At 39.6% G+C, this 136,893-nt stretch overlaps 11 protein-coding genes across 24 annotated transcripts in view; 5 read left to right on the plus strand and 6 right to left on the minus strand.

Moving 5' to 3' along the window:
* Positions 1-4,358: 4,358 nt before the first annotated feature.
* psat1 (phosphoserine aminotransferase 1) lies at positions 4,359-12,561 on the minus strand. Its single transcript, XM_088304991.1, has 9 exons — positions 12,347-12,561; positions 10,756-10,816; positions 10,487-10,556; positions 9,201-9,406; positions 7,278-7,450; positions 6,898-7,067; positions 6,572-6,700; positions 5,645-5,782; positions 4,359-4,693 (listed from the first exon to the last, which is right to left on the minus strand). The coding sequence occupies exons 1-9, from the start codon at positions 12,410-12,412 to the stop codon at positions 4,591-4,593; spliced, it is 1,116 nt and encodes a 371-aa protein (XP_088161117.1). The 5' UTR covers positions 12,413-12,561; the 3' UTR covers positions 4,359-4,590.
* Positions 12,562-13,530: 969 nt separating this feature from the next.
* Positions 13,531-17,118, minus strand: isca1 (iron-sulfur cluster assembly 1). The gene is made up of 4 exons (XM_088305542.1): positions 16,932-17,118; positions 15,245-15,298; positions 15,027-15,132; positions 13,531-14,128 (listed from the first exon to the last, which is right to left on the minus strand). The coding sequence occupies exons 1-4, from the start codon at positions 17,082-17,084 to the stop codon at positions 13,980-13,982; spliced, it is 462 nt and encodes a 153-aa protein (XP_088161668.1). The 5' UTR covers positions 17,085-17,118; the 3' UTR covers positions 13,531-13,979.
* A 1,389-nt stretch (positions 17,119-18,507) lies between these two features.
* rsrc2 (arginine/serine-rich coiled-coil 2) lies at positions 18,508-25,925 on the plus strand. 4 transcript variants are annotated; one of them, XM_088293504.1, is made up of 10 exons: positions 18,508-18,657; positions 19,920-20,061; positions 22,070-22,110; positions 23,050-23,207; positions 23,308-23,442; positions 23,511-23,627; positions 23,764-23,840; positions 24,088-24,365; positions 24,793-24,882; positions 24,959-25,925. In XM_088293504.1, exons 1-10 carry the CDS (start codon positions 18,652-18,654, stop codon positions 25,142-25,144), a joined length of 1,230 nt encoding a protein of 409 aa, XP_088149630.1. In that variant the 5' UTR covers positions 18,508-18,651; the 3' UTR covers positions 25,145-25,925. The 4 variants fall into 4 exon arrangements, with proteins under 4 accessions (XP_088149630.1, XP_088149643.1, XP_088149635.1 ...); XM_088293517.1 differs by lacking the exon at positions 18,508-18,657 and adding an exon at positions 22,627-22,700 and having other exon boundaries at positions 19,957-20,061; positions 23,027-23,207; XM_088293509.1 differs by lacking the exons at positions 18,508-18,657; positions 19,920-20,061; positions 22,070-22,110 and adding an exon at positions 22,174-22,700 and having other exon boundaries at positions 23,027-23,207.
* On the minus strand, positions 25,331-28,990 carry LOC148344123 (uncharacterized). The gene is made up of 4 exons (XM_088293530.1): positions 28,633-28,990; positions 27,791-27,917; positions 27,585-27,715; positions 25,331-27,392 (listed from the first exon to the last, which is right to left on the minus strand). Exons 1-4 carry the CDS (start codon positions 28,750-28,752, stop codon positions 26,748-26,750), a joined length of 1,023 nt encoding a protein of 340 aa, XP_088149656.1. The 5' UTR covers positions 28,753-28,990; the 3' UTR covers positions 25,331-26,747.
* A 1,062-nt stretch (positions 28,991-30,052) lies between these two features.
* On the plus strand, positions 30,053-37,626 carry zcchc8 (zinc finger, CCHC domain containing 8). The gene is made up of 14 exons (XM_088293543.1): positions 30,053-30,324; positions 30,407-30,449; positions 30,531-30,605; positions 30,978-31,083; positions 32,172-32,249; positions 32,922-33,025; positions 33,129-33,194; positions 33,310-33,370; positions 33,632-33,759; positions 33,839-33,981; positions 34,601-34,707; positions 35,175-35,261; positions 36,177-36,285; positions 36,495-37,626. Exons 1-14 carry the CDS (start codon positions 30,138-30,140, stop codon positions 37,433-37,435), a joined length of 2,235 nt encoding a protein of 744 aa, XP_088149669.1. The 5' UTR covers positions 30,053-30,137; the 3' UTR covers positions 37,436-37,626.
* A 1,237-nt stretch (positions 37,627-38,863) lies between these two features.
* On the plus strand, positions 38,864-72,298 carry clip1a (CAP-GLY domain containing linker protein 1a). 7 transcript variants are annotated; one of them, XM_088293565.1, is made up of 28 exons: positions 38,864-39,015; positions 43,381-43,662; positions 44,260-44,771; positions 46,459-46,583; positions 46,944-47,160; positions 47,572-47,769; positions 48,989-49,080; positions 49,160-49,220; positions 51,593-51,697; positions 54,953-55,690; positions 56,214-56,333; positions 57,110-57,167; positions 57,293-57,376; positions 57,455-57,611; positions 57,775-57,940; positions 58,749-58,964; positions 60,781-63,012; positions 65,650-65,787; positions 66,524-66,630; positions 66,722-66,842; positions 67,265-67,317; positions 67,407-67,427; positions 67,582-67,699; positions 68,343-68,475; positions 68,576-68,622; positions 69,949-69,963; positions 71,225-71,352; positions 71,560-72,298. In XM_088293565.1, exons 2-28 carry the CDS (start codon positions 43,572-43,574, stop codon positions 71,807-71,809), a joined length of 6,303 nt encoding a protein of 2,100 aa, XP_088149691.1. In that variant the 5' UTR covers positions 38,864-39,015; positions 43,381-43,571; the 3' UTR covers positions 71,810-72,298. The 7 variants fall into 7 exon arrangements, with proteins under 7 accessions (XP_088149691.1, XP_088149682.1, XP_088149712.1 ...); XM_088293556.1 differs by having other exon boundaries at positions 43,480-43,662; XM_088293575.1 differs by having other exon boundaries at positions 38,873-39,112; positions 43,480-43,662.
* Positions 72,138-79,463, minus strand: LOC148344126 (leucine-rich repeat-containing protein 43-like). Its single transcript, XM_088293623.1, has 12 exons — positions 79,333-79,463; positions 78,127-78,345; positions 77,907-78,017; positions 77,086-77,225; positions 76,538-76,776; positions 75,423-75,586; positions 75,185-75,350; positions 74,132-74,271; positions 73,710-73,781; positions 73,293-73,484; positions 73,123-73,207; positions 72,138-72,457 (listed from the first exon to the last, which is right to left on the minus strand). Exons 1-12 carry the CDS (start codon positions 79,417-79,419, stop codon positions 72,315-72,317), a joined length of 1,758 nt encoding a protein of 585 aa, XP_088149749.1. The 5' UTR covers positions 79,420-79,463; the 3' UTR covers positions 72,138-72,314.
* Positions 79,464-82,580: 3,117 nt separating this feature from the next.
* On the plus strand, positions 82,581-85,498 carry LOC148344127 (uncharacterized). Its single transcript, XM_088307414.1, has 3 exons — positions 82,581-82,783; positions 83,697-83,810; positions 84,894-85,498. Exons 1-3 carry the CDS (start codon positions 82,736-82,738, stop codon positions 85,317-85,319), a joined length of 588 nt encoding a protein of 195 aa, XP_088163540.1. The 5' UTR covers positions 82,581-82,735; the 3' UTR covers positions 85,320-85,498.
* A 3,255-nt stretch (positions 85,499-88,753) lies between these two features.
* Positions 88,754-108,319, minus strand: mlxip (MLX interacting protein). Of its 5 annotated transcripts, none has more exons than XM_088293645.1 (17): positions 107,753-108,319; positions 104,549-104,655; positions 103,891-103,976; positions 103,730-103,819; positions 103,615-103,656; positions 102,757-102,898; positions 102,371-102,454; positions 101,915-102,009; positions 100,456-100,903; positions 99,768-99,835; positions 99,318-99,429; positions 99,141-99,235; positions 97,467-97,571; positions 96,719-96,846; positions 95,121-95,244; positions 93,574-93,698; positions 88,754-91,758 (listed from the first exon to the last, which is right to left on the minus strand). In XM_088293645.1, the coding sequence occupies exons 1-17, from the start codon at positions 108,079-108,081 to the stop codon at positions 91,479-91,481; spliced, it is 2,460 nt and encodes an 819-aa protein (XP_088149771.1). In that variant the 5' UTR covers positions 108,082-108,319; the 3' UTR covers positions 88,754-91,478. The 5 variants fall into 5 exon arrangements, with proteins under 5 accessions (XP_088149771.1, XP_088149762.1, XP_088149788.1 ...); XM_088293636.1 differs by having other exon boundaries at positions 102,757-102,967; XM_088293671.1 differs by having other exon boundaries at positions 91,471-91,758; positions 93,574-93,703.
* Positions 108,320-109,345: 1,026 nt separating this feature from the next.
* cfap251 (cilia and flagella associated protein 251) lies at positions 109,346-121,077 on the minus strand. The gene is made up of 20 exons (XM_088305726.1): positions 120,928-121,077; positions 119,883-120,023; positions 119,702-119,811; positions 118,812-118,920; positions 118,632-118,712; positions 118,459-118,536; positions 118,304-118,345; positions 116,454-116,725; positions 115,892-116,068; positions 114,890-115,140; positions 114,061-114,212; positions 113,471-113,632; positions 113,128-113,312; positions 111,688-111,802; positions 111,448-111,611; positions 111,218-111,308; positions 110,981-111,124; positions 110,603-110,834; positions 109,586-109,693; positions 109,346-109,509 (listed from the first exon to the last, which is right to left on the minus strand). Exons 1-20 carry the CDS (start codon positions 121,075-121,077, stop codon positions 109,346-109,348), a joined length of 2,928 nt encoding a protein of 975 aa, XP_088161852.1.
* A 1,724-nt stretch (positions 121,078-122,801) lies between these two features.
* kntc1 (kinetochore associated 1) overlaps positions 122,802-136,893 on the plus strand; it is a 31,003-nt gene continuing 16,911 nt past the window's right edge. The window contains exons 1-32 of the mRNA XM_088293684.1: positions 122,802-122,948; positions 123,099-123,245; positions 124,670-124,790; positions 125,071-125,186; positions 125,278-125,356; positions 126,296-126,373; positions 126,461-126,495; positions 126,570-126,680; positions 127,540-127,633; positions 127,791-127,843; positions 127,977-128,092; positions 128,423-128,477; positions 128,554-128,652; positions 129,008-129,051; positions 129,148-129,210; positions 129,309-129,384; positions 129,712-129,837; positions 130,620-130,786; positions 130,873-130,984; positions 131,539-131,682; positions 131,836-131,892; positions 131,966-132,037; positions 133,319-133,435; positions 133,593-133,736; positions 133,830-133,925; positions 134,610-134,713; positions 134,833-134,935; positions 135,543-135,677; positions 135,752-135,871; positions 136,349-136,421; positions 136,699-136,766; positions 136,847-136,893. The exon at positions 136,847-136,893 is cut by the window's right edge and continues 201 nt beyond it. Coding sequence (XP_088149810.1) covers positions 123,117-123,245; positions 124,670-124,790; positions 125,071-125,186; positions 125,278-125,356; positions 126,296-126,373; positions 126,461-126,495; positions 126,570-126,680; positions 127,540-127,633; positions 127,791-127,843; positions 127,977-128,092; positions 128,423-128,477; positions 128,554-128,652; positions 129,008-129,051; positions 129,148-129,210; positions 129,309-129,384; positions 129,712-129,837; positions 130,620-130,786; positions 130,873-130,984; positions 131,539-131,682; positions 131,836-131,892; positions 131,966-132,037; positions 133,319-133,435; positions 133,593-133,736; positions 133,830-133,925; positions 134,610-134,713; positions 134,833-134,935; positions 135,543-135,677; positions 135,752-135,871; positions 136,349-136,421; positions 136,699-136,766; positions 136,847-136,893 — 2,954 coding nt within the window. The 5' untranslated portion in view covers positions 122,802-122,948; positions 123,099-123,116. The remainder of the gene's footprint in view (positions 122,949-123,098; positions 123,246-124,669; positions 124,791-125,070; positions 125,187-125,277; positions 125,357-126,295; positions 126,374-126,460; positions 126,496-126,569; positions 126,681-127,539; positions 127,634-127,790; positions 127,844-127,976; positions 128,093-128,422; positions 128,478-128,553; positions 128,653-129,007; positions 129,052-129,147; positions 129,211-129,308; positions 129,385-129,711; positions 129,838-130,619; positions 130,787-130,872; positions 130,985-131,538; positions 131,683-131,835; positions 131,893-131,965; positions 132,038-133,318; positions 133,436-133,592; positions 133,737-133,829; positions 133,926-134,609; positions 134,714-134,832; positions 134,936-135,542; positions 135,678-135,751; positions 135,872-136,348; positions 136,422-136,698; positions 136,767-136,846) is intronic.

Raw genomic sequence — 136,893 nt, forward strand, 5'->3', positions numbered from 1 at the left:
GAAAACTGAAAATCCGCGAAGTAGCGGCGCCCCTTCATAAATGCTTAAAAAAAACCTATACAGGTATACAGTATACCCCCATGTATACAGTACACCATATAGAATACAGGTAGAGAGAGAGAGAGTGAAATTCATGTTATAACAAAAAAAAATATATATTATTAAAACTTATTATTTTTTTATTCCCCAGCCATTATTTTTGTATTTATTCAATTACTTCTTTTTGTATTTATTTAATTACTTCGACTTTTACCTGCTGGTACGCCGTCCGGTGTGCCCTGTGAAATGAAAGGTGGCATTCTTCATTTATTTATTTATTTATTCATTCATAACTGACAGCCTCGCGCTCCGCTCGTGCCCCGGGCGGAAGGTGCTCCTCTTCGGCTTAACTGCCATGCACGCCGGCTGGAACTCTGGTACGGTCCGAACCGCGCGAAACGTTGCCACCAATCGTGTCCGGGGGAGCTTGCTCTTCTTCGTCCACTCTCCTCTTCGGCGCACGCCGGCCGTCTAACCGCTCCAGCGCCCCGTCGTGCCGCTCGGCGAAACTACAATGCCCCCGCGGAGCGGAGCGAATGGAGAACCCCAATCGTGCCCGGGCAAAAAAGTTTTTAATTTTTGAACATTTTTTTTAGACCCGCGAAGCACTGAACCCGTGAAAGGTGAACCGTGAAGTAGCGGGGTTTCACTGTATATCAATATATTTTATAAATAAATTTCCAGTCAGAAATTCTCATCAATTGTATATATTTATCACAACATAAGTACTGATCGAAATTGAATGCAAATAATTTCCTTATTAGTGCCATGAAAAAAATCTACAATAAATGGGGGAGTTGGTTACAAAAGATTCAAATTGGACAGGGATCTATTTTCGAAGACAGGCGCATATGTGCTCGGTTTAATCATCGCCATTTTTGTGCCGGGGTAAGTCACACTCAGACACACGATTGGGGTGGAAGTTGGTCTCCAAGTTACATCATCCCCAAGTGGAAATCTTGCAGTTCCTTAAAAATGTAAATCCCCCTTTCCGCTTCCGCCATGGAAAGCACGCACTTTTTCTTAGCTGAGGTTAAAGGGAATGAAGCAGAAGCTTCCATTGGCCGGGAATCAAGTCGGCTATGATGACTCTCACAACGGTACAAACGCTGATTTCTAACCGCGCTCGTCTACGAAAACATCAAAAGAAAGAAAACGCCATCGATGCGTACAGCTTGACTGCACTTTGCGCTAGGGACGAAAACAGGGCCCCAAGTCTTTATAAAAAGCTAGCGGATCTAGTACAGAACTTTGAGGAATACCACATTAAAGATAACGCAGAATGAAATTATGACACATCAAAGCACTACTGCGAGGAACAGAAAAAAGGTTTGAGTGACATATTGTATTAATATAAATTAGTTGTAGTCAAGGAAAAGACGAGGTTAATGACACCAATCTGGGTTAAAACGCAGTCACCGCGAGATCAAATAATCCCAATATATTTGTACAAGTGTGTAATGAGTGCAGTTAAACAGTCTCATGTGCTTAACGTGGCACGACTGAGTCAGTGGTGGCAAAATGACATCAGAACACTTCACTGATCAATGGCGCGTGGCTGCTAATTGACGATGCTCTAATTGTTGCGCTGTGATTTAGATAAATACTTGGACAAGTGAAGTGCTCTAATTATCCCAGGCGTGTTTGTGCCACCGCTTCACTTGAGATGGCTGCACAAGGAGACAAGCTAATTAGGAGCCATTTCCCTACTCCCAGCTCATTAATAACACACGGGCAATTAAAAGGAGCCACGGCGGAACGGGGTGCACGGGGTGCTAACGAGATTAGCCGCATGGAGCGATGGGTTTATTACAGAGACAGACACGCGCACACAGCAAAATACTGTAAGTCGGCGCTTTGAAGAAAATTGCCTTCTCGCAAGTCATCTGTTTATCTCATCACAAATAGTAATGGCTGGATTAAAGCGGTGATGAGATGAATGCCGGGAATGATTGCAGCTCGGTGTGCCCGTAATATGTCATCACTGGCCACAGTAGTAGGTGCACCTGCACAACATCTTCTGATATTGCATTCAAAAACTTCATCAGAAATGCTTTTACAAAGACCATAATGGTCAGTTCTGATTGCCTTATCGCTAATTTACATGTTTCTCACTGGTACAAAAATACAGTGGTCTTCCGCCATTGGTCTGTTCTCGCCCCGCCAAAAAATGTAATCTGTTTTTATTTTTAAAGAAATAAAATAGTACTATATTGTATTATACTTTATGAGAACAGAGTAGATAAAATGTAAAAGAATTTAACTGTTTGCGCAGCAATTAATTAACGCTGCAATTGATTGTGCTGCTCCTTCTGGTCTGCTCCAGAATGTTCTTCACGAGCCTGTGTGTCTTCATGAAGCAGCCTCCAGTTGTCACAGCGATTCTTGCACAACTAAACGCTGGTGGATTTCTGCAGCTACATTCTTCTAAAGGGCATGAAGCCCAATTTAGTTTATTTTTTTTTGTCATATCCAATATTTTCATGTAGCTATTCACAAAACAAAAACAAGTCCTGACCGAATGCCCACCTCTGATTTTGTTTGTTTTAACTGCAATAAGCTTGATGAGCACCTTGAGCCCCTCCCTTTGTGTGTGTGTGTGTGTGTGTGTGTCTTTCAGGGCTGACGAGACTGTGGTGCTGCGAGCAGGTGCAAGCAATTAACATCAAGAGTATTTAAACTGGGCCCTGGCTCCACTTCATCGCCAGATCAACACTCGCACTTACGAGTTTTTACGGCCAGCCAGTTTGCATTGCATACCCGTGTCTTTGTATCCTGACCTTGCCGTTCCGTGTTCCACAGATCGTTTGTCCTGAGCTCGTTGCTTACCAGCCAGGTACCCTGAAACCTCTCGGGTTGCTTTCATTGACCTGGGACTGCTCTCATTGGACTGCCAAACACCGGCTGCAGCTTTTGTTAAATAAAACCATCACCTTTTCCTACCAATCCCTCTCCCTCTCCCTCTTGGGTCCCCCACACACCCACCGACCTAAGAGTCATGGCCGGCAGATCTGCGAGAGATAGGGCTGCGCCACTGTAGGAGTGGTCACAGCTGACTTCAACTCTGGCTAATCAAGGCGGCTCCTATCATTCTTTTTAATGCAACGCACTAGACGCAATGCACTTTGTCCACGTGCACCCCATCGTTATGCTACCCAGGGTTTTTATTTAAAAAAAAAAAAAAAAAACACAATACTGTGATTCAGGAAAAGCATTGATAATGTCCTCCCATAATGTTCTTTAATGCACACTGTGAAGGGAAAAGTAGTTCATGGATGAATTTACAATTTAGTGGGCCCTTTCCCCCTCAAGCAGACTGCATGTACAGTATCTATAGAAAGCAGAGTTGTGTGTATCCGTGTTGTGAAATGGAGCGTATAAAAGGTGTCAGTCACAGTCGTAACTTTTCCCAGTGCAAGCATGTCGCTCTTGACAAGAGACTCAATCAGCAGCACTAAAGCCTGCCTCCGCTTCCCCGCCGGTTGGGGCCCGCTCCTTTGCTGCCACTGCAGGATGTAGAGGAGTCGTTTGATATTGTCTTCCCTGGTGTTTTTCATTACTGCCGCCTTACTGCAGCCTAACGCTGGATTTAGCTTTCACATGAGCGTGGCTCAACGACACACCGATCGCCACACAATCCCGTCACAACCTCCCATCTTCCACTCTAACCCCACTCGCCTTGCAAAGCCTCCCTGCTTAGTCTCGTCTTACACGTGCATATTTTTTTTTTTAGATGCAGGGTCAAAAACAATTTTTTTCAGAGGAAAATTACCCACCAGAGCATTGATATATCACCAATACATCCGATCCTATGAAGAAAATATCCAATTTTAGAAAATGATTCCAAATTATATATTTCTATTCATCTACCTGTCTATGCCAGTTATGTGCAGTGACAAGCTGATTAATGAAAAGACCTTGGCTCTAGAGCTGTAGCACTTCATCCTGCAGGACTGAACATGCCACGATCCAAAGAAATTCCAGGAAAAAAGTGATTGAAATCAATCAGTCTGGTCTCCAGCAAACCAATGTCAAGAGTCATTATTCAAAAATGGAGAAAACTGGGAACAGTGGCAAACCTTCACGACGAGGACAACTTCCTGTGATTGTCGATATTCTTATTCTATTATATTCTTACACTTTTAAATGGCCTAGTTAGTAACTTTCCTCACCTGCAAAACGTGGATCTGATCGTACTAGTCTGTTAGATTCGTGCCTTCACTTATCTTACTAAACAGCACCACCTGGAGGCCTATTCAACAAATGCATCTGTCTTTGTGTTTTAGCCTTTTTTCCTGAAAGCAACACTGAGACAAAAATGACACCAGAAAGAATTGTATTATGGGGGTTAAACATGTCAACAATTAATAATGGTATTTACATTAAAATCTCATGTGCGGATCAGCCGAGCGTGTGTGTGTGTGTGAGTATGTTACAACTGGTTAGTATCAAACAATCAATGTAATCTACATCCACCATTGGTCCAAAGCAACCACAATTTGAAGTGAGATTTTCTTTTTTTTTTTAGTGTAAGAGCTATCCCAGCCGGGCTCACTGGTGTTCCTTTAGGAATTCCTTCATGTACTTGGCCAAAGCTTCGGTGTCCTCCAGCGTAACAGCATTGTACAGAGAGGCACGCATACCCCCAACCGACCTGTAGGAGGAGACAAAACTGTTGTCACGGCCGCAGCAACGTCAGCACAAAAAATATTGTATACACTATAATAATAATAATAATAAATTAGATTTGGAAGTGCCTCCAGTAGTATGTGTAACAACAGCAGTGCCTCACCATAATTCGGTTCATTTTTGCAGGTTCGGTGGATTGTGGATTTTTTTTTACGTACTATTTTACTTTATAGCTGGACTTTTCTGTAAATATTTTTCCACACATACTTTGCAATTTTTTACGAACTTGAACAACTAATTGACACTGCATCCAAAACGGGTTAAATGTTATTTTTACCCCCATTTTTCAGTGGGTCTATTTCTCTCAAATAGTGTTCACAAACCTGCCGAAATCTAGGTTCTTCTTTGCAGAAACAATAAGACTGATAATGATTAAACAGCGTGATTAATGTCACATGACATGTGCAAACAGACACAGATACTCGGCCAACATGTTAATGCAGCTAATGAGTACATCGTTGTTGCATCAGATGGCTTAATTTTGTATTTGCAGGCTGCTGTGTGCTCACTAAAACATGTTACCCAACTTGATGTGAAGTGGACTAAAACAAGCGTCATTTGTTTAATTTTTTTGTCAATGTTGACACTCGCGCTTTGTCTAGTTAGCGTGCCAAGCTTAAGGTGAGCTGAGCAGCTGAATAACTGATCAAATAAACAAATCATATAATCTTTTGTTGTTGCTTAATACCGTCAACTAATAAATGTGCGTAAAATTGCATTCAAGATCGTGATGTTGTATTGATGATAATATTAACGATATTACTTATATAAATAATAAGCCTCAATTTCCCCATTGCCTTTCTCCAGGAATTACTTTCTTCTGGCTTCTGATGGGTAAAAATGTTTAGGGACACCTTGTTGTGTGGATATAACCTTCAAGTTAAGACACTACTGGTAACAGTGGCCAGATTCTAACCTGTGTCCCTTGAGGGAGATCATTCCAAGTTTGGATGCCCCATTGAGAAACTCCTTCTCCAAGGCATCGTCGCCCTCTTTCTTCCCAACACGGAAAGGTATATTCATGCGGCTTCGACAGGCCTCATCTACCGGACACCTAGTCAGTGGATCGGAAACAAATACATAAGGCAAATTGTCATTTTGACAGACATTTATTCATTTAAGTTTCCTTTGTGGCTTTTTTGGGTTGCACAACTTTACGGCCTACAGAGGAATGCCGAAGGTAAAGAAAAAAGGAAAAAATAAATCTATTAAAGCACACTGGCCAACTTCCAATTTGGCAAAAATATGCCCCAAATTCCAAATGTTGTGATTATAAAACCTTTATTAACATGTTTATTAAAATTTGGTTAGGTGAATAAGTGAAGAGAGTAAGCGGATCACTGTAATGCTTTGTGGCAGAAGAAAGCTTGAGAGCCATGGAGGTAAATTTGCGTACATTTTAACATCCACCTCATGTATGGGGTTGGTCAGCTCAATGTTTTATTGATTGTATCACTCATGGCTCTAAGACCTTTGAAAAAGAGTTCAATAAGATGATGTAACAGTAATTTTCTTATGTCAAGAATTAAAAGGTGTTTGTGTGGTCGGGGGCTCGGCGTGAGGGCAGATGTTGTCCACCATTTTAGTCAATGAAAGCGTAATAAATTTGAGATTTTTTTTTGGTGTATTAAATTAGTGACCAACCGTGATTTTTGGGGTGGTGTTGATGTTCGTGTGCGGTGATATATGATAGCAGTATGAGGTGTAACACCAAATTTAACAAAAAATGTTCCGGGAAGTTTTTTGATTTCCTAAATGTGAAGATACACCCCGACAGCAACAATATCTTGCTGTATCTGTTAATATTACATAAAATCATGTAAGCAATAACTTAACTACTTACACGTAGAAGCCATTGGAAGAGTTGATGATGTCATAAATCAAGTCCGACTTCCGCTTGTTGAGTACCTCCATGGCAGCTGCGCCGCCGTTTTTCTTGATCCACTCCAGAACCAGACACATGACGTAAATGCTGCGCAGGAAAAAGGCGGATTATGTGGAATTGAAAGCAAGCGAGTGTACAAGTGGTTAGAGTTCTGAGGCATCGGGTTCGAATCTGGGCTCCAGTCTTCCACTGCAGTGTTTAACGCGAGAATGTAAAACAGTCATTCTCACAAATGTGTTTGAAATACATTTTGTGTAAAATCGTTCATTTAAAGAATAAACTACCTGAAACAGGGTGGCGTGTTGTACAGGGAGTTCATCTCAGCCTGGACTTTGTAGTCCAGGATGATGGGACACTCTTTCTGGGCGTGGCCTATCAAGTCCTCACGCACAATGACCACGGTCACCCCAGCGCAGCCCACATTCTTCTGAGCACCGGCATAAATCAGACCAAACTACAAAGGAAAACACATCAGAATCACTTCCCACGGATCCAGACAGGCAGCTTTTGATCCAACTATTGATTTTTATGCTCCTCAATTGTGCAATCAAGTCACAACTTAGAATAATGTACAAAATGCATGCTTTAATTTGAAAGAGAAGTGGGGCAAAGTCACCAGTGCTCAACACTCTTCCGATTGGACTTATTTGTAGGATCTCCTCACCTTGGAAACGTCCACGGGACGTGACAGGAAGTTGGAGGACATGTCGCTGACGAGGGTCACACCGTTAGTCTCGGGCATGAAGTTGTATTCCACGCCGTGCACGGTCTCGTTACAACAGTAGTACACATACGACGCTGCCGGGTTCAGGCTCCAGCTGCCAGGCTCGGGGATTTCTGGAAAGAAACATTTCAAAGATGTTCAAATCACCTTCTACCTACTGTTTAGTAGGGTCGTTTCATACCACTTTTCTTTCAGGCCGATTCCGGTATGAGGAAGCAACTCTGGAATAGTGAATAGGAAATGCATGAAGAAAGTCATCATACAACCCAAATATAATACATTCATAAATTATAAACATACATTAACTTATACAAATCACATCTTAATGGGCAATATAAGAGGATGGACGTGGATTAAATTCAAAAGAGAAAAATGATGTCAACAATGCCGAACATATTCTGTGCATTAAGCATTAATGCAAACCATAACATACATAAAACTACAAAAATTTCATCAAAGGGACAAATAAGATGTCGATGGATGCAGTTCACTTAGAAAAGCACTCTTACCAATTGGTATCTGCCACCATTGGTATCAGTAAGTAGAAATACCTAAAAATAAGTCTGGCATCCATTGGTACTCGCCTATTATAGCCTATCTAATATTTATCCCTCGTTGAACAACTCACAGACATCAAAGTATCCAATTCACTATAGTTGATTTGTCACAAATATGTGCTTCATTTATTTTTCTGACATCTTACTTCCACAGCGTAAAATTCAAAACAGATATCTGTACTTTGTACTCCTGACGCGAAAGCTAAAGTCTAGTTGAGATATTGATTGATATTCTGAGGTCTTATAGGATGGAAAAAAACAGGGACAGCAGCAACATGGAAGAATGTGAACCCAAGACACATTAGCACAATGTGTCAACAACACATTCAGGGAGGCGCAAGATATTTCCCATCCAAGTGCTAAATGCAGAACCTGTCGCCTATTTGTTCTTCTCTTTTGGGTTGCAGAATGAAAGTGCAAGATAATTTTGACACTGAAGAAAGAAAATTGCTTATGTGCTGAGGCTTGTGGTTCCCTTGAAAGTTGCTTCATCTGGGTTTCATCAAATTTTACATTTCAATTTGCGATCTTTTTTTTGGGTCATTATTTTCCTCTTTTGATCAAGTGTTCAATGACACAGTGAAATGTCAGTGCAACATCGGGATAATGAAGAGAGAGGCACATTAGATCAACCATGAGGAAAGAGGGCCCGCATTCCAGTGTTTGATTGGCCAGCCAGGTTGGAAAACACTTTACACAACAGACTGCCCATAATGCCGCCGCATTTCGGTTTGGGTTGATTCTTACACCTCTCGTTTAATCGCCCTTCTGATTCAAATCACTTGAACATCTGAACTTTATATGGGGTTAATCAGAGCCACTTGAAATGGTGGCACATGTCTCTTTACGCTCATATAATGAGTTTGAATAACATTTAGTGGATGATGGAAGAATTAAATAGTAGTTTATATGCTTCGTCAATTTAACAAACCTCGATTTCTGTGAGTGAGTAAATATGTTAGGAGATTGAGATGATAAAACATCACTGTCAGTACTATATACTGTCATTCAGAGAATTTTTTGCTATGATTTGCAATTCTGCCGTGCAATCGCAGTTGAAGTTTACTGTCAAACTAAACATACAACACAGAGAATTATACATTGTGGAGATAAAATAACCTCATAGCTTAGCCGGAAGTTGGTTATCTTAAAGGCCGCTCCACACTAATCCGCCGTTGGAAAAAAAGCTCACTCGTTACCATCAGGAAAGGCTTTTCTATTATGAGGCATCACATTATTTAGCAGCATTTTTACATGTTACACATTCAAAGAGCAGCACTGAACACACCCAAATGCGTGCACTCACTTGTGTAACTATCCAGCTTCGGGTGTACTACGTTGACTTTGCCGTATTTCTCAGCCTCTTTGGCAGCCTTTGCCGACCACGTGCCCGTCACGATGTAGTCTGCGCATTTGTCCTCTTTCAGGCCCATCAGATTGAGGGCGATGCCGCTGAATTGTCCCGATGCGCCGCCCTGCAGGAACATCACCTTGTAGTTGTCCGGGATGTTTCTGTGGGCACGTCAACAGCACATTTTTGACATTTGCATTTGTGTGTGGATGGGTGTGTGAAAGCTCACGCTGACAGATTTTATACTAGAGGTGCAAGGATTAATCGATTATGAAATTGATCATTAATTTTGATAAGTAATGAATCATTTAGATACTTTTCTTCATTTAAAATGTTCCAAGTGTTCAGCATTTCAATGTCTCAATAGCAAATATCCGATTTCTGTAGTCCTCCATTAACGTAATTGTTCATCTCTGTGTTGAATCAAAATAAAACATTTATAGGCTTAAACTTCGGAAAACAGTTTTTGCTTATGATGCTACAGACCAAACCAGGAACTGAATCCTAAATAATTTATATTTGTGCCTTTTCTACGATGTCATTTGGAAATAATGTCATTTTAAAATAAAGGGATGGAAATTAAAATGCTTTATTTTATCCAATTTATAGATTAATTGTCAGATTAATTGAATATTAAAAATAATCATTAGTTACAGGCCTATGTCATTCTATACTTTTTATCCCTAAAGAACTAAAATGTACAGTAGAACAAAAAATAAAGTAAGCCTATATCATTCTATAATTTTTAACACTAAAGAAATAAAATGTACAGAAGAACAAAAAAAGTAAGCCTGAATAATAGTTTGTTATGATTTGTTGTTGAATATATTATTAATTGTATTTAATGAAAAAAACAGGACTTGAGATTTTTCAATTACGTGAATACTAATGACTAATGATATAGTAATACACTTATAATCAAAGTAAAAATAGTGTTCAAAACCGTAACATTAAGTATCATTTTTATTAATAAACTATACACGTTTGTCAACATTATTAATAAACCTTATTTTATTAAGTCTTCCTTTTACATTTGTCAACATCATTATCAGCAATTTGCAATTATATCGGTCAACATAAACTTTATTTTAAAATCCAAAAAATTATCTTCACTTCTGAAATTGAAAACTGGATTTTATGACCTTTATGAACCAAACATAACATAAAAATATGTAAATTTGTCAACATTATTGCTATGATCACATATGTCTTTGATGTACATTTGCCACATTTTTACTTACAGCAACTCTCGCAGAAGGCGTTCCGATTTGTTTATAATTTGGGTGAATTCTGGCGATCTGTGGCTCATTTCTAGAGGGAACAAAAGCAATTTCAGTGTAAATGAATTCATCAACATCAAATCTTCTCATCTGTATTCATCATAAGACGAAAAAATACAAAAGACCACAAAAAAGCATTAGAAGTGAAAGAGTTTCTTGTTACAGATCACATATGAAACCCACATGAGCAGTGAAGAAAAGTATATGAAAAACGGTGCATGTCTTCTTACCTAGAACACTGATCCCAAAGCCACTGTAGTTGACGAGCTCCTGTTGGACTTGAAGCAGCACCTGCAACATGTGTCAAAATAAAATAGGCCATGAACACATAATGACGGTCAAATTGTTTACAAGACACAGTAAGGCTACACATTGGAGTCTGGCTGATACCAGATGTTTCGGTGCCTTAGTTGATAATACTATGGGCTGGGTGAAACTTTTACATATCAAACACATGAGTATAGAGTAGTATTTGTAAGTATTTTACAAAGATAAAAAAACTGTCTGTGAAAATGTAAATAAAGAACTGTAAAAAAAATATATAAAAATCTAGAGTTATAATAATAATAATACGGACAGGGACAGTCAAGGTAAATCGGCAAGGTCTGCATAAGCTAGATAACGATTCTGATCATTTGAAGGGACACAGGCCCGCGAGGAACAGGATTGAAGACTCCTGGACCAAATTAAAACTGAACCATGGCTGCAGAAACACAATTAACACAAAAAAAGAGGAGGGCACAGTGCAATTACAGGGAGACCGCGTGTGACCCCGGGACTTTTTTTTTTTTTTTTGCTGTAAAGTGTAATTTCACATCCACTATGGAAGGTGGCAGTGGCACTTTCATTTATTATTTTTTTTAATTTTATAATCTTTTCAGTTTCTGACTAAAAAACATTGTTAATAAAGGTAGCTTTTATGTTGTCTTTCATTTTAATTAGGAAACAATATTATTTGCAGGGTGGCACAATGGCTTCAGAGGTGCAGGGTTCGGTTCTGGCCTTCCTGTGAGGAGTTTGCATGTTCTCCCTGTGGCTGTGGGTTTTCTCTGGGTACTCCGGTTTCCTCCCACATTCCAAAAGCATGCATGATAGGTTAATCAAACACACTAAATCGGCCCTAGGTTGTTTGTCTTTGCCATGCGATTGGCTGGCAACCAGGTCAGGGTGTACCCTAACTCCTGCCCAAAGACATCTGGGATCAGGTCCAGCGCCCTCGGAAGGAGAAGCAGATTGGATAATGGATGGATGGATGTTCTTTAGAGGACTATCGATTTTACGAACAAATTATGTTTCCTCGAGGGATTACTGTTCTTACATCATATCTCCAGAAAACGAGTCGTGCAAGTCATGTGGAAACAACCCGAATGTGCATTTGGCTGACGGATCAGAGCGTTTCCACATGAATGAAAAGGAGGCAGGCTGATGCAACTCAGCTGCATGTTTTCAGCTTGTTGCTGAGCGATGCTAAAGTATCCACTGCTGTTCATTCATTCAATCACGAGAAACCTTTTTTCCTACTTTAATAAAAACAGGAAGCACAGACATTCTGTGTGCACAATTCGAAAAACCACACGCAAATTAGCAGATAACACATTAGTATATCCTGATTGCATATAATTCACTTACTTACCTCGCCTCTTTGTGTACTGTTCTGCTTGTTTAATGTTTACTTATTTTTACAATTGTTTTTATCCTGTACAATGTCCCTAAGGGTCTTGTCTTGCAAGGCGTCCAGAAATAACATTTATAATTATTCTTGTAGGGCTGTATGCGTTTCCTAATTGCGATAATAAACGATAGCAATAAGCTACAACTTACCGGCGGCGGGAGTTTAGCGGGCCCGGCTCCGAAGTTGATGATTTTCTGGTTGAATTGAGGCTCCATGTTGATTAAAAAAAAGGCCACCAAAACGAGAGAGAAATGTGGAGAAAGAGAACGAAAGTAGTCGCGACGTGGATGTCTTTCCTCAAACTGAGGCTGCTCTCCTCCTCCGCCACTCAATCGAGTTGACGTCACGCAGCAAGGTTGAGCGTGCTGCGTTCAAGACAGTATGTTACCTTGTGATGCATTTAATAACACGGGCGTGGATTCGGACTTTCGGGCACGGATTCCAGGAAATTGCTAAACAAAATCTTAACCGTAATAAAGACTTATTTCTTTAGAAAAGACAGTAACTCTAAAAAGAAAACGTTTAAAAATATTATTTCCCTAAACTGAGCATCACTGTATTGAATTGAATTGTGTTTTTTAGGTGATTATTGTATTTTTTTGTGTGTTTTATTGTCATTAGGGGAAAAAATAATTTCTCATGCTCTCCTCCTCCGCCACTCAATCGAGTTGACGTCACGCAGCAAGGTTGAGCGTGCTGCGTTCAAGACAGTATGTTACCTTGTGATGCATTTAATAACACGGGCGTGGATTCGGACTTTCGGGCACGGATTCCAGGAAATTGCTAAACAAAATCTTAACCGCAATGAAGACTTCTTTCTTTAGAAAAGACAGTAACTCTAAAAAGAAAACGTTTAAAAATATTATTTCCCTAAACTGAGCATCACTGTATTGAATTGAATTGTGTTTTTTAGGTGATTATTGTATTTTTTTGTGTGTTTTATTGTCATTAGGGGAAAAAATAATTTCTCATGCTCTCCTCCTCCGCCACTCAATCGAGTTGACGTCACGCAGCAAGGTTGAGCGTGCTGCGTTCAAGACAGTATGTTACCTTGTGATGCATTTAATAACACGGGCGTGGATTCGGACTTTCGGGCACGGATTCCAGGAAATTGCTAAACAAAATCTTAACCGTAATAAAGACTTATTTCTTTAGAAAAGACAGTAACTCTAAAAAGAAAACGTTTAAAAATATTATTTCCCTAAACTGAGCATCACTGTATTGAATTGAATTGTGTTTTTTAGGTGATTATTGTATTTTATTGTGTTTTATTGTCATTAGGGGAAAAAATAATTTCTCATTCAGCAACCTCACACTCATGTGATGCATAGGCCAAGTTTCTACATTGCTTTATTGTGCACTTTTGTGGTTCTTATAACATTCACACTCTTTTATATTTACACATAGAGATAAATATGCTTTGTCTCTTTCAGTAGACAAAACTGACAATGCAGTTTTCAAGACATCATGAAGTCATGTAAAAATCTACAATAATGTGCGTATCGCTAAAGCAGGGCTGCCACTACAATGAAAAAAATACTAGCGCGGTCCTTGCGAGTTTGGAGATAAGGAGTCCAAAATAAAATGACACACATCAGAAGTAGGAGAAAATCAAACCAAGGGGTGCGATTAAAATAGTGTGCATTACGCTGTAGCTTCACAAGCATGTGTGTGTGTAGACTGCAGTGGTCAAAAGACTGGCTCCATGGTCCATGTGGAGTCTTTTTTTCATTTTCTTTTTGTTGGTTTTGGACGGGACATTATTTGGGAAGGTGGGTGCGCTCAGATGTTGAAGCTCTCTCCGCACCCACACGTGCCCTTGATGTTGGGATTGTTGAAAACAAATTCACTGGACAGCTTGGACTCCACGAAGTCCATCTCAGTCCCCAGGAGAGTCAGCTGGGCTTTCTTGGCGATAAACACCCTCACGCCTGCAGTGGTGCACAAGGAGGAAAAAACTGCATTTTACAATATACTTAATTAAAAAAAAATAATAATAATGCGATGGATGGCAGAGTCATTTGAATAATCAACTCTAAAACGATTCTCTAGTGAAAGCTTTAAGTATAATTAAATAGAATATAAGGAAGGGATTAAACAGACGTAAACTACATACAAACACGCATGGCACATACGCACACACACTACAGCGATTGGAATGGAATGCAAATTGTAAAGTTAGTTAAATGTAAAATTGTTACACTAATGACGACTTGTAAATACATTATTCCGCCATCAAAAGGACATTCTCATTATTGTTGGTATTTTACCGAAAAATGGACAGTTAAGATATTTGAGGTGTCACTAAAGTAAAAATTATTACCATAAAAGTTGTGTTGTGCATGAAATAATTATTTTAATAAAAAGCTTGTTTCCTGAGTTTGTGGTCCATAATAGGTGATTTGGGTGAAATCAACCCATTCAAGGCTCATTTTTCAAAATGGCTAGCACTGAAAAAGTTAATATGCTGCAACATTTATTATGTTCAAATGTCCATAACTTCTAACACTGTGACTGTTGACTATTTTAATTTCTCCAATCTAGTTGTACACTGAGTATAATGACAATAGAGGGCATTCTGATTCTAAGACTTAAAGCATTAAGACATCAACATTTCCGTTAAATGTGTTCAATGAAGAAAAAGTAAAAACTAAAAAAATATATAACGTGAGAATGTTCAGAAAATGTTTTATAAATGGTAATCAAGACAAAAGTCTCAGCTGAATCAGTGAGATATACACTGTACACCAGCGGCAGTATGAACATTAAAAAAAGAAACTGAAGAAAAATCAACTACAACTCATAAAGGAGGGGGAAAAGAAAGCTCACCATTCTGCTGCACCTCCTCATCAGAATTCTCCTTCTGCTTGGTGTAGTCCAATGTGTATGTCAGCCCGTTGCAGCCACGCGTTCTAACACCAACTTTCAAACCAATCTGGGAAGAAACACAGAGGCTTAGGCACAAAAGCAGCGTTTTCTTATCAGCGGTCATTTCCCTTGCTTCTTGGGCCATACAATGCTTATGAAACATAGACAACGTTACTTACATATTCCGGCTTGTCCTGCAACAAACATCGGATCTTGTTCACAGCAGACGGTGTCTAGGGAAAAAAAAGAATCATAATTTAGAACTCACAAATAAAACAATACAACATTATTTTCATTTGAAAAACAATAAGCCTTTTAACTTTTTTATTCACAACTATTTTACTATGATATGATTTTTTTTTTTTTTCCTCCGCAGAATTTCTTCATTTAGACAGCTTGGATAGCTGTAATTTTATACTATTGTTAGCATTATAGCATAATTGCCTGAATAATTTTTAAATAACACAATAAAACAATATGGTTGCTTAAAATGCGTATAATTCTAGAGGTGCAATAATTAATCAACAACTAATCAATTATCAAATGTAAAATTGTAAGAATGCCCACAATTTCAAGCTTCTCAACAGCACAATTATGCCATTTCTGCAGACCTCCATGAAATTGGACTGACACACATACACTTTTGAAATGACGGCGACAAAAGATGGGCATTCCATCCCAGGGATGGACTCCTGGACGCACACCCATTCTTGGGACAATGGCAGGAGGACGAGAAGGTTTAAAAAAAAAATGGACTAAGCACGGCCGGACGTGGGATTTCGACCGGCCCATCAATCACCCCCCACCCTGTTGTGAAACATTAAAGTTGAGTTGCTTGTCACTAAGACGTTTGAAATATAAAGAAACAGTGATGGCACGTTTGTTGATTGATGGTGACAGAAAATCACAGCGTGACTGAGAAAAAAAACATGTGTTTGTAAATAAGAAGTGCAGAGGCCACTGAGGTAGTCTGTCACTTTGGGCAGCAGTCATTCCCTCGTACCAAAAACATATACGATACGCTACTTATGGCCACATCAACCTCTAAAAATATTGCCCCAATATTTTGTATTTTATGGACAACAAGATTCTCTCAATAGTGACATCAGCTTTTAAAGAACGTCTCTATGAAGAGGGAAACGCCCTAAAATGTGAATACTTGGGAGAATTTTGGTGAGTACTGATGGCAGTATTTGCACATTAGCCAACGCTTTCTTAAAGATCCAGAAATTGCATTCGAATGAGTACTACAAACATAAGCGGCATGGTGGTGCTCTGACGTTATCTTAATCAACTTTTTTTGGGAAGACAAACGAATGTTCGATCTATTCACACACATACCTCAATAAATCGCAAAACTGCGGCAGGAAGCGCAAAGAAACTACGCTTTCTGACCGCAGCCAAAAAAAAAGTAATGCCTTACTTCCACGTCGATGACGTCAGCATAATACATCCTGGGTGCATTGCTTGCAAATAACTAATGGCGTATAATAACGACAGCGTGACTTTGTCAGGACAATTCACGCATTTAGTTAACACTACACTATGTATGGCGTACACAAAACAAATAACAAGCGACACTACGAATGGTGTTACAAAACAAATAGTAAGAACAGCTAAATCGGGTAGTTACCCAGTTTCAGGTGGCGACTTCAGACCGGCAAATAGTTCAATACATGCCCATGGTCACCAAGGTCATCAAAAACAAAAGTGACATTTCCAACCTAGTTGTATTTGGCATGTATTGACATTACGTCACAGGCGCCTGCTAGTTTAGCTTAGCTACATAATAGTTATACGCAAAACAGTTTCCTATAGTTACAAACTGCTCTGCGCATATTTACTAGTAAAGGTTATTGTTCTTACCAAAGTGAGAGCAGCTCTTGTGGGAAGTATCTTTCTTTTACTGACCGCTCGGACGGTCGCTCGTACCATGGAGGCAGACATGTTGATCAAGCGAACATCACAACAATGAACTGCACATGCGCGTAAAATATGACTGCCTCGTCCGATGACCATGACTGTGACTCGATGACGCAAGTGTTGAATTAATTTAAAAGCCGCGCATACAGCATTTCGTATTGCAACTCATTTTGTGCGTTTTTTAATTGACCAGTAACTGTAATGTTTACTATTGGACTCAAAATTGGTCAAGTTTCATGTGGTGAATCGATACTTGCTTCTCTGTAACGTCATAAAAGTAATTTCAACCAATGACGTTGCTAGTTGAAGTCACATTGCATTCATTTGCCCAATTGCGTTTCAGCAATTCAACCCTGACGTTTTAATTGATGGTCTTAAAAAAGTAGTTATTTTATTACGATAATAATAATAATAATAATAATAATATGGATTTAACAACTACATAAACTAGATTCTCGTGGATTTATTTTTTTGGGTAAAGGCTATGTAAAGAAAATAACAGCCTGCCTCTTTTTCCAAAGTGAATCTAGCCACTATTACATAGATAACAATTTCCTCACACCAATAACCCCGAACACAAACTAAGATATCATTAAATAATGAACGAATTATGGACTTTGAGACAACCAGATACGTAATAATTGGTATAACCCAAATAACAATGGAAATTGCATGAATTACAGTCCGGTTCAACAATTTTAAAGTGGTGAAAAAAATTAGTATCAATAAAGGAAATCAGTGACAATTTGCAAGTGTTTAGTTTCTGATAGCAAACACAAGAAAAACAACAAAGATTATAAAACACACATAAACTAAGGTATGCGTTCAGACATATATGTATATTTCAAATTTATTTTATTTTTTAATGCATCTCAAGATTTAAATTAACCATGTTTATTTAATAGTATTATTTTCAACCCGAAGCATTGGCGTCCAGATCAGGGTAGTAGCATGCTTCTATTCTCTTAGTGGCTTTTAGCGCTTGTCAGTTACCCGTTACCGTAATGCCTAGTACTAGTATGAAAGAAATTAGGAGTGGCTTGATTGACTTCCGTCTTTTCCAGTGGAGGCTGACTTTACGGCGGTTGTGTAAAATGGCACAACCGATGCGTCCAGGAGGCCCATTTTGGTGACCTCGGCATAATGTCTCTGCTTGTTGAGCATGATGTACACTTCCGTTGGCTTCATCAGCTACGACGTTCAACACGTGGCTGAGATCAATGGGATGAGATTCTGGCCCAAATGGAGGAGTTCTCGATAAAAATCCAGATCTAGTCCATATTTAAACAGTACAACGTGCTACTTTCTATTGTAGCTCTTTACACACGTGCTTTTAAAGCAAATAAAGGAGGATGCCATGTTATGTTGGTTTCAGTGTTTTGTAGTGTTGTAAAATGTTATTAGGACAAAAAGGTCAGAAAATAGTTCTTCTCATTTGAATTGTTTAATGTATTTATACGCATGCAGATTGCTACATACCTTGTAATTACTGCTAACTAGTTATTACACCAACAACTGAGCAAAAGTAGGGGGCTTTTCTTTACGAAACCTGGCAACCCCGCTCAGTTCAGATTCACGGCTCGCTAGCTAAACCAGATTAGCATTTGAGTCGCATTCTGGCGTCGACGAAAAGCTGACCGTATACAAAGAGCTCGCCACCATTATGTCTGTAAGTCAATTTACAAAACGCCATTTCCGCCATACACTGACACTACATCACCGCAATGACTGTATCGTCGACTTTACCGTGTTATTTAGACGTGGTTCTTAAAATGGCAAATAATGGATTTATTTTGAACGTAGAGGCCTAGTTAGTTACGCCAAGTAGCTAGCCTGTATTAATGGCCTACCTCAGCGTTAGTGCTTTTTTTAAAACTAATAATATCTTCAAGTGTCCTTTAGTTTGGCTCTGTAGTTGGTTGTTGGTCGTTTTGCTGAAGACAAATAAATGCGATTCAGTTCGTTAAATCGTCGTATGTGTTTCTTGTAAGGCACAAACGTGCTACTAAGGAAACTATATACATTGTTAAACATGAAAAAGTTTCACTTAAAATACCCGTGTTGCACTTTTAAATGACCAGCCTCGCATTCGGCAATGTGAATTAGCAGTCAGTGATTAAGTAAATAATGCGGCTGTGCAGTGAAACCTTGACATGAGGATTTTTTTACCCGATATTTAGTAGGAAAACATATGTGATGAATTAAATAACTGTTTTGGTTCCATAGCGTTTGCAGCAATGATTTGATTAACAGCAGAACATTCGATAGTTATGCTTTGCTTACGCTATGTCCTTTCGTATTTGTTTAACTTTACAATCGCGAGGGATTTTCAAGTACAAAAAATATGCAGAGAGCATTAACGAATGAATTTCGTGATAGATTTAGCGCATAAAAATGTATGCCGTTCATAAGCAACATAGTGAAGTTACTGACCAAACATGATATGCGCATGATGCCCTGTAACATTGAATCACATTTCTTATACTCCTTTATTTTCTTTGCCATGAAATTACTTCAAAATGAAGACAGAGACGCTTTGTCACATGTCAAAGCATGTCGTCTTTGACAAAGCTGCATTTTTTTGGATTACATTTTAACACCATTAATACATAGTAAGCATTACTATAAACCTCCTCAACATATATACTTTAAGCCATTGCGTCTTCATGGGCATATGAGAGAATGGAGAAGGATGTAATTGAAATAAAATAACATTCTGTCTATCATGCAGGAAGTCACAGCACCCATATTGAGCTAGTAAATAAATGTAGTCAATGCATGAATATGAATCTTGATTTCAAGATTCAATGTGCACAATAACTTGTCTGTTGTAGCCCAGTGATCCACACTGATTTGCCACCAATATGCGTGTGTGTGTGTGTGTGTGTGTGTGCGTGTGTGTGCGCGCGCGCGTGTGCGTCCAAATTTCAGGCAAGTGGCGAGTCTGTAGACAATATAAGCACAAACTCGCCGGTACATCACAACAAAAGGCACAACATGGAATCCTCCAGATCGCCCAGAAGCTCCAAACACCACCATTCACGATCTAGGTCTCGCTCCAGGGACCGAAAACGTGAGTAACAGCACATCTCATATTTTAGGCGGTCATAGCAGAAACATTGGCTTTGTGTTTTGCCCGTCAAGATTACATTTACACTAGTTATTGTGAATTTTTTTAGGCCAATTCCAATATTTTGCAGAATTGAATTAGGATCATCAATCATTCGACTGATTAAAAAAAAAAAAATCTTAAAATAACTTCTGTTTTGGTCCTTTAATGCTTACAACAATAAAGATATGAATTACATGCAGAGAATGTGATTGTTTTACAATACTTAATTTAATTTCGCAGCAACAACAATCGACAAAGAATGGCCATTTTTGTTTGTTTAAATGTCATTCTGTTTTGTCTCATTGGGTAATCTGTTAATGTTGAACAAAATGAGCAAATGACATTTCAAAAACACTATATTGGGCCAATTAAATAGGCTGGCCGATTAATGGCAAACCCTACTAGTTATTGGTGTAGAAACCAGAGAGATGCTAAATTTGAAATTCTAGCAATTGTGTAGCTGAGAGAAAATTCTGAATGCATCAGAGCAATTATGCAAACATTGGCTTCGGTTTTGCAAGTGTAGCAATCGGGCTGGGCGATAAGCCGAAAATTTACCGTTACCGAAATGTATTACAGTGACCGACATAATTTTGCCCTTGTCTGTAAATTTGGTGTCTAAAAAAGAAAAAGAAAGTTCTTTTCTGTCTGCGGCGAAGTTCATGCCTCTTTCAGACGGCTCCAGCGCTTGTAGTCACGTGACTCATGCGCTGTAGAAGAATGTAAACAGAAGATGCGTTCGGAGCTGGCGATTCAAATCCTGAAGCGGCTGACACGGCTGCAGACGAAGTAACGTCAGTTGAAGTTGTTCCTGTCGCCCTTGCCCCGAAAAGAAATTCAACATCTGTCGCTTGGAAATGTTTTGGGTTCCATAAAGATGATGTTTGAGCAAAAGAACATGAACTACAAAGTGCGTCGTAAGCACCTGTAACAGCGCGTCCAACCTTTTCTTTTTCACCACCCACAACACAACCACGCTGTTGACTTGGAGCTTGTGCTAAAAGTTCAAAGTGAGAAGCAAGGTTGAACAAGTGACAACAGCCCATAACGGAGGCGACAGCATACGAGAAAACGTCTCAGTGGTGGAGGCGATAGCCTAGCACATAGCTCTAAAGATATAGCTCCTCTCGTTACAGTGGAGCGCACATGATTTAAACGCCTCATGAACGTAGCCGACAAGAGGTACGAAAATATTTGTTGCAAGCCGCACTTCCCTATATGGACAACATCGGGACGGGAGCGGAGACATGTCAAGCATTTTGCATCCACATCCGAGTTGTGGTCGAGTCGCAACATGGATCCCTGTTTGAGCCTGAATGTGCAGTACATAGACGACAAGTGGCGACCGCGCACCAGAGTACTCGAGACGGCTCATTTTCCTGATGAAGCACACGCGTTTATTTCGCATTGGCATTCCATGGACATTTTTTTCATTTTATTTAGCATTTTGTTTACACGCGACTAGCGCCTTTGCACATGGCATTATTTATATTGTTTACAAAATACATTTACACAAATCTAGGCCTTTGCAAATGGCATTACAGCATCTCGGCACAATATATTTGCAGAAAAAGATTTTGTGAGAGGTACCCTTTTTCTCCTGTTCTTTGTGACATTGTTCAAGTCATGCAAAGCAAGCTAGTTTGAATGTTTTTCAAATGATTTTTGTACTTTTATTTTTCATTGAAAGTAATGTGTACCAGTTGGTCAATAAAAAAAAAGCAGTTAATATGCATTCCCTGCATTTATTTTGATTTTGGTCCTCAGGGGGAATTTATCGCGCATTTATCGTTATCGAGGTAAAAGTGCCCAATTTATCGCGATATTGATTTTAGGTCATATCGCCCAGCCCTATGTAGCAACATAAACAGCCAGAAAATCAGAGAACTGTCAGTGAGTTGTAAAACAAGCATTTTCGAAGCTTCAAGCACGCATTCTAATAATTTGCTCCGCTCTTGTAATTTTCCAGGGAACAGGAAGCACAGGCGGAGTCGTAGCAGGAGCAAAGAGGTAACTACTCACTCGCTTCATTCATTTGAATTAAAAGCACATTTTAAAGTGTGACTTTTTGATGCGCGTCAGTCATTAGTGGTCGTTAATTAGGTGACCTTGGTGAGTATTTGATCAGTGGTCCCTAACCATGGACCATTTATATATAGCTGCCATATTGTTATTGGGGTCATATAGAGGGCATTTAGAATGTATTTGCAGCATTTCATTTGTACCACATTTTGTTCAGGCTTTATTCCATGCTTCAAATGAACAAAAAAAATGTGGCAAAACTAAAGTGTTTTGAGTATTTTCTAAATGCTCTGTACATATTTTGGGTATAAACAGTTAATACAAAGGTTGGGTGAGAGTGAGATGGACAAAAATCAGTCAGAAAGGAATAGATGAGCGTGGGTTTGAGATTTCATCCTTGGATATGTGTTATTTGCAACCATATTCTGTGGTGATTAGCTATATCTTTTTTCAAATTGTGTGCATAGACCACATGATAACATTTCTATAATAAATCACACTCAGCGTGCTAAAGCACGAAGAGACTGAACAGAGGAGCCTGCTGACATAGCAAAATAATATGTCTACTACGGGGACAGGTAACTATTTGCTATTCAAACACATTCATATCTTTCTCACCTTTCATGTGTTTTTTTAAATTCTAATGTACCTTTATATGACAAGTTAATATGTATAAAGTGCTGTCTTGTATCCAATCAAATGGACACTGTAGTACAGTGTCATACTACAATAGTCCATGATTGTGAGGTGGATACATTGACTAGGAAGTGCTGCTGTATGACGGGTCCAAATATATTTAAAGAGTATACTCCAATTATTTTGTTATATTTTCTCAATGTACAAGCAATTGATGCCCTTGCAAGCCATGGTACTAACTCTCTTTGTTGCACTATTTTCCTGAAAGAGACCCACTTCTTCTTCAAACAGGCACGAAAAAGAGAGCTGGAGAAGCCGTCCAAATCGTACAAGCAAGTGGACGAGCATCACGAGAGGCTCTCAGCCGAGGACGGTGACGAGCGGTCGCGGCGCAAAGACAGGAGGTCCCCCAGGGATCGCAGTTCGTCCCGATCACACTCGCGTGAGAGGTTAGCCTGGCCTGTGATTATTGCTTTTAAGTACAGCTGATACTTGGCTTCAGTGACCACGCTTGTAGCTTAATTAAAACTGGTGTATTGTCCCCATCAGGCGGCATCGTAGCAGGAGCCGGGACAGGCGGCGATCCTCACGGTCCCACAGCCGTGACAAGAAGAGGAGGGCTCGCTCTCGGTCGCGCTCCAGGTCCAAACACCGGTACCGTAGCAGGAGTCGCAGCAGGAGCAGGTGTGCCCAAGCATATGAAAATTATTACATTTAATTTATGACCCAATGAATAATTCTCCTCACACCAGAGAGCGAAAGAAAAAGAGCGAAAAGGTGCGCAAGAGGAGTCGAAGCGGGTCAGCTAATCCTCCAATCTTTCGGGGTCGCAACACAGCCATGGACGCACAAGAGGCGCTAGCCAGAAGGTAAGAGCTGAATATTTGGTGGTCCTTTCCACTGTAACAGGAGGCATGAAAAAAATCTCAAGGTCGCATGCCAGAAATTGAATCGGAAGTCTAATATTTTGATTGACAAACTTTGCCTGATGCTCGTCTTTTGCAGGTTAGAGCGAGCCAAGAAGCTCCAGGAGCAGAAGGAGAAGGAGTTGTTAGAAAAACGTCAGCAGGAGGTTATTGGAGGTGAGGCCGCTAAATTGTTGCCGTTTTACGTTATGTTGACTTAGTTGTCCTATAGTTTGGGCGTTCTTTTTTTTTTATTTCTAAACTTCAGATACACCGCAACTTGATTGAAATTGGGGTAAAAAAAATGGAACCATTAATAAAAAATTTAAAAAAAAAAAAGCAAGATCTGCTGTAAGTCCCAAGTTACTCGCGCTCAGACGTAGACTAATTAGGCAACACGAATCTGGCATTTATTGTTTCCCAGCGACCCCTCCGGTGACTGCCGCAGCCGACCCACCTGCCGTCTCGTCCGTGGCCACTTCATCCAACCACGCCCTCGACGTGGCTGCCCTGCTGGCATCGGGCACACAGGTGACGCCGCAGATCGCCATGGCGGCGCAGATGGCGGCGTTGCAGGCAAGGACGCTGGCTGCGACGGGCGTGGCCGTGCCCAGCTACTACAACCCGTCCGCAGTCAACCCCTCCAAGTTTGCAGAGCAGGAGAAGAAGCGCAAGAAGCTTTGGCAGGGCAAGAAAGATGGGGTAAGATGGACTGTGTGGTGAAGCAACATGTGAATCATTAAGTCAAGGTTTTTGTCCAACGCTGTTTCAAGTGATTGTCCAAAATGTACACAGTCCTTAGCACCTCCAGCAACATTTGGTCATTCCACTCTAATCTTGTAATTTCTATCTTTCATTTATTTAAAAGACGTGCCGCATTTTGAGGCACCCCGCCCTCTTTAGAGAAGATTTTAAAACATAAGCGTGCCATATGGTTGTAAAATGCTGTAATCTTTTTATATATATAGTCAGGATAATTTTTTTATATAAAAAAAAATCCTGTGGTGCTTGTCTATGCACTTTTTCCTCTTTCTTGCCATCAGTGACCTAAAACGACACCTTGTAATGTTGCTTTGTGTTGTTCCTGTTTATTTTTCCAATGGTATGTGCCGAATTGGTCATTTTCCAGGACAAGTCCCAGACGGCTGAGTTGTGGGAGAATCTCAACTTTGGCAACAAGGACCAAAATGTCAAATTTCGCAAATTAATGGGCATTAAGGTAAGCGTTCCCCCCCCCCCCCACACACGTTTCTACGTTGTTGACCTATTACAAGTCCCGCCGTTGATCCCGCCAGGCTGATGACGAGGGGGAAGCGTCCAAACCACTCAACGACGAAGGCCTGAAGACCCTCCAGAAACAGGAGGAAATGTTCCGCAACCTGGACGTCCAGTATGAGATGGCCCGATCACAGACCCACACCCAGCGCGGCATGGGCCTCGGCTTCTCCTCTGCATTTTCTCGCGGAATGGATTCCATTTAGTGGTCTGCGCAGGACTTTGTTGTAAATTATTCCTGGAGGATGGTGTTAATAACAAGAAGTCCTATCAATGCATACATCACTTGAAATGGGCAATGCTGCTTTGGAAAAGAGCTGTGGTAGTATATATATATTTTTTTTTTTACACATGGAAATTGAAACTACAGTAGCCCCAAAATGTTTGGAATATTGGCCTTTTGGGTGAATCCACTATAACATTTTCAGGTTCCAGTCTCTATTTTTGAAACAGAGAGACTGATGGTTACAGAAAGTTAACGTCCTTGGAAATGTCTAAATTGATTCATGAATCAAACATTTGTGAATTAATCTGACAAAGAGCCGAAGCACAAAAGTTCAGTAAAAAGTACTAAAACATTGGAACTGTTGGATGTGCGAGAAAAGTCAAAAGAAGGTCATTAACTTCTTATGGAAAGGTTATAGTGCACTTTAGGTTCATTCTGAAGTTTCATCTAACAGCCCAATATGCCGAACATTTTGAGTGTGTGTGTGTGGAAACTGATGAGCCTCTTACCAAAGAAATAAAAAAAAAATTGAATCTAATACCCATGAAAACCTCAAAACAGTTGGAAAAAAAACGTAAAAATTTGAACCCACAAAAATCTTATTACATAAAATTTGTTTGGTTGTAGCGTTGTATTTTTTATTTAGTATGTCCCCTAATAGGTAAAAGGTGTCTGCTCCTGCTCCACATCTGTCACAAATAGCATGGGAGTGATCAACCTTATATTCCACTGCACACCAAATAAATTACTGTCAGAAGGTTTTCTTCGACTCTTTTCATTTATAAGTGTGCACCAGTTTACCAGTTACAAAAGTTTTCACTTATTTTTTTTGCTTTGTGTTGCAAGACAAATTTTGTTATAAGCAACCTTAGAACATGTAACAGCTCCATTGAAGTTACAAAAATGTTTGCTTAAAATGTTCAATAAACAAAGGATAGATCACAGATCACACTGGTAACGCATACACTCAAGGGAATGAGTAAAAACTTTTTTTCTATCTTGGCAGTAAAAAGTTATTTAGTTTGCCTATAAAGAATTTGATGTCATTGTTTTTCATGTACAATTACTACCTTCAAAAACATGTTGCCTCTTTAAACTCAAAATGCTTGTCAACATCGGGTGAGCATTGATTAGTTGTTTCCTGACATTGTTTTCTGTCTATTGCAAGTGGAAAATGTGTTTTTAGATGTGATAATTGTACATGAAAAATGTCAAATTCATGATAGACAAAATAATGGGTTTTTACTGCTGAAAATTGCAAAATTATTTAAGTATAACCTAAATAGCTTTTGTCACGTATGTGCAACGACTAGTCCCTCTTCCTCGTGCAGTTCTTCCAAAAAAATGCAGAATTGCAAACTTCTTTTTAAACAAAATTGTGTGTGTACTCCAAAATTCCAATTCCTCAATCTCCCCAATGAAAAAGTAAAGCAGGCATGTTGGATTCCTAACCAAATTAAATGTATGAAAAAAAAAACCATCTAGGATCTTAGTCTTTTTGTGAAAACAAGAATAAAGTCAGAGGCTTGGTCCAAGAGTAGTTCTGAGTTAAGCTTTTCTGTCACTTCAATGCTACAAGGAAACTACTTGCAAATGAGAGTGGAGTAGAGCACATGTGCCACGCCTGTGATGAGATTGTGGTTAGCAAACTCCAAGATGAGGAGCAGGATGGGGTACTCGCTTCGCCTCTTGGCCCAGTCCTCCTCCCGGCTCAGCCCCATCCAGTTCAGCAGTAGCGTCCGCATGGCGTCCGGGAACAGCTGCCCAGCCAGCTCCTCGGCCGGCGGCAGTTCCCCAATCCTCTGGATGTGGCTCTCCTTGAAGGCCTCTACCCGCTGGCTGATGTCTGTGTGGGCTGCGGCAAAGCGGCCGCCCAGCCAGCCGGCCAGCGCTGTCTCTGCCGCGTCCTGCCCCTCTGCTGTCCCATCCAGGCAGCGCTCAGCGTGTTCCAAGAAGAGCAGGGCCGGCTCCAAGTGATGCTCCGAGAAGTTTTTGGCTGCAAGTTTGTGACTTAGGCTCTGGAGCTTATGACCAAATTGGGATAAGGTTTGAGAGCTCTGCTGTGTGGAGTAAGAGTGATCTGATGACATGTCCCTACTTGTGTTCTCTGGTTGCTCAGGTGATTGTTTATTGGGCATTCCACAATCGCCATCCATTCGGTCAAGCTGTGCACAAAGGATGTAACTGCTCTTCAGTGGGCTGTCGCTCATCTGAGATTTCCACAAATTCTGCAACAGGGGGCACGTTAGGTAACAGTTAAAAATTACAGGCAGAACATTTGACTGCTTTACATTACAAACTGGAGAAAATTCAGCTGAATTTTTGCCTTTTTTTTTTATAATTAGCTCTTTAAATACACTACCAGTGTAAGTGACAGTCCCCACTAAAACCATCACCACAATTATGTGATCCATTCCTACCTGGAAGTTATCCATTATCGCCAGCTGCTCCCGCTTGACATACATCTCAAATGCGATGCGGAAAAGCCCGTGAATGGTGTAGAACCACAGGCCGTTGGACGCAGCCACTTTCAACCCGCAGAACCTGAAGGCTGACAAAACAAAAGACACATTTCACACCTGGTGTCACCAAACCCGCTGGGATTCATTTGTTTTATTTTGTTTACCGGATGAGAAATGGATTTTGGTGGCAAGGCCTTTCCTGGAAAATTTGGCGTGAAGCCTGGGATGATTCTCAGCGCGTACATCTGTGTTGGCTAATAAGTCAGCACCGAGAAAGAGAGGAACCACCCCCTGAAAGAAAATAAGTTATCGACTCTTTATAAAGTTTGAAACAAAATCTGTAAAAAAAAATAATAAATATTTTTCAGAACCTTAGCAGACTGAAGATGGTCTTCTGATTAGCTATACAAATCCTTTTTTTCTAATTGTGTCTATATATATATATATATATATATATATTAGGGCTGTCTAAAATAAAGAGAGAGATTCATTTAAATAAAAAATTCACATGATTAAATATTTTAACTCCGTTTTACTTACTTCAAAAATAATTTGCATATCTTGCAAAGGCAAATGCAAACACTGTGCCATATTAGCTGTACACCTTTACCACATCATCTCAGAACAAATCACCCTGCTTAAATTGCAAACCATCACTAATGAGTGAAAAATTCCTGTAAAAATGACTCGATTTAGATCGTATTCAAGGATCAAAGAAAGTTATTAGAACTGTCTCTGATTTTAAAATACACCTCATATTTGGTGATTTTACATTAATTTCAAGATGTTATTCAAGTTAATACCCGCTAAAAGCTTCACAAAAATAGTCGTTAAATGTGATTATCGCAATTAATTACGGAATTTTTTGCGATTAATTAGTTAAAAACTAATCGCTTGACGGCACTTGTAAAATACTGAAATTGAATATGAAAAGGTTTTCTTTCATTTACATGCACAATTACGACCGTGTTTATCGTTCAATTGTGTACACGGCAGCTCCACGAACCTTTTGGTGACATTCTGAGTCTGCGAGTGTAAAAGACGACTCGTTAACCAAGTAAATATAACGAATTTTTCTACAGCCTGCGTCCCATTGCGGCAATGACACATAGCTAAGGTCCGACATTGCGCGGTTATAATACTAGCAAGTATAGTACATGGAAAATAAAGCGGAAAGCTAAGCTCCACCGTTCACTAAAGAACCAAAACACATTAGCTAGGATCATGAAAGTACGGTGGCCGATGGAGTTAAACGCGCTTCTGTAGAAATCAAACGAGGAGAGAATGAGTTTTATTATACCATAAAAAACTTAAATTATATAGTAATTCACAATTCAAATATCCACAATTCCCTGCGTGACACGGCAAAACAAAGAACGTGCGTGCGCCTTACGTCACTCGCGAAAACAAATTTATTTTAGTTTGCAGGCTTTATACCACAGATTTGAACGGATAGGTATGACACGCCCCTTTAAGGTCCGTGACTTCGGCGTGGCTAAACTAGTGGGGGCAAATGTCAGTCATTCTTCCAGATTGCATTTTAGTACCAGGCAATACATCTTTATTTACAAAAGCTACTGTGGAACAAAGCACTTGATATTTAAAAACGGAAGTAAGAAGGATGCCTGTTATTGTGATTGCCACAGTTGGACACAATGTCATCCAAGGAAACTGGGAATAACCTTTAATAGGTAAGAATAGTTTTATCCTCTTTTTTTCGTTATTAAATCTTGTTGAGAGCCTCCGTAACGTATTGGCTACTGGTAAAGCACATGTTAGCAAGGACAGCCAACAATCAGAGGATTATGAGTAGCTGTTGTATAGTTATACAAGCAGTAGAATAGTAGGAAGAGGACAAGTCGCAGTATAAAAAGCCACAAGAGTCGTAAAAGTGGCATCAGCATTGAGGTGAAGTGAAGCGTTAAAATTGTATTGTATTGTATTGTGTTTATTGCATTTTTTTCACAGGTACATGTGCAACAGACAAATAGTATATAAGTGATTATTTGATTTCTTTGCAATAAAATCGTTTCTTCTAGAATACACATTGTATAATGATCCTATTAATATTTTATACGTATATATCTTTATAATTTTGTATGACTATACATTTGTATTTTTGAGTATAAAAGATTGTCTGTCTCTGGACCAAAAGACTGAAACAGAACTAAAATTTAGATCTACATTGGTAAAAGTTGTTTTTTTTCCATGCTTTTTGTAATCACATGTTTTATATTAATAGCATATCTTTTTACATCGACAGTAACATAAACCTCGTGAAATTGGTTGATAAATGACCTAATTATGATTTATTTTCAACGTACATGCGTTACCTTAGGTAGGAACCAAGACCGCCGCCTGGTACGCACGTCGCTGCAATAAAACAATGTTATCAGGCAGTAAACCAATAAGCGCGGTCTCCGTAATCACGCGGTAGCCCATGTGACATACTCGACCAATCAACGCGAGGTATTTTTGCTGACGCTCTTTCTATGATTGACCAGGGTAAAAATGGCTGATGTCGATTTTGGAGACGCGGAGCTTTTTGAGCAACTGGATGACTTTACCCCGGCCCCCACACACATTCGTTTCCCGGACGGAGACGACGCCGACACAGCTGAGGACGATGGAGAAACGAGGAGGCTCCGGAGTCGCCTTGACGAGTGCGACGACTGCATTGAGAAGCTAACGAAGGAGAATATCCTTGCTATGCTCGCACGATGCTAACTGTAGCTGGCCACCTATTGATTTAATACTGTAATCCTTAATTCGTGCTCCACATAAAACTTTGAGGAGAAAGTTGACGATGCTGACGCGGCCCAGGTGACAAGACGACAAGATGACGTGTGGCGGTGATGGTTACATTTCAAATTTTTGTGGCTAATCTTGTGTATTTGCCTTTAGCGGAATCACGATTGAAGATGTCAACATCGACGGCCCCATCGCGCAAATTATTTATTCCAACAATGCCATAACAAAGTAAGTTTAGAAGTCTGGTGTCAAACTTTGTTTAAGTTTCTAAAATAATGTTTAAGGTTTCAAACTTTAGGGTCGGGTTTCAAATCAGTGTTGCGGTTTGAAAGGTTTCCACAATGGACTGAACGTCAAAAGTAGGGTTCCAAGACTGGCCCGGTGGATCATGCTTAGGGTAGGGTTTCATGATGGGCTTAACGTTTACATTTTGGTTTTAAGTCTGAAAAGTGAAAGAAATCTAGGTTTAGAATTCTGCTAGGGTTAGGATTTGAATTAGGATTTGAAATGATTGTTTCAAAAACCAAAAGATTTAGATGCTCAAAAGCAAAGTCCTTTTGTTCGTAAGAAGCTGGTCCTAACCTAGACTTTCATTCCTAGGCAATGTCGTCAAGAAATTGAGGATTCCGTCTGTGGTGTCATTCTGAGACATCAAAAAGAGGCAAATCGCAATAAATGCTCAGAGTCATCACACCTGAAACCTCAGGTGTGTGTCTGGGTGTGTGTTTGTGTGTGTGTTATTTTTAGATGGTGTGTGTGTGTCTATCTGTGTGGGTAGGTGCTTCACGTGTGGTTGTGTAAATTGTACTTGTGTGTAGTAAATGTATTTACTTAATCTCAGAGACATTTCATGGGGCTTCACATACCCACATATACATGACAATTGATTGATCTGATTATAGCCACTTATAAAATAAGTATGCATATAAAAATTACATCAGTGTAGGACTGGGCGATATGGCTGAAATTATATTGTGATATATGTATTTTATATTGGTCGATATCAGTATATATATATATTGATTGATTGATTTATTTTTTTTCTATCTATTGAACCCATGGGGGGTTGAATTTACTTAATTTTAGTCTACAATATTTTCACGGTCCTGTGAAAAAACACGTCCATTTTATTTCAATTTTTTTAATTTTATGTAAATAGTGTTTCCGCGTTACAGACTTCTTCCTCGTTGGTTTAGATGACTCTTCATGTTTGGAAGCCGCTGCGCGAGGCCTACGCCACCCTCAATGCCGCGTGCATTCTTACCCCCGTGGACATATGCAGTGCAGAAAATTTGTGGATGGACAGTTTTTGAATAATTCAGAGCATAAATGTTCCAGTGAGGAGGTCGACTCCCCAGCTGTGTGTGGCCTCACTGGACGCGCCCTGTGAGGCCTTAGAAAATGCAAGCTTAAATAGTTTTCCTGGAAAATAAAGTATACATAAATTGAACTTGTTCTTTAAAATGGACCATCCTAGCTGGTTGAGCCCTTTTAAAGGTAACGTAGTCAAGCCTTTAGTGTCTCCGTTTGGCAGTTGGTCAGCTCTACACATCGGCAAATATTTGAATCAGTTACGAAATTTTTGGATTCTCAGTGTCTCAAATGAAGTCTCATACGTCATCGACACATGATCACAGAGATTTGATCCAGGCTTTTGGAGCTCCTAGTAGTCTATCTCACTTGTCTTAGTGTCAAACGTCTGTAACGTGTATGGTGTGTATGCAATTTCTGTGTTCCATGATTTTATTTTACTTTTAGTCTGACCAAAACTTTTTTTTCGTCTCCTGCGTGAAGCCATCTTCATTTGCCTTGGATGAAGATCTCCACAAATGTACTTCGACTGATGTGGGAACAACAACCGACGCCTTTCAAGTGAGCACACACTCACCAATCTGGTTTTTACACTTTAATAACGCTTGTAAGCGATAGTGCAGAAAGGGACCACACACTCCCTTTTTTGAGCTGCAAGTAATCATTGCCATCTTACAAGCATTTGATAGGACGCTCCAGAGGTAATTAACTTTTTTTTTCTGTCGCATCAAGTTCTGAAGATTTTCTTTTTTCTTTTCTTTTTTTTCACATTTGACCGATGATCGCTTGCACAATACAGATTTTACCATGCATTATATTTTTTTCTGACGTTGCAGACAAAAAACATTACACCTGTTGCTGAATCTAACCCTTAAATATATTACTATTACGTATTATATTTTTATTATGAAAACCTGACGTGCTAAAGACAAAACGGGCGTAGATTTGGAATCTGCTCAAAAGACATAATCGAGAAACGTTTGCTTGTGTCTCAGATTAAAATTTCCTAAAAAAATGTTGACTAATGTAATCAGTCTGCTTTCATGGGGAACAATAGAAATCCTGAGGGTTTGGACAATTTTAGATCACTAAATGACTAATCAATCATCCAAATTAGTTATTGATGAGTTTGATAATGGATTAGTTGTCGATGAATCGTTGCACTTGTACTCTTTTGTCACTATAATAAACTGCATGTGCATGTGTTTTTGTGTGTGTGTTTGTGTGAGACAGGTGGTGGGTAGCGTGTTGTACTTCAGCAGCTTCAGTGTGGACAAACTGGGACAGCCGCTGTTCAACAACAACCCTCAACTTACCGACGGATGGGAGGTGCCAACGTATCTTAAAGACTCGGCTGACCAGTTTGGAGCCTTAAAACGCACATTCTATTATTGCTTGTGTCTTCTTTATGAAATTGTCATTTCCTTAATTGGAACAAAGCTACCAGCAGGTCTTCAATCTGGTTATTGGCACAGATAGACAAGAAATAGAAGTGAAGGACAAAAGGTATGCTGGAAAAGAATGACTTTGAATCACTTAAAAATCTGACATGTAACTCACTGATTCTGTTCCGTTCACTTTATTGTACTTGTTGATATTTGACAATTTCTGCCCATTGCAGGCCCCAATCAATGTGTTTTAACTGCGGTTCAAGTGCTCATCAAATGAGAGGCTGTCCCAAGGTGAGTGATGTCAACATCATTCATATATTGGGTTTCAAACCAGAATTAGGCAGCCTTTGTTTCAGATGAAAATTTCAAGCCAGGCTTACGGTTTCAGAAATGGTTCAGGTTTCAACCAGATGTTTGGCTTGTAAAGTAGGTTTCAAGCCTTGTTTGTGGTTTGGAATTGTTAGGTTAGGGTTTTAAATGAGTTTCTTATACATATTGCTGAATGAACACGTGTAGTAGTTGTGCCACGTGAGCTTTCTTGTGTGTTGTCAGCCTAAAGACATGGCGGCCATCAATGAGAGAAGAAAGGAGTTCAACCAGAACCAGGGCGGGCTTGGCAACCAGCGCTACCATGCAGAAGTGGAGGAGCGCTTCTCCAAATACAAACCAGGAGTCTTGAGGCACGTGCTTCTTGTCACACACTTTGCTTGTTTTTGTGAAGCTCCGTTAGTAAAGTTGCATGTGTGGCGTTGTGTACAGCAACGAGCTTTTGTCTGCGCTGGGACTGGACGCCAACACGCTGCCGCCTCTCATCTATCGCATGAGGCAGCTGGGCTACCCGCCAGGTTGGCTCAAGGAAGCCGAAATGGAAAACTCGGGTTTAATGCTATATGACGGAAATGGTAGGACTGCTTGCTTGTTTTTTTTATCAGTTCAATTGCAGTTTATGTGTCTGGAATATTTGTTTTCTCATTACATTACAAAAGCAGGGATTTATCCACAAAACGTAAATAATCTAATAAATGAAAATTTCTTGAGCAAACAAAAGGATAATGATAAAATACAAATTTATTTGTAGTTTTTAAGGAAAATCTAGTATCTAGAGTTTGTCATCGTTTCTGCAAGAAGTAATGCCTATTCAAATTTAATTTTAATATACTGTAGAGATATGTCATTAATTGGTTTTATCGATTAATTAGCATTTACTTGTCAGGAGGATTTTTTTATTTAGTTTTTTTATTATTATTATTATTTTTTTGCTACAGCAGATATGTATCTATTTGTGGGAACACTTGACCCAAGGTTTGTGCGTCCGAGCTGCAAATGTTTTTTCCAAATGTTTATCATGTTTCATTTGTTTCCCTTAATTTTTTTCTGGGGGGGGGGGACAAGAAGAATAAAATACAGTAGACATGAGATAACTTGTTTTGGATAATGTCATTGTCATTTGCTTTTTATAAATGAGAAGTCTGATTTTTGTGAAAGACAATCTCACACTGTGTAGTCTTATTTGTTGTCTAGAGTCAAATGACAGCAGTATGACCTGCACGCAAAACGTCTCTTACGATGTTTCCAAACTGGTAGATTTCCCAGGATTCAATGTACCCACACCACACAAAGTCAAAGACGTAAGTTAACACCGCTGTGGACTATTTTTTATTTTTTTTACTCCAATTCCTTTCAAGTGTGGGTGAAAATATTACTATTTATGAAATACTATATTACTGCTATTTAACTTAAGGATTTATTAACTTAAGGCTTTATTTTTTCATTTTGTCGCTGAAGTGTAGTTTGATTTCAATGTAATTCTGCTGCAAATAATTTGACTGTTAAAAGTAAAGGTTGGAGTTAACATTACATTGTTTATGGTCATTTGCTTTAGAGAAGAATGATTTAATATGAAAAAATTAAATGTTCTTAAATTATTTTTGAACTGAGTACATTATGTAGCTGTGACATGTCATCGCAAAAAATGCAATATATCAAGTTTCACTAAAACCTCCAAGTATATTTTGATTATGATATTTAATTTTATTTTGTTAAAGTAAGGGTGGGGGAAATTACTCAATGTTTTGTCTTTTGTGATTCTGTGCAGGAATTCATGCGCTACAGTTCAGTTCCCATGCAGAGCAACCACTTGAAGTGCAACTATGCCGCTTACCTGACAAGCCACTTTGCTTCGGTAACCCAAACTCTACTAAAAGTGCTAACTCAAACTAATGGGTCAGTGTGTCCAGTCCAAAAATGCAGCTCACACCTTCATATTCGGTCTTTCATCTTATTGTGAACCTGTGCTCATTTATACAAAAGTAGGTACAGTGGCGCCTTTAGATATGAAAGGAAGGCAGGAGGGATGGAAGGAAACAAGGGGTATGGAATGAGGGCAATGATGGAAGGAAAAAATGGTATGAAATAATGGCAAGAGGAAGGGAAGGAGAAAGACTGAAAGGAAGGAAGGAAAGGGCTAACCACCACTTTTCAGATCTGGACGTTAAACCTTAATTTGAGATCTTGTCTCTCATTGGTGCCTTGTAATACAAGTAACAAGAAAGAGGCTTCAAGCTGGTGATCGCCACTACCAGTTTAAGTTTACTGTCAAACATATATGAAAAGAGAATTAAATGTTGTATATTGCCAGCCTCTTAATATAATGGCCTCAGTCATAACTTATAGTTGTAATTTTTTTTTTGCCTTAGATATCTCCTCAGGATGCTGGCAAGCAGATAATTCAATTCCACGCCTGGAATGAAATTCTTAATGTTTATCAGAGAATCAGAATGTGATTCACTTCTTGTGTTTTCTGAAAACACTGAAAAAAATAACCTGGGCCATTATTTTAAGAGGGGAATAATTAAATCAACCTCTCCTTTTGTCCACTAGGTTAATACTAATTCTAACTCTTAATAGGAAACACCATAGATAGGCTAATGCCGTTTTGTCACGGGTCCCCAATCCCCAATCTGATTTACGGAACAGGGTTTTTAAAAAATAAATAAAATTATTTATTTTTTTAGCCGAATAGATAGTGTGCCTGGTTTTGTAGGTTCTTTATTTTCTTCAATTTCTTCATGTCATTGTGTAAATGATGTGTCAACAGCCAGACGGCCCAAGCAGCAAGAGGCCGCATGAGTCGGACTCATCCCAACAAGTCAGGAAGAGGCCAAGATCCAGCCATGATAGCAACTCCGACATGGATATCGATTCAGGTAAACCAAAATTTCCCGGGCGATTGCCTGATCTTATCCGTTAATTCTAGTTCATTTTTCAGGCCGATCGCATGACTTCATGTAATATTTCTTTAGACTGCTGTGGGGCATCAAACCAACATGGCTAATTTAGAGCACAACAATTCAGAGCTTGGTGTAAGTCTGTATTTTAAATATAGTAATAAAAGTTTGACATTCCTGCCCGCTAGATCCTGGGACCCCTTACCGCAACCCCCGCCACGGTAACTTCCACTTCGAACCCCCACTGACACAGGGCTCCCCATTCAGCTCGCCGCCGCCTCTACCACACGGTACACCGCCTGACACTCCCACGCCGCCGCCTCTGCCTAAAAGCACTCCGCCCCCTACGCCAACCAACGGCTCCCCGGCGACGACGCGTGGGCGCCACTGGGTGGTGGTGGACGAGGCCGCGGAGGGTAGGGAGGATGACCTCACTCTGGAGGAGCTGGAGGAGCAGCAGAGGCTGATCTGGGCGGCGCTACAGAATGCAGACACTGCCACCAGTAGCGACCCAGATACGCCGACGGCGGGGACTCCTGCGATTACATCGCTCAGCAAGTCCACACCAGCCCGAGGTGACTCAGAAATGGACAGGCTCGAAGAAGTGGGTGGCTGTCAGGATGAGAATCAAATGTTGCCTGGAGATGTTAGTCCTCAGAATGGCGACTCACCGAGCCCAGCCAAACCCAGAGAGGGGGGCACCCCAAGTCCTGCTGTGATGACATTCGCAAAAGAGGATGTTCCTCCAGCCAAATCTAAAGATGACAGCCCCCAAAGTCCTTCTACACTTAAATCCAAAATGGACCATCCCAAAAAACCCCAGAATGAAAGTCCTACCCCACTTAAATCACAAGAGGACAGCCCCCAAAGTCCTGATCCAAGCAAATCCCTAGAAGACAGTCCGCAGAGCCCCAATCCAGAGTCCAAGAATGTAAACTGTGCCTCCCCGAAGGCATTGGCTTCCAAGGTGTCTGCTGTTCCCCACCGGAGCCGCTTCGCCGAGGGCATCGTGCCTTTTGAGGACACACCTGAGTACACAGAGGTGGCAGAAGCCACGGGTACATACCTACGCATCAGAGACTTGCTCAAGAGTTCGCCTCGCAGTTTAGCCAAGAAAAAAACTGAATGACAAAAACTCATGGCTCATGTTTTTACTCACAATTTTTATTTACGGCGTCTACAAGGCACAAAGGGACATTTTTTATTTTCATTTTAGCATTAGTTTAATATGTAAAAATGTTCATTTCGTGACATCAAATATATTTTCTTTTTGGGGTGGTTACACATCAGTCTTGGAGTAAACATGGCTGATTTACCTCACTGCTTATTGAAGTCAGTCTTTCATTTATTTTCAGGAATGTGCATATTGGAATTCGTGTCGAGATTAAATTCCACAAATGAGTATTTGAAAAAGGGGAAGGGATTTGAAAATTCTCATTTTGCATAAATACAATTTGCCAATTAACAGCGGAAGATTTATCACTAATGACGCTTATGTACAAAACTTGTACGATTATTGTGTATTTTAGACAAATTGCAATTGTATAGGGCGGCACGGTGACTGATTGGTTAGCACGATGGCCTCACAGTGCAGAGGTTGTGGGTTTGATTCCGGCTCCAGCCCTCCTGTGTGGAGTTTGCATGTTCTCCCTGTGCCTGTGTGGGTTTTCTCCGGGTACTCCGGTTTCCTGCCTCATTCCAAAAACATGCATGGCAGCTAGATTGGACACTCAAAATTGTCCTTAGGTATGAATGTGAGCACGGATGGTTGTTTGTCTATGTGTGCCATGCAATTGGCTGGCAACCAGTTCAGGGTGTACTCCGCCTACTGCCCGAAGATAGCTGGGATAGGCTCGAGCACCCCCCCATGATCCTTGGGAGGAGAAGCGGTACAGATAATGAATGGATGGATGTAATTGGACATCCATTTTTTTCCACACATTTTTTAGAAATCTTTAACATTTTGTTGACAGTGCAATTACAAAGAAGTCTGATTCACATCCATACAAGGTGCATTTATACAAGTCAGTGAACTTTGAAATGTTGGTAATTATTGTAAGGATAAACGTAGTATTTTAAATTGAAGCACTAATTTTATTTGAAATGCAGAACTTTAAAGTGCCAATCATGTTCTATGCTATTTTTTTCATCAAATTTTGAATTTCAGTAGAATTTTCTTCAAGGGAGGATTTTTTTTTATAACTAATACCAGCTATTAAACATGTCTAGTTTTACTTTGTACCCATAATTATATATCAATTTCTCAAATTGTGAGACAACGCGTTTGACTCGTACACCTTGATTTGTCAGATCGATTCTGAGGAAGAGCATTTGCAAATTTTCCATTTTTTTAAATAAGTAATTAATAATTCATAATATTAGAATAAATCTGAAACATAAGTTAACCCCCTTCAAACTATCCTTTAATGTACAAAGATTTATTTTTTTAATTGCTCAAAATTATTTTAGCCGATTGGGTAACCATGCGCATGCGCGATCCATGTGGTTACCAGTCTGCAGCGTTGCCCAAATCTGCGCACACCTACGGCAGCTCCACTTGGACAAACACTATTTTGTTGAAAATCTTACGCTTCCGCCGGTTCATTAGTTGCTGCCTGACTGACAAGTCGAAGCGGCAGCAGTAGTACCCGAAAAACTCTTCTCCTTCCACGACCAGACGTGGGCTATTTCCACGGCACTCGTAAACAGGTGTGTGTTCGCGTACTGTCAAGCAATTTTTCAGCCTTTTCTAGGAGAGAAAAAAACAACGCCCCTAAAAGAGTGGACGTTCGTTGAAGTTGCCTAGGTAAGTCGACGACTTTACTTTGAGGCGTCAGGTCGGCTAATGGCTAATGTAGCTCGGTCTTCAAATGCCGGCTGTCACTCGGGCCTCGCCCATTGGTCCAAATGGATAACTAACCATGGAGTATTGTTAAAGGCGCTAAGAGTCACATGGTGTCAACCTAGGAGGAGGTTATTCTTTGGTACGGTGGAAAGTTAGCCCTCCCACGGCCCCGGAGCTGCCACCCCGTAAGTGACATTGCGGACAGTTTTGGACGCCTTCGAGTGACACCTCCCCCGGCGTCTTTCTTCTGCTGTGGACGGTGGTAGGACGGCTGGAGTATTTCAATTATTTTTATCATTTTACTCAAACCATTTCGGACTAACGTTAGCCGTTAGCTCGACCAGATGTGCCACCTCAAAGACAGGCGGCGTCCGTTAGCTTCCCGGTTCGAGGTGTCAACGTCACCGCACCACGTAACTTTACCCCCAACACACACACATTTTTTTTAATCATTTATTATCTTGTTTTCGTGAAAATACAATTCACAATTATTTTAGACGGTCTTTGGAATTCGCACATTTCAGAATTGGAACGGAGTAGAGTTGCAAAAAGTTGAGAACTGGACTCCATGGCTATTATTGGGAATGTAGAAACATGTTTTTAATGTAATTCAGACCCATACAAGTGTCTTTCATTGCAAGTACACAAGTGTTGCTATCCCAGTACTGCCCATTTTAACTCAAAAAAATGTTCCGAGACTGTAACACTGATACCGTAAGGTAAACATGCTTCTGTTGCAAACCGGCTGCAGTCCCGCACTTCAAGAAAAGAGAAATAAGTGAAGGTGTGTTAAAGATCGGTTGCCTTGTCACAATTTTCTTTACAACTGGAGGGATTCTCAATCTCAACAAGTTGTCTTGTATTTCTTCTTATAAACTTTATTTTGGTGTCCTGATATCCTACTTTTGAATCCACCAGACTATGTTCTCCTTTATCTCTTATCAACTGTATGTACTGTGCTCCTTTTACATAATCCCCCCGTGGTGTTCTGAAACAACACATAACTGAAATAGTTTGTTTTCCAGGCTACATTTGAATGCAGTTTGATGTTTAAAAAGTTGTTATATGTTGTAGATTATACATGAGGTAAACTAAGTGGTTGAGTGACCAAACGTGGAAGGACTTTATATGTGCGCACAAATAGATGTTACGGCCCTCAAATGTCAATCTTGTAGTATATCGATGCTCCATGGTTTGGCTTCCCAACACCCAGAAGCTGCCCCCTAGCCCGCTTCGCCTCAGCTTAGCACGTGGCTAAAAGATTAACATGATTGTGGTGGGAATGTCTCCAGAATAAGTGGATGATTTCACTTGAGTGGTGACACATAATGCGACATGGCTTGTGCGGGTCACATCCAAGATTCTGTATGGGATTCACCAAGAAGTCGATGGGCGAGTTGATTATATTGTGCGGGATTAAGTGGTGTGCGTTTTAGTTCTTCCCGGCGGCCCCATGACCCGAGGCTGTTCATCGCTCGGCATAGTGGGTGTAAACTGGAACACTCTTGTTAAACTGGGTCGATGATGATGGCCGCCTTTCATTCCTCTGACTGACAAGTATCTTGAGAGAGAGACAGGGTGTGTGTCTCTATGCGTGTAGTTATGTGCGCGTGTGTGTCTGTGGGGGTGAGATCTATTAAAAGGACTGCGTTATGGTTTTCTGATTTGATATAAAGTTATGAAAAGAAAATCTATTAAATTAATCATTTTTTAAACCCAGCACGCTTTTGGTACTGGGCTGGCCTGCAAAAGTTAAAATCTTCTAATAATTGACAACCATTGAAATGCATTGGGAAGCCCCAAAAATATATTCTAAAAACGCTTGATGACTTTTGAATATTTTCCATGGAAAACTGTTGGGGGGAATTTAAAGATAAATACTTTAAAAATGTAAATAAATAAAATAAAATATAAATAAATAAAATATAAGACTGCAAATATGTAAATCGGCGCGTACCGAACTTGAAATATGCGGAGGTCCACTTGAATGAACAGGGAACAGAGCGATTCTGGACCTGGTCAGTTTTATCATGATTGTTGGCTATGTTGTTGTTCATGTTATCTTTGTTAGTCCTGGTTATCGTCATATGATACATTGGTAGTAAAAGCAATACGTTGGTACTGACCGCTTTTTTACCTTTGCCATCTAAGTGAATATGTGCCATCTGTAACCTTGTATCGCTGCCTATGTGCATGGAGCCATGACCAGAGTGTAAATTTCAACACCAGACATCCACACGCCATTGTTGTAGTATTCAATTGCCGCTCTCCCAGGTGCCGTCGCCCTGATATTGCCCCGACTAATTCTCTTAATGTGCAAAGTCACAACAACCATATGAACGTTCATGTTTTGGGAAAGTTTTGTCTTAGAGGCGAACAAAGAAAATCTTACAAATGCTGACCACGAAACAGTCAGAAAGGCAAATGGCAATTTACTGCCATAGTCCAATGCAGTGTTCACTCACTACATTAGTGTTCTGTGAGAGATCATCAGGTGTGCTGCAGGCAAAATTTTAATTTAACTCCTCTTTTTGTTCATCTATCTATGCCAGTTGCGTATAGTGACAGTCAAAACAATTAGTGCTTTTCCACGTGGATTCATGAAAAATAATAGCATTGTGATCAACTGAACAGCCCCAGATTCCACACTGAGTGAATAAACTGAGATGAGATCATTTTTTGGGCGATCATTTTTCTGGAGATGGCTGGTGATATTTTTCTCACCAGATTCTCAGTAAAGGTTGGACAACACGATACAATGCAGATGGGAATGAGGTTTCACGTAGGTTGACGACTCATGAAAATGATTAATCCACAATGTCAGATCTTGGTGTTTCACTTTATAACATGAAATTTGGTGGTCATTTCTGTCTTGAGAAAACTTGATCACGAAGGCGCTTGAAAAGACAGGAAGTCTACGATTTTTGACTTGAGCCAGGCATTTTAGCCCAGAAATTGGCTTGGTAACACCCCATGCATTTATGTTGTGAATTCAGCCGCTGAAACTTTTTTCAAGCTACAAAAAAAAAAAAACGTCTCACGAAGCAGTGCTCGATAACTCACGGGAAGTTTGCCATTTTGGTTTGAAAATAACATTTACTTTGTGCACAATTTGCTTTTCTCTAACAAGCTGAATTCCCTTCAGAATTTTTAAACAATTATTTCCAAGGACATCCACTTCTATGTCATCTGTGACCCATTCGGTTTGGAGACAATGGAGCGTCATAGAAAGGCATTCAAGTGGGTGTCATTGAAAATGTTCAAGTTGAATCATGAATGTAACGCCTGTTGTGAGTTTTGCCGTTCAGGTCCTTGTTAGAGAACAGCAAGTTGCACAAAAATTACTCAAAAAAATTGTTTCATCTCATTTGAGCAGGTTGTCAATCTCAATGGAGCACATTGACCAAAATGGTGCCATTCAAAATCAAACATTGCTCCATAAGGCTTTCAGTGGACCACTAATCTGACAAATAGGATTATCTAACGCTGCTGGTGGTAGCGGATCTCCCCCTAGGATCTCCCCCTCCTTCCGCCGTAATCCAGTTGCCGTCTTCCCATTTTATTTGGCAGAACAAAAAGTGCGAATAGCTGCGTTTGCCTGGCGATCAAGGTCGCGGATGCCACCAGGAGTGCTTTGCAGCAGCATTAGCTGTGCCGGCGTATCATCTGCCCTTTTGGCGGGTATTTTTAGGCGTGTGACCTGGCCTCTGCTGTGCTCACAGGAACAGAATGCCTCCCAAAACAAAATCGCCGTCAATGACTCAAGGACCTATTTACGCTTGCAAATGTTTTCATATTTGATGCACACATTGACCTGAAGCTTGATGTGCTCTTGGCAAATTGTAATTCCCTGAGATAATGTCTAACTATTGCGTGGCGATGCACATTCAAGTTTTTATCGGTCATATTCAGATAAAAACATACAATTCCATAAGAAAATTATTGCATGTCTAAGCGAAATGCATATTGCCTAGGCTATGATCATGATAACCAAGATTTTTTTCAATATATTGTGTAGCCCTAGTAATGCATACCATTAGGACATGAACAGTGACAAGCCAGCATTTTCCTTGATTTAAACACACACTCAATTTAGTTGAAGTCTTGCAGTCATTTGACCCACAGTAGCCTCAATGTACACAAATAAGAATACCGGTATGTTGGGCCCCCTCATGAAAATTATTATTATTATATTTCCTTAATAGAGTCTCTTTGTTTTTTTTCTTCAGGGTTTTCTGCCGGACTACCTCTTTTTTTTTCTTTTACTCGTTTTTCCTGTTTTATTTTCTGATTTTGGGATTTTTTTTTCTTTTATGTTACTATCCAAGAGCCTTCACCTGGTGGTTTACATGGTCTACCTTGAAACGGCACCCGTTTATGGACTTTGGCCTTGCACGTCCACTACATCATACGAGGAAACATGAGCTCGACCAAGGCCAGCGGGATCAAAGCGCCCAGTAAGGTTGCCCGGGCACTGGCCACCGGCGCTCCCAAGACCAACCCGGGCACAGGTGGGAAGTATTAGATATGCTAACACCACACTCATTAATGGAGACTTGTTTTCATTTCATTAGCAAGGCACTTAATTAGCGGAAAAATGAGCGTTTGAAATTTTGGAGCAATATTTGAAAGCAAGCAAGTGAGTGTATTTAGAAGGTTGGGAACCATGTCAGGAAGGAGAGTCACAGTGGCCTTATTGTTTTTTTTAAATTATTTTTTTTTAAAAGTCAACGTCTCTTTTCGTGGGTAGTTCTGGCCCCCATTAACTCATTCACTACCAGCCAAGTTAAAAAAAAAAAAAAAAAAAAAGGGATCTTGGCCGTCTTCGCCGTCAATGGCAGCGAATGAGTTAACCGTGAAAATGTGTATATTTTTTTTTTTTATCTTTTCTGTTTGTAATTAAAAAAAAAAAAAATTCACTCACCTAATAGAATACAAGAAAAGTAGGACACGTCTAGTAGGCTCATTCATGACCATGTTTCCAGTCGCATTTGTGGAAGTGGAGTTTTTTTAACACTTGAATTGAAGCCACTCCTCTGATTGCTTAATTAGCTGTTTTCTCTATTTTTCTCAAGCTGATGCGTCTCTATTGTGCTGCCTTTCAACAGGAAGTAAAGCCGCTGTGGCCGACAAGTCAGCCGCTGATGTGGACGACAACCACGATGCTGGCGATGGCTTCCAGTTGGGCGAGCGCGTCTGGGTGAACGGGACCAAACCGGGCTACGTCCAGTTTTTGGGAGAGACCCAGTTTGCCCTTGGACAATGGGCTGGCATCGTTCTGGACGAGCCAATTGGGAAGAACGACGGCTCGGTGGCGGGAGTGCGTTATTTCCAGTGCGAGGCCATGCGAGGGATCTTCACCCGCCCATCCAAGTTGTCGCGCACCGAAGGCGAGGGGGACGGCACCCAGACGGCGCCGCCTTCCCGCGCCACCTCACCCGCCCGGTCAGTGGCTAGCGTGGCCTCCCACACACCCAAAAAGCCCTCCACTTCGGCGTGGACACCAGCCGCGCAGCCTTCCAACCTGGGTCGCACCAACAGCGAATCCGTCTCCAACCTATCAGAGAGCGGCTCAATCAAGAAAGGAGAACGGGAGCTCAAGATAGGCGACCGGGTGTTAGTAAGTTTGGCCCCTTCTGTTTTCTATTAAGCATGTCATTATAGTCACTGTAACATGGTTCATTGAGATACAAGTTTACTTTGTTCTGTGACCACACTTGTAACTCTAAATACTCGCAAATCCTAAGTCATCCTTCCCCATCCATATGAATGGAAATGCCATGCCTATTACGTGTGGATTTTTAAAAAAAATTTCTATTGGCATCAGGGCTCAGTGCCTAATTCTGTATCAGCATGTTGCGTTTTAAAGGGGATTTATGATGTGGAAAATGGCTTTGTACGTGCTTGAGTAGCAATGGTTGGAAACATAGTCTGCTCCGTGCGTGTGTTTATGTGAATTTTTTTTCTTTATATACATATATATATATATATATATACGGCCACGCTCCGTTCAGCAATCACCGATCATGCGGGACAGCCGAGCCGCCGCAGCAGTCTAATATTAACGGTCACCCCGACTTGAACCTACTTGCAACAAGTACCAAGAATCTGTCTTTAGGGCCGTGTAGAAGGTACCGATGTTTGCATCTTGACTTGCAAAAATTGAATCGAGGCAACTGACCTTTTGTTTCGTATCGGGAAGAAAACATTGCATTCAAAAAAATAAATACGTGTTGCATTCGTTATTAAATATATACAAATAAGCATGATTTGATTGATCATTCAAAAAAATATATATTTTGCATTAATTTAGCCACTTTGCCCCTAAGATTGCTTTCTTAAAATTAATTAATTCATCACTTTTTATTCATTTAAACCTCAAAGCCACAGAGTGTTTTAAATAGCCAAAGGTCTAATAGTGTTAACCCCCTTTTGACAGTTTGACCGCAATCTGCTCGCCACTGGCACGCCTCTCTGCCCCATTGCTGGAATTATGTCATTTAGGATCTGAGTGCGGAAAAGCAGATTACAGTGAACCCTCGCTATCGGCGTTAGAGGCTTCAAATCCCTGAATCCTTAGCAAAAAATCTGAAATAATTGATGTCCTCTAAAAAAAAAATGTTCGATTGCCTATATGAACCTTTTTTAATTTTTTGTTTTATTTACTACCATATGTTGCAGTATCAAAGCAGTGTTCCCCGTATTGCAACTTTTTGACTGAGCTTTCAAGACCCACGGAATATTTGGTTCTATCTTAATATAAGCACATGCGTAACTACCAAAAGAATGAATTGATCTTTTTCTATTTCTTTTTAGAAATCAGCAGCCAAACATAGTATGGTTTCAACAGAAACACAGATTTCTGACTCAGAAGTTGGAAGGAGCTTTTTGTTCAATCAAACATGTTGAACAGGACAGTGACTGACGCTAATATTTTTGTGACACCTCAAACTTTAACATAAAAACATAAAGAAAGGGCTTTTGATTACTTTAATTTGATATACATCCAGCCCACCACCACAAACGAGCAGCTCTGCACAGGTGGAGTTGCATATTGTTCATCGCATATAGTACTTCTATCGCACTGTAATGTACTTTCAAGTGGGTTAGCCATCATCTGGTGGCCAACGCTAGCTACTTATTTCTCCACTAACACCATGCATCAATGCAGCAAAGCATTTTGGCGGCATAAAAGCAGGAACAAAAAATAATAGGTGAATAGGTGTGTTTATACCAATTGTTTGTTTTCCTTTGCTGTTAAGGGGCTTGAATGTGGACTAAGGTTTTTGGGCCCTCCCCTTTCTCAGGTCGGTGGAACCAAGGCAGGAGTGGTGCGCTTTATTGGAGACACGGATTTTGCAAAAGGCGAGTGGTGTGGTGTGGAGCTGGATGAGCCCTTAGGGAAGAATGATGGTGCGGTGGCAGGCACAAGGTAGGAACAAATGCTTCAAAGGGTACAATTGAACTCTTGTATAAAGTGTTTCCTTGGCGTAAGAGTACTACATTTAAAAATAATAATAAATAACTATTTTTTCCCCGTCAAACACTGTTATGAGCCCAAATCGCAGTTAAGCAGAAGCTGCTGCTCAAATGACATGAGGAAATAAAAATAAAGCAATTTATTTTTATAGAGGCACAGTCGCCAACTCACTATCGGTCGTTTATTGAAGGGGACAAACTGTCAAACAAATAGATACACAATACAAAATGAAATTGATTTTATTGACAAGTTACGAGTTGGATCGCAAAACGACATTATTTCAAAGGTTTCCCTCACTGGCCGCTTCCACAGGTACTTCCAGTGCCAGCCCAGGTACGGCTTATTTGCGCCAGTGCACAAGGTCACGCGCATTGGCTTCCCCTCCACCACGCCGGCCAAGGTCAAGGCAGCAGCTCGCAAGACCACCGCCACACCGGGCGGCCTGAAGCGCAGTCCCAGTGCCTCCTCCATCAGCACCATGAGTTCAGTGGCGTCCTCTGTCAGTGCCAAGCCCAGCCGCACTGGTCTGGTGAGATACACTCTACTTTGAGCAATACACTCATATCAACCACTAATACACACACCTGTATAACGCTACTTTTTAAACACAACATTGGTACATTGGTGTGCAAACAAAGGATCATCGTAAAACTGTCTTTCATGAGTCGTAAAGCAACACTTATGTTGTGATATTTGTAATGCACTTGTCATAATTATTTGAAGCGATCAACATTGACTTGGCTTGACCTTAGTCACATGAGCGTGGACTACCAAAAATTAGTCATGCAATCCCTCAATTAGTGGTATTCAGAGCAAGGACTGTGGACTATAGACAGTATACTCCCTTATTGAATGCAGCCCACTGATGAGTTACATTATCAAGAGTCACATAATAGATGTTGTTTTATGGTCATTTGTTTTTGATTTCTCGCACCCACAGCTAACAGAGACGTCGTCACGTTACAACCGCAAGATCTCTGGTACCACGGCCCTGCAGGAGGCTCTGAAGGAGAAGCAGCAGCACATCGAGCAGCTCATGGTGGAGAGGGACATGGAGAAGGCCGAGGTGGCCAAAGCCACCAGCCATGCGGGTGAGATGGAGCAGGAAATCACGCTGCTCAGGGACGACCAGGAGCAGGTAATGGTGGCGAAACAGTTACCGTATTTTTACGGTCATAAGACACGCTGCATCAGAGGGCGCAACACCAGTTGAGGGTGCTATTTCCAGATTTAATGCATATACTAGGCGCGCCACACTACAAGGCACTAGCTCAGTGCTTGCGTTAGCTCAGCTACTTATGCTAGCTGATGTCAGCTCAACAGGACTCAATCCCCTAAGAGATCGTTGCCAGAGGTATCACCCCGTGTCAATGACAGATGTCATGAAACTATTAGGAATCACTGTCAATAACAATGACTCTAACCAATAAAAGGTGTCTTGGCAATAGTCTACTAGACAACGTCAGGGGAGGGACTTCACTGGTCACCACACTCCTTAGAGTCACGGTTTCAAATCAAAACCAAAAAAAAACTTAGCATACAAGCAAACAATGAAACTAAGAAATAAGATTAACACAAAACATGTATCTCTCATGCCATCAATATACCCAAAAGAAATAAAAATAACAAAAAAATTATAGCAATGGCTTCTTGGGAGCCACTCAGACTCAGCCAATCACATGGCTGTTTAGAGAGATGTGCTGTTGTGCTTTGGGCTTTTTGCAGTCTGTTGTCTAAACCTGGGACGTTTCTTGCTTGCAATCACATAAATGATAAGACAGACTACCACATTGTGGACAGCTGCCCTTTTGTCCAGCTTTCTCCTACACCATCACCCAAACACCATAGTCACATAATGTATTAGTCACAGTCAATTAGAAGCATAGATGACTCAGACTTTGACCAGCAGGGTGTGCTAACATGCACTCCGAACAGCCCAATGAGTAAAAGGGTTGATGGTCGCGAGTGATGCTTAGTCCATATAATGGGCGCGTCGCTTTACAAGGCGCTTTGATTGTTTTGGGGAAGATTAGGGACTTTAAAGAGCGCCCTATGACCCGGAAAATACGGTAATTAGTCCAGTTTAGTGGGAATGATGGGATAACATTTTAAGAAAATGTCTTTACTTTTTTTAAATTAGACATGGATGCAATCCTTTTATTCCCTCGTGTTCCTACTGGCTCATTCTATTTAATATACCATGTATGAGATGTTTGAAAATTCAAATATGCCCGGCACATGACAGGACTGTTATTAAAGAGTCCACTATACTTGATTCAGTAAAGTCAAAGTCAGTCCTGCTTAAAGGTATTGTTCATGCTCTCTTTATTGAAACTTTGTACTGTGTCGTTTGGAAGATGGAGGCCAAGATGGATCAATTACGTGCCTTGGTGGAGGCGGCCGACAAAGACAAAGTGGAGCTGCTCAACCAACTGGAGGAGGAGCGGAGGTAAGGCAGCACTTGGAATTTAGTGAACTGTTAACAATGTTACAAGCTTAGTCTGGGTTCTTTTCTTTTAATTAAATAGAAAGGTTGAGGATCTTCAGTTCCGGGTTGAGGAAGCGTGCATCACCAAAGGGGACCTTGAGGTAGGGGTGTGTGTGTGTGGGGGTGTGTGTGTGTGTGTGTGTGTATATATATATATAGATATATACATATATATATATATATATATATATATATATATATATATATATATATATATATATATATATATATATATATATATATATATATATATATATATATATATATATATATATATATATATATATATATATATATATATTCAGACTGACTCAACGAACTAGTTTTTTTTTTTTTTTTTTTTTTTAGCAGGTATGATTGCATATAATTTTTCCTCAACAGGAACGATGTATATCACACTAATGTCCATGTTAATTTAAGACTATTCAGGGCAGACCAATTTTATTTGTGTTAAAATAAACCCGCGTTTATTGCCAACATATAATGCAAAATACCTTTGTTAGGTTAGCAGAAATTAGCATAGATGTGATGGTAATTTTAAACTCTCAAACTCCTACTTTGTCAGCAACGCATACAAACGGAGCATACAACAATACTCAGAGGCTTATATGTTTTCTCTGCTTTGCGGAACTGACTATTACTGGAAATTAGTTGTTGGCCTTTTCCGACAATTCTCACTGTTAATTACGCTGCCGGTAGAGCTCAGTGCTGCCTGATATGTTGTGGAACATTGTGGTTCTACACTGAAGGTACACGATTAGAAATTCTGAAATTCCGACGCTTTTGTACTGTAGAAATTCATAAAGCAGACACACTACTATTTGTATACTAACAATTAAAAAGAAACAACTTTTCCACAATATATCTGTTATAAAAGTCCCATTTGTCGTAAGCTGCCGCTAAGTCAGGGATCGTGGAAGAGCAGCGCTATGTTTGCATGCTCTGTATTTATCTTCAATTATGTTTGGAAAAACTAGCCACTCGCTACATTTTGTTGATGTGAGTCATGCTTTAGAGTGCAGTATTCCAGCTGTTGTTAAGGCTGTATTTGACCTCAGGATTTGTCATTTACTTTCACAGCGGGACCCACTTGGTTTAATCAGAAGAAACTCAAACTAGAGCATTAAAACAAGGGCGTCAGGGTTAGGATATGCCTTTTACCCTTTTCCCCTTCCCCCGCTAGTACTCACAGTTTATGACTCACCCTCAGAATGTGCATGCAGCTTCACAAAATTCAACCAAAACTCCCAAACAAAAGTTTGTTGAGCGCAATTTGGCGACTAATGCTGTAACTTTTTGATACCTCCAGTTCAGTGATGTGATGTTATCGCCTCTTCTTCCCTCTTGTCCTCGTCGTTTTGTATTATTTTAATGTTCTCACATATTGGTCCAGTGCTCGGCATGAAACCACTGGAGATGCTCCCCTCGTCATCCCACTGCCCCCACTCACATAAACCTTAACCCAACTACCAAATCAGATGTCGGGCTATTTTTATTTCCAAAATATAATGTCTCCTCTAATAGTAACACTTGGTGCTTAGACTACTTCTAAGAGTCCCTGTGGTATTTTAGAGGTAAGGAGTTCACTAAAGAAGGCTTTTTTTTTTTAATGCAATTTTTCCCCAAATAACCCATGTACACATCCTAGTTTCTACCACATATCCATCCATATTGTAATCATTTTATTTATGGTAAGAATAATCGTTTAAATTTGCTTTTATTATTTAATAAATAGGCTGTGTCTCGAGGACTTCCTGTATATATAAAAGACCCCGTAAAGTGAATTTCTGAATTGCTCAGAATGTGCAAAAAGAGAGCAATGTCCTGAATTGTGGACTTATAGCAACACAAATTTTCACCATTTCAGTTTTCAAGTTTTGTTTTATTTTTTTGTCTGGTAACGCATTTCGGCCCTCGGCATGAGTCCCCCTTCTCCTAATATGTAAGAACTTGAGCTCCTTCATTCACATCAGTGGTTATCTGGTTAGAATTTCATGGCTCAAATATGTGATTATTTACATTCAGCGGACATGCGAACAGCATTTGAGAGCAGAGAAAGGAAAGAAGAATCTTTGACATCATGTTTATTTGCACCCCATACCCACCAGGTGTCTGTCAGTTTGCATGCTATTTGCCTTTTAAATTACCTTCACCCCAACCAACCAACCTGCACATGTGCATCAAATGCTCTTCTGCTTCTTGAATATTCACTATCTTTGTATTCATGGTGCAACCTGAGCGTTGTGCACTAACTTGTGGTGTGTCCTCTCATATCCTCCAGTTATCATCCATCCATCCATTCTGCCCCCCCCCCCTGCCCTGTCCCCTTCCTCTCGTCTGTGTTGGGCTGGCATGTGATGGTGGCACTGGTGTTTTCTCCTCTCTCTCTCTCGCTCTCTCTCTCTCAATTTCTCTCTCTCTTTCGCTTTCTCTCTCTCTCTCTCTCTTTCTCTCTTCCCTTGTGTACTAACAGACGCAGACCAGGCTGGAGCATGTCCACATTAAGAAGCTTGAACAGAGACTGCACTTTGAAAAGACCAAAGCTGAGAAGCTCCAAAGAGAGTTAGAAGACACTAGGGTAATGGATGCCGCCCCGCGTTGGAAGAAAGAAAAAAAAAACAGGCCTTGAGCGAAATGGAATCGATAGTGTTGCACAGTTTTGTGTGCCTGGAGGTTCAATAACTGGAGGGCCACCCCAAAACACAAAAATTTTGTTTTTTAAGTTTTTATCGCTCAACAGTATCGCTGTGTATAAAAAAAAAAAAGCACGATAATGCTATTTGCTCTTCCCATAACCTGCAAAAATGTTGACATACAATAGCAAAACAGACTGCATTTTCTTGACTGTAAACTCACTCAGTGGTGCATTCCCAACAGCAAGTGATGGTGTCCTTCCACTGCAAGGAAAGCAATGTGAAGTCGAGGTGCTTCTCACTTCTCAAAACAGTAAATATTCTCTGATTTCTGGAGCCTTCCACGAATGCAGACTCATTAACTGTGTTGAATCAAAACAAAACACTTTTACTTTGGAAACAAATAATCACCATTTTTGCCTATTTTCTGACATGTTGCTGAGAAAAGCAGTAATTGAATCAAAAATCTGAATAATCGATTAATTAACAAAATAACTGACCGATTAATGGATTCCTAAGATAATCGTTAGCCCAAATGTGAATTAACGATGGTTGGATGTTGTGAATGCCGCCATCTAGCTGTGGGGGTCTGAAGTGCACTTGTAGCTCAAATTTGACTTGTATCTGGAGACAAAAAAAATGGCAAATTACCAGCACATATAAAAAAATTTGTCAAGACATTTATATCTAAATTCACCACCGAAGTGAATCGCGAGTACTCTGAAAAGAAATGCGTACTTCTACTAAGATCACTATTTATAGAGCCAGCCTTTAATTCTTTGTCCCTGATGGACGAGGGAGGCCTCTCTTTGGTGGAAGGGTTTATTTATGTCTTATTGACGGAGGGCCACTATTTGAGGTACTGCAGTTAGTGTCTTATATAAAACGTTTGGCAAACAATCACATTTTTTACAAGCCTTTCTGCCCCCGATCTTCACTGAGGATTATTATTCTTTCATGAGCACATTCACAGTCCTGCTGTATTTGAGTGACAGCTTCCATGATAATCCTATCAGTGCCGACTCAGACAGATGCTTGTCTCCCTCGAGCCCCTCCCCGCCAGGCAAAGAGTTGTCATCTTTCCAGGTCCTTCCTGACATCCATGTGTCCTACTCATTTCTATGGTAGTCTCTCCCACCCTTTCCGTAGCTACGTATTTACATATTTGGATGTTTCATGAGTACCGGTATATCAGGGTATCAATTAAATATTACATTAATTCACAGAATCAAGACTAGGGCTGCACAATATTAGAAAAACATGCTATGATGATGTTGACAATATTAATATCCAATCTAATGTCCAACCATTGGGTGTTGATGCACGTTTTGTTTGCGTCTGACTGGTCAAATTCAGATAAAAGCGTATGAAGACAATTATTGCATGTCTTAGCGATATATCCATATTACATTGGCCATCATCACAATATTGATATTTCCTATGTATTATGCAGCCCTAATCAAGATAAAAAATACTCTGCAATTCTCGTTTCTTGGGATGAATATACCTGGCAATAGAGATTAATAACATTGTGTGTTTTATGCGGTTTCCCTATGTATTTTATGTTTCTCCCTGGAACATAAACTTAACAATGTATCATATCTAGAAATAAAATTACGGTAAACCCGCAAAGAATGGCGCTTTACGCTATTTTGCCAGTCCATCATCCATCCGCGGCCTGGGCACCCTTCTGTGATCGTTCCTACGGCCTTATTCATAAAAATAATGGTCCTCCAATTCATGAACATTATTTAAAGATCATTAGCTAGCTAATTTCCACTGGTGGACATCACGATAATTTTTAAGAGTGTGTTATAACGTAATGATTTGCCATATAATGCAATCATTGTTGAGAAATCTCGCAATAGTACTGCGTTCTAGACATATCCCAGACAAGGACATAATTTGCATGCAGATCTAAAGTATGTACTAAATGATAACAGTTAGCAAACTATAATTGCTATCTTGCTCTTTCCTACGCCCCATACATAACGAGTCATACTTGGAGTCTGAAGTAGTGTATTGGTGGGTTACACACGCAAGACAGCATGGTTGTGTTTCTATCAGTCAGCAAAATGGGTGTCTTGTGATGTAATCCATGTCTTGAACCACTAGAGGGCAGAGTATGCCTGTGAGTCTGATATTACTGCAGGGAACAGACATGAAAAAGAAAAAAAGACGTCTGTGGGTATTTGACTTGTTTAGGAATGATTACAGGGACGGATGAAAACCCACTTCCGTCCTTGCTTAGTCTGTCCTTTTTACGAAATTGGCTTCCTCTGTCTTGCATCCCCAAAATGGACATTTCATCCCTAGCACATAATGCCTATCTCTGTAAACCAGTATTTATTGTGGATATATATTCCAGACCTGCTTGTGATGAGTAAAACTCTGCATTGTACAGAGACCATAAAACACTTTTCAATATTTTTACTCCTCCTGCATTTTTTAAACACATTTCAATTTATTTAAACACTTATAGCATCTGTTCTGTTTCTTGTGGTTAAGAAATGGGAGAATTTATTCACATCACTTTGTAGAAACAAGACTCACTTGCACAGTTCTCCAAATAAGTGGCAAGATGTTATGTTATCTGTAAAACTGAAACCAAAGAGAATTAAACATAAAATATACAGTAATTAAATGTTATAATAGTTTATCTTTTTTTTTTCAAATATACTTTGTATTGAAAAGTCCATTACACATTCAATTGTAAAAAATAATTCCTTATTGGTTTTCAATTTTATACAAAAAAGAAAAACAAACTACTCAAGTGCATTTGAACAAAAATGTTTCTATATTTGAAAAAAGTACTGTTATCATTGGGATTTTTTTTTTTTTGAAGACATTCAAATTATTCTCCCAACCGGTGATTGCTTGAAACTTTTGCAGTGTTCCATTTGCACAGACTATTTATACATTTCTGAGAAAAACAATAAAACGTGTATGGCCGATGAACTACTAGGTCAAGAGAAACTGAATATGTTGGCGATTATTGTTATATCCCATCAATAAAAATGCAGCCCAATACTAAAAGCCAATATTCAAACCCTGGGCTGCACGATTGGATACTTGCTCCATTCATGCTTTCAGGGTTCACTCCCATTGTTTGAATCAGCATTTGCATGTCTTTTCACACGCACAGCTCACAAATTCAGATTGTTAGATACAAGGCGAACTTAAGATGTCTGCTTTTCAAGGTTGCCACCGTGTCAGAAAGATCCCGCATAATGGAATTGGAGCGGGACCTCTCACTTCGCACCCGGGAGGTCGCTGACCTGCAGCTCCGTCTCGGCTCACAGCAGGCCTCCGATGACCCTGACTCTGGCGGCGTTTCTCTCCTCCTGGAGGAGATCACCTCCCTACGGGATCGTCTGACCTCGCTGGAAGCCGAGCGGCGGGAGGAGCTGGCCGGGCTACAAGAGAAACTGGAATCTCAGGAGAAGGCGCACGGTGAGGCGGCCGCCCAGCTCCAGGCCACCGGCGTCAAGTTGTCTGGTGACAACGAGCAGCTACAAATGCGCCTGAGCCAGGTCGAGAAGGACAACGCTGAGGTCCTGGAGAGGCTGAAACTGGAACACGGCCAGGCTCTAGAAGAGGCTGCCGCCGCCCACGACAAGCAGATTCATGACCTGAAGGAGCGGCTGGCCTCCCTCGACGAAGACAAGGAGCGCCTGGACGACGCTGTGCGTGCCGGCGTGGACAAAGCTGAGAACCAGCACCTGGTGGAGATGGAGGATGTCCTTGGGAAACTCCACACAGCCGAGCTCAAGGTGAAGGAGTTGGAGGAGACGGGAGCTGAGTTAGAGCGGCAGGCCCAGAGTGAGAGAGAAACCAAAGAGATGGTAGCCCAAATGGTCCGCCATTTGTGTTGCAGCCAAAGCAACCAGAAAGCAAAACTAGATGTTCAGAATCAAGGACAATCTCAGGGAACTGAGGTGAGTGTTACATAACTATGTTTACAAGTATGAATGCTTTCTCGCTGTCCATAAGTAGATTTTTAAAGAGTCTTTATAGTAAATTCTGAGATTTATTTTGAAATTCATTGTACATAATTGCAAAAATAGAACTATGTGTACTAAATTGTGGCGATCGCTCAAATGTTTTTCATCATTTAAGAGTTCCTGTTGTGTTCTTTGTTTTTTTTTTCCCTTTAACTTTGACTCCATCTGACTCCACTACTTTTACCAGTGCCCTTTTGAACTCATTCAATGCCAGGCAAAGTAAAATGAATGTACTTTTTGTCTTCTCTAGCCGTCAATGACAGTGAAGGAGTTAACAAAAGTCCATGTGTACTGCGCGAAATTGAAACTAGTAACTTTTTTTATTTTATTTTTTTTCTAAGTTGCAGCAACAGATTTGCTTGATGATTTGGTTTACTTCAAATGTATTTTCTTTATTGTAATGTTTGTCTTTTTTTTTTTTTTTTATTTATTTATTTTGTTTTCTTTTGCTTAAAAGTTAGTTGGTGAACTGCGATCACTATTGGAGGGCAAAGAGAATGAAATCCTATCACTACGGCAACGTTTGGCCGGTGTGGACCAGGAAAAAGAAGCTGCGGCGCAAAAGCTTGGAGGCCTGGTGAGTTTTAGTAGTATTCATTTATCTTCCTCAATTACTTAATTAATTAACTACCGTAATTTGCGTACATTCTACAGTTCACGTTACAAACAACTTTTACTAACAATTCATCACACGACCCAAAATTCTTGTAAAAAAATGGTTTCTATTTCCGTACTATTTTCTAGGCATGAACAAGCGGAAGGATCTATGTTTTGTTGCTTCTCGCGCTGCATAACCATCATTGGCTTGGCATATCATAAAATGCACCAAGTATACTATAGCGTCTTTAACAACATGCAGAATATGATGGTCCCTTCACCTCCCTTTTTTGCAAAGCGACGAATAACATAGTCGATGGCAAAACGAAACAAAACTATTCTCTGCTTCCTAAACACGCCAGTCAGTTTCTGTTTTTCTGGTTTCCCCCGCATGCCGACAGGCTGCGCTGATGCGTTCAAAGACACTCGGAAACTTCAGCACTCTGCACAACAATTTTTAGATTGAATCTCCGAACGCACCGTTTACTTGCATTCAAGGTTGTCCTTAAATACTGTAGATAGTGCTTCTGAACAAGATATCCTATAGTGCCTGAAAATTAACCGAGTAGACAATTATTCAAGACACCAGGGAGCTGTTATGAATAGTGTAGGGAAAAAGGCTAATGTCTCCTTATCGTCCTCAGATAAACCAATTTAATTCTTGAACACATTGCATGACATTCAGTATCTTAAAAATACTGTCCACAATGTTTATTTAAATACATTTGGTCGCTAACACTATTTTCTTGTCCGCAGAAGCAACAGTTGGCTACAAGCACAGAGGAGCAGACCAAATCTGCTAAAACTATGCAAGGTAAATAATCATTTAGTTGGTCTGTTCTCCTTGGCCTGTTACCTAGCACCTCTTCTTTTGCTGGTTTTTACAAAGTCCTCACACACACAAAAAAAATCCAAAATATGCCATACTTGATTTGTCAGAAACCCTTGAGAGGCTCAGCAAAAAGGAGGAGCAGTGCACAACTCTTACCACAGAATCGGAGTCTCTCAAGAGTCAGCTTAATGGTAAGAAGAATGAATGTAGTGAACTTTTTGTGACTAAACAATATTTTTGTATGGAGTCACGTGCTGGTCTCAACTCAGGGGTGGAGAGGAAGCTGTCAGGTGCGGACGAGAAGGTAAGGCAGCTTTGTGAGGACAAGAGAAAACTGGAGAAAGACATTTCGGACATGATGACGGCATCCGGTGACAGTTCGGTGCAGCTGATCAAAATGAACGAAGACCTGCGGCAGAAAGAAAGGTGTTAGACGCTACAGACCTCGAAAGCTCTTCAAGATATACAACACATTTTTGTCGTAATACAATTAATCCGGGCCAGCTTGCATTTAGATCAGTCCAACATTTGGACCTTGAGTGAAGTTCTTTCTCGAGTGTAACCGCTCTGTTTGTGTTCCATCATTCAGGAGGCTTGAGGAGTTGCAGAGTCAGTTGGCGGAGGAAAAGAACAAGGTGGCCCTCTCCAATGAGCAACGGGAACAGGATCTGTCCCGCAAAGACCAGGAACTGTGTGAGATGCGTGACAGCCTCGATGCTCAAATAAAAAGTCAACAGGAGAAGATTGCATCATTGGTTAGTATTAGATGTATTACGGGAAAGTTATTTTATTTTATTTTTTTTAATTCCTTGTATACTCTGAAATGTGACTTATTGTGACATAAGAGTGCGGCTAATTTACTTGATACTGCCTCCACATAGTTTCTCCACCCGTGACTTGCGCCATTGTCAAGGCACTATTTGAGCGTAAAAGCTAAGCAGATCTGCACTGTTGGAATTACATAATTAGCTTCTGTTATTTTCTGCCAGTTTTATGCCAGTAGAGGGAGAGGTGTGAGCAATGTGAGCATTCTCAGTCCTTGGGACAATTTGACAAAAGTGTGTCACAGATTTATTAGATTCTTGCTTAGATTGTGGAAAAAATGCATAGTACATTATCTCATAAATGTTTACACCCCAAAATATTGTCTATTAGTCATTTTTATGGAGTGCAACAATATTTATGAATCAGTTCTTTTCTGTGTGATGCCGTATTGAACTTCCAATTACGAGTATGAGCGATAGTTTCACAGTCACACTTGAGACTTATGAACACTAAAGAGTCATGTGACAAAATGACACAAAAATGGCAAATGTATCCCAATTTGGAGATTTTTCACTTAAGGGTTTGCACACGTTTGTTGCCAGTGGCTTAAACATTGATGGCTGTGTGCTAATTTGAGAGACAGACAATTTACACTATTAATCAAGCTATACTACGTTTCATTGTAGCCAGTTTTAATTTCTTGCAGTGTTCTTTTTCCATGTTAATGTTGAGTAAAATATTTACCAAAAATTATCTGAGAGCGTCCAAATTCACTTCCTGTCTTTGCTCGTTTTCAAGGAGAAGAGTGTGCAGCTGGGTGTGAGTGAGGCTGTGGGGCTGAAGGAGTCTCGGGATAAAGCGCTCTCCCAGGCCTCAGAGCTTCACAGCAAGGAGGTCCAAGGACTGCGGGACAAACTCGACAATCTGAAGCAGGAGCTCTCCTCCTCCATGGACAGGAGCCAGGAGCTGGAAAAGCTGCTACCTGAGCTGCAGACATGCAAGGAAAAGCTTAAGGTAAGCACAGGGTCTGGGTTTTGGATCCAGATATGCCCTCAGGTATAACTTATGCTGTAACCTTATTATCTTGTCTTTACACAGTGCATCCAGAAAGCATTCAGAGCGTTTTTCTCGCATTAGAGATATATTACAGCCTTATTCAAAAATTGAATTAATTACAATTGCATTCACACACCCAATGATGTCCTGAAGTGATTAAAATGTTAAAATAAAGAAATCATATGTATGTGAATGTAGTGGTACCTTGACTTAAGAGTCCCCCCCAACATGCAATCATTTTTTCCTTACAAGGCATCATGCAGTTGAAGGTTATTTTATGTTTATTTATATCTTTATTGCATTGCAGCAACGACCAAAATGACTGCAGCCGCTGACATCACTCATTCGGCCACACCCCTCACACACATCCAACATACGAATACTGCAGTACCTCCAGTAATTACACTGTAGGAAATCAGTTTCTTTCATACATTACAGTGGTATATGGAGGAATGAAAAACCCATAAAATAATTTAATTTCAGGTTTGGTCACAGAATGAATTATACAAAGTCAAGGTCAGTTGATTGGACATAATTTGGAAATGGACACACCTCGCTATTTTAGGTCAAAATGATATAGAAAAACAAATCATTAATTGTGTGAGTTGTTAGAGAAAATGTATTTCAATTTTGGAATAATGCTTTCACAAAAAAAAAATAAATAAAAGTGGCGCTTTGACTACTTTCCAGTTCGACGTCTGTGTGAAAAGCGCCTCCCCTCCCCTTGGACATTAACACTCATGACACCCCTCATCATATCATTTCATCAGATATAGATGCCAGCATGAACTAAATACAATGAAGCAAAAAGTTGTTTTTTGGGGGGGGGAATAGTGCAAAGTGAATGAATTCATTCCACATCAAAATGTCATTAAACTTTTATTAGCCTGACTGATGATGTTTTGATTGGGTGACTATCATTCACATTTGAACGAAAATACCTAAGATGAAGAAAACCCTACCTTTGAAGACAGACACACAATTGAGACTGCACACTAAGCTTTTTGTAGAGTGAATTAAAACAAAAAGTGATCATATTGTAATCATCAGCCTGAGCCTTTGTGTGACATTTTTTGCTTATCACTCGACTTCAACTCTTTTCTTTAAGGTTCCACTTTACCCTTCGAAGTATGTTTGAATATAAATATGACAACAAGACTAGATGTCATGTTTTGTCAAATAACATGAAATTCGGCGCAACTGATCTTGTTTGATGCTAGGCATCTGTAAATTAGTCTTGTTAAACAATGTATTGCATAAGAAATGTTTGATTTTTAATAGTGTAACGGTACACAATTAAAAATAAATAACTTAAAATCCCGGTTGCAGGATCCTGGCTTTAAGTAGACCTATTTGATTCTCCACTGAATATAAAATGCTTTATGAACGAAATATGTATATGCTTGAATGAAATGTAACAGCTCAAATCTTTCGCAATTTTTTTTTGTTGTTGTTTTTTAAGGAAGTTCAACATAGTTATTGTTTTTTTTTAGGAAACAAGTGATGTTGTTTCCGATAAATGAAAAAGTTTAACGTGATCTCAGTAAGCCAGAGGCTGAACATCACTGTTTCTACCAAAAAATCCTCGTACTGCTACATACCTTTTGAATGTGGTTTCGGTGTTGAGCTCTGGTGTCCATCTTTGACATTTTTTTTCTGCAGCTTAACCTTTGTTTGCATTCATACATATTGGCTTGTTAATTTTGGAATCATCTCGCATCTCCCTCCTTTTTTTTTTTCTTACCCTCCCCCTCTATCAACTTGATTTTCCCAGCATCTTTCTGCTGAGCTTGACTCCTCCAAGCATGACGTTAAATGCTTGTCCACAAAAGTGGAAGAGCAGACTGTCGATCTGCAGCGCAAGTGTCAGGATAGGGAGGATGCTTATGCTGAGAAATGCAAATTGGCGACACAGCTCTCAGAGGTGCAGAGCAAGCTTTCTGCTCTCCAGGATCATTCTGTACAGAATGTGGACCTCCAAGTGACCATAGAGAAGCTCTCAAAGGAGATGGATGAGTTACTTGACAGTAACAAGCGCTCCGAAGAAGAAAGAACGTCACTGAACAACCAGTTGGAGAAGCTCAAAAATCGTCTCCAGGAGGCACAGGCTGAAAACACCAACTTCAAAAGCACCAATATCAAACAGCAGTCTGATCTCGAGGATCTCAGGAAACGAAACGAGGAAAAGGATGCCATGCTGCTTAAACACCAGCAGGATGTTCAGCAAGCTGAAAGTAATAATAAGCAGCTGCTGGAAAACTATGAAAACGTCTGCAAAGAGCGCAGTAGGCTGGAGGTGGACCTCAACGAGAGCAGGACTAAACTTGCGTGCGAGAACAACAAGCTCATCTCAGAGTTGGATGCGGCCAAAAACGCCAAAAAGTCTCTAGATGCCAAGAACACAGAATTGCAGGCCAAGGTCCAGTCTGTCAACTTAGAGAGGGAAGATCTGACATTGAATAACACCCAGCTACAGGCTCTCACGGAAACGCTAAGTAAAGAGAAAACCACCATGTCCTCTGAAATCACAACTGTCACGTCGGCCAAAAAGAACCTTGAGGCGGCGAAGGAAGAACTCCAGAAAAAGCTCAGCCTCACTAAGAAAGAGCTGGATAACGCCGTCCGTGAATGTGCAGACATGAAAGCGTCTCGCCTCAGCCTTGTCCAGATGCTGGAGGAGTCCAAGACCAGCAGTCAGGTGACAGATTCCGAAAGACTTCACCTCCTGCAGGAGAAGGAGGATTTGCTCGCCTCCCATAGGAAAGTCTTAAAGGAGAAGGAGGAGCTCGTCAAAGACATTGAAGAGCTGAAGGAGAAGATCGAAGTCTCTGCTCAGCAACTTACTTTGTCCGGTGAAAGGTTGAATGAGGTCTCTGCAACTTTGGAGCAAGAAAGGCAGACCTTTCGCACACAGAATTCTGAAAACTCAGAGGCTCTGCATGCGCTACGGAAAGAGAAACTGACGCTCGAAGCAGCAGTTGAGCAACATAAAACAGATTACGAGAGTCTAGCTGGGGACAAGGGCGAAATAGAAGCAAAGCACTTGAAGGCCACAGCTGAGGTTAATGCCCTGTCGCTAGAGCGGGATAAGCTAGCGAGTGACATCCGAGCCACAAAGGACCAATTGGACAGTTTCTCCAGATCGCAAGTCGATATAAGTCAGGAGAAGTCTCGTTTAGAAGGCATGCTCGAGGAAGCCACATGCCAAACAAATTCTGCCGTAGCTGAGTTGGTGTCCTTAAAAAAAGAAAAGGCTGAGCTTGAGAGCGAATTGGGCAAATGTTCCTCCAAAATTGAACTGCTGGAAAATGCCAATGCTGACCTCGCCCGAGGACGCAGTGAGCTCGAAAGAGATGTTGAGAAATCCACAGAGGAACTTAAAGGGCAAGTTGACGAACTCACGAAACACATGGAGTCGTCGTCGACTAAAAAGAAGCAGCTCCTCGAGGAGATTCTGGAACTTAAAAAGCAGACAACGTCATTGTCCGAGGCCAAGCGTCATCTGGAGAAGCGGCTCCAGGTGGAGTCCAATGAACGGACTCACGTCGCTGAGCAAACGGAGGAGCTGCAGAACACCTTGTCCCGACTTCGGCAGGACCACGACAACATGGCCTCTCAACTTAAGAGCGCGGAGGAGAAAAACAAGTCTTTGACGGCCGAAACTGATCTGGCAAAAGCAAATCAGAAGGAACAAGAGCTAGTGACCCTTGGCTTGTCTGAAGACAAGCGAGAGCTTTCATCCAAACTAGACCAAACTAACAAACGTGTGTCAACACTCGAAGCGGAGAAGGAGGAGTTCCTAGCCGGTCGCAGTCGCTCCGAGCAGGACGTTTCTCAATGGCTTGCGGAGAAGTCACAGCTGGCTGGCGAGCTTGCGAAGTTGCAGGAGGAAGTCAAGAGCCTCCGAGCGGGTGAGGCCGGCCTGGAGAAGCAGCACCAGGAGGCTGTCACCGAGAGAGACCAGCTCCAGTCCCAACTTAAACATATCATTGCTAAACAGCTTGAGGTATTCCCCCGTATAGTTTTCCTCTGCTCGCTCCTCTAGTTCACAAAGGCACCCGAAATATTGCTGGGCCAATGTCACCTGTCAATGCCACTGCATGCCTGGTGGTTTGTCTTCCTCTTCAGCCTTTTATCCAATTTTGTTAACATTCATCCTCCACATACTCACCATACATAGCACCCAGTCTTTACGACCCTTATTTCCTTCCTGTGGGCTTATAACGTGACCAACAAGTCTTCTTTCTAGAGGTACTTTGGCAAAATTGACAGTTTAAGAACTCCACTTCTATGTTGCTAGCTACCAAATACCGATGTCCACAAAGTCTCTTTACAATTGACAACGTTTTTATCACAAAAGGCATTGAGCTACTCTGCACTACTCACGAACAGTTTTAGGCTTTGGGATAAAAGTGTACGACCTAAGAAACTTTCAAGGATTGGTTCGTTCAGCTCCTTGATGGAGAGCGAAAAGTACTGAAACATTGAACAGTTGCTACATGCGCAATGCGTATTGTCGTTTAATAAAGGAAAAAAAAATCTGATGCGCAGACTCAGCAAAACTGTAGAAATGAGTATGGACGACCTTGACAGCCACATCCGTTAATACAGTGATTCTCAAATAGTGGGGGGCGCGGTGCAATGCTGAGGGGGGCTCGTGTGACCATGCTTTTTTTCCGCCGTACTATAGTACGGCTAAACGATGGTGTTGGGACCGAAAATAATTGAGAAGCACTGCGTTGATACAATACAATGCAATTTTATTTTTATAGCCCATTTCACAACAGATGGAGCCATGAAGGAACAACGTAAAATAAGTTAGATAATGGGAGTGCAACAGGAAAATAATTACCCAAATCTCCTCACTTTAGAAAATTTCCCACTCAGGGACTATTCATTTGATTTTTTTTTTAATATAGTTACTAAATTGCAAAGAGACTTTATGGATGTTATCTTTATTATTGGGATTTTTTCTAATTCAAAACAGACCCGTACACTAATCTTAATGGCATCTAATATAAGAACTGTGTCAGAAATTGTCTTTACTTGTGGAGAATTGGGTAATAATTTAGCAGAATTTAGAGGGTAGACATTAATTCAACAATCTGATCATACCAGTTTTAACCACCGGGATATGAAACAAAAATAAAATAAAACTACTCGCCCTATGAAGGCCAAGAGACAATGTTATGACTAAATTTCTTAAATGTGTATCTGTTTGGTAAATAAGTATGTCTAATTGAGGTATAAATAATTGACCCTTTTGCATGTCGCAGTAGGTTCCAGTTCCTGTCCTATCGCCATCCATCCAAATTGTCGTTTTCTCTGTATATTATTGTGGCGCGAAAGCTTGTTGCATACTGCCGAGAACCGTTGTCAACATTTTGGTTACCTGAACAGAATTTCTGACACAGCTCTTGTTTGTGCCGGTGTACCTAATGAAATGCCTCATGAGAATTCATTTCCACTTTTTTATCCGTTCTGAGTCCACAGAAACATCTATTATGTACACGTTATAACAAGTATTTAATTTGGGTTGTCTTTTTTTTTTTTTTTCCTACCAGAAATATACATACAGTGAACCCCCATTTATCCAGGTGGATACGTTCCAGACCCATTTGAAATACCATGGGTAAAAATGTGTGCTATAGAGAGACCATTTAGTTTTAGCCCGCCCGGATTCTCTAAACTTATTAAAGCACAATTTCAACATAATTGCTTAGCGCCTGACCTGCACAGTTCTCCAAATGAGTGGCAACGTGTTCATTCTCCAAGATGTTTTAGTCATTCCCAGTTAGGGCTGCTCAATTTTGGAAAAAAAATATTAATCACTATTATTTTAGTAATAATTGAATTATTCAAATTATTTCTTCTTTGTGGTACAGGACAAACATGTTTAAATTGAAACCGTGTTAAGAAAAATCTAATTATTTCATCTTAAATTTTTTTTAAAAAGGTGTAAATGTATAAATTTGACTGGTCTAAATAAACCTACTGCATTAGAGTTTACTTTCTATACACAGAACTGTTGTAACATCGAAATAAACAATTACAATAGAATGCCCACATTTTTAACTCAAGTGTTTTCACTGTAGTATTAGACGTTGTCAAATCAATACTATTTTAACAATGTTTTATGTATAATATATACTGCATCTAACAGTTTTTTACGATTATGCCAAATTTGTAATTGTTGAGTGTAATAATCCTAATTGAATTTGGATCAATTACCCAGCCCTACTCGCTGTTGAGCTTCACTGTTAAACTGACACACAAAACGAAAGACAAACGTATGTTTAAACTCCCAACTTAACGCCTTTTGGCCTAATGAACGTTTTTTAACGTAACGCTAATATGATGCGAAACACTATAAGATGGCTTTTAGAAATGAGCGTCTAAACTTTCAAACTCTTGCTACCTAAGCACGCATGGAGCAGCAACTCATACAACTGGTTGTTGATAATAAAAACACACAATCACTTAAAAGAAAAAATCCACATTATAGCGGGGGTTCACTGTATACTATTTGAATTTGTTCTACAATTGAGCACGCTGGGATAGAATCAAGCCATCGCCGTCTCATCTGCTTGCGTAGTCGGTTGCAATTCTAAAACCATGTTCATCATGCTCCCGCTCGCCACAGGCCTCTGAGGCGTCCGGCCAGACCGCCGAGGTTCTCGAGAAGCTGACGAAGGAGCGAGACGCCTTGCTTCAAGATAAGAGTGAAACTCAAGTCCTGCTGGAGAGTCTTCATTCTTCCAAGCGAGAGATGGAGTCACAGGTAAATCTAATGAATTCAAATAAAGCGATTGATGATGAAGTGAGATTTTATTTTTATTTTTTTTCCTCACGTAAATGTTATTGTTAACGCTGGACCGGGACGGTGGGCCGCATGGATAAAATAAAAATAAAAACTTGCATTACTTTTGGTTTATTTATTACAATGCAAAACACAAACACATCTGCGGTGATGTGATACTACAAGTCTATGTTGTTAAAACGTTTTTTATTTTTTATTGCTTTAAGAGAAATAAAGCCACAACAGTTGCCAAATGAAATGTTTTGGTTTTCGGCTTATTTTGGAGCACTACTAATACTAGACTTAAACGATCACGAATAGGATTGACTAAATGTGACAAAAACTATGAAGCATTTTTGTCCAAAAGACTAAGACTAAAAATGTAAAATGCCTGCCAAAAACAACACTGTTTGTGAGCAGAGACTTGATTTCTAAGTACGCTTCAGACCCTTCACTGTTCCAGTGAGTTGAAAAACAAATTGAGCATTTAAATGGAACCTCTGTACCCTAACAAATTTACAAGCATATTTTTATGACAAACATTGCCTGCATCACAAAAAAATGTCTTGATTTTGGAGGAGCTTGATTAATGACATTTCCATTTATTTCACTGGGGAGAGTTGATTTGAGTCATTTCAAGACAACACCGTATTTTTGTCATTCTCACTTATGTATTTTGTTCAAATATTTGATTGGCCTGCATTCATCATCTGTTCAGATGGACAAGCTCAAGCAAGACAAATCAAAGTACCAGCAAGAGCTGGCCGCATCGAAAGAGCAACTTTGTGCCGATAGCCAGAAGCTGGAGAGTCTCTCCCGGGAAATGTGAGCGTGTCCACCACTTACTACTTGGCATTCACCTTCTGAATTTGATGTTTAACAACACAAAACGTCTGTTTTTTTTGCCCATCCTTAGCGAGGAGCTCAAGGAGGCAGTGTCAGACAAGTCACACTCCCTGCAGTCGCTCCAAAACGAGAAGGACAAGCTGACTCAGGATGTTGAGAACAATCACCAGGACCACAGTGAACTTATCAAGGTGTGCCATATGTTCTCTATGCCCACAATATTTGAATGCAATATTTGAGGGGGGGGGGGGGGGGGGTTCCTAGAAAATATTCTGATGATAGGTTAATTTCACATATTTTAACCATGTGCAAATTAAGTACATGTCCATATTTTTTCAGAAATCCTTTATATGTAGTCATTTAGTCATACATTTTGCCCCTTTTTTTGTGTGTGTAATTGTTTTTGAAAATTTCCCTGAAATTTAGTTTTTTTCCCATTTGTGTAGTTTTTCTTTTCTTTGGATTTTATTATAATCAAAAGTGTCTTTATTACTTATGACTGGTCTTTATGGGTATTATAATTAAGAAATGGCATTTTCACAGCATTTCATTTATTATTGTGGTATCAACATAATTTTTTTTTTTAATAAAGATATTTGTCTTTCCCCCTCAGCTCAAGGACGAGCACTCACAACTCCAAGCACAGTTGAAGGAGTTGAAGCAAAGGTATGGCAAAATCACATTTCTTCATCCTTCACCTTTCTACTATTTTAAAAGCACGGAATGCTAATGTTGTCAAACACTTTTTCTCAAAGCCTGCCATGTTATGCCTTCAGGTATTCCAAAGTTGGTTTCTTTAACATTTTTTACTTACATCTCTTTGTTTATTTATTTATTTATTTTTTTTATGAAATGTGTGGACTCAAAGGCAAGGCAGTGTTCCTGTACTAAATGCTGAATGTTGTTGGTTTTTGGGTGTTGCGTGGACAGCGAGAGCACTTTGAAGGAGAGAATGGACAAAGAAAACGCGGCGTTCCAAAAGTCGGTCCATAAAAACAGTGCCTTAGTGTCGGAGAAGGAGCAGCAGATAAACGCCCTTAAGACCGAGGTGAGGCAGAACATCAGAACCGCCATGTTTGTATTTTTTTTGTCTAATTTTTGTTTTTTCGGATACTGTATTTGTATTTTTTTCCTAGAATTTATGAATTTCAGGTCTCCTATTCTTTATCTGCTTAAAATTGTCACATATTTTTTCCAAGTTTGTTAATTTTTTTTACCTTTGTCTAATTTTCATTTCTAATCTAATATTTTTTTGTACTTCTAACGTTTTCTGTTTGTATTTCTTCTATAAGTCTCCTTACTCTTTTACATGTCTAATATTTTTGGCTAAATATTTTTGTATTTTTTGTAATATTTGTATTTTTGTTGAGTTTTTATATTTTTTTTTTCTAATTTGCGTAGTTTTCACCTTCGTACTTTGTTTTTCATTCCTGTTTGTACTTTTCATCTCTTTACCTTAATTTTTCTGTAGTATTTTTGTTCATCATTTAATATTTTTATTTACTTTCTAAAGTTTTTGAGATTGTTGAATTATTTTCTAATTTGTGTTTTGTCTGAATTTCCCAAATGTCTGTCTCATATTCTATTATTATTATTCTACTATTTGTTATTTCCTATGTAATTTCTTAAATCTAATATTTAAGTTTTACATTTAAAAATGTAAGTCTAAATATTTGTGTCTTCTTTTTCAGCTGGCTGCCACGCGTGGCCAAAGTGCCTCAGACCAGACCTTGCAGACAACCATCGCTGCCTTGGAGCAAGACAAAGCTCAGCTCAAGGAGCAAGTGGAGAAGCTTGAGCTGGAGCTGGCCGCTGCACCCTCACGTGCGCTTCCAATTAGGATGCATAAATAATTCACATCATTCTGAATATTGGTGACGTAAATGTTCGTGTGACAACTCTTCGGCCACTCTTGTGTGTGCAGGTGATGGCGTCGTCAACCAACCGAGAGACAAGGACACAGAGGCCGAGGTACGTAACGTCTTCAGGGCAAAAAGCTCTGAATGGATCCTAAGAGCAACTTGTGTGTCATATTGCTTCCCTACCCTGCCACAAGTGCCACCCCTTTTTCTAAACTAGCACTCGTATTTTTGGGGCAGTCGTACGGAACCAAGCTGCTTGTAACATGAGTGAAGTGTTGATTGTTTCAGTATCACGTTTTAGAGAGGCTCAAATAATTCAGGCCACTTCATTAGGTACACTTGCGCAATCTTTTCAAAAGCGGTCTTTTTTGTGACTTTACTTTTTCGGATTATTTATTATTAAATTATTTTGTCCGTTTAGTTATGGTTGAGTGAACAAAAATAGTTTTGTTTTGTTTTTATTACCTTTGCTGTTTTTGTCCAATAAATAATTTTTCTGTTTTACTTTTCTTCCGATTAATTACCAAATCATTTTATTCCGTTTTTGCCCTTTAAAAGAATATTTTTATTTTCAAATGAAATCTGTTTTTTGTAGTATTTTTCATGTAGTATTTTTTTTAATTATTCATATTTTTCTATTCTTCCTCATTTTAAAAACCTCTTTGTATAGTCAAATATTTGTGTCTGAATAACACTATTCAACATTTTCTTTTTTCACATTGATTTAAAAAAAAAAAGTCCTAAATTTTTTCTTAGAACATGTTTTTTTTAAAGTTTTACTTAAAAGCTTACGCAATATAGATTTTACTATTTATTGCCACTTCTAGTTATATTGCTGGAAATAAATTCCACCCGTTTCTGAACCTGAACTTTAATTCAGATTAAGTGCAGAAATTTACTTGCATCTCTGATTAAAAATGTTTTTTGTGTAATTTCTTTTTTATAATTATTTTGTTTCCACCTGCTATTTTTCCTTTTTTGTATCATGTTTAAATTATATATTCTTAACATTAATTTATTTAAAAAATGTACTTGTGGTTTTTATAATGGTTTGTTAAAATTTTACTTGTATTGTTTTTAAAACGTTTTTCCTATTTGTTTAAATATTTTCCCTATTAATCTAACATTTGTACTTTTTTTGGTAGTTTTTGTGCAATATTTTTTAAATTGTTTTTCTCCCCATCTAAAATTGTAATATTTTCCTCAATAGTAATACCCCTTCCCTGTTGAGGTTTATCTTAATCAACGCTCATTTTGTGGGGACTATTGGATGTCATTCGATTGCACAAGTGTGTCTTATGTTGTGTGCGCAGAGCCTCTAAAATGTTCTACTGTGCCATTTTGTGTGTGTGTGTATTGTATTCTAATTTGAACCTGTTATTTTCTTCCTCTCCTCCTTCCACCTAAATGCTGTGCTCTGTCTGCAATGCTGCAGCACCATCAAGCAGCGGTTTGTTAATGTTTTTTGTCAGCTTCACTCATGCATGCGCGCATGTGCCACTTAAAGGAGACATATTTTTTTCACCCCCATTTTAAAACCGTTCCCAGGTATATTGTCTGTGACACACTTTGATCAAAATACCACAGTGATCAAGAATTCTAGACATATTTGTGTTGCAATGTGGCGCATGGCATGACCAAATACAAGTACTGCCGTTAACCAAAGCTAATCTGTCATAACACTGCAGCTCTGCTTACCTTTTGGCACTGACACAATAGTGCCCGGGTCAAAGTACTTCTTTTGTTACGGAACTGAAGCAAGTCTACCTGTTAATTACCACCGCTGTTATATTCCAGATATGTTCTCAGAAATAGGCAGATTCTACAATACTGGCTTGCTTAATTTACAGAAACTCCATAGTCAAAAAAAAAAAATTCCATAATATGTCTCCTTTAAATATATATGAAGTCATCATGGGGGTTCCAAGTGTGTTGGGGTGGTCATCAGTCATTTGTCTTTGTTTGGGCTCACGCTCGCCATCATAACTTGATTAAAAATGACTGTTTAGGGACGGGAATTTTTCAAACTATTGTTGTCCACATTCTTATTTATTTGCAAAGTATATCATTTGTCTCTGTATAGAGCTGTGCAATTAATCAAAATTCGATTACGATTATTACTCTCAACAATTACAAAATCGTAAAAAAAAGGATCATTTCATATATCGGACATAGTGCTCATTTTACAATGTCCAATACTGAAGTGAGTATACTTGGGTTCAAAATTTGAGCATTCAATTGAAATTGTTTATTCAAACTTTGGCCCTTATTTAATCTTTTTATTAAATCATTTTGCTGTAATTTTGCAGTTGTTTTGCCCATTTTTTAATGTATAAATGAAGGGATTGCATTTTATAAACATAAAAATAAGGGATTTGTTTTTTTTATTTTTCTGGTTTGCCCATTTATAGCATATAGGTAATTATACCCTTTTCTACTACACTTAGAAACATTTTATTTTGTTACAAGATTAGATTTTTACACGTTTGAAGTTTTTTTAAATGTTTGAATACTTGATTAATTTCATTGGGTGCGACATAGTCCCTTCTTAAAATAAAATAGTGATATTAGAAGGAATAACATTCAATCTTTGACATTATTCATCTTAAGGATCACTCCAGTGGTTTTCTGCAAATGCCTAGCCCTTGTAATGTGTGTTTTTTGGAACAATTATTTATTTGTTTTTGTTGTTTGGGGGCGGGGAAAAACAGATTGACTTCCTGAATTCTGTCATCGTTGACCTGCGGAAGAACAACTTAGACCTCAAGGACCAGTTGGAGAAAATGGTCGCCGCCGCTCTCAACAGCAACAATGCCAGTGAGCTTGAGGACTACGACGGGTCAGTCACGCACAAACCGCTATCAACATTCCTGTCACAATTAGATGCACTCAAGGACGTAAGGCAGTGCTTCTCAATTATTTTCTTACACGCAAAAAAAAAAAAAATGATTCAAAACTGCACATCTAGTAATATTTGATGAACAGTCAAAACAAATATTAGAAAGTGATGGAAAAATACTAACGTCTATACGATTGTATTGTGCAGGGAGGACAAGGAAAATGGCAAAAAGAAGAAGAAGAAGAAAAAGAAGAAGCCCCCCCCTCGACTGTTCTGCGACATCTGCGACTGCTTCGACCTCCACGACACGGAGGACTGCCCCGCACAGGCGCAGACTCCCGATTCACCGCCGCACACCGCCTACCACGGCAGCAAGGGCACCGAGCGGCCCTACTGCGACCTCTGCGAGGTGTTCGGCCACTGGAGCCACGACTGCAACGATGACCGCACCTTCTGAACACGGCCTGCCTCGGGTTTTCCTTCCGTCCGTCAAAGGAAACTTGAGGACTAAAACGCATTGCCGTTGTTTGCACAGCTTGTCACACTGGTCGCAAAAAGGTTGGGATATTCAGCTGACATCTTTGGCTCAACCTAAAATTCCTGATAACGTTTACAGGAGGGACTGGAGGTGTCACAGACAGCTTGGCAATGAAAAACAGGCCAAATTCTGGTCTCCTGGGAAGGATTTATTCAGAAGTTTCACTTTATGACAAACTTTTTGTGGGTAGTGTATATATAGATATATAATTATCAATCAAATGATTCTATATGAAGGACGCAATGGTGTGACAATTGGGGAGCCATAGTGCATTTTTCTATGCCTGGAAATCCTTTTTTTTATTGAACTTGGGATGGGGTGCATGCAGGCGGAACACTTGAAAGCACTTCCTTGCTTCTTTCTACTTTGGCTTTTCTGTACAAATAAAAGTTGAGTGTTGAAATGAAAGTGAGTGCGTCTTAGCTCAAGAGTTTGTGGGCGCCAGCGGCGCCACTTCAGAGGCGTGGCGCCACTTTTTCAGCTCCACACTCAGCTCCACCGTGGCTGTCTCGGGCCGGGTGGGTGTATCAGCGTCTCCGTCCTCGCTGCCTCGACCTCGGCGCATCCCTGGGAGGAAAAGGGGGGGGAACTGTAGTGATTGAGGCCCAACTTAACATGGTTACCCTTACTAGATGCAACATTAGGTACGTCGGCACCAAACAAATTAAAAAATGTTACAAGTTAAAAAAGAAAACCTTAAAAAAAACGCCGTAACATTTTCTTTTCCTTTTTTTTTGTCAATTTCTCTTTGTACAAATTTTTTCAAACTAGAGTTTAAAATTGTCATGCTCAGTATATGTACTATGTGATGTGATTTTTTTTAAACATTGCTTCTGTTCAGTTTTTTTTTCTCAATCGTGTTAAACTTTTACCCAGAATAGTTTTTCAAATATAATGAAATGACAAAAAACATTGCTATAAAAAAATATAAAACAAAAATAGCTGCAAAAATCATTACACCTAAATAAACATTGCATGTACAATGATGAAGAAAATGTATATTACAACTAATAACTAAAATATATATGCCATTCTATTTGCTTATAATTATATTAAGATTTTTTTTAATCAAAATGTGGCCTATGTAACATACATTTGGTATGTATACAAAATATTTTCAGGGGTTTTTTTTGTTTGCATGATTTCAATGCATAGGTAGAAGTCCTTTGTTGCTGCTTGATTGGGTTGTGCAGGTGTCCTAATATTGCGGCCAGCGTAGTTATCATAATCACCTTTGGCGGTTGCAGTTTTCTTGTTTCCAGCACGGCCTCCTTTCTTCTTGGAATCGTCTTTGGCTTTGTTGTCTGTGGCCCCATCCTTCGAAGACCAACAAGACATCCTCACACGTCAACAATAACTTCTCACTCACTCCATTGGGAGAAGAAAATAAGCGGTAACTCGCCTCATCCGTTGCGGCAGCGTCTTCAACCGGTGGATCTTTGTGCAGGGAGCCAAAGTCACAAAGGACGTCCACTTTTTGGTGTCCGCTGAGAAGGCCGTGAATGGACACGTGTGAGGATGCCACGACAGTGGTCACAGGTGGGTCGGCCACCAGCTCCACCACAGATTTCTTTCGTTTGTCTTTCGCCTTGGCCTGAACAGCGTTCCGAAAAGTGACGCATTTCAATATGTTTGGCTAATAAAACGTTCTACCCGTAATTTGCTTTGCAATTGTCTCTCTCTCCCGCTCACGCTCCCTCTCTCTGTCTCTCTCTCTCTCTCTCTCTCTCTCTCTCTCTCTCTCTCTCTCTCTCTCTCTCTCTCTCTCTCTCTCTCTCGCTGTCTCTCTCTTTCTCTTGATAAAGAGGATGAATCTCACTTTTTTCCCTTTCTTGTCTGCAGCACCTTGCCCGGTAGCGTCGTCTGAGGCCTCAGCGGGCCACGACAGGATCTGAAAGTCAGATGGGAAACAAGAGTTTTGTTTTTTCAGTGATGGTACAAATACTTAATTGCTGTACTCAAATATATCGCTCTACTGTCTTATACTTTTATGGCCTACGTTTGAAAACAGCTATCTGTACTTTGTACTACTTTATACAATACAATACAATAAATCATAATTTTTCAAAATAGGCCTGTTACTGTTATTCTACCTCTGTGGATATTGACACAAGATATAAAAACTGTTGTAAAGTCATTAATAAATGAACATAATTACAATGTGCATATAAAGTAACTGACTGTATTTTTTGCTTTTTGTACATTACAGAGTACAAAGTCCTTTTTCTAAATGCCTCTCACCTTTTCCTGCTCGATAAAAACACGAAATGCTCTGTGGAGGAATTTCTTGAAGCCGCTCAGGTCACGCACGACAAACGTCAGCACGTCACTGAAGTCTACGCAGTCTGCCCACGGCTGAGACGACGTGCTGTATCTTGATTCTGTGACTCAGATGACATGGAAGACAAAGCTTATTTCCCCCAAGTTTCAATTTCACCCTGCAAGGTAAATGGCTTCAGTCCAAATATTTTTTTGATTTATCAGTGGTGGGCAGTCGGTGTGAACAAAGTTTTTTTTTTTTTTTTTTGATGACTTAACATCATATAACATAACATCAATCAAAATGTACATTGTTATATTTGTTCAATGCGTTAATTCTCAACAGTTTGTGCTTATCTTTCCATTTAAATGTTATTACACATGACGTGGGTTATTTAGGTACTGTTAAGTGTGTTAGTTAATCAGTTATATAGGTTACATGTTATTCGGGTGAGTTATTAAAGTTATTACATGTTAGAGATTTGTGGAAAGGAAAGTGTTGGTAAATGTACTATTATGTGTAATGTGCGTGTAAGAAAATATGTTAGTGTGTTAATGTGTTGTAAATGTGTTAAGGTGTTTTCAATTTATTATTACATTTGTTATTACACATTCAAAAAACATGCATCGCCGGTTGATTGAACACTCTAAATTGCCCCTAGGTGTGAGTATGAGCGAGGTTGTTCATCTATGTGTGCCCTGCGATTGGCTGGCAACCAGTTCAGGGTGTACCCCGCCTACTGCCCAAAGATAGCTGGGATAGGCTCCTGCACCCCCACGTCCCTAGTGAGGAGAAGCGGTTCAGAAAATAGATGAATGGAGGGTGTTATTACATCATAAATGTGCTCGTAAGTTGTAATCATGTTATTAAAAGTGTTATTACATGGTAGTATATTATTAATAATTATATGTGATGTTAATGTGCTCTTGAGGAGTATTGATAGCAGAGTGTGTTATTACATGTTTACGCGTGTAATAGATGTGTGTCTTTAGGTGTTAATAAAATTGTGCATTGTATTGAGCTTTTAATATTACCAGAGGAGTAGGCGGAGGCTTGTTCCTGGCTGGCGTCTGCGGCTTTGACCACCACAGTCTCTTTTACAGTCTTCTTGTTTGGAGACTGATTTTGTTCGGGACCCTGGTCCTGACCCTGATCCTGACCCTGACTCTGACGCTTCCCAGCGCCACCACTCACAACTTCCTGCGAAAGGCGACATCTTGCATCTGTGATTGATCGAGCAAGCTGTGTAAAGAGCAGCAGGGTGCGTGGTACCCGGTAGGCTGTGGTCTGCTGACTGAAGAACATGTACGAGATCACGTAGCTGTAACTGACCACCGGGAATTCTGGAGCATCGGGGTCCTCATCCAGCAGCGGATCTGGGACCCCCTGCATCCCACCCACTCGCACCGTGGCCGACGCACAATCCACTAGAAGGTCTGAGGTCAAAGCAAACATAGATGGGAAAATTCTAGATCAGGGAATTGGGGGGCACATTTTGAAGCTCAACGGCCATGTTTGGCTTTTAAAAGGAACGTTTGAGTCTGATTTTGTAAAAGCTTAAATTTCTAAGCCAAGGTACTGTGTATTTAAAATGTGAAAAATATTGAAACGTGATTCATTTTATACGTAAAATATTCATGGCCATTATTTTGGACTTAATTGTTTAGAATGTGTCAATGTCTAATGAACTGACCAATATTGAATACAATAAAAACAATTCAAATGGTTTTGCTAATACTTTTCTATTTCTTGATTTAAATAACAAAATGATTCCTGTGGACTTTTAAAAATTGATATTGTTCATAACTTATTTAAAATGTAATGACATAATTTAATCATTTAATGACAAAAATGTAAAGATGCTTATTTGGCTATTTTTATATTTTACATCAAATTGTCAACAAATCATAACCATTTGTAAATTTTATCGTTTATTATTTACTCATAGTTCAACAATTATTTAATAAAAAATTACATCCAACATTGGAATGATTAAACATTTTTAAATGTCATTATTTAATAAATAAAAAACGAAAATTGGTTTATTTTACTGTTTGTGTTTTATGTAATTGTAATTTTTAATTTTGTTTATATTTTGCGTAATGAAACTTTTTTGTATTTGATTTAATTGTGACTTATTAACCAATTATTTAATAAAACCAAAACTATAAAAGCGTAATTGCTCATTTTAAACTAATTAAACTTTAAACTTTTATTAATTATTCATTTAATAATAATTAACAAATTATTTTTTATTTAAAAAAAAAAAAAAAATTCTTTCCTCAGACAAATTAATCAGAAAAAAACATACATTTCAATGAATTGATTTTGGTGAAAAAAAAATACAAATAAACGAGGATGCGAATCATTGGCGGCTGGACTCTCACGGCTCATGTTGGCCATCCCTCGGTAACGGTGCCGCTCCTCTGGGGCGATCCACGCCGCGTCCAGGTAGGAGAGGCGGGGCAGGGCGTCCACGGCAAAGCCTGGGTACGAGGGCGCCAGCGTGAACGGGTTGCCCTCCAGAACCAGGGTCCGCAGACACGGCAGCGTACCCAGCGCCTTCAGCAGGGGGCGCTGCTCCCTGAAGTCACACTCGCTCAGGTCCAGACACACTAGCTCAGGCCTCACGCACGCACAACACACACGCACACACATGAAAGATTTTTTAGGGCAAGGTCACAAAAAGTATACTACATAAAAACTATATTTAGTGATTAGGGAATGAGTATAATGTATTTTTCTTCTGGCGTGAACAATACAGCTCACTGAAACAAATTGTCGAAATACACTTTAGTTGTATTTAACTTTTCTTTAAGTACGACTTTAGTTCAGCATTCGAAGTGAGTTGAGGAGATTTGTTCATGCAATAAACACAATACGGCTTTGATGCCCTCTGATGGCATCTTGATGGCGAGGTGAGTTGAGGAGCAACCATTGTCTTCCTGTGAGCTGGGTGACGTCTCGATGCGATCCCAGGCGGTTGGCGGCCAGGCCGAGGTATTGCAGGCGAGGGGGCGGAGAGATGGCCAGGCGTCCCAGGGCGCACAGCTGGTTGGCACGCAGCTCCAACACCTGCAATGTAAGTAGGAAAGAGGCCAGTTAGGTCTAGCGTGTTACCGTCCGAGTTATTGTAGTTTGGGAATTTTAATTCGAGTTAGTCTTTATTTCATTTTGAGTTATGTTTTTTAAATTTAGTCCATTTCAATTTGTTTTCACACTGGCTACGTTTGTTTTGATTAGTTTTTAGTTTAGTTTCAAAGTAAGGCTCCAAACTGGGGTTAGAGTTTGAAAGTAGGGCTTTTATGTAGGGTTAGGGTAGAATTTCAAATGTGGGTAAAAATACAAATGTAAAACTTAGCTCACAAGAGCTTTTCTGTAAAACTGTCTCTGTATTCAAAGCTACTTGATTACATCTTAGTCCATTAATTAGTTTTTGCCTTCCCAACCTGACAAACTCATTTCTCGTTTCTTTCCTTGGTACATCTGTTGTCAATGCAGTCTACTGAAGTTTGCCTTCCGTCAAAACAAACACACGAGAGACAGGCATTTCCGTCGCTCGTCAGCAAAACGTGCGTCCGCCAGTGAACGATTGACGGACCGGTCAGTCCATCAGTCTGACATAATGCCCACCTCTACAATGAGGTGTTATTAAATGTTCAGCAATTGGGGCAACTACAACAACACCTTGATTTTGCCGGCATCAGTGCCTTCAATTAGTACATTCTTACAATGCATCAGGAGGCATCGGCACACCTTGAGCGTCCTGGGCAGGTTCTCGGCTGAGATCTCGCAGATGCGGTTGGCGCTGAGCACAAGTTCCTGCAGGTTGCAAAACTTCAGCAGGTAGTTGTCAATCACAGACACCTGAGCAAAGCAAAGCCGCCAATCACGGTCAAGCAATTCTGATGCTTCACATATAGTGGAGAGAAAGGGTCTGCAAAAAAAAAAGGTTTTGGTGGGGAAGCTTCCTTACATCCTTGTCGACGATACGCAGCTTCCTGAAGTAGCTGCAAACGAAGTCGGCGTCCAGTCGCTCGGGCTCCACCACGGCCACCCGCTGGAGGGCGGCGGCCTGCGGGCTCCACGGCTCGTCGTGGTGCCACGGCGAGTGTGGGCAGCTCAGCAGGTCCAGCAGCGTGTCCGTGTCCTCCGTCACTGCTTCAGCCTCACCGATGCCGCCGCCGTCCTTCCTCTTTAAAAAAAAAAAATAAAAACATTTCTTTGCTTACATGTAAAAAAATTTTTTTTTTTAAATGATAGTTTTAAAAGAAAGAAAATGTCATTTTCATGTTCAAAACGTCAGTTATTTTATTACGAGTAATTCTGTTTGGGATTTGGAAGAAAACTCGTTCTAATTGTCAAAACCAGGCTGTGAATTAAATTCATTTTTTTTCATTTTTTTAAAAGTCTAAATAAATTGTATCATATTATAATAGTCGAATCTATTCATGTTTTAAGTTCTTTTAGTTGATACTTTGCTCTGAGTAAATATTTTTTTACTTGTTTTTGCAAATGGTTTATCAATTCTTAATTGTCAAACAGTCATTTTCTTATATTATCCATCAATGTATATATTTTTTCAATTTTTCTAATTACTCCCAGAAAAAGTAATTTTATATTTTTATTTAATTTTCTTTCAAATTTGATATTTGCATTTAATTTTTCAAAATTTCATATAAATGTAATTGTCAGACCATTCATGTTTTTATTTTACATCATTCCCAGTTATTTATTACTCCCACTATTTTTCTTATTTAAACATTTATTGGCAAAGCATGAAGTCATGTTTTAAATCTATTTTAGTATAAAAATATTTTTGTTCACTTTTTGTTGAATCTCATTCAAATGATATTTCACCTTTTTTAGATTGTTTTTTCCCATTAATATAAAAAATTTCCTTAAATTTTCATACATAGTGTCTCGATTTAATACCACTAGAAAAAAATGACTGAAATATGTGAACAATTAAACATATTGTTGGCTGTGGTCTTTAAGTTGAGAAAAGTAAAAAAAAAAGAATCACTGGTACAAATATAACAACATATTCAGATATAATTCCAAATATTTTCCGAAAGTATAGCACCTTAAATAATTCCAACTTGTTATTGTGACTTTCTGTTAGTCCCAAATTTGTTTCGTAAAAAGGCGCCAAGACGATCGCGTCAACTCCCTCTCTCACCCAGCTGCCTTTTCCACAGGGAAACTGGTCGAGGCACAGGCGGCGAATGTGCTTGTCCAGAACGGCCGACAGCGCTACCGAGCTCATCCTGGCCTCTACTCGCTCGCTCTGTGGTCCTTCCTTTCCTTTCCCTTTCCTTCCAGCCGCATTGTTTACCTTTGTAGGCGACGGTTGCTAGGCGACAATGAGAGCGCCTCCATGGTTTGTGACTGGACAGCAACTTTGTCACTCAAAACAATTTAACGCATTTCATTGGTCATTACCGATTCATCATCAAATATTCAAAGTTCAAAGTCGCCCAAAAACGAAAACATTCAAAGCATCTTGTCTCACACACACACACACACACACACACACACACACACACACACACACACACACACACACCCACGCGCACGCACACGAGGCTGAGGCCCTGAGGAGAATGAGATACACGAGGTTGGGACAAGTCTGCTGAAGGTTTTGCAGGAGTGGGAAAAGTCCAAATGCAATTAAGATATCAGCAAGATCACATAAGTAGAATGGTAGCGGTGTTTTCTTTAGGGGTCTGCACACGTAGATAATTTGGGCTCAGTGGCAAGGAACAGACAGTGCTCTTTCCCAAGAAATTAGAAATTTGCTAAGGCATGCGCTCGCAGTTTCTCCGGTGCTGGCGAATGACCCGCGGGATGGAAGAGCCGTCCACCACCACAACCAGCAAGACCCAGTACGTGCAAACATTAAATCCAAGTACCCGTTCCAACGTGCCTAAAGTTCATTGGGAACTGTGCGGAAGGCTCACGATCAGCAGCTCTTGTCTGGACTCTATCCTTGAATCATTCCATTTAGCACAAGTCATCAGTAAATTAAGGAGCAAAAATTCACAATAATTATGTTGTGCAATATGGCTTAATGCAGTTTGCAATTAACTGGAAACCAGTCCAGGGTGTGCCCCGCCTATTCCTCGAAGGGATAGGCTCCAGCACGCCCGTGACCCTTGTGAGGAGATGGATGTAAGGTAGATCAATAAATACTGTACTTATGAAGAATTCAAATTCTATTTTCAAATAAATATATAAATTAAGTAGGTACAATCACTTGGACTCGGTTATTTTCTAAGTAGCTCGCATGCTGAAAAAGAGTGGGCAGCCCTGGGGGTATAGAATTTAGCTACGAGACTGAACGAATAAAGATTTTCAAGAAAAATATCAACTCACTTTTTTTAGTATTTTATATTAGCAATCAAGCACGTCACGAGTCACGACACAAAACACTACGAACGAGTTTAACAAAGCTCATTTGCTGCGCATTTGCAGTGGACTGCCGCAAACTGCGATTAGAAACCTGGCACTGGCGCATTTGCATACTGAAGGGTTATAGAAAGTTCTGGGCGTACGCTGACACATTGCAGGCCCCCCCCCCCAAAAAATATATATATATTAAAAAAATAAATAATAGTAATAATTTCATTTCTTATATGTAGCCTATAAATACATATTTGGTGGGAATATAACACTTTTATTTCAAACCTTTATTGAACGTTTCATTGAGCCATGTGTGGCTCTTGACACATCACAATTTACCTACTGTCTTTTAACCACTTTGAAAAGCTGGTTTGCATAGTCTTTCACCCTTTCCCTGTTTCTTTTTCGGTTGTGTGCCCCTGAGCACTTTCGATTTTGCTTCTCCGTCTTTAGCATCGTCAGACGGGAGAATTGTAAACTCTCGCCGCTCGCGTATACTCGAGTGCACGCGCACTGGACTCTGTGTGTGCGCGCGGCGCGCTGGAGGGGGGTGGGGCGCCGGTGACAGTCAAGGAGCAGAGGGGCGCCTATCAAGGACGTGCCTCTATTAGTATTCGTGATGAGATCAAACCATACCCGTGAGCAAACCTCCGTTTAATACATAAAATACCCACTCCATAAATATTTTGTGCCCATCGCTTTGGCGCCCCCGCTAGCGTGGCGCGTCACATATGCCGCATACATGCTTTTTGCGCCACTGGTGCAGACAGCTATCCCTCACAGCGAGCCGGCAGCAGGGTGATACTTTGAGCAGAGAGGAAAGGGGAGATGGAGTGAAGACGTGAAACATGACTTCAGAAACAACTTGACATATTTTATATTTGAGGGGGAAGAATTAAGACAGTAGAAGTGGAGCGGGAGAGAGCCGTGTTCGATAATAAAAATGAGTGATATATATATATATATATATATAACATAAATATATATAAAACATAAATATATATTTGGGTGATTTAGTTTGGGATGGCACAATGTTTATAAGGTCTAGTTTATTTATTTAGGAAGGGCCTGAATAATGAGAATCCACTGAGTTTATTCATTGAATCAAGTCATCTTGCTTCGCTCCATTCTTCTGCTTCATTTTGGATCTGCAATAACATCCCTCCTAATTATTGCTTTTAGGAGATGCCATCCTTTTTTGGGTGAACGATATAGGGAGTTCTCACTCTGTTGAGATATAAATTCACAAAAAGATTTATCGGCAGGCAAAGTTTGATCTAATTTTCATTTTACAGCGGGAGCGCAAGATCGAAATACTATTAAAGCCCTTTGAGACTGTCTGTGATTAAGGGCTATACAAATAAAATTGACTTGACTTGACTTGAATATTTAGAAGGAAGAGCGGCACGATGGTGCAGAGGTGTAGGGTTCGAGTCCCGCTCCGGCCTTTCGGTATGGAGTTTTCATGTTCTCCCCGTGCCTGCGTGGGCTTCCTCCGGACATTCCGGTTTCCTCCCCCATTCCAAAAACATGCATTGTGAGTCGCAATTTAATAAGATCTGGTTTTCCGTCACCTGCGTTATGATGGTTCCATTGACGATTATAGACCTTTATTACCGATTTCCCCTGCAATTTTGACAATACCAGCACTTTTAGCAGCAGACGTGGGGTGGGGGTTCAAAATGTTGCTTTGTGTATTCAAAATTATTATTGGTTAATTTTATTTTTTTCATTGTACAGTAAATTTACTTTCCTTAATGAACATGTAAAATATGTCGTTCTACTGTTTCACGCGTTACAAATCCGTTAATAAACCATACTTGACAAAAAAACAATTGAGTATTTAGCTTTAGTGACAAAAGGAAGGATATTTCGATCAATAAAAAAATAGTGTAGTATTTGAATCGTGTAATGCCTTGCTCTGAGGAAATTGAAACATCTAGTACATGTACGATTTTTTTTTTGCTCTTTGTCAAACCTCCAGTCATTAATCAGTCGGGCTTCATCAGGTGTGTTGATGATTACGCGTGTCGTGAATTGTGGCCGTGTGCGACACAGCATGCGGAACCTGCTGTTGCTCAGGTGCGAGCTTGGCTCGATGTTGAATGCGGCTCTCTTTTTAACGAGTTTTGAGCTGACATCTATGGAATGGAGTTGCGCCTTGGTACCTGTTTTCACGCATGAGCTGCGATTCGTTCTGCCGGAAACCGGAGAGGCAAACTAGGAAGGTGTGCGTATTTTTTTGTTTCAAATATCGCCGCTGTTGGGCCGAGATTTCCTATGTCACAATTTCGTAAACCTCCCATTCATTCACATTCTATCCTATTGGTCACTCCACACGCGTGGGTGGTATTTCGACAAACTATTGACCAATTTAAAGTGTTGAAATTGCCTTTCCCTCTTTGGTGATGCAATGTTAATTGTTAAACAAACATGCCATTTTTGGCTGTCTCCTGAAAAGTGATGATTTTGGAGGTACAAGGTTTTCTTCCGCCTAACGTCAGCGATATGTCACAGCCTAAAAGGAAACAACTGGAAAAAAATGCATTGAGGATAAGCGGTTCGGATAATGGATAGATCTATATCAATATCATTATTATTGCAACACTTTTCATTTGATAATTTTCTGTATTGTGTTGATTGCACCCCAATGCTAATCAAGCTATCCGTCACTCGGAAGTCTCTATTGCAAAAGAAAAATTCCTGCCAAAGCGCACGTCTTCACTTAACACTCCCCTTCCGGGAATTCCCCATTCGATCTGATTGTCTCATCGCTCACTCTGACTAAGCCAAAAGCAACAATGTGCATGACTTCACATAATATATAGATTTCGATTAGAATTATACTTTGCTTGCCCTTATTTATGTCGGTAGTGTTTTATTATCTTTTGCAGATGATATTTTGAATGTGGGTATGGTTCAGCAGGTAACAGGTGTCATCCATTTTCTGCAGGAGTAGCTCATGAAATCCATGACACCTTGCCTCACTGTGCCCAGAGCAAATTGCGAAATGCTGTCACAATGCCAGTTTTTTTTTTTTTAGTTTAAAAAAAAATCTTGGCTTATATAATAAGCTTTTCAAATGATGATGTCAGGAGCGTGATGAGTGTACTGCATCTGACACTTGTGCTTTTGCTGCAGCTCTTCTGCATTGTTACGGTGACCTGCACCGGCGACGCGGTCATGATGCTGCGGGAGAACCTCAGGGACGTGGAAGTGGCCTTTTGTCATTTAGTTGTGGCTGAAAGGGAATACGTAAGTCACTTTCTAAGCAGTGTGTGTGCTTTAGTAAAAGAGGAGAATTTGCTACAGAACTCGGGGCGAAGTATAAAGCCGTATTAGTATTTTTGACAAAAATGTTGTATTTTATAGAAAGTCTTTTTATTTTTCCAAGATTTTTTTCTCGAGTCAAATATTTTTGTGAACAAGGTTGTGTGTTTTAGAGGATAAGAGTCAGACTCCTTCAAGTAAAAATTCCTTTATTTTGAGGAAAAAGAGGAAGTGTTGTTCAAGACTAAAAAATCGAATACTTTTGAAGAAATAAAACAAATAATGGTGTTATTGAGAAAGTAACATCTTTCGAGAAAAAAGGTCCAATGTTTTTGAGAAAAATGTGTAGTTCTGAGGATGAATGCCAGATTAAATCAAGGGGGGAAATTATATTACAGGAAACAAGTGTGATATTTTGTAAAAACAAATCACTTTTTTTTTTATTCAGCCTTTTTTGGGCAAAAAAAGTGTTGCGATCCTGAAAAAAGAAAGTTATTTTCTTTCAAGAAACAAATCCAATATTTTTGGGAGAAGTCAAATATCTCTGCGAGGAAAATGTTATGTTAGAGAATAAATGTCAGATTATTTTAAGGAAAGTGGTTAATTAATTATGTTGAGCCATTAGATTAGGTTCTGTTTGGATTTGGCTTGGTTGAAGAGCTGACGCTGCACCATTTTGGTGTTTTGTGTATTGAAGTTGAAGTCAATTTAATGTATCATTCATGGGAACAGTTGATGGCTCAATGGGCGACAATGCTGGTATTAAAATGCCGATTATTTTCAACCTCGGCTACAGTCGATCCAACGAGCTTGGTCAAATCCTCAACCCAATGCGTTGGGTTTAAATAACCCACAAGCTTCTGGTTAGCTACTTCACCAATTCAGAAGCCTTTTAAATCCAGTACTTTAATGAGTGTGATGGACCCATATGCTTACTTTTGCAATTTCTCGTTTGGAATTGTGCTCCAAAATGGACAGTTAGCTCGTTCTCATTGCTCTCCTGTTGTACCTCTGCGACAATGGAGGGTTCCAATGTTTTATAGTGACACTCTAACTTCTCGTGTCCAGGTGAAACACATTTTCAATGGGAACCCGCCGCTGAATTACAGAAGGGAATCCTTGGAGCCCATCCCGGGAATAACCATCCCGGTGGGGAACAGCAGCAGTGAGGTCCAAGCCTCCGTGTGCGCCATCAGCGACTACCTGGAGAGACACCTGCCGGCCATAATCTGGAATCTGACCCGGCAACACAGAGAGAAGTTGATGGGCAACGTCAACGTCTTTTACAGACAGTTCAAGGAGGCAGTGGAGCTGACGGCACTCCAGCAACATCCAAGCAGCGCCGACCGATACAACCGCGGTGCATTGGCAGAATGCCGTCGACCAATTGTCAGATGGCACCACTATAAATTGAAGAACCAGGGCCTCCGGATCATCTACTCCGTCCGAAGATGGGTGGAGGCTTTCACCAGTTTACTGCCCAGCTGTGATTAGCCTGATGAAGGAACGTTCCTTAATTTTCATTGACTGACTATTATCTCCGATGCTGCAGAAAATACAGCTGTATATTATTTTATTTATATATGTATGTTATTGTTCTTATTTATTGGAACACTTATTCACAGTGTTTTTATGTATTTCATTTCAAGTGCAAATAAAAGTTTTTGGAACATTTTTTGGGTCGATGTTACCAGCACCAGGTTTAACAGTGTTCAGGACGATGACCATGCGTTACTTTTTGCTACACGCAGCACTTTGCATTTAGGCCTAAAAAATTCAACTTTGGTCTCATCAGACCAAAAGCACCTTCTGCCATATGTCTGCCATTTCCCCTACATGGCAAATTGGACTTCTTATGCCTTTCTTTGAAGAATGGATTTTCTTCTTGCCATTCTTCTATAATAGCCAGATTTGTGGAATCCACAATTTCTAGTTGTCCCGTGGCCAGAGTATCCAAGGCCTCTTGGATGCTTGTCAGTTCAGGCTAAGGACATCCAAAATACGTCTCAGAGGCCAATTGCGGACTACCATTCGTTTTTCTGCGGCTCACTGCATATACTAAAAATGACATTTGACACAACTCACAAGGCTAGCAAAAAAAAAAAAATAGGTGCCACTCGTCCTTATAAAGGGCGGCTGGTTAGCACAATGGCCTCATAGTGCTGAGGTCGTGGGATAGATTCTGGCGCCGGCCTTTCCTATTTGTAATCCAGCTTTAAACGGACAACTTCAGCCTAGGTCTGTTCAGACAATCACCACTAACAAACCTTGAAGATGTACTGATACATATTGTACTCCATATACTTTTAAAATTAGCTCTATGAAGTGTACTTGTGTACTTTTCTGCCGGGAAAAACAAATTAAAAACAACCCCCTCCCAAAAAAGGTTCTGAACTTCTTTACTGGGGGAAATAGGCTTTCAAATATATTGTATAATAGAAATGGATTTTTTAGTAAAAATACAATTCAATAATGAAGTGCAATTCAAAGCCCAACCATTGAACATTAATATGTCAGTGAGGAAAGAAGCAGCATATACACGCACGTTTCAAAATGTGAATACGAATCTGTCATTTCAGCATTCATCCATTCATTATCTGTACCGCTTATCCTGACGAGTGTCGCGGGCGTGCTGGAGCCTATCACAACTATCTTTGGGCAGTAGGCGGAGTACACCCTGAACTGGTTGCCAGCCAATCGCAGGGCACACAAAGACCTACAACCATCGGCGCTCACACTCAGACGTACGGGCAATTAGAGTCTAAAACAAAAAAAACAATCAGAGTGTCTAATCAACCTGCCATGCAAGTTTTTGGAATGTGGGAGGAACCCAGAGTACCAGGAGGAAACCCATCCAGGCACGGGGAGAACATGCAAACTCCACACAGAAAGGCCAGAGCCGGAATCAAACTCACGACCTCTGCACTGTGAGGCCATCGTGCTAAGCAGTCGTCCACCGTGCCGCCTTCAACATTCATGACATAACTATATTTTTTCTTCAATGTGACGCAATAAAAAGTGAAGCTTTTATTGGTGATGAATTACTATTTAAAGCTGAGGTGCTTAGGTCCAGTCCTTGAGACGCCCTCTCCAGCCTGTTTTAGAAGTCTCCACCCTCCAACACACCTGATTCAAATGACCAGGATTAGGAGTGGGAAAAAAATCGATATTGCAATAAATTGTTTCTAACTCTGTCGCAATAAATAATCGATAGCCTGGCGGCAAGTAAAACAACACACATAATGGATTTACCTCGTCATCGCCGTCTGTATTTAATCTCTCCTGCCCTGTCTGTGGGGGCGCTAATGCCGCAAACGGTTCTAAACTTGCCGGGATCAAGCGGCCGCTGAAGAGTGTGAAGAATTTACCATAGAAGAAGAACTAATGCAAGAATGGCGGAAAACCCAGAGAAACAAATCAAAGACCCACCGGCGAGTTTCCACTCGAAAGTGTGGAGACGCTTCGGCCTTTTATGAGACAGCTGACGGGAGAACACTGGCTAAAGAGTATGCAATCTGCATGAACTGCTTTGCAAAGGTAAAATATAACATCAACACTACGAATCTGCAAAGCCACCTCGTTCACTATCACGATGAACTACTCGCAAGTGATAAAAAAGGCGAACCAAGACAGCCGACAATCACTACTGCTTTTAAAGAAAAGTTTCCTTCTGGTGTGCTCTTATATCTGAGAATGTTGATAAGTTAGTGTTCCTCAAGAAGAATATGCCTTGATGTGTCCACTGTGTGAGTTAACGATAAGCACTTTATTGACAGTTGCTCCTGACATTTTAGGTTCAGAAAGCAGTGCAGTGTCTTGGTTTAAATAAAACATGTTATTAATGTCTGCGCACTTTATTGTGTCCAGCTGTACAGGGACCTGTTTTTAATGTTCATGCACTTTAATTTGTCTAGCCGTAGCTACAGTGTTAAGACACGTATTGGCATTGAATAAATGCATAATTACAAATGTTTTCATTTTTATGGGCATTTCTTTTCTTTTTCAGTCACATATCTCGTGATGTATCATTGAAGAAATTTCTAACAATATATTGAATATTGCAGACATTGTGTATTGTGATATTATTGTTATCGTTGGCCACATATCGCCACCGTATCGTCCCACCCCTAACCAGGATCATTATCAGGCTGCTCAGAGCTTGCTGATGAGCTGGTCAGGTGTGTCAGAGGAGGAAGACATCTAAATCAGGCAGGGTAGGTGCCTTTGAGGACCAGACTTGGGGATGCTTGACGTAAGGCATGTCGTGGCATGAAGACATGCAGGAAGTTTGAGAGAAACATTTTTCAAGGGAATTGACATGGAGGGAAAAAAAACACACGCAGTAAAAAATGAAGGGGGTGTGAACATGCTTTGTATTTTTCATAGGAACATTATGTCATTGTGTAACCGACTAATTGTGTAAAAAGACCACAGCATTGCAGAACACGTTTGGAGCCACTTCACCCTCAGAACAGCAATGCAGAAAAAAATCCATTCACCAGAAAGCAATTCGTCAAGTAGACGTAGCCCGAGGACATTCCCATGTAGGTGGAAGATGGCTTTGGCTAGTTCTCGTGACACAATGCGTTGTTCTGTCTTCATAAAGGTTGAAGACTACGGAAGTGTCGAGCTCGTTCAAACATACTGGCAAGTACGTTCAAACGTATTTGTAGGCTAAATGCAACAAATCGTGCGCATGGGCAAGTAATATTTCTTTTAACCATTCTGCCAACATTACATCAGTCCTTTCAAAAATTGAGTAACTACACATTGTTTATTCGTAATTCTATGGTTTTAATATGTCTGAAGTGCATGATGATTCGCTCCGCCTCCCCCATAAACCCCCAATAATGCCACGAGATACGGAAGAACTCGCAAGAACGATTTGAACGGATTTGAATCCGTTCAAATCGTTCTTGCGAGTACGTTAAAAATTATTCGCTAGTCATATCATTTTTACTCCACATTGGCAGCTCCATGATTCGGTAGAAGACAATATGTGACGAGGCATTTGGTCATCACAAAGGTTACAGAAGACAGCACGGCAAATGTATTTTGTCCACCAAATTTTGTTGAAAGGAAAACATGACAATGCACTTTGTCATCAGAAACTTTGAAGAAAAGAAATACAGCAATGCATTTTGTCATTGAAATGTGTTGTAGGTACGAGTGCTTTCTGTCATCAACACGTTTGTTGGTAGAAAAAAAATGCTTTTATTCATCAAAAATGTGTTGTGGGAAACAATGTCACTGCATTTTGTCAACAAAAAGTCTGCTGTTGATACAAGACAATGGATTTTGTAATGAAAAAGTTAGATCTCAATGCATGTCATCAAGAAAACATGACTTGTTCCTTCATGAAAAATTTACAATGCATGTTTTTGTGATCAAAATGTTTGTAAAAGGCAAACCATGAAAATGCACCCTTTGTCATCAAAAAGATTAGTGAGACCAAACATGACAGTAAATTTTGGCATCCAAAAGTTTGTTCAAGACTAAATGCGGCAATGTACTTTCAAAAATAGGTTGAGGACAAAACACAAACTTTTTTCATTACACAAAAAGGAATTGAGGACAAAACATGACAATGTATACTTTTGTGATTTAAAAAAAAAAATGTTGGACACAATATGACCCTGTACAGTTTGGTGAACAAACATGTTAAAGACAACAGATGAACACGCACTGTGATAAAAGGTTTTAAAAATTGGTCACAAAAAAGATAACTAGATTTTTGGGGTGAAAAAACATTTCGAAGACAAACATGACACGTCATTGCATGGTGATCAAACATGTTAATGACCAAACATGACATTTTGTTGCGACTAAAAACTTTGAAGACAAACCAGGACACAGGGTGCTTTCTTTACTGATGACAAATGTTGAGAATAAAGCATGACACAGCATTCTTTCATGATTAAAAAAAAAGTCACAAACGAAACATGACACTGCGCTATTTCATTCAAATTTGTTGAAGACAGATGACGCTGCACTATGCTGTAACCAAAGCACTTTGAAGACAAAAAGTGACACTGTTTCGAACGCTCACGAGCGCTGCCCTGAGACCCCAACAAAGAACATGTTGATCGATAAATCTGTACACACACACACACAGAAACAAAGGTGAGACAAATCTATATAGTAAATATATAGTGCCATGAAAAAAACATTTTCCTCCTTCCAAAATTCTTTTCACTTTGTTTAGGATCATCAAACAAATGTTAAGACCAAGCCTCAAGCTAAAACGCATTTAGGTTCCGCCGAGTCAACATCCATATGGGTAAAACAAATAAATAAGGTTTTGGAGTGGCCTCGTCTACCTCCAGACTTGAATCTGAACTACAACGGGATCAACTTCAAATAGACACTCATGCTCAAAAAGGCTCCAGTGTCGCTAAATAAAAGCAGTTCACCACAGAAAAGTGGGCTAAAATATCTCTACAGAGATGTGAAGACTCATTGCCACTTGTTGCTGCTGCGAATGGCCCAACCAGTTATTAGGCTTAGGAGGCAAGTATTTTTTCCAAGCAGGGCCCGGTAGCTTTGAATATTTTTTTGCCTTCAAAATTAAAAACATGTAAAAACTGCATTTTATGTTTTAATTGGGTGATTTTGTCTCCCATTTACATTGATGAAGAAATGAAATGATTGGACAAGAGGTCAAATACTTTTTTACACAACACTGTATATAGTTTGCACATTTAAAGAGACAGGTGAACAACCCATGTGTTTTATTGCCATTCAGTGAAGCTCCCTATGAGGGCTGTAGGTTATGTCGCTCGCCAGAAAAGGGCTGAGCAAGCAAAACGTGAAGGACGGAAGGGGGCAGCGGGGAAAAGGCTACATTCTGATGTCAAGCTTTTAGAAGTAATACAAACAAACTTACCCCCAGACTTCCCTTTTAAACACAAACTGCTTTCAACATTGTTCAATGTGACTCACGCTGAGGCAAAACGTGCAGCTGTCTGTCTCTCACTCAAATAGAACACATTTAAAAAAAAAAAAAAGAATCATTGTGCCAAAGATGACGATGGAAAGCCTCAGGGACCTATTTTTGTAGACAGACGCTCTGCGTAAAAACTGGTGCATCTTCATTTTTGTGCTGGGGCAAGTCTAGGTTACTGCGTTTGGAAATTTGGCAGCCCGTGCTTCACCTTATCGGGTCTGGAGGGCCGAAGGAATTTTCCATTACATGTCCACTGTGCACCACACAATTAAGTGATAGAAAGTAAACAACACTTTTGACGAGGTCAGACCAGGTCTTTGTGGTGACGCAGTTTGTGTAACACAATTCTTGTGGATTTGATCCAGACACTGGTAGAATGTATTCTGCACTCGGCTGATATGTGTGACGGATGTTATCGGAATTCATTTGTAAATATAACATTGAACGCTCCGAATCAATACATATATCAATTCATTGAACGAATCAGTATACATTTTCACCATCCCCAAGTGAAGATCTTCTTGCAGTTCCGTAAACGTACTTTGAGTAAGGCAATCTCGTTATGAGCGAGTTTGTTATGCTTCTGCCATGTAGACCACGCGACTTTCCTGCCTGAATTTAAAGGAAATGAGGGGAGCCGCTTTGATTGGCCGAGAATGAAGCTGGCTTTGTTCAGCGGCGCAACAACCATTTTCGAACTGCGCCTGTCAATGAGATTGCCAAAAGGAAGAAAACTCCACCCATGAGCACAGGTAGATTGCATTTTGCAATAGACTTGTGCTGGGCACAAAAATAGAGCCCTCAGGGTCTGAAAACAGGAAGACGACTTGAGTCCTCTGGAGAAGGACGAGGATCATCATCAGATGGCCTGAGAGCGAGGCTCCACGTCGGCGTGCCTCAGGGCCTGGTCGGCTTCTTCCGGCAAGCGTGATGGGTCGCTGAGGATGGACGTGCTGGTGCTCAAGTGGCAAAGGCTGCTGCTGACCACTGACAGACAGACAGACAGGGACACTTACTACATACAAATATACTACATGTATATTAACTGTGGTATTACTTTCTACGACTTTCTTCGTCATTGGTTACTTCAACCCCCAAAAAATGTTAACACGATGTGATAATCCTAATAGGCCAATGTTACTTTTATACTTTTAAAAATATGTTTAAAAAAATCCACCTCAGTAGAGGAAATAATTTATAGTAAATGTTTGATGAAAAATATGAGCAAACAAAAAAATAGGTTGGCTCAAACAAGTAAGAACTTGAATACCTTTGTCTTACTCTTAAAAACAACTTCCTAGGAGACAAACAAAAGCTATTTAAAATGTCTGGCCTAAAAAAAACAAACAAAAAATAAACAACAAGGGAAAACACATGGCAAAGATTTGTTCGATTTAAAAAAAAAAAAACGGAAGAAAAACAACTAACTTAGAAACTAAAAATTTGCCCTCTGCAAAATAAATAATTTGTCCAAAGGGAAAACCTTTAAAAACAATTAACTCTACCAAAAATGAGCAAATACGAAGTAAAACAAAATTAGAAAAAAAAAGCCCCGCCTCTCAAATAAATAAAAAATAAATAAAAATACTAAAAAGACAAGATCAACATTCTCGGCCTAAAAAATTCAACGTAAGCATAAAAGAACAACTAAATGAATATTTTGGGAAGGAGGGGGGATTCATTGCAAATCCCCAACCTAAAATAATCAGAACTAGAAAAACAAACTCCACTAAAAAAACAAACAAACCCAAAACAATAGAAACCACGTGGCCTAAAACAACAAATTTGACACTGAATTTCATTCCCGTTGGCGTTGTGCCTATTCATACGACTTTAACAAGATTGACGTAGTGCCAAAAGCATGCCATCACTCATCCTCAACCGTGACGGCCGTTAGCTTAGGTTGCTTTTTTATTTTATTATTATTTTTCAACTTTCTTCTCCCAGGAAATGCTTTACTTCTCATAATACCCCAAAAGCTTTGATTAAAGTTTCTTTCCTAGCATTAACTTGCATCAGCTTCCACAGAAATATATATATTTTTTCTTTACAAATCATAAAAATGAGTGCACTTTTGTCAAAACATCTATTAAACAAAGCGTTTGATAAACAAACATTGCTAAAAGTTTCAGCAATTTAAAATCATGAAATAAAGTATCAAAATGTGTGGCTCAGCTGATCAAAATTTCTTTTACTGAGATGTCGCACCGCCTCCAGTTTTTCCTCACACTCTTTTTCAAAGTCAAGCCGTACAAGTGGTGACCGCAGAAACATATTTGTGGCTTCGGAGCACATACAGCAAGGTTGCCAACATGTTGTGAGAGCACAGCCAATGTCAAAGCCAAACTGAATGTCATTATCTCTAATTGCCGTAACCCGTCAATTTTCGCGGTTAATTGGGACTGGAACCCCCATGAAAAGTGGAAAGTCGCGAAGTAGAGGTTGACTTTTTCTTCTTCTTCTTATTATTATTATTTTTAGTCTTGGTGTGATTCACGCCTCCATTAAGCTGTTGCGACCCACCTTGACATGGTTCCCAACCGTCTGCATTGCAAAAGAACAAAATAATAAAAACCAAGATGCGGGCTGCGAGAGGAACGTGATCTACAAACCCGGAAGCGGACGATTACGACACAATATTGGCTAATAAATATGTTCAAGTTTGAGGTTTTATCCTAAAATTGTCTTACCTATACTAATTATACAACAAAATATATAAATCAATGGACACTTGAGAATGCAGGATTAAAGAATGCACAGAACCGTTGTAGTGTGTGCGTGTGCGTGTGTTGGATTACTCACTGGGCCTGAGCGCGACCAGGGAGCAGTGACGTTCGAGCCACTCCAGCGTGGTCTTGCAAAGCTCTGTTCCGCTCGCGGTCGACACCATCTTGTTGAAGGATTCGAAGAGCGGCTTGATGATGACGCTGAACTTAGAGGCGTGTGACGTCAAGGCTCAGGTCGGCATTGTGGGGAGATCAGCTCAACGCCTGCTAAAAACACTTCTTTGAACTCACGGTTCATTGTTTGCGTCTCTGCTGTCGCGCAGATCTTTAATTGGTTGTTTTTGCAGTTTTTTTAAAGAACACATGCTGGAGCAAATTTAGAGTCGCCTGCCTACATTGTAGTACTATGTGCACTGTCTAAACTTGCCGGGCGTCACTGAGGTCAAATGGATGAGATGCAGCATAATTAACAAAAATAAGAGGCAGAGAAGGTCACCAACTAAACTCGACTAAAAGTTGTCTTCAAAGAGCACCAGCCTGTGCTCCATTTGGATGTTTTGCTGCTCTTTGTGTGTTCAAGTTGCAGTTGTTTCAAGGTTTTAAATTACAGTAAAACAATGCACGTATGTTAGCTTTAAGCTAACACACTTTTGCTAGACAAATTGTTAAAGGGATACTTTACTTATTTAGCCATTTTTAGCGGTAAAAACATATTTTGTCAAAATTAGATAAACTCATTACTTTTCATGGACATTTAGGACCTGTCAAAACACATTTTGCCACTTGCTGCCGACTACAAAAGTTGATCGGAGCTCAAGCAACGATCAATCGCTGTTCAATCACCTGTTTTACGGGCTTTGTCATGTGACCAAAATTAATAGTACAAGAACAATAATGAAGTTATCAAAGTAATTATCGACAACATATCTTTTTACTGCTGAAAATTGCTCAAGTATCCTTTTAATGAACATTTTGGTATTCAACTATAGAATGTTTTTTTATCGTATGTGTTGCTATAACAGTAAACTCCAAGTCAAAATAAAAAAAACAGCTTGAGGCAAGCATGTTTAACCTCGTATGTGGAGAACTGCGAACGAATGTTCATTGTTTCCTCAGTGATGTCATATCTATGTCATAGTCTCTCATTTCTTGACAATAAGCAAATGAGAGTATGGTGCAATAAATACTTTTTAAAATGGTAAAATTTTTTTCAGGTATAAATAAAGTAAAACATCTGATCTGATAAAGTAAAATAAGTTTAAAAGTGTTTTAAAAATGTAGGAGGTGTAAAATCTAAAAAAATTAAAAATGTATACGATCTCTCAATATCACAAATTTTCACCTGTCGTGAGTTGGTTTATAACGCATCGCCAAGCACATTACGGGGTTCAACGTGACGCTTGATTCAAGGGGGACAAAAGAGGGTGGTCTAAGAGAACAGCTTTTTCAACATTCTGCGGTGGCCAACACTTAAGCCAGGTGATGTAACTATTCCACTGAGGATTCCTTCCTACCGCAGTAAAATTCCCCACACACACAAAGCAGCAGCATAATTACGGACTGATACAACCTGACTGGTACGCTCTCAGACTGTAAACACCACTAAAAACTGGAGGAGGATACAATCCAGAACTTCCAGTCCTGCCGGGAACGTAGCTTGACGTACTCTGTGAACCTGTGCTGCATGTGGTCAAAGCGCCGCTGCGTGACCTGCGCCCCCGCGGCTGGCATCTGGTCATGACACAGGCTGCCGGTTGACAAACACAAAAGGCACGAGAAGAGATGTTAATGACAATTCAATGAACTGACACTTTAAATATCCAACCATAAATATTAACAATTGTCACCTTGCCATGTTAAAAAAAAACAAAAAAATGTCATTTGTAAACTATGACGTTTGTTTAGATAATTGACATGAAAAGAAACAAGTGTGTGGCCAAAAAGAATAAGGAAATAAAAACGATATAAAAACTAAATGTAATTGTGAAAAACTAAACAAGTACACAGAAAAGAACAAAAATGATTAGTCTAAAAAGAAATTATTTTGAACTAGCTTCACAAGAATAAAATTGAAAACGCCTACAAAAGAAGAAAGGACACAGCTTAAAGGAGGTTGAGAGCAAAGATTTTTTTCAATAACAAGCTCAGTTTATATATATATATTTTTTTTTAATCAGGAAACCGAAATAATTTTATTTTTTATTTATCTGTATTCATTTTGGGGATATTAAGAAATAAGAGAAGACTTGAAAAACACCTACATTTATTAAAGAATATGGCCACGCCCCCCTCCGCTCTCTCCATGTTTTGGCGAGTTATTAAAGGGACCAATTACAAACCCTCCATTGGGGATCATTCTTATAACGTTCGATAAACAGTGATCACAATTCATGTGGACATCCCTACCTATGACCACTTCAACATATCAAAAGGATTAACATCTCCGTGGCTGATTTATATGAGAAAGAGGAACTGTGGAAGTGGGTCGAGGTACATAGGTGTATACTGGGAGGTGCGCACACTGCTGATCACAGTGAGGACACACAGCATAAAGCATCAGTTGGGATATTTACACAGACTGAAGGGGAAATAGACGTGCACATTTATTTGGATGAGGATTGGCCCCAGTTTTTCAACCTACAACACGCCGCTCAATTTGCAAGGCAACAGCCAAAATTGACTGAATATAAATAAATGAGTTAGTAACAGCATGGGCTCCTAAGACACTCATAATATAATATAATATATATATATATAGTTTTTAACATACACATCATAATCTAACAGCAGCAGCAACACGCACGTACTCATTTCAATAGTCGGCAACCTGAAATTTGGCTGCATAATTTGAATGGGGAAAGTATAGCACCATCTGCTGGATGAAGGAAGAAAGTGCTTAGAACTTTCTCTTACGTGTTCGTAATGATTGCACAAATCTAAAAATGTTTTTCAGTTCGGGGTTTCTTGATTTTTTTTCTATCTAATGGATTTTCTATGTATAAATCACGTCGCTATCGCGTTACATAATGATTTTGAATTATCCACAACCACCATGTCTTGAAAAAAAAAAATGCCACAAAAAAAGCACAAAAATATAAAATAGCAAGAATTCAAAAATGGATTGTATTTAAAAAAAATCTACAAATATAAATGGATTATGAAACCTAAAAGAAATAGAGAAGAGATGTTAAATTAAGAAAAGACCATTTTTATGAACATACTTAATGGAGGCCTTGAGGCTTGTAATCTCCTCCTGCAGCTTCCTGATGTCTTCTTGCATTTGCTCCCTCTCCTGCTTGAGCTTCTCAATGTGTTCCACCGTCTTTTGCATTGTGACTGCAATACTGATCTGTGTACACAACAAGGAATTTAGAATGAGTGGTGGGAAAGGGGCAGCGGGGGGCATGGAATTGTGAATATGGTACATGCACTTGAAACCACTTGACTTTGTTATCCTTAAGCCACTTTGTAAGCAGTTTGGCAGTTTATCATTGTCCATTTAGAAGACCCAATCACAGCCAAGGTTCAACTTCTTCACTGATTCCTTGAGATGTTGCTCCAGCATTTCCACACAATGTTCTTACCTCAGCTAAGCAACCCCACAACCTGATGCTACCACACCCGTGTTACACAGTTGGGATGGTGCACAGGCTTGCAAACGTTCCTTTTTCCTCCAAACCGAAGCGCTAAAACACATCTCCCCATCATCATCATCTGGGGTTTTCCTAATTGTTTAAAGCTATAGTAATCTTACTGTATGTAAATTTCTGACTTTGACGACATTTATATAAAAAAATAATTTCCTAATTATTCCGTCATTTAGCAAATGAATAAAAAAAAGATATTTTTGATAATACTACTTGATTTAAAACAGGATAGTTTTAGTCTGATTTCATGCCAGGCAGTCAGATAAAAAGCTGCAGTGCCTTTTTACATAGTGTGAGTAAACTTGTTTTCAATTGTACACACATTGGCTTGAGAGTTGAGGGTGGGAACCAGGCTGCCAAGCGTTTTGAAGCAGTGGTTTATGTTTGATCGTCTCTTCTGCTCAGCGATGTGCGCTCTCCTTGGAATCTGAAAGCACACGCAAGTCTCTTACACACTCACCAGGTGATACAAATAAAGAAAAAGTACACTTTAAAAAAAAATTAAAATACATATGACGGGGTGGGGGATTATGGAAATGAGACAAGTAATACAATAAAAATACAAGAATATCAACAAAATAAGAAATAATTAAATAACCAGGGAAAAAAATCATATATTACAACAAAAATATTAACGTAATAAAAGACATGATGAAAAACACAAAAATATGATACAAAAATATGCACGGTGGTTGACTGGTTAACTTTGTCTGCCTCACAGCGCAGAGGTTGTCGGTGGGAATATGGCCTTGCCCTTCCTGTGTGGAGTTTTCATGTTCTACCCGTGCCTGCATGGGTTTTCTCCGGGTTCTCCGGTTTCCTCCCACATTCCAATAACATGCATGGCAGGTTGATTGGACACTCTGAATTGCCTCGAGGTGTGTTTTTGCTCAAAGTCAGCTTGGATAGGCTCTCGTTCGTGATCCTTGTGACCATTTTTAAAAAATATAAATAACACAAATAATTATGACATTTTGGGAAACATTTTTAAAAAATGCAGTATATGTTTTTGAAATGCTAGAAAAATATCAGCTCTTGTCATTTTTCTCCCTGGTCGCATGCTGTTGCAGATTGGGGAGATAGAAAAATTAAATATGATACAAAAATACGGTACAAAAAAATACTTAAGTTTGAAACAATAACACTCAAAGTAGCCAATTTCTCGGGTTTTCCCTCCCAAGTCTCTGTTCTATAAAAGTGGCAGGGACACGGAATGTGGGAGGGGAGTCGACCAAGAAAATTTCCCAGCTCTCTGCACAATAAGATTCATGTCAATTTACAATCTGACACTCTGACACTCACTTTTTCCGCCCTGATTTCTTGAAAGCAATTGTCACTGTACAACAAATATTTTTGTCACATTGAAAGCTGCAGTAGATAAAATACTGTCAAGTAATCAATAATAAGAGTGGTGCAAGCCAAAACTTTAGGCACACGTTGATAATCTAACAAGAGCAAAGCAAAAAGGCTCAAAGTATGACAGAAATGCTGGTATAATAAAAACATATTTGCCAAAGATTAACTTAATATTATTTTTTAAATAAACACATTGGGGTAAAATACAAAGATATCTAATTGATATTGGAAAAAAATTGAAAAAATATTACATAATATACAAAAGCCTTACTAACAGGAGTGGCGCAAGATACTAAAAAAATACACAAAAATCTGAAAAAAAGCATGGATAAGATAAAAAAATACATAAGTAATCTGAAAAGTATGAGACAAAAAGAAATTTAAGGCAACAATATTGGACAACAAGTACAAATATAATTGGTGAAATTTATATATATATATATATATATATATCAGTAAACTAATATCAGATGAGAAGTATGAGAACCACAAAAAAAAAGAGGCACAAATGTGTCATGATTCATTTACGCAGATGCATCGAATTATCTGAGGGACGCCATGTCAGTATGTGAATACGTAAATGTACATCAATATCCAACCTTTGCTGGGTTATAAAATAATTGCACTCATGTTGTTCTACCTGAGGAGTTGTGCTGCTGCTGATCAGCGACTGTGGACTTGGAACTTGATCCATAGAACAAGGTGAGCCTTGGCCTGATCCTGGCTGGCCTTTAACTAAACAGAGGAGATCAAAACATTGTATGAAATGGTGCGCTTTTGTGTAATTAGCCATTACTGAGTCACAACAAACGCTCACCGACACCAGAGGAGGCCTCCTGGTTCCGACGGCTGGAGGAAAACGAGTTCTCTGAGGCTACAATGCACTGAGGAGACTTCTGGCTTTGAGGTACAACAGAGAATCCACCAGCCTGATGTGCACCACAGGACAACAATTCACTGATGTTAACATTGGCACGTATATAATATGTTTGTATGTAAAAATGACATCAGTACTAAAATGCTCGCCGCTAAAAGAGTCTGTAGTGATTTAAGGGTTTTTTTTGTGATGAGATTGAAGACAAATTGACGCAACCCCTTTTTAGTACGCCAGTATGAGCATTTATACACGTGAAAGCACTTGAGTAATCACCTCAGCCTAAAGCAAACAATTGGCTTTTTCCTCAGTTTTTGACACACCTGTACAAGTGAGAAATACCGACATGAAGGTATACCTAATAAGGTGTGTATAAATGATTTGAGAACGTACCACACCACAATGAGTAATCAGCACACCGGGAGATGAAGTCACATCAGTTTTCATTGCTGGAAGGACACCTGAGAGAGTGTGGGACGGCAGTGAGTTGTCTTCATATTTTTGTACACCCCAAACAATATCTAAATAGCTGCTGTTTAAAACAGTGGTTCTCAAACTCAGGTGGCTCAAACACTTGATTTTTTTTCCCATTTAACTCCTTGTTAAAGGACAGCAAAAAGTATTGAAACATTGTATAAGTCAACATATGTGTGTTAAAAAATTTACAGAAGTTCAAGTTAAGTTCACATGTAAAGGTTAGATTGCATTTTAAGGTTGTCATTAAATTTCACATAAAAATCCAATATCCTTAACTTCTTCTTAGTAGTATATAGAAACCAAGTGACTAAGTTCTTAAGTTCTAAACTATCTTCTTTGTTCACAGCCATGTTATTAGGGGAATAGTGCAGGCCAACCAGTGACGATGGATGAATATTAAATTCAGTGATGTCACTTCCTCAAAATCATATCATGAATATTGAGGTGGAAACGTTTAAAAAAAAAACTCCTCAGGTATTTAGGGGTACAATTTTTTATATTTGATTGACATTAGGATTATGAGGGGTCTTTGGGAAAAAAAATTCTCCTTGCACCCAAAAAGTTTGAGAACCACTGGTTTAAAACGTGAACCTTTCGTAGAGACCTGTGATGAAGAGCTGCTGGGGAGCGACTGGGTTGGCTGGGAAAATCTTCTTCAAGTCTCGTTTTTTGTTGCCGTTGGCTGGCTGGAGGTGTCGAGGGCGAGCGAAGGTATGAGACGGTGGCGGTGGAGGCTTCGGAAGCAGGGACGGCAGACGGGAGGACGCTGAATCGTCAACTGGAGCAGGAGAGGGAGAGATCACGGTGGTCTCGCCCAAGGCTGCTGTGGAGTCCAAAGTGGAGGGGACCATGGGTGCCACTGCCACTGGGAGGCACTGAGACACCAGGGGATTGTGGGAGGAGACGGTTGTCTGGTTGCTGAGTGCTACCTGCCCTGGGTAAAGAGTTAAGTAATTGTCCACAATAGCGCCGGCACTCGTCCCACTGCTTGCGCTGGTCATGGGAGACGGGATTATGCTGTCTGTGAGCTGCATGGCCGACAATAACTGGCCCTGGTGACAAAACACATGTGCAGTGGTACATTGACTTGAGTTTAAATTGTGACCAAGCCTCTAACTTAATTTACTTTTTCAAGCCCCTCGCAATAAACAAACAAAGGTATTTCATCATAATTTCAGTTGTCAATAGTAACACTGTACTGAACTGGAAAAATATAATATCATAATATCATCCAGCCTAAAGCCTCTGGTGGATGTGTTATATCCCACTGGGTCATCACGGGAATTTCCACGCCGCAACAAGTGACAACAGCACAAATGCAATTTCTCTAATGTGATCGCATCGTCATAATAAATGGTATCTCATACAGAAATACAGAGAGAGGCTCAAAAAAATCCACAGACAACAAAAACCCTCTGTCACCTGGAAAAGTGCAATCATAGGATTAATGCGAACAATCCTGTATTTGCGATGACCACCTCTGTGCACAACAGAAATGAAACATTAATGCACAAACAAAAAAGTCCATGCCATTCAAGGTCACGCATGGGCAATGTAATTCAGTCAAATTAAACTTCATTTAAGCCTCCCAAAATAAAACAAAAATAAAATGTAATACGTTTTTCATAAAAAAAAATACCACTCTATGATTATCCTTGATACAAAATGAATTACATCATTAAATGGCATTAAAATGTTTTTGTCACTTTCGCTACAATGTAAATTCAGGTGTGCACGCCTTGGCCACCTGGGGGCAGTATTGGACATACAATAAAGGCCCACCTCCTATCTCGGGTTCTCAGTACGGCAGGAATATTAGTCGTTCTTTGCAAGAGATGAATCATATCTCAATACATTTCAAATGATGCAGTTAAGCAGACTGAGCAACCGGTCGTGTGCCATCATTGTTTAGTACGATTACTACGTTACAATTTGTGTCACTACTCGTAAAGGACAGAAAAAGAGGCAAGAAGCTGGGGCGGGGAGTCACAAAGTCTTACACTTGCTGCTTGTGGTGGTGGTGGTGGTGGTGGTGTGTTAAAGGCGCTGCGCTCCGTGTTTACCTGCGACGGAGAGCTGCTGCTGGGCAGGGGGGTGACTGATGGTGCGGTAGGGGAAACAGGGAGGAAGACGGACGGACGTAAGCTGTGAAATAAGTCTGGAAACAAGAGTCTATGTTAGCAAGCAGTTAGTAAAAATAAAATAAATGAATAAATCATCCTCTAACTTTCAGGGTTACTAGGTTAAGGAAACTAGTGTCGAGAGAAGTTACTGGAACACTATTGCGTGATTCCTCCAAATGTGCACAATTAGTGTGTTTATGAGAGGTGTGCAGGACTCATTCTATTGTATTCCTATAAAAGCACCACGCCACAGGACGAGAAGTCACATTTTTCACATTTTCTAATGGAACACTCTCCTTTTACACTCCTCGAATCCTTCTGTTAGGTTTGAGTCTTTGGCAGGCTTTCCCCTGAAAATGGGAGAAGCACAAACAATATTGCCCATTCGGCCACTACCTTGTAGTGGATCAAAAGAGAAGTCGAAGTTGGGTTGCAACTGCATGAGGCCTGGTTGGATCATGTCTGCATTCACCGCATGAGCTGTGAAAGGTAAACAAGCGTTAACTACGTTAACATCACGCCAACATAGCGGAGAACTTGACACACTCATTTAAAATCAAAATACGATTGGCCTAAATGCACAATTGCCCAAATCATTTGAACCCATGGCCACACTTAATAAAAAAAAATAGCAATGTGCTCGGTAAAAGTGTTTTTTCTTCTTCATGTCAACATGGATTGTCAGTCATCCACGTCATGGTAATCCGCAAAGAATGGCATTTTTTTTCTTCTTGTTTTACAGAAATGTTCAATCACAATTTGGCAATTACAGCCATGCTCACCGTTCTCCTTGGTGTTAGGCCAGGCGGTGGTCTGGTGTGAGACCAAGGTGGAGAAGAGCGTGTCAGACACCTCAGACATCAGCACCTCCATGTCAAAGAGGCTGTCCAGCTCCATGGGCACCGGGGCATCGCTCTCTTCATCCTGACAAAAGCAAGCACGGAGCATGTCTGGAGAGACTTCCCCAAACAGTGCTAACTGCTCCTTGGGCCCCTTAAGGTGTTAAAAATGCAAGCACCAAGCCGGTTAATCACACGAGCATGCGGGGTCCAGCGCAGCCAACAAGTGGGGTAGACAATTACCCACACGCATGTACACACACACCCACGCACACGCGCACAAACACACGCACTCGCACACACACACAAAGCACAATACTTTGATTTTTACATTTATGGATCGAAACCCACCTCTGGCTTGAAACTCTTAATTTGAAATCTAAACCCTGTCTTCAAACCAACTTGAAAAACCCCTGATCCTGAGTTAAACAGAACACAGTCCTAAAATCCAAAACCGAACCCTTGTTTGGAAACTCAAATTAGAAATGTGATTGAAACCCCAAGACTGTCTTAGCTCATTCACCACCAGCCAAGTATATAAAAAAAACAAAAACAAATCAAGGATCTTTGACGTCTTCAGCTGTCGATGGCAGTAAATTTGAAACCCTAACCTTAGCTTGAGACCTCAATTAGAAACTCAACCCTTGGTTTTCATTGTTGAAAAACACATTTTCATTTCAATTTATAAAAATGTTTTAAAAAACAAAACAAAAAAAAAAAGGCGACACACCCCTATTTTTTGTGGGACATAAAATGCACGCGTGACTGCTGTTTTTTTTTTTTTTTTCAAACACTGCATACCTTGAGCAAACTCGACAGGTCGTCATCCTTGTGCTTCTGCAACTGGAGGGACAGTCAGTAAAATTAACGGTGCTTTGTGACAAACCAGCAAAAGTCAAGAGAACTCAAACTCAACTCTTTTCTTGAAGTAGGTCCTCCACTTGTGATACTCTCTGATAACAATTTCTATTCTTCTTTTCCAGCATTTGCCCTCTGTGGTGATCATCTGGGAGTCGCAATATCTGATATATGATATGACGTCATTTGAATATTTATTATTAGTTTTTAAACAGTCACCTCTGAAGTACGATGCGCTTCCAGATCTATGTTTCCATCCAGAGGGGTGACAAAATGACAAACAGGATTTTGTCTTCTCTCCACATCTACAGGTGACACAAACTCAACCTTAGCCACTCCAACTTTCAAACTCAAAAGTACAGTGGTGGTCTCTTGACTTACGAGTTCAATTTGCTCCATGGCCACACTTGCAAATCAACACACTTGAATGTCAAATCAATTTTCAGCTATGATTGGTCGTTATCAGAGCCCTGAGAAACTGTGGTGTCATTTTCAGTGGACATTAATGACAAAATGGCCGCCCCATGACATGGCTAAAAACAGGTGGATTTTGCTGCTTTACTCATATTCCACAAACACAATATTAATCAGGATGCCATGTTTCCAATAGTTGGCCTGAATAGAACATATGCTTGTACAGAATATTTGGGAGTTGGCTTCCCCTTTAAGAAAGGTAAACCAGACTTCCCTCACCCCAATTACTTTGTTCCCAGCAAGCCAAGGAGACCAACATTTTCACCTACCATTGGAGCCAACACACCTTGGGTGGTGATTGTTTAAAATCAATCAAGCAAATTAGTTTGTATATCAAAAAAATTACCAAGTTATCACTCTTAAGTCAAGGTAGCACTTGATTGGTACAGCATTGAAGTCTTACACTGCATGTACCAGGCCCTCCAGATGGCATTGTTGAGACGGATCTTGTCCCTCCAGAGCAGCTTTAGACCTTTGAAGTTTTTCCATTTGGGAGACACCAGTTTACCGCTGTGGAAACAATTGTATAAACTATTTAGTTTTAATTTCATTGGATGACAATCCTAGTGTCAAAAACATTTTCATCGCTGGCAACGTCGTAGTTATGATTTTCGTCAGATGGAACATACACTTGTGATCCATTTTCTGTAGCGCTTCTCCTCACTAGGGTAGTGGGGGGTACTGGAGCCTATCCCAGCTACCTTCGAGCAGTAGGCGAGGTACACCCTGAAGTGGTTGCCAGCCAATCGCAGGGCACTCAGAGACAAACAACCATCCGCGCTCACACTCATACCTAGGGGCAATTTAGAGTGTCCAATCAACCTGCAATGCATGTTTTTGGAATGTGGGAGGAAACCAGAGTACCCGGAGAAAACCCACGCAAACATAGAAAGAACATGCAAACTCCACACAGGATGGCCGGAGCCGGGAACGATCCCACGACCTTTGAACTGTGAGGCCATCGTGTTAACCAGTCGTCCACAATCTAACCTAATCATATTATTACATATCCACAATTGCCCCTGTAATTCATTATTATATACATGTGTGTATATATATATATATATATATATATATTTTTTTTTTTTTAAAACAAATTATGTTTAAAATCATAAGTCATGGAAAACAGTGACAACCAAATATGAATATTGATGTTCAAGTAACGTAAAATGCTTGTACTATCGGTAAAAAGTACAGAACAAATTGAACATTTTGAGCAAAATGTTTAGCAAAAAAGTGAAGAGCAAATCAATTCCGCAAGAAACATGAAGTAGAAACTTTTTTTTAAAAGATGTGTTGGGCCAGATCCCCGAAAGGTGAGTCAGACACGTGCAGGGGCAGCCCATTCTCTCAGTAAGCATTCAATTCAATTTTCCTGTTTTCACATTTGGATTAAAAGCATTAAAATAGTTTGTCGAATATGTGGAGCGTGGTTCAACGAAATAAAGTCCAACAACAACAATATGCCTGCTTAGTAGTACTTCCCTGCTCTATTATTAGTCCTGACATCGAGTCCAAGCCATTTCCAAAAGTCAGAGGGAATCCTCTGTCATCCGTAAATAGAAACGTCTTTATGTCTGGCTGACAAGTCACCTTTATATAACACCCTAACACACTAAGCACTCATATTTTCTTCCTCCATTTTTTAGGAAGGAAAATTCACAACAGTGAGAAATGGGAACTGCCGAAATGTATGTGAAAATGTAATTAATTAAAGTGTCACAAATTCCCACATGTACTCCAGCCTCTGTAAACAATAAAAGCACGGCTGACGTCATGGCTAGTGTCGTTGCTTGTCAAGTTTTTCGGTACAGTATTGAATATGGATTAGGGTTTGTACTTATGGTTTCAAATCACTTTTCAAGACGGATTAGGTTTTAAACAAGGTTTAAGGGTTCAAATTAGAGTTTTAATGTTAGTGTTAGCGTTTCAAGTCCGGGTTGAGGTTCATATTTGTGTTGACCTGGTGAAGACCCAAAAAGTGGCGGTGAGCTTATTCCTTCGTTAGTTGCATCCTTTATTCCTTTCATACCATACCTGGATGGATGGATGGCTAGGAATACTTTTCTATTAGACAGGGATTTGGCACCATCTTGTGGCATTTTATGGCATTTCAAAAACCAACAAATATAGGAGTTATTCATCAATGAAAGGTGGACAGGTTAAAAAAAACAAAAACAACAAATTGTTAAATTGTTGAATTTTTTAAATGAATCCATTACTTCTAATTGAGAATGTTTCGTTTTGATGGGAGAGAATATACTGCTCTCATTTTGCACTGAAATCTCAATGTGTTCCTGTTTACACAAAAGAGAAGCACACTTGTGTGTTTTTTTTGCCCATACAAGTTTTCAAAGAAGTGGTCCATAAGAAATGAAGTCACATGGGGATGCCAGTGAATACACCCGGCGGGGCTATCACCGTGCTGAACACTCCTCAGCTATGAAACAATTAGGTCAAATTTATTTGGCTTCATTTTTACCAATCGAGTGCCCCAGCAAAATGCATTTCGGTTCATCACGGAATGTTCTTAACTCATTCACGACCAGCCCAGTAAAAAAAAAAAGGATTTTGACGTATTTATCCGTCAATGGTATTGAATGAATTAAAAGGCACATGGAAATGTCATACTTCAACGGGGCAGGGTAGGTAGCTTCAACCTCGTTAAAAAGATTTAAGGAGCTTTCAAACTGCACTTAATTTGCACTGCGCCTACAGCAAGGTAGGGCACATATTTGTCGCTGGTTGCTACAGCGACCAAACAGTAGACGTTATACCAGCCTTTTCCGTTTCCTGTTTGTTTAGACTTGTCAATTAATTTGATAAAGCTCAAGATCCTCTTTTTTGTCATGTGTGCATGGAATTTCACCTCTGCATTTGACACATCACAGTGAACACACACTGTTGGTGGCAAAAAATTGGCATCTACATATGACCCACCAGAGCCAACACACACTGTTGGGGGTACCCACTGGAGCAGGGTGCTACTTAAGCGCTGGGGATGGAGGAGGGGTGATTTGTAGGACACCACAGCCGTGTGACAGTTTTGAACCGGGGTAGATAATAGATAGATAATTGCCTATAGATGCTGCAATCACGCATTAAATGAAACTCCTCAACAACCCGGCCGTCCGAAAGACGAGGATAACTTTCCAAAGAGAAATTTCCACCACCACCGGAACCCCAACCCTTGTTGGCAAGTTGTACAAACAAGCTCATGGAGGAAAATGGTTGGGAACCACTGTGTGTATCACAATCAAATGAAGACATGTCACAACTATTATAAGAGCATTCGTAATTTTTCACAGAGGATAAAGAATATATGCCATTTATTGTTGTAACGGTTTGATGCCGTTTACTTGAGTTGATGCTATTTCCGTAATTTATAGGGTTATAACACCACAATTTATCAAAACTAGGCTTTGACATGATCACACAAACAGTAAATAGGTCACTCCACAAGTAGTGATTCTGCAAGAAACACTGTATGTGACTTATTCCCATCTCAAGAAAAAAGTAAACAATTGAGCAAAAAGTTGTCGTGAATACTCCATTAAATTATAGGACGATGGTATTAATACTTGGCCACTCACAACCAGTGCCGTACCTGTAGGCCAGCGTCATGCACTCAAAGAGTTTGGTGAGCGAGGCGTCGATGGAGATGTGAGACGTGCTGGCCTTGCCGAAGTGGTAAGTCTGACAGGTTTGTTTGTTGACGGTGTCGAAGTCGTAGCCTTTCTTCGGCGGGTGCTCGCTGTGCGGTGAAGATACCATGAAGTGTCCGCTGTGGATGATCTGCGACCTTCGCGGGCCCCGGCTAGGGTTTGGGCTGGGGCTGCGACTCGGGCTCGTCTCCTCAGCGTCCGAGTCGTCGTCGTCGTCGTCTCGCTGTTGTTTCCTCTCCCGCTGCCTTAAACTCGGCTGCATAGAAGCCATGACTGCGAACAAATGGCTAACCAGCTAGCGAGCTAGCCCGGGAGGGATTATTACTACACTACCCCCGTCATGAGACTTGGCCAAGTCGCAACAAGTGTCCCCCTCCCCGGTACGGTTATTTTATTTTATTTGGTGTCACTTTGTCGCCCCCCAAATTCTTTAAATCTACTTTGTGTACAAGTTGACTACCGACCAGCTGGCACCAGAGCTACTGCTTCTCCATAGGGGACGGGCAGGATGTCGTCACCGACTCGATGGGTCACATGGTTTCTGATTGGTCCATGTTAAGTATTGCCTTTTCTTATTGGTCCACACCACTATCTCATTATAATAGAGACAGGCGGAGCTCAGAGCAGGAAGTGTCTTTCGGGGGTCACAAGATTACTGATTGGTTCGTGTCAGAGCCCCACCCTTCAACTACACTTAAACGCGTTATTCTCCACGTGAACTTGATTATGTCTTGCTTATGCATTTTTTTCTTCATTTCTTTATTTATTATGTTGAAGTTCAATTTGATATATGTCATTTTGGAAAATGACGTACATATTTTTCATACAATATATTTTAATGGCTTTCTTTTTTATCGTGCTTTTCAATGGGCAGTGAAACAAGAAGCTAAAATGGGAAGGAGAGGTAGTAATGTATCCATCCATTATCTGTTCCGCTTCTCCTCACGAGTATCGCGGGGGTTCTGGAGCCTATCTCAGCTGTCTTAGGGCAGTAAGCAGGGTACACCCTGAACTGGTTGCCAGCCAATCGCGGGGCGCACAAAGACGAACAACCATCTGTGCTTAAACTCATACCTCGGTACCAATTTAGAGAGTTATATCAACCTACCATACACAGGGGGCACAGGGAAAACATGCAAACTCCACACAGGAAGGCCGGAACCAAACCCTGTACCTTTGCACTGTGAGGCCATCGTGCTAACTTGTCGCCCACCGTGCCACCCAGGTAGTAATGTATAATTCATACAATTACTTTCCATACATATAGTGCTCATTGCTCTTACAATTCATCCCTATAACACATGCATGCACAAGCCTTATTTTGGATGAATATTTAGTAGTTATACTTATTTATTACACTGAGGGAGGGGGAAGCTTGCAATGTAATTTCTGGGATTTTCTCATACAGTAGTCACACAAAACCATCTTTCTTATATATGGATGGGTATACCCACATTGTACACGTATACTGATACAGAATCATATAATTGTTGTTAATTATGTGTAGTAATGAATAATAACAATTATTATGTCATTCAGTCATCATCAAGCTGTTGGTCTGATGCTTTTTGTCCTTTTGTGAACGTCATTGATGGCGATGACGACGATGATGATGGGAGGCCCAGGATGTGATGTGTAAATATCTCCATGGATATGTTCTCCGGGATCACATTCTCCAAAGCGTATTCTTGGCTCACGTCTACAAAAAAAGCAGCAAAAAGTAATATTACATATGAAAGTTTAAATACTGAAACCGTGGTAGTATTTGTACATACTGTCAGTTTTAAAGAAGTCAACGTCAGGGCTTTCCTCTTCTTTCACTTCAAAGAGGCCTAACAGTGTAGTGAAACACTCTGCCAGCTCATCCTCTGTCATGGCTTCCCCTGTTTCAACAGACCACCAAATCAAGTCAAAAGTGTGGCGCACGTACAATTTATTAGGGGAGCAACCATATTGTGGCAAAGGGCAATTTCTGCATTCAGCAGCATGTCCTCCCATGAGCATGCATGAATGAATTTGCCTGTCATGGCAGAGTCTACAAACCAAAGTGAAAACCACGCAGTGCAATATTTTTGTTTGTGGGTATAAATGTTAGCGAACATGAACAGGCTGTATATTAGTAGCCTGGAGACCAAGACTAATAGCTGTAGCAGAAATTGAGTTTGGTCATAGTCTCATCAAGTGCATTTCTGAAGCAGTGCAAACCTGAGGAAATAGAGCAAAATGAATTAGTCAGAAACGAGTGGACATGACGTAAAAGAAAAAAAAAATGCTGCCAGCACCGTCAGCTGCTGGGGTTTAAATGACTATGTGTTTCTGGTTATTTAAAACTGATTTAATGCTGAATGATGTTCACAAACTATCATCTCTACCGTGTGCCATTTTAATTGAAGGGCTTCCGCCATCGAAGATTGATGTTGTGCACAAAGGATATGTCACAGCAAATAAATTAATTTGATTGGACGGGTCGTTTTGAACTGGGCCCCAACCGTGGTGGATGGCAAGCGTTCCAGACCCACATTCTTAGTGGGTATGGCTTGCCAGGCTCGTATTTTAGTAGACTATGGATGGATGGATTTCCGGGTTCGTTTCAATGAAGAAAGACAACAGTACAAAAAACATTCCTCTAGATCAGCAAAGAAGCTGGTTCTATAGCGACTGCCATAAACTGGACCAACTGTCGACAAATTATATTCTACTATTTTGTAAATTATAGTTCTTATGTTTGTGAGCAGGATACTTTGTGGTTCTTTGCCCAAGACGATAGGACCGTACCAGTTTGTATTGTATACCTCGGACCTGCAGGAGCTCCAGCATTTGGTCCCTGTGGAGAATGGGTTGTCCTGCGGGACTGCCAGGCTCGCCGAGGACCTCAAAGGCTGTAGCTAACTCGTCTGCCGAGATGCCAAAGGCCGGCCGGTGATTGACGTAGAGTTTGATGAGCTCCTCCAGGTTGATATCTGTGATGTACTCTCCCGTTTCTGTGTACTGGCCCAACTTCACCTCGTTTAGCATGTCTTCAACCTGTTCAAAATAATACTGTGAGCTTCTATTCCATGCAGGGATACATTTCCAGACCCATGAGCGGTGAAAGTCCATGAGAGAGAACTCTTCAATTTGTTCCCATACTGCATAGATAATACAAGGAAACGGTAAAATGTAGAGCGTACTTCTTCTTCAGTAGGGTAGTAGGCCAAAGCCCGCATGAGGGAAGGTAATTCCGTCAGTGGGATTTTGGGAGACAGCTGCCGTGTTTCCATGGACTCCAGGCCTTGATTGTGAATTTGACAGTAATAGAAAAAGTCTTCAATTTCCTACAGAATAGAACAGCACAGGCAATTGTTTGCTGTAAATTATATTCCAAGTTATTCTGCTATACTGGTTTCATGGTGACATTTCACACTCACCCTGTAGAATTCTCCATTCCTGCCTCCCTCCAAAAGAGTGTAATATGGCTCCAACTCCTTTCCTCCCAAAGATGCTGCTCCCTCCAGGGCACTGCACTCAGTGGAAAGAGCCAAAACATGCTCAAAATACATACTACACAGAACTGTAGCTACTAAACTCACCAGGTTTCACAGACAGACACACAGTTCAGATATGACAGGAGAGAAGGATGTTAAAATGTTAAGGTTACCTGTAGCTTATCTGCCATGACAGAACAGTGCAGTCAGGACCACCTGCAGTGAAAACAAACAGTCCGTCGTGGGAGTAGGCGAAGGCGGACACCCCGGTCGGATGGCAGACAACCGCTTGGGACTTGTAGGGGTTGCCGTCCAGAGGCAGGATCTGCAGGCCAACCTGGAGGTACGAGCAGGTCTCCTCTCACTTGGTCTTGGGCGATCAAAAGTGCAGCATATATGCTTAGTGCACCGACCTTATCCTCTGTGACGTACGCCATGTAATAGGAGCCGCTCTCGTTGCCTTCGCATGTTGGTAGAATCCCGATTTTCTTAACGGGGCTTCCATACGTCGGTCCGAGGAGGGTCTTTCTTTTGGAGGTAATAAAAAAAACCAAGATGCCTAATTTGCTTTCATTTCACGATGATGTTTAATGCTGCCTGTTGGCTATGATTTTAAAGTGGCTTATTTATTCAGTTAAAGATGGAAATTTTCCATGGGCAAAAATCTTTACTTTTACTCATCATTGACATTTTTATTATGTTCTATCAATATCATCATTTTATTCAAATTAATATTTATTTAATATTAACATAGATTTTGTCAATCAATTTGTGCTTACATGTTTTATGTAATTATCTATTGAACTGTTTTTATTCCATCGATGATGTAGTGGTACACTCGCTATACTTGTGTGTCGGCACTCAGTGACGTTGTCTGTGTGTGCCCTGTAACTGGCTGGTGATCAGTTTAGGGTGTAATGCGCATTTTGCCCATGGTCAGCTGGGATATGCTCCAGCACCAGCTTCCTACATTTTTTCATTTCACATATTTATATAATTCTTTGATATTTTATTTAGAAATGTATGACTCAGTGTTTTGTTTATTTTATTTTGATAAAATATGGCTGTATTTTGGGTTTTTGTCATGATCCGCGTCGGGCATGACAGGGGTTTTGTTGTTTTCGTGTGCATGCGGTTTTGTTATTGTTTTCGTCACCTCCCTGCCATGTGCACTTTGTTTTGGTTTTGTCAGCTGAGTGGGGCGTTTCCCCTCAGCACTCGTCCTCACCAGTCACGCACCTGCTCATCGTTACCCATCACACACCTGATCCCCATCTGCTCCCCTGATTACCGGACTATTTAAGCTTCCCATGCCATCAACCCAGTGTCGGATCAATATCCCGCTTGCTCCCTGTTGCTGCCTTACGGACTTTATGACTCTTGCATTGATTTCGTTCATGTACTTGTTTTTGTTCTCGCCCTCGCTCACGTCCCTTTGTACTTCGTCCCAGTTTATGTTCTCGTCCTGACCCAGTTTTGTCACGTTTAGCTTGTCTTTGTTATTTTGCACCCTGCCACGTTTGTTTGTCCACGCCACGTTGTTTGTCCTCATCTTGATTAATTTAATAAATTCCCCTTTAAGTTACCCTTATGCCTGGCTTCCCCGCATTCTTGGGTCCACCCTCCTCCTCGCCAACCGGCGACCTCGACAGTTTTATGTTTGATCTTTCATCACATATGACAGTGTTATAATCCATACAAAAATGTATTTAATTAACTGAGTTATTGTACATTTGTACTATTTATTTCTATGTATTTCTTTTATTAATCATTGATTTGAATTATTTCTTTTATTGTAAAAGATATCTGTTTATTTTCATATTCATGAAAAAAATTATGGTGATGTTTGCTACCTGCACGTCTTGGACATGCTGTTGAAAAGCTTCATCTTGTATTGGTCCGAGGCAACCACCAGAAACTCCTCAGCGCTCAGTGGCGGGTACCAGGTCATGCATTTGGGCACTGCACTCTGCTCAAGGCGCTTGGAGCTCAGAATGACCAGCTGGCCCACTTCACTGCTCTCCACGTCGTACTCCACCTGTTAATTCCAAGAGATGAGGTCGACATGGTCTACTCTACACCAGCAGCCAACTGTGGTCAATTATTAAAAACATTAACACCTGTAAAATGGTGTATTTTAACTCATTTATTTTCTTTCATTATCTACAAAATCTCATCTACCACTTGTGGACTCACCAGCAGGCGGTCCACACCCAGCGTGAACAGTCTAGGCTTGGCGCTGTCCTGCTGCACCCCAAACAGGAGGTCCGTAATGGGTTTGTAGTGGGAGCGGTACCTACCCAAGTAGATCCACTGAGGCGGTTGCATGCGAAATAACGTCACCGCCTTCCCCACATCCTAATAGGGACAACTTCATTATTATTAAGGATATTAAATATTAACAGTGCCCTCCATAATTTATTGGCCTACCGGGTTAAAATGTCTTAAAAGTCTTAAAATAAATTTGGGTTTTTTTGCAGAAGCATACTCCCGTGTTGAAAATTGTAAAAACGGTTCACCGGCCTCAGAATCAAGCCCCTCCAATGGTCATCTCAGGCCCTAGCCCTTAACCCCATTGAAAACCTGAGCATTGAGAGTGTTGGTGGAGGGAAAAATCTCAAACATGCAGGATACACAGTATATATCGTAGAGTCCCGTGTATTTTACTAAAAAAAGACTATATTTGGTCCCACTAAACAGTGAAATTTGAGGGTAAAATATCCATCATAAAATTCAAAGTAATATTTACTCTTAGAATTTTACGCTGAAGAAACAAGGCAACTTACTGCAGTGGCAAGGTATCTGGAGTCATGTGAAAAGCTCATGTGGCTGATGCTGTCTGGGGGGTAATCAAAACACTCCTTGGGATCACTTTGTAAAGTGTCGGCATCCAGAAAGTGGACGGCTCCGCTCGCAAAACCGACCGCAAGATAGCGTCCTGCACAGGAATAAATGGGTCAGCGTCCAATTAAAATCCACATTTTACACCACGTCCCAAATTACAATGGAAATTACGTTTTTCTCTGATATTAGTCTGTGCAAATGGCACTCAGCATCGACTATTTGAAAATAATTTTAATGTTTTTAAATAAACCTCCCATGGAAAGCTTTCTTCAAAATATTTTTTTCTTCAAATGGACTGCTCCAAATTATTATGCACGGCATTGTTTCAAGACATTTTATTGGATGTGAAGAACTGAAAGGCTTTTGTATCTTATGAAAGAAAAAAACTACAGTATTTCAATCAAAAATATCTTAACAGTTACATGGGACCTCTTTGCAATTCTTGCATCCATTGAACATGCGCGTTTTTGGCTTTGGTTTGGATTGTTTTACGCAAAATAACACAGCATTTTTGTTTTGCTTTGCGCAAACTAAAAAAAACAAAAACAAAAAAACCCCATCAAATTGTCCCAAGTAAGGCACCGTTCCTTTTTTTACCTAAAATTGCGTTATTTTTGACCCAACTGTTTTTAGAGCGATTGATTAGTGTTGATTGACTAGTACGCGTAATTGTCTTACTAGTGAGGACAAAGAGTGGACCGTACTCGTACATGGACCATAATCTGAATATCAGGGATATGGAATAATGCTCAAACGGCTTTCCAAACTCACCTTGAGGGTCAATGGTGACACACTGGATTTCTTTCTCTTTCTCCAAGACCGTCCTGCAGATGGTCCGCTTTTGCCGGTAGTCCCAAACTTTTAAAGTGCCGTTGACGTTGCCCATGACCACAGCGGGCTGTTTGGGATGGCAGGCCACAGCGTGGAGAGGGTTGCAGTTCTCCTGCAGCAGGACTCGCCACGTGCTTCTTTCCACATTAACGTGGACAACCGCGGAGGTAGACGAGGACACCACAAAGTTCCTGCACAGCGTGACAAAATCAGCAGGAATAACACCTGAGATAAAATTGTGCGATCTTATATTGCATAAAATGCTTGATGAGATTAACTGCGGAAATATTAGATCATGGGAAATGGGAGAAAATGACATCACTAATTACAAAATGAAATTTGACAAAATAAAATTTGATTACAAGTGAAACGAGAGATTAGAAGAGTTGATGGATTTCAAATGAAAGATTAGATAAAATATAATGTAAAATGAGATTATTTATGATTATTCCATTATTAGTTTACACATGAGAGATCCAATGAGGAGAAAATGCATGCGATGTGTGGGATTAGATTAGATTAATTTTATTTGTAAATGTGAAACGTAAAATGAGAAAATAGATGAGATTACATTTGCAATGAGGGGAAAAACATGGAATCACACATGCATGAAATGAGAGATGAGATGATAAATGACGTGAAATGAGGGATTAGATTCAATGAAATTAAATGAGAAGTGGAATATGAGACAAGAGATGAGATTGGGCAATAAGAGAAAAAAAACAAAATCACAGATATAAAATGAAATATAAAATGACAGATGATGTGAAAACGAGCAATTAGAAAAGATGTGATTACCTGTGAAATGGGCAATTAGACAATAAATGAGATTCCACTTGACATGAGATATTACGTGTGAAATGAGTAACGAGACGACATTACATTCTTGTACTGTTGCATTGTGTAAAAGTTTCTTCGCTGGTGACTGAAGAGGACATTTACCTGCCAAGGAGTGGCTTGGTATCCACGGTGCCGTCTTCCAGATATCCTTGCGCAAACTCCTTAGAAAAGGAAATGGAGACAATGGGGTCCAGGTTCAATTGGGTGAACCAGGTCAGAAGCAGCATGTTTTCATCGTAAAAGTTGACATGGCCTCGAGTGTCTCCAGTCACAATGCAGCTGTCATGTGAAAGAAACAAATACAACTGGAGAAAGTACTTTCATTCTTTTGTGATCGATAACGATTCCACATCTTAGCCCGTAATTATGTACTATTTCTAATGAGAGCTGCTGTGGTAACATAAAACATGAGAACAATTTGATGTTTGAATCGGTCGAGAATGGTTGAAGAAGCAGACATAGAATGTCTCTTGGTCTAGTAATTTTAGTGTGATTTGTGAAATATTTGTAAATTTCAGCTGAACAGTTTAACGTTCTGTAAATAAAAATGTCTTCATTAATTTGGGAATGTTGGCATGAAGATCACGATGGTATGATTTGAACAATAATAATACAAATACATTTGTGTGCACGTATCAAATAAAACGATGAGTCCTGTACTTACTTGTCTATCACAGCTAGCACAGTGATGGGATGCTCCTGCAGTGAGATGATCTTCACATGGTCCCGGCTCAGCCTTTGGTTGGATTCCAAGTCCTGCGTGAGATCCCAGACCATGATAACTCCTGCTCTCGATGGGGTTATGATTCGGAGTTCTCGCCAGTGGAACACAGACGGACTCAGAGGCCCGCCTGCAAGTTTGAGGATTTCGCAGTACTCGGGTGTGGAATGGGGGAAGAGAGACGTGTTCAGTTCCAGGGTGGCTGCGTCGCCAAGCTGATGAGATGAAACAAGAAAAAATACATCGAATATATCACGGAGGCTGTGGTGTGAGAAAGAAATGATGATAAAGGAAGGGTGGCAGGGATGGATGGCACCCTGATCACCATTGAGCCTGATAACAACCCTGAGTAGTGAAGGATCAGAGGGGAGCTATCACACCTTTGGTGCCTGCTTAAATTCCACCAGTGACGGAAAACAGGTCAAGATATCGGAAAGGCGTTGGAGAGTTATAGAACATAAAAGACTAGAACCAAATATGCAGAAATTTAATGAATGCAAGGCCGAAACACAGAGAAAATTAGCTCTTAAACCGTGTTACTGGAACATCAACGGATATAGTAAGGGAAATTACAATGTCTTGCACCTGGCTACTTTTGAGATGGAGGTGCATGATCCCCAGCCTCGAGCTGCAGGTGGACCACATAAATGGGTTAATAAAACAGTAGATTACAAGCATGGGATTAATAAAACAATACCATGGATTTGGAAAACACAACTAACAATGTATACATCTCGGATAAGAAAAGAATCCAGGCCTGCTAGATTTGTGTTACACCCAGTGACAAAATCGGCGTGGGTTCAGCACCTACCTACCCCTGACGATTTATTTAATGTGTCAAAAGGGAATTTTGGTCAAATTTATAAAATTGTGGTTAAAAGAGTTTGATGCCCCATTGAGGAAAATCAAGGGGACATTGTACTCAGGTGGGATCAAGGCGCAAGCACATTAGGCACTGGTAGGATGTCTCGACGGGTGGGAAAGAATTTCAGAACACCGGTTTGGACTTTCTCCCAATAGATCCCACGAGAAAAGCAGGGATCTGACAAAATATAATGCAAATATATAACGTAATGATATACATTTTCAAATATACAAATATCAGGAAAAACGATCACTTATCTGTCAAATAATAAAAAAAATATTTAAAAAATTAAAAAAATAATATTATTGAGGGATATGTTAACAAACTCTAATCATTACAAATATATCCAATATTTAACGATGGACTACATCCAAAATAAAGAGGGGAAAAAATATATAAAAAGACAAGTTATAAAAAACAAATATGAATACATATTTGGAAGTTTTATAAAATATGTAGAGCAATGATTCTACCACTAGTGTTACGTGAGCAAGCAAGTACAAATCGGTGTAAATAAACTTTTCAATCATACACATTTGCATTTAACTTTAAGAACTGTTCGTTTTTCAAATTTAATTGTTTTAAAAGTCAAGTTTAATGATAAAGACCTTAATCACAAATCATAAAAAAATATATTATTATTATATTTTGAAAAATCAATAAATTAAAAACAATGCAAAAGTTTTTGTAGATGAAATATTACCAGCATATATATATGATAATATGAACCGTTACAAATGTTAAAACTGAAATTATAGAGCTAAAAGGATGAACATGATTACTTTAAGCTGCATTATAAAGCCAGCAATTAATAGAAAAAAATAATCATAGTATTTATCTAAATATATTTTCATATTTATAATTGGAGAAAAATATACACGATAAATGATATATTGAATAAACAATGTGCCAAGGTGTAAACGATTACCTTAATAATTTTTAGTGGAACATATTGCAAACATCTTTGTGCCTGAAAAAAAGAGGAAACTTTTTATTACAAAAAAAAACAACTCAGTGGAATTAATGGAACAACAGTGCCTCTTCAATTGGATGGTGGACTAGGTCAAAGAGGCCACTACTCACCGTGCTGTAAAACAACACTTGGCTTTCACTGCTGCTCAGCAACTGAGTGCTATTGTTTGGGTTAAAAATGATGTGATTCTGTAAAACAAGTCAATATTGGAGCATTTCTTAAATATTATTTGCCCGAATGAAAATCTGTCTGCGAGCTGGTGATTAAATTCAATTAGACTTACTTGATAACCAAATTCAGGGCTCAGCTCTGTGCGCCACAGCGGTTCATGGCAGTCATTAGTCCATTCCCAGATACACACACACTGTGAGAAACAGCAATGTTATCACTGAAAGTTCAAAGCTATTCATTCACGATCCACCCAATCCACCAGAAGAGATAGAAAGCAGTAACTTTTACTCACTTGAGCTCGCTCCTTCCCGAGCGTCACAAGCTGTTTGGCATCCCCCGAAAATGCGATGGCAATGACTCCCCCGTCGGGATGGCAGTCGAACAATGTGTGCACGGGAATGCTGAAATGTTCCAAACGCAATATTAGGGATGTTCAACACTATTTTTCTCAGATCGATGCCAGTACGAGTATTCACTTTTTGAGTACTCACCGAGACCAAGTACAGATACCTGTAATATTTAAAATTTAAACACAACGACAAATAGTGACACAAAGACATTTTTTAAAGATGCGGTTGTGTCAAACTGCCGCAGTGTAGCGGCAAATACTGCCGGAGAGGATTTAATCTTTTTTTTTTTTTGCATTACGCATGCAGGCTGGTATTGGCTCACCTCCATGAGACCTTACATTAAGACTGGCATTGACCCAGTTGAGTCTGCCTCTACCCCTCTGGCATTGACCCAGTTGAGGGGTCAATGCCAGAGGGGTAGAGGCAGACTCAACTTCAGTAACAATTTTCATGACTCCAGCCTTGGAGTTTGTATTTTGAGCAATTTGACGAATTTTAATACCATAAAACTAATTTACAATAGCCTATCTATGGCGTTGCTCATGGTTCGTTTACTTTAAGGTAGCTGACTTTTGTTCAACAAATGAATCTGATTTGGTTAAACATCCCAATTAGATTATTTTTGTTAAATCGTTCAAATCTATTTGCCACTAACAGTATTTGGAGAACTGGGCAAGCTTATTTCATTTTAACAAAGTGACGTTATATGATACACTTCCATTTCTTGACAGTAAAGAAGTGAGAACACTTTAGAAAGTTTGGTTTAATAAGTTTAATTTGTTGAAAGCAAATGTTTATTGTGGTATGCTGTAAATTCGTCAAAAATACCTACCCAGAGTATGAATCCCACAGTATGACAGTGCTTTTTTCATTCTGGTCGGCCGTCGCGATCCAGCGTCGGTCTTCACTGACGCACATACATGAAATGGGAGAGCAGTGACCCTGAAAAATATCAAATCAACTGGCTTATTTTATGTGTGTTGTTGTTGAATCCTATTTTTTGATATTACTACCTGGAGTATGTGCTGGGAGTTGGTGGTGTGATTGTAAAGGATCCCGACGTGAGCTCCGGCATAGAGGAAGACCAGCTGACTGTGGTCTTGCAGAACGTACACGGGAAGAGAGGAATTCACCCCAGAAACCCAATCAAGTGACTAAATGATGGGTGAATGGACATCACACTTGAGGATACAGTTTACTTTATACATTTGACTTTTTACACAGTGGTACCTTGACAAACTTGTTTAATTTAAAAGCTTGGTGACAGAAATAACCATTAACCATCAATTGTACTCATTGAAAATGCCATTAATCCATTACAGCGCCCGAAAACAACATTGTTGTTGCATGTTTTTAATTTTAGCAAAATAGCTAAGAATGTTGCTAATAAAGTGATTTTAAAAAGTGTAATTACTGTACGCTCTTAAAACTTCTGGGTTACAAGTAACCCATATTGGGTGAATAAGATAATCCAGCGCCAGGTCCAAAATGGACCAAGCCATTGCTGGGTTATTTATACCCATCAGATTGAGGTGAGGATTTAATCCAACATATTGGGTCAAGATGTCGAACCAAAAAGGGGTAAAATCTACCCTTAGTGATGAGTAAAAGCTATCAAGAAATGGGTTATCAAAACTCTCAAGACGTCAGGGTTAAATTACCCCAATTTTAGCAAATAAATTGGACTGACCCGCTACTTGGGTCAATTTGAGCCAACTTTCTGGGTTGTTTGGCACACAAAATGGAAAACAACACAGCATTGTGTAAGTGTGTCGTATTCATGTGATGAATATATGCCTTTAAAGGGCATGGTCGAGTGAGTGACATTAGAGTCTGGAGTTGGTCGTGGTGGCAAATTTGTCTCTGTGTGAGCATTTAGGATGTGAGTTTCAAGTGTTCTCATTTTGTATTTGTGTTTGATAGTTTGTCCTATCCCAAAAACTGCTGAACGGGCATCGCAAAGAAATTGACCAAGCGTCGGCTCGTAACTCAAAAAATTAATAAATTGGGGCTGTGGGAGGTCAGGGTCCCACTGCATTGAATGATACATGTACTTACCAATGCATGTGTTCTACTGTGTGTGGTCTCCTGTGCGAAGAGGGTTTCTCTGGTTGCAGTGTAGACTTGAGACTCCCTGCTTTGCCTTAGTTTGTCAATGTCACTTACGTAACTTTTTGGGGGGGTTTCGGGACCCTGCGCTTCAGACATTTCGCCTGGAAAACAAAATCAATTAAAAATCATTGTGGAGGAAAAGAAAACTTGCTGGGTTGTTGATGTGCCACACTAGACACTGGAAAATCACTGAGAATGAACAAGAGAACAAACAGGCCTTACTCTTACTACCTTGTCCGCATTTTTGTTACAATTTGTAAGGGGGGGGGAACAATACTCATGTGAATTGGCATGGTTTTAATGTTCTTCCACCCCTTGGCAGATTCATCATTTTATGGTGCTACAGTAGTTTGATGAAGAATTTAATTAAATCGTGTAGACCTGTGATTCACAAAGAGTTGTAAAGGAGTAAAAGTTTAGAGAAACACGGATGTACACTGTTCAAAAATTTTAATTAAAAAAAAACATGAACAAAAAAAAACAGTTAAGGTTTAATATTCTCCCCTTAAACATGTAAGGTAGGAAATTGATTCCAATTGATGAACATTCTCTGCTAGGTAACCACAAACTCTTGTCTTTTTTTTTTTACGACAGGATATGTTTTTAGCGCAAGTGTTTATATTGGGAAACAATTCATACTCGATTCGTGAAATATGACGTATAATTTGTCAATAAAGCTTTTACAATTATTTCATTCTCCTTGTTATGCCAACCAGAAACTGACAGAACTGCGAATCGCGAAAGAAATTTTTCAAAAATGTTAATTAACACATCAACTACACTTAGTTCAGTAAAACAAACAGACGTTATGTTCATCCCCTGAGAGTTGCCAAGCTTTTATAGAAAACTATCACTGACAACCTTGCCGAAATCACTTGCCTGGTTATCACGTTACAGCTGCGACATAAGAAGACCTCACTCCTCGTCAAATGGTTCAATTATTAGTTGAATTTAGATTTTTCTCGATTATAAACCAGTCATTTTACGAAATCAATGCCAATCGTTAGTAATGGTCGAGAACTGAATAATTTGGAGTCGTTGTCGTTGCCTGGATACCATTCACTACACACGTTGTCCAATGATTTCAAATTAAAAGCATAGTATGTTAAAACTTGAATATAAACGGCCAAAATTACATTTAGCTATCATTAACTGAAATTAATTTGTAATTTATGTTTGTGTTTCCGTAAATTATGTGGTAAAGGGTAGTCTTTATTGTTAGGGTTGATAAAATACTTTATTATGAAACTCCATCTTTGGTCACGATTGGCACACGTAAAGAATCTCGCATGCCCGTAAATCAGCCGGTGCGCCATATTGAATGTATCAAGTCTGCCGTCTGATGTTATGATGAATTTAAGAAAGCGACTATAATTCCATTCATCCACCCACACTCTCATATATCGATCTATCTCTCTCTCTCTCTCCCCCTCCCTGCCTCCCTCCCTAGCTATCTATCTATCTAGCTTGATAGCTATCTAATATTGTTCCCTTTATATCTGTTTCACGATAATAATGCGGACGACCACTGACTACCAATATGGCTCGTAACTTTGTTTAATTCTATGTCACTATCTTGTTGCCAGTATCTTAAATTCACGCTACCATTGCGCGCCAGCTGATAGGGCGAGACTTGTGTTTCGCATTCCTAAATTTGCCCTGACTTTTATTTGTCAGGTAAAACTTTTCCCTCAACTCTCAACATCCCTTTCCCACCACAGGGGCAATTTATTTGATAAGAGTGGTTAATTATAGATGAAGTTTAAAAGCGTAATTTGTGTAGCGTGTTTTCATTCAGTAAAATTAGTATTTTGTATAAACGCCAGGCGGAGACCGTACCTGAAAGAACTCATTTAGGGCCTCCGAAATTTGTACTCCGGGGCTATTCACCGCCCGCCAATTTCTAAAGTTGATGGTTGCAGTTGTTTGGATGTCAGTTATGATAATACTTTAATTTCGCCAGAAAGGTGAGACAAAATGTTATATTTATTACAAAGCCGCTGTTTTATTAGCGAACGTTACTTCTTTTTGAGTTAGCCAGTTGAACTACGATGATGAATGCAATTGACATGACAGAAACATAAGCTTGTCTGAATGAAAAAACTATACTGTGTTAGCTTCCCAAAGAAGCGGCGATGTGGAACGACGTGGAGGTTTTGGTCAACGAGGATTCGGGCACTGTCCGCTTTGGCAATGTGCCAGCGGAGAAGAGTGGCAATAGCTTGTACCAGCTGGACACACTGGTCAAAGTGTCCTCGACTGAGGTAAAAGACTCGACAGATGGCTACAAGACGACTGGGACATTACAGACTCGACGCTGGTTTATCGGTTTTCGACGATTTCCAGTTCCTACGGCGACGACGTTACCACTTTTAGAACTGGCACGGGCGGTTTTACAGGGTGGCAAGCCGTGGCAGAGCCCCCCTTCCCTGAATTTAAAGAGTTAAAAAAAAAGAAAAAAAAAAAAATATATATATATATATATATATATATATATATATATATATATTACGCCTTAGTTCTTAGCAAGGTTAATGTAGTTAATGAAAACTAACGATAAAACTAAAACCATAATTGAACAAATGTTTTTGTAAGTAAAATAAAACTTTTGAAAACTTCAAACTAACTGAAAATAGAACTTAGGTTGACAAAGCAAACTAAAAGTAATTTTAATTATAGCAAAAATGCCCTTCATTTTCATCTTTGGCAATTGATTTAATACATGAGCCTTTGGGGTTGACTACCGAATAAAGTGCCACCCGATAATGTTGCTCCCTGGCGACAAGTTTGCGTCTTTGGATTTCGGCTAAAATGGCCCAGTTGCTTTTGTCATTTAACCTAACCTGAATCCCAACGTTAGATAAGAAGTGCTTTCCTTTTTCGGTTTGTATATGAAAAAATTACTAGGGTATATAATAGTACAGTGGGTCTAATATTTCTCAAAATGAATTCAAGACAAATACACTTTAGAAGTTGACAACTTTGTAAACGCACCATCCTAGCTTTTGAAGCATTTCTTTCCACTGCACTTAATGTAATTCAAAGTATGTGGACAGTTGTAGAGTATCTGTAATTGATTTCTGGGTTGGTTTGATGGTTGTTTTGAAAATGTATTTTTTTATCATTATATTTTTGTTGAATTTTCATAAAAAATTTGTACCATGTTGCTTTTTTAAAAATCTTGCACACAAGTAATACATAAAATTAAAAAAGAAGAAAACTAATAATAACTAAGCAAACCGGCCTCAAAACTATCTACATTTAAAAATACAAAACTCAAAACGCAATAAAACAATAACTATAATGAATATTCCGAAAGTATAATAAACCTGGTTCTCAGGTACGTGCTTTACATTGATTTTCATTTTCTATCCAATAATGTCAATAATCTGATTCCATCATTTGAATGATCATATTTCCTGTTCAAATACATGTGAAAGAAGCGAAGAGCAGCTCGGAGTGCCACTGTTCCCTGTGTGCAGATTTAAAACAACACAAAAAAACCCCACTGAGACCATGAAACGTTGAAAAACAATAAGTGTTGCTTGATGCCTGGAAGTGTCCCGTGTTGGGAGTATAATTTGAGGACCCCCTTTATTGAACATTGTTTGTTATTGTGGCTGTGGTAAGACACTGAGCCACCTTTGTTGAACTAATGAAGGTCCCCAAATCTCATTTTCCCTTGCAGGTACAGTCAGACCCTCAACTCTACTCCATCAGTGGAAGCAATTGGAGTATTCTTGTTGCCGACAAGACGGTCATCCTCTTCGACCAGAGCTACCAGAACGTTCTGCTGCTGCTTCACTTTGGTATGAAATTCCCACAAAGAGGTCACAGCAGCTCTTTGTTTCACATTCAAAGATGAAATGAACGGAGAATGTCATTTGCGGGACTACATTGTTGCACAAAGTGTCTTTACGCTGTTATTCAAATATAATTCACTTAATGACCCTGCAGTACCGCAGTCCTCGAACACCTGTAACGTGACACTGGTTGACTTCCAAGTTCTCATTTCAAACCACGTTTTTTGGTCTTCTGTAATTTTATTTTCATAATAAGGGTTCTCAAAAATGTTTTCTTGTTCCCTAGAAAGTGACGTGGACGTCATCGATGTGTGCCTGGGGGGACAATTTGTGCTGGTGTGCGAAAGAAACGGCAACCTGCACTTGATCTTTGTTCCACACAAGAGAATACTCCTCACCAAAGTATGACTGTTTTACATTGTGGAAAAAACATACATTGGATGCCTCCTTTTAGCACCATGTTGGCCTTCACTGATGTTTGTGTTTTGGACAGGCTTTGGTTGTTAAACCAATCGACTGCGACAAGAAAACTTATCTTGCTATAATCACAGAAGAAAACAAGGCGTCACAAGGTAAATGGCAAGGTTTATAAACTGGAGAGGGGCTCGGCATGGATCTTCACCGCAATATATATCATCGCTATTTTAGCGGTGGGCAACATGGCTTTAATTTTTTTTCCCTTACGCCAATGATTTTTTCACCTGCAGAAAAAGCAAATTACAATGCTATTTTTCCAATGTATTCTTGTTAGTTTTTTTTCCCCTTGTGGGATTTGCCTTGTTTGTCCTCATATCGAACACTTTCAACCTTTTTTTTCCGTTCTCGATGCGATACGATATCAGACGGAATGTTGCATGCTTTTTTTTTCCTTTTTTTTTTCAGTATCAACTAAGATATTTGATCAAGTGATACTCTTCAAACAAAGCACAATAGTCAGCAGTTTGTATGAGAAAATAAATGACCCAGTTATTCCAAACATTTGGGTTCCATAACTTGAACCTCAAACATGAGCATGTACTGCACCTGGAGAAAGTAAATACGATATAAATTAAAGGACCCTGAGAAATAACGCTAACAAAGGAAGTGGAAACAAATTACACGCTTTGAAGTGCAAAATAATAATTTAAGGTTACTTCAGTACATTCAGAATCAATTTCTTACATTCCGTACGGTATAAGGTGGTAACGGAGTCTGGAATAGATTGTTCGAAAATGTGCTATGAGCAAATTTTTGAGGTTTTGGGTACATCCAATATCAATATCGTATCGGGACACCCCTACTCCATTTCAAATAATGTCCTGTTTTGGAATAAAGAGAAATTAAAAGGTTTTATTTATTTTTATTTTTTAATTATGTGTTTCTTCACAAGAACTAACCCGCCTAGTTAATAAAACAAAAAAAATCCCCAGAATCGCCCTTCCTCATGGCATTGGACATGGCACAGTAGTCAATAAAATAACACCAACCGTACTTTTGATTTTTTTTTTTAAATGTATTTATTTTTTCTCTAGGCCTGTACAATGTGTTTCTCATTATAAAGGATGGCTTCTTCCACATTGCCAACCTTAATTTGGTCAGAATCAAAACAGGTACTTATACGCAGCAATGTTTATAATCTCAGTCAGTCTGATTTTCAGTCTCATGTAAGATATATATATATGTTTTTTTTGTCCTAGCCATTGAAAATATGGACATGGCCACTTTAAAAGAGGTGAGTAAATGTGTTTTTCTTTCCATGTGCTTGCCTAATTAGTTAAGCAGAAACATTTTTTTTGGTGGATGCAGCTTCAGAGTGTTATCAAGATAGATTTCTGCTCCACCGAGATGTACCACAACAAAGGCTGCAGCAACGCAGTCACCTTCAATTTGGCCAATGAAATCCATTTATTGATCGGGGTGAGTGCGCCTTTCTTACTTTTGTGATATATTCGTGCATTAGGGCCATTCCATGCCAAATTTCTCAGTGAGTTTAACCAAGCAGAATTTTGATTTCGATAAAACTTGCTGTACTTGTTGATTAAATAATGATGGCACAACACAAAATCTCAAATTTTATGTAAATCGGAGCAAGGCTTTAGGAGTTACTGCTCGATGAATTTTGACATTTTTATCATAAAGAGGCGTGGCCACTTTCCTTTGACTCCTTATATTTCAGCAAAACTGGTATTGTCTGAAAGGGAATTCAACAAGGCTTCCAAATCTGCAATCTTTTAAAAGATTGGTACATATTTTTGTAACTTTACCTTTTGAGCTTTGATTTAACCTTGAAATTGACTTTGTGATTCCACCGACATTAACAAAACTTTTCAGGAAATGTAATCTCTCACCGGTTCTCTAAAACTAGCCATACCGCAAATTGTAAGTTGAATATTAATTCAAAGTCTGAGCATAGGTAAAATCAAAATCACTTTGGGTTAAAATTTTCAGATTTTTGTTTTTTAATTTAATTTATTTATTTATATATTTATTTTTTTAGGTGATGTTTAATTGAATGACCCCGTATGCTGAAACTGAAGATAACAATAATGAAATACTATTGTACTCGCTCAACTTTCAACTGTCAGTTAGGTACATTTGTATCTCCATCAGATGTCGACATATTGCTATATGTTTAAGACTCACAAATATATCTGATTAAAGCCTCCAGTGGCTGGCCTTGACAAGAAACAGTAGCTTCAAGCTAGCTCGCAGGCTAATAGGCTTCAGACTGGCTCTTTCAATATGTCACCAGTCAGCATCTGTTGCAATTTGACAGGGAAACGGGGCGCATGCAGTTACTCATTGGACCATCGACCCTCATCAATCCAAGATGTGTCTCGCTCACTCCTTGGACAATAGTTTGATAGCAGGTGAGGGAAAATACATGTTGACATGAAACTGACAATTTAGAGTCTAGACCAATTGCACAAAGATATAAATCATCCAGATGTTGTTCTAGAACGCCTAATAAAAGGTAGTCCTTAAAAAAAAAAATAACACACACGTCTGTTTTTCCCTACTTCAAAGGTGTAAAGAAAATGGTGGTGATGGGAACTTTTCTGTGCATTCTTGACACGGAGGTGAGATTACTGTCATAAAAGTAACTTTCTGGTATAAACAGAGTGCTTTGTCACAGATGTTTTATTTAGACACACAGATAAAAAAAAAGACACGCCTCATTTGATTTTCATTGCCTTACTTTGTTTTTTCCAGGAAGTCCTGAGCCTTTGGGACGTTCCTTTCCTTGTCATGGTTCACATCTGGCCAAATGTCTCTCTTCTTGACTTTGAAATAATCACCGAATGCGGCTCTGCTGTATTGGTAGAATGGTAAGTTTGATACCGTTGCTTTAAACCCATCAACCACTAATGGCAAAAGGTGTAGGATATTGTGCTTTTGGGTGACATTTCTGGAAAAAACATACCTTTACAAGTAAACTTAATTTGACATTTTCTAAACTTTTGAATAATCAGATCTCTTAACTTTGAAAGTTATTCAGTCAAATGAAGTTATCCAATAACTGTTCTAGTGCATTTTAGACTCACCTTAAAATATCACCCAAAAGCCCGACAAGGTTAACTTTTTTTTCTTTCTCCATTTGTAGTTCTGTATGTTGTTTTCCTTGGGCAGCCATGTTAACTCAGTGCTATTGATTACAGGCAAGCGGAAGGCAGTGTGAAGATGATCACCCTGGAGAAGCAAGACAAGAGTCAGGTAGTGGCGTCAGTTCATCATTCAAGCTTTTGCATTGCTCAACTTGAAAATGTATTGACCATATTTATATTTTTAGATCAACTCCCTGAGGATCCGATGTTTGCCCTCCATGACATTTTGCTACTGCTTGGATGTCTTCTCAGTGTCCTGCCTAGTCCAGATGAAAATAAGCATGGTGATGGATTGCAATTTTGAAACCATTTCCACATCGTGAACTGTGCAAATAATGTGACGACCTGTTAAACGTTTGACTTTATGAAACTGTCTGTACGGCCCAAATTTTTTATTTCTTCTCTCTTTTTTTTTTTTAATTCTTTTTAAAGTAAAACATTTTGTAGGCTAGGATGTTGCTTGCTAGACAAAAGCATGGGGACAGGATTGCATTAGGAGGGAGTCCTTTTACTTCACATAAATTCCTGTGTATGTTTTTATCTTTTTGTCAAGGCTGCACTTTCTTTTGGAGTACAGGTGAAAAAAAAAACTTTCTGCTCATATCTGCACTTGTTAATACGTTATGCCTTCTGTTTCAGGACAACATTTATTTCGTGGAGGGGATTAATACCACTTCAGAAAGGTAATGTTTTTTCATGAGCCAGCATGATATTCACCAGCCAATTTTGTGGCCACTGCTACTTCATACTGTATAATTTCTCCTTTGCGGCTGGACCAGTCAAGGAGAATGTGTTTCCTCCATCATCATACGCTGTTTGACGGAGGCCTTGCCTGATAACAGGTAGGACAATTATGATTATTATTTTTTTAATACCGCTTATGCCATATTTTACCATTAATTTCATTTATTGTGGCACATTTTGTCCTCTCTTCCACCAGACTGAGCAGACTACTTAAAAAACACAGATTTGAAGAGGCTGAAAAGTTTGCTGATTTATTTGAACTGGATTTAGAGGTATGGTTGCTATTTTGAAAGCTTTCCTCGTAAAAAAATCAATACATTTTGCTCACGTGTTTAATACTTGTGAATGTGTGTCTGTAAGGAGTCGTGGCTTCCACGTCCAATGTTCTGTTTTAAAAACATGTATTTATCTATCCATCCACTATCCAAATGTAGAGTGAATAAATTAACTTCTTTTTTGGTCCCTTTTTACTTTCCACCCATTTGTGAAATTTTGGTTTGGTGGTGCGCCGTGATTTGTTTTCTCATGTAGTATGTGCCTTGGCTCAATAAAGGTTGGGGAAACACTCCTCTGAATCTAAAATGCTGTTTTCTGTTCAGCTGGTTTACAAGGGGAAGCTGGCTTTCTTGCTGGAGGAGATGGCCTCAACGTCAGTGGGTGACCACGGACATGTCGTATTGTCCGAACTTGTGGAGGAGGCCAGAATTAACCTGATGAAAATCGCTGTGAGTGCTGTTGAGTCTCTAGAGGAACAAATTAAATAATACTCATGCTCAATGACTCATGCTTTGTACAGACACGCGTAGAGTACTGATTCAACTCCTCTACTTTAGTAACAGTAATAACAACTTACATACAATATGGATGGCACAACAACAACAACAACAAAAAAACAATACACTCAAAACTGTTCAAACAGAATCATATGATACAAAAGCAATCAAACACAAACAATAGAATATCATTAAATACAATATAACTGAAACAAGTTCAGTCTCATGCAGAGTTGATAGACAGAATAAACATGGACAGTAAGGGGGGGTTGTCTAATGTACAGAGTGTGGTGTCGGCAACAACAACAACAACAAAAAAACTATTAATTTCTCTCTGAGGTTCCTCTTAGACCTCAGTACCTTCAGAAACAGCGATTCAGCTGAACTTATGCATCAGGCAAGAGCGTAGGAATGGAGCAGTTCAGAGTCGTAAGGTGGGGTAAGACTTTAAGAAAAATAGCAGAATCTAGACACTAAAGTGCACAGGATGTCCGTAGAGGAAGGCAAGAATATGATAATCGTGATAAGATATGCTCCCTCCTTCATTAAGAGGTGAGCCAGCATCCTTACAGTAGTAAGTGGAGCCTTTTAAATCCAGTGAGTGTAAGTAAAAATTCATCAGAAAAATAAATTCTTCAGTAAAGTACAGATCCTGTACCTGAGAAAAAAGTATAACAGCAACTCTGTATTTGTAGTACTAAGTTACTTCCCACCATTGCTTACATGTGCTCCAGGATGAGAAATTTGTGGTGGATTACTGCATCAAGGCTCCGTGGCCGACTTTCGACATGGCGGAGAAGATGCTGAGCTACGCCGCCACGCGTTCTTCATCTTTACATATCTTGGAGGCCTTAGCCAGTCTGGCGACATTCTGCGGCCTTCACGGCCAGGACAAATTCAAGTACGCGCTTGCGTTTTGGAGCAACATCTACAGTATTGTAGTCCTGGTTATTTATAATGATTGTTGTACGTTTCTGTTGAACACAGTGGCATCGCCTGGATTGAGTTCCTGAACACCACGGACATGTTAGGCGTCATTCTGAGCCACCTGAGGGATGGAGACCTGCGGGGTGCTCAACTTCTTTGGCTCAAATATGAGGTAATAGGGAGGAAGAAAAAATCTCCAAGAATGTGTAGATTTGATGTCAATTTTTTTTTTCCAAGACAGAAAATCATATAATTTGGATTTAAGAAGTGCTTGGAGATTAAAATGTGTGATGATTTTTTAACTAAAAATTTATGTAATTATATTTATATAATTCTATTTTATATTAATATAATTCTATTTTATATTTCAGTGGACTTGCTTTTTTTTTTAAGGTCTTTGATTTTTTTAGAACAAAAGGTTGCATAGTTTTGTCTAAATCTTTTGAGAATTAATTCATTTGCGGGAAGAAAGTTTTAGTGGTTTTGAGAAAGTATTTAATCTTACAAGAATAAAGTTGTATGCAATCGAAATAAAACTATAGTTTAAAAAAACTGATTCTTACAGGAATTAAGATATATATTTTTTTAGATATAAACTCATACAAATTAGTGCATGGTGTCACTTCCAAAGATATGAACAATAATCAGACAAGATATTGCTGCAAAGGGTATGAAATGATTATTTGTGTATTTTTTAATTTTCATTTTTATTGATTTTTTTTTTAGGGCCAGATTGTTGGCAGCTTTGATGAGCGCAATCTTGAATCCATCCTGGATGCCATTCCAGAGAATCTGCCATCACGAGACCTGTGTCCCTGGTTTAAGTCTGTGTTTCTTCCGTTTGTGCAGAGAGTGCTTCCACCAGGACAGGTAGTACCTCCTCACTCATAAAACAAGAAAAATAAACTTGTGCTACAAGCATAACTTCAGTTCTGTGAATCTCGAATAACCTGTGCTTAAAGCACCGCCGCTGGCGGTCTGTAGCGATGAAATACACTTAGGTTTTCTTTTTCTTGTCTTCAGAAAATCCTGGCAAAATGGATAGAGCAGAGGGCACGTAATCTGGAGCTGATGGAAAAGGTAGCGAGACAAGTTTTCTCTGCAATTTCATGCTTGAAGTTTGGAATTGGGAAAAAGAAATGTTCTTTTCCAGGACTCTTGGCCACAGAACGGATTAGCCTTGGCAGAGCTTGGACTGCCATCTCTATGGTCATGGATGAAATCTGTGAGTTATTGTAAATGTCTTTTTTAAAATGTAAAAATTTTATTATTATTATTTTTTTTTATACACAGTATTCCAGTCAAGGGCTCATTTGATTTTTATGACGTCCAGACATTTGTAAATAAGGTATAATTACAAACTAAATGACTAAGTCAATAAAAATAATTAATGATATTGTTAGTGTATATTTAAGTAATTTAATTATATTCCATGAACCAATTCTTTAATATTATTTTGTTTCATTTCGAAAACATGTAACCGTTCTTTGGTTAAAATAATTTATAAATATTAAAATGTACATGTAATGCTGTTGATGTTGCTTTTTTTAATTGACAATATTTTTTCATTTCATACATTGAATATAAAATGCTAATGAAAAACTGTTTATTTTGATATTTTCAATATGAATTTCTAAAACATTTAATATAATGTAATTTTTAAAAAATCTATCCATTTGTCAATTTTCCCAATCATTTATCCTCACTTATTAGTATAGTATTTAAATTTGGTTTACAATATATTAATGATTATTTTAACCAAATTAATCTTGTATTTAATAAAATAAAAGAATGCGTGTGAAGATCAAAAAGTTTTTCCCCATAATTTATTTCACCATGTGCTATGTTAATTAATCAATTAATTTGTAAAACTAATTGAAACATTTCACATGTAAGTGAAAAAGATAATATTTAATCTTGTATTGATCACAATTAACTAATTAACCAATTCTTTGATTAAAATATATTCAAAATTAGGGATATAATGATTCATTCAAGCCCCGATTCAATCAGATTTTCAATTCTCAATTCCGATTTGCTTTTTTAAAAATGTTTTTTTTTTTTACATTGATGCATATTTTACGGAGAGTACACTAATTTGAGATAGATTTTTTCTGTTATTTATTATTTCTTTCACATCTAAATTATTATTATTACTTATTTCCATCCATCCATTATACAAGCCACTTATCCTCACGCCTATCCCATTTCAGTAAAATAAATAAAATGCTAAATGTATATTTAAAATGGTTTCATTTTCTAATGTTTTTAAATTAACATATTTCATGATACAAATTAATCTAATTAATCTCATTTTAAGTGTGTGTTGGAAGGCAGGGGTGTGTGGTTGGAGAGTGGGGGTTACTACTATATCACTGAAATAAATATTCCCGGGCTCTTGGTCAAGGAAACGAACACTCAGTCGGCCAGATTAAAAGATGGAGTGGCAGTATTTTGCCCACCTCTGCTCTAAGCCGTACACTGCTCTTTGCATTCCCTTTGCCAGGATGACAATTATGGCTCGGAAGAAGTGGAGAACCTCAGGACTCTGGTGTCGAACCTGCGTCAGCTTCTCGAACTCCACACGAAATACAACTGCAGACTTTCACTTTTGCTCTTTGAGGTTTGTGTTTGACAAGTCAATTCGAATTTTGTACTGCTCACACACTCTGGGGGGCAATGTTGGCTGCCTTCTGAAGAGCACATACTCTGCAGTATTTATTACTGTAAAATGATGCGTCCTTGTGTAAATTTGGGATTGTATTGAATATAACAATCAGGAAAAGGAACGCAGTATTGCATTCCACATGCTGGATCAAGTGGCAGCTCCGGAGCTGGTTGCCGCCACAGTGGGAAAGAACATCCTGCCGTATGCTGAGGAGCATGGCATTCCTTTAGATGAGCTGCTTCTGCTATACATTAAGGTAATGACACCAGCAGAACATATGAAGTACCATCATATGGTTTGTGGTCTACTTTTCTTTTTTCTTTCTTTATTTTTTAATTTTTTATCCTAGGATATGCTAGAACGTTGCAGCTCCCAAACCACAACACTTTTCACGTCATGGGAAGGCAAAGCAGTGGCGCTGCTGGGATGCATCGCAGATATAGATGTAGGTCACGATACGCAAGCAGGTTCACTATTCACAATGGCATTTTAACCTGTAAAACATATATTCATTTAGAATTTTTTTTTTTTTTTCCCAGGCTCAATCCGTCATCTTAAAACCATTACTAACTGTATAAGTGAATATATAATTGACTAGTTCAATTAGCCTTTCATCCTGTTATACAGGTATAAAACAAGTCGACAATGGTTTCCTTTCATAACTGTTAATAATGAATACATTTAATATTTATATTATAACTGCTGGTGTATAGTTGTGTCACCTAATAATTTCAAGGTGATAGATTCGCATTGAATCAATCAAATGATAGAAAAAAGAGCTAGAAGTAATTTTTCCAATGACCCTCCATTCATTATCTAAGCCGCTTATCCTCATGAGGGTCAAGGGGAAATAAACAATAATCAGAATCAGAATGCCCTTTATTGTCATTATAGTCGGTGTTCAACGAGATTTTGTAAAGTAAACAATAATATATGAAAGCTAATTTTATTTTTTGGAAGTGTAAGGTAAGTGCAGCATCAACATTTAGTGTACATTTTTAGTAAAATGACAGATTTTAATGCTGTTTTACAAAGAAACATTGAAGATTTATAAGATGTTAACAATAAATTACCCAATGGATTCATGTAAGTAGCTAAATATATTTCCTGTGTTAACTATCCTCCATAGCTGAAGGTGGATGCTGTGTTAGACATCATGCAGAAAGCTGTCTTCCCCTGGAGTACTGTGGTGGAGGAGCTGGTTCAGCAGTACCTGAAGATGGATGGACCAAAGTATGTCCTCTGTACCCTCCCTCGGGATGGGCATTTAACATAAATTTAACCATAGCTTAATTGTTGTTATTTGAAAAATCCTCACTGTTGCATTTGCATGATTTATGGCTCTGACACAGGCAGGAGCTTTTAAAGGAGAGCTACTGTCTGATGGAAATCCGCAAACTTCTACGGGGCTATGGGATCCGCAGTTACACCCACTCACGCCCAAGTCAAATTATGGTAAAATACACTGAAACTCTTAGATGCATAGATGAAAGTTACACCAAAAAGTTTGGGGAGCAGTTTTATCTCTCCCACACTTTTTCAACATGGCTAACCTTATTAAAACACAATGCAAATTTATTGGTGCTTTTTTTTTTTGCTTAAGTGCTGTAACCTGTGAATACTCATGTAAAATGATCCATAAAAAAGATGATTAAGTAATGTGTATTTAAGCACCAAAATGTTCTAACAACTCTTTAATTTAATCAGACATGAGTCCTCTACATAACGCTAGCATTTAATGCAAAGCACCATAGGTGGGGTAATGGAAATTAGCATACATTAGATGCCAGGATAATTAGAACCCTTCAAACATGCACTTTGCATCTGAGCCACCATACTCACTTGCATATATTCTCTCTGCTTTGTGAAAACAACCACTATTACTGGAGATAAGTTGGGGAGCTTCTCTACCTCTTACCTTTAATTAAGCTGCATGTCTTCAAGTAGATCTCAGTGCTGCCCAACATGTTGCCTGTGCTGAAGGCACGTAACTCTACATTACATTCCCTGTCCACTCCTTCATGTTGTTGGAGTGCACTGAATTAATTCTTCTGTTTTGCAGGCGGTAGTTCGGTTCATCTTGAAGCAGGACTCTCCCACATGCCTGCAGGATGCCATGGCTCTAGCAGAAGCGTACAAACTTCCGACGTTGCAAATAAACTATTTGTATCTCATCCGTCTGATTAGCCAAGGCCAGGTAAGTGTTTGCGTATGCAGATTTTCTTTGGCTTTTTGTTTGTTTCAATTCCGCATCATATTTGTGGGGGGCAGCCCGAAGCGTGTGTCACCGCACTGAAGAGTTTGCCATACGAAGAATTCACCTGCGTGATGGAGCGTTTCTTATCCTGGGCCATGCTGAAGCTGGAGGACAAAGACCACTTGTCTGATGACGTGAGTTAAGACTCCAGAACACACAGTGAATCCTCTCTATTTGTGGTAGTAAGTGACCAACACCTGCAAAGAGCAAACATTTGCAAAAAATAGAAATATAATGTCAAAGCAACCTTATTTATATTGCAACTCAATGTACTGTACTTGACAGATAGAACCCAAAGCACATCATCAAAAAGCAATAACAAACAGAACACTTAAGACATCCGAAGCGCAGAGAGAACAAAAGTTGGTTATTAAAATCACTACAAAATAAATAAATAAAAATGATGAGACCTTTTTAATAGCTGGTAGACTAATGCCAATGCTAGCTGCTGCTGTGCTCACTTCAAATTTCTAACTTTTAAAGAGCAGGGTGTTTTTGCAGCACTTTGGTCCATTAAAGAAAGAATTGAATCGGCGAGGGATTTTTCTAGTGAGATATTGTTTGATGTATTTGAGTTAAAGAAGTTAAACCAATTTGCTTTTCTGTACTAGCACAAGAAAGAGAAGATGGTCATTGCTCAAGTGATGGTGGAGGCACTGAAATATCAGCACTTCATACACAAACGTGAGTACCAATTTTTGCAGCTCTGAAATAACAATGGCACAGGGGCTGCGTCTTGAGCAGGTTGCAATAGAGATGCAAAGAGACTGGAAGATCCATTGGCATTGAAGTAGACATCCTTGGAAATTTCATCAGATTCAAATCTCTGTTGTGAATTTTGGCATTCAGATTCTCGGTTTGGGAAAAAATGTGAAATTAACTTACTGTTATGTTTAATTTAATAAAAAGGACCTACAAGTGAATATCTTTTTCATCACCGCTGCTTTTATGTCAACTGCAGATGACGCTCTTAAAAGCATAGAGTGTGAAGACAACCTCCACATGTTCAAGGCCATTGCCAACCTGCAGGTGAATGCCACACACAAAGTGTTGCAATGCCACCCCCTTTTGATTATAGTAATCATAGTGCTCTTCTTGCTTTTCTTCAGGAGGATTTCAATATCTTCGTCACGCCTGCCAACTACAAAGACCCCAA

The sequence above is a fragment of the Idiotropiscis lumnitzeri genome, chromosome 1 (genome assembly GCF_059441095.1).
Source record: "Idiotropiscis lumnitzeri isolate Australia: NSW breed Sydney's pygmy pipehorse chromosome 1, RoL_Ilum_1.0, whole genome shotgun sequence".
In the NCBI taxonomy this organism is placed as follows: domain Eukaryota; kingdom Metazoa; phylum Chordata; class Actinopteri; order Syngnathiformes; family Syngnathidae; genus Idiotropiscis; species Idiotropiscis lumnitzeri.

Excerpts from the sequence above, each read along its gene's own strand:
- psat1 (XM_088304991.1), bottom strand. The coding sequence starts at position 12,412 with ATGGAGCCTCAATTCAACCAGAAAATCATCAACTTCGGAGCCGGGCCC. Across the intron at positions 9,407-10,486 it reads CGCCTTCTGCGAGAGTTGCT|AAACATCCCGGACAACTACA; the intron begins GTAAGTAAAAAT and ends ACGTGCCCACAG. Across the intron at positions 6,701-6,897 it reads AACACGCCACCCTGTTTCAG|CATTTACGTCATGTGTCTGG; the intron begins GTAGTTTATTCT and ends TTTCCTGCGCAG.
- isca1 (XM_088305542.1), bottom strand. The coding sequence starts at position 17,084 with ATGGTCATCGGACGAGGCAGTCATATTTTACGCGCATGTGCAGTTCAT. Across the intron at positions 15,299-16,931 it reads CAAGAGCTGCTCTCACTTTG|ACACCGTCTGCTGTGAACAA; the intron begins GTAAGAACAATA and ends TTTTTTCCCTAG. Across the intron at positions 15,133-15,244 it reads TGCAGGACAAGCCGGAATAT|ATTGGTTTGAAAGTTGGTGT; the intron begins GTAAGTAACGTT and ends GTTTCTTCCCAG.
- rsrc2 (XM_088293496.1), top strand. The coding sequence starts at position 22,822 with ATGGACACTGTAGTACAGTGTCATACTACAATAGTCCATGATTGTGAG. Across the intron at positions 23,841-24,087 it reads TCAGCAGGAGGTTATTGGAG|CGACCCCTCCGGTGACTGCC; the intron begins GTGAGGCCGCTA and ends ATTGTTTCCCAG. Across the intron at positions 24,883-24,958 it reads GCAAATTAATGGGCATTAAG|GCTGATGACGAGGGGGAAGC; the intron begins GTAAGCGTTCCC and ends TGATCCCGCCAG.
- LOC148344123 (XM_088293530.1), bottom strand. The coding sequence starts at position 28,752 with ATGTCGGACCTTAGCTATGTGTCATTGCCGCAATGGGACGCAGGCTGT. Across the intron at positions 27,918-28,632 it reads ACTCAGAATGTCACCAAAAG|GGGGTGGTTCCTCTCTTTCT; the intron begins GTTCGTGGAGCT and ends ATTTTCTTTCAG. Across the intron at positions 27,393-27,584 it reads CGATAATGGATAACTTCCAG|AATTTGTGGAAATCTCAGAT; the intron begins GTAGGAATGGAT and ends CCCCTGTTGCAG.
- zcchc8 (XM_088293543.1), top strand. The coding sequence starts at position 30,138 with ATGGCTGATGTCGATTTTGGAGACGCGGAGCTTTTTGAGCAACTGGAT. Across the intron at positions 34,708-35,174 it reads CACCACACAAAGTCAAAGAC|GAATTCATGCGCTACAGTTC; the intron begins GTAAGTTAACAC and ends GATTCTGTGCAG. Across the intron at positions 36,286-36,494 it reads CGACATGGATATCGATTCAG|ATCCTGGGACCCCTTACCGC; the intron begins GTAAACCAAAAT and ends CCTGCCCGCTAG.
- clip1a (XM_088293565.1), top strand. The coding sequence starts at position 43,572 with ATGAGCTCGACCAAGGCCAGCGGGATCAAAGCGCCCAGTAAGGTTGCC. Across the intron at positions 49,221-51,592 it reads TCACCAAAGGGGACCTTGAG|ACGCAGACCAGGCTGGAGCA; the intron begins GTAGGGGTGTGT and ends GTGTACTAACAG. Across the intron at positions 71,353-71,559 it reads GAGCTTGAGGACTACGACGG|GGAGGACAAGGAAAATGGCA; the intron begins GTCAGTCACGCA and ends TGTATTGTGCAG.
- LOC148344126 (XM_088293623.1), bottom strand. The coding sequence starts at position 79,419 with ATGAGCTCGGTAGCGCTGTCGGCCGTTCTGGACAAGCACATTCGCCGC. Across the intron at positions 73,208-73,292 it reads ACGCTGCCGCAACGGATGAG|GATGGGGCCACAGACAACAA; the intron begins GCGAGTTACCGC and ends TGGTCTTCGAAG. Across the intron at positions 72,458-73,122 it reads GAAAACTGCAACCGCCAAAG|GGATGCGCCGAGGTCGAGGC; the intron begins GTGATTATGATA and ends TTTTCCTCCCAG.
- LOC148344127 (XM_088307414.1), top strand. The coding sequence starts at position 82,736 with ATGAGCTGCGATTCGTTCTGCCGGAAACCGGAGAGGCAAACTAGGAAG. Across the intron at positions 82,784-83,696 it reads CGGAGAGGCAAACTAGGAAG|CTCTTCTGCATTGTTACGGT; the intron begins GTGTGCGTATTT and ends CTTTTGCTGCAG. Across the intron at positions 83,811-84,893 it reads TTGTGGCTGAAAGGGAATAC|GTGAAACACATTTTCAATGG; the intron begins GTAAGTCACTTT and ends TCTCGTGTCCAG.
- mlxip (XM_088293636.1), bottom strand. The coding sequence starts at position 108,081 with ATGGCTTCTATGCAGCCGAGTTTAAGGCAGCGGGAGAGGAAACAACAG. Across the intron at positions 102,010-102,370 it reads CTCTTTTGATCCACTACAAG|ACTTATTTCACAGCTTACGT; the intron begins GTAGTGGCCGAA and ends TCTTGTTTCCAG. Across the intron at positions 95,245-96,718 it reads AGCCTCAAGGCCTCCATTAA|CCTGTGTCATGACCAGATGC; the intron begins GTATGTTCATAA and ends GTCAACCGGCAG.
- cfap251 (XM_088305726.1), bottom strand. The coding sequence starts at position 121,077 with ATGTCTGAAGCGCAGGGTCCCGAAACCCCCCCAAAAAGTTACGTAAGT. Across the intron at positions 118,537-118,631 it reads GCCCTGAATTTGGTTATCAA|AATCACATCATTTTTAACCC; the intron begins GTAAGTCTAATT and ends CTTGTTTTACAG. Across the intron at positions 109,694-110,602 it reads GGAGCTCCTGCAGGTCCGAG|GGGAAGCCATGACAGAGGAT; the intron begins GTATACAATACA and ends CTGTTGAAACAG.